At 47.1% G+C, this 119,662-nt stretch overlaps 5 protein-coding genes across 7 annotated transcripts; 1 reads left to right on the forward strand and 4 right to left on the reverse strand.

Moving 5' to 3' along the window:
• Nucleotides 1–3,938: 3,938 nt before the first annotated feature.
• PPP1R37 (protein phosphatase 1 regulatory subunit 37) lies at nucleotides 3,939–51,115 on the reverse strand. The gene is given in 14 exon segments (XM_033158386.1): nucleotides 3,939–4,067; nucleotides 5,062–5,152; nucleotides 5,404–6,385; nucleotides 9,401–9,570; nucleotides 9,699–9,840; nucleotides 12,009–12,121; nucleotides 13,692–13,847; nucleotides 15,285–15,363; nucleotides 15,365–15,435; nucleotides 17,532–17,655; nucleotides 19,883–19,983; nucleotides 21,817–21,862; nucleotides 23,411–23,508; nucleotides 49,320–51,115. Coding segments are annotated over 13 exon segments (2,922 nt in total). The 5' UTR covers nucleotides 50,077–51,115; the 3' UTR covers nucleotides 3,939–4,067; nucleotides 5,062–5,069.
• Nucleotides 51,116–52,211: 1,096 nt separating this feature from the next.
• On the forward strand, nucleotides 52,212–65,334 carry GEMIN7 (gem nuclear organelle associated protein 7). 2 transcript variants are annotated; one of them, XM_033158384.1, is made up of 2 exons: nucleotides 52,212–52,351; nucleotides 64,910–65,334. In XM_033158384.1, the coding sequence occupies exons 1-2, from the start codon at nucleotides 52,214–52,216 to the stop codon at nucleotides 65,291–65,293; spliced, it is 522 nt and encodes a 173-aa protein (XP_033014275.1). In that variant the 5' UTR covers nucleotides 52,212–52,213; the 3' UTR covers nucleotides 65,294–65,334. The 2 variants fall into 2 exon arrangements, with proteins under 2 accessions (XP_033014275.1, XP_033014276.1); XM_033158385.1 differs by having other exon boundaries at nucleotides 52,213–52,351; nucleotides 64,913–65,334.
• On the reverse strand, nucleotides 55,315–60,842 carry LOC117051742 (bone morphogenetic protein 4-like). Its single transcript, XM_033158383.1, has 3 exons — nucleotides 60,340–60,842; nucleotides 58,566–58,906; nucleotides 55,315–57,242 (listed from the first exon to the last, which is right to left on the reverse strand). The coding sequence occupies exons 1-3, from the start codon at nucleotides 60,366–60,368 to the stop codon at nucleotides 56,350–56,352; spliced, it is 1,263 nt and encodes a 420-aa protein (XP_033014274.1). The 5' UTR covers nucleotides 60,369–60,842; the 3' UTR covers nucleotides 55,315–56,349.
• Nucleotides 65,335–67,161: 1,827 nt separating the features above from the next.
• Nucleotides 67,162–94,048, reverse strand: CLASRP (CLK4 associating serine/arginine rich protein). Of its 2 annotated transcripts, XM_033158387.1 has the most exons (22): nucleotides 93,902–94,048; nucleotides 89,977–90,075; nucleotides 89,216–89,330; nucleotides 87,825–87,922; nucleotides 87,589–87,690; nucleotides 86,493–86,572; nucleotides 85,393–85,477; nucleotides 84,451–84,596; nucleotides 83,397–83,493; nucleotides 81,678–81,756; nucleotides 81,316–81,389; nucleotides 80,951–80,992; nucleotides 79,364–79,606; nucleotides 77,732–77,989; nucleotides 77,452–77,634; nucleotides 76,035–76,074; nucleotides 72,235–72,295; nucleotides 72,049–72,107; nucleotides 70,969–71,015; nucleotides 70,772–70,854; nucleotides 69,491–69,515; nucleotides 67,162–67,334 (listed from the first exon to the last, which is right to left on the reverse strand). In XM_033158387.1, exons 3-22 carry the CDS (start codon nucleotides 89,312–89,314, stop codon nucleotides 67,292–67,294), a joined length of 1,944 nt encoding a protein of 647 aa, XP_033014278.1. In that variant the 5' UTR covers nucleotides 89,315–89,330; nucleotides 89,977–90,075; nucleotides 93,902–94,048; the 3' UTR covers nucleotides 67,162–67,291. The 2 variants fall into 2 exon arrangements, 1 of the variants encoding a protein (XP_033014278.1); XR_004427207.1 differs by lacking the exons at nucleotides 67,162–67,334; nucleotides 69,491–69,515; nucleotides 70,772–70,854 and having other exon boundaries at nucleotides 70,963–71,015; nucleotides 76,031–76,074.
• Nucleotides 94,049–96,430: 2,382 nt separating this feature from the next.
• RELB (RELB proto-oncogene, NF-kB subunit) lies at nucleotides 96,431–118,991 on the reverse strand. Its single transcript, XM_033158388.1, is given in 13 exon segments — nucleotides 96,431–98,403; nucleotides 99,570–99,647; nucleotides 99,762–99,830; nucleotides 100,611–100,826; nucleotides 102,332–102,436; nucleotides 103,586–103,645; nucleotides 103,648–103,712; nucleotides 106,264–106,365; nucleotides 109,031–109,188; nucleotides 109,696–110,228; nucleotides 114,413–114,421; nucleotides 114,842–114,898; nucleotides 118,796–118,991. Coding segments are annotated over 13 exon segments (1,986 nt in total). The 5' UTR covers nucleotides 118,962–118,991; the 3' UTR covers nucleotides 96,431–98,035.
• Nucleotides 118,992–119,662: the final 671 nt, after the last annotated feature.

The following is a 119,662-nucleotide window of genomic DNA, read 5'->3' on the forward strand; positions in this document are numbered from 1 at the left end:
TTTTCCTTTTTTGTGGGGGGAGGGTTTACCAAAAAAAAGCAAAAAAACGAAACAGGCTTCTTTATTTAAGAATGCACTTTTAAAACATGCATCAGAGATCAGCACGTGAACAAGACCCTACCTTTCTGATGGCAGGAAGAAGTTTCAGAGGGGTTTAAAATAAAATAAAATAAACTTAAGCTTGCATCTGAGTATTACTACGTCACGAGGAATTCACTCTGCCATCTTTTCCTTTGGCTTCCTGACAGTTCCACCTTTCTCACACCAGAGGGTGCTAGTCCGGTAGATTATTGCTTTTATTAGAAAGGGAAGGAAGGTTTCTGTAGGAAAGCTCTACACCTTGCCTGCTGATCTCTTCCTCAAACTGCTTTCCTGGAGTCTCTCTTCAGGCAAGTAAACAACCCCCTTGACTTCCTTCCTTCCTTCGGAACTGTGTAAGTGCACAATGCCTCCCCAGCTTCAGAGGCATCAATTCCTTTGCAAAGGGTCAGGACCCATTGCTCCAGTCCCTAATCTCTTCTCAGACCTATTTGCCCATGAAGCAACCAAACGCTAACAAGCAAAAAGTACAAACAACTGCAGTGCCCGATAGGCTTGGAAGCAAAAGTTCAAGGATGAATGTGGATGCGTAACGTGGAGGGAGAAGAACCAGCAAAGCTGTTGTGCAGCCAGGCGATGAAAATGCAGTGTCTCTCTAAGCTTTTGGGAAAGCCAGAGACAAAAAAACAAACAGTTTCTCCTGAAGCTCATAGTTTAACCTGCAGAATCCTCTCGTTCCACACCAAAATAAAATCCCAGTATGCACAATTCCTTTCCTTTCCTCTCCCTTCTCTGCTTCCTCTCCCCATTGATAAATTAAGCTGGTAGATTTTGAGGGCTCAGACCTCTTTTTTTTTTTGCTTACGTCACTCTGTAAAAGCACATTGTCACCCAACGGCAATACGTAAATAAGGAGGATGTTGTGCAGAGACCCGACCCAGCCTCGGCACACTTTTCAATTCACAACACCACTTATTTGGCGCCCGTTTTGCTGGCAAAATGTGACTGCGACATGGGGCGAGAACGCAGGCTGTGCTTTGGACCCCCTTCCCCCAAAAGAGACTGAGAGAAGCCACGCGATGAATGCAGCTTTTCATTTAATAGAAGACAGTTTCAACAAAAATAAAACTCCACACACACACACACGAGAAACAGAAAGGAATGACAAACTTTAGCAAAAAAAAAAAAAAAATGGGGGGGGGGGGAGGAACAGGAACACAAAACCAAACTGGCGCCATCTTCCTTTCTGTAAATGTAGTGTTAGCGCAGCAAAAACTCCATGTGTGTCTGTGTGTCGGGGTGTGTGTGTGTATGTGTGTGTGTGTGTGAGAGAGAAAAAGAATCATGGTCAAGCAAATGGTGGGCACACAAAAGTTTTTGTTTTTCTCCCTCCTGCCTCTCCAGCCTGAATTTCCATGCAGCAAAAGTGCCCTCTCAAGCTCCCTGATAAGATTTTTTTATTGCACTTAAGAAAAATAATAATAAAGTAAAAAGCATAAAGTTCTATGTCTACCCAACAGCTGTCACCCTCCCCCCACCCCACCCCACTTTCAGGGGGAGGGTTGTGGAGGAGAAAACGGTTCCTCTGCTACGTCTATACAAAAAGAGAGAGGTTCCTTCTCGTTTTCGCTTCGGGGTTAGTACCGCAAATCTCCTGCGGAGATTTCGTTCCGTGTCAACAGGAGGAAAGCAGTCCATCGTGTTGGGGGAGGGAAGCGTGTTTCTTTTTCTTCCTTTCCTGCTAGCAACCGGGGTTAAGAGTTGAGAGACCCCAGTGGGATTTAAGGACCCAAAGAGAGGGCCCATTCTTCCCGTTGCACCCAGACTCGAAACAAAAAAAGACGGCCACTCGTTTTTACACCTGTCGTCCTACAACACAGACTTCCCCATGCAAGGGGGCTGGTTGCCCCGCCTCTCGCCATATTGACGACATACGAAAGCATCAGTCCTGGTTTCCCATCTCGGCGGGCAAGCTTCTTCTCTTTTCTCTTGGAGGAACACCTTCCCTATCAGGGCTAATCTTTGAGGCCATTTGAACCTGGTCTTTGCGGAGCTTCCCGTAATAGCCTTTGGGATCTCTTCCACTGGGTCTCAACGCACCACCGGGAGGTGAGGCGGGGGGGGGGGGACTGCACTGTTGGCTCCACCGGCTTCCCCCGCAATCCCAGGTATTTTTTTGGCTGCAAAAAGTCCTTCCCTGAGAAATAAAATAATCAACCCCCACCCACCCTCTTAGCAATACACTTTCTGCAGCAACCCACCTCCTCCCCGCCTTTCGGTGCGGAACAGCCAGCCAGGAGACCCCACGAAGCCTGGAGCATTTCCTCTGTAGAGCAAAACTTGGGAGAGCAGTTCAGGTTTCAACTGGTGGTGCGTTTACCCCCTTTTCTCAAGGAAATTGGAAGTTCCGGGGGGGGGGGTGGGATAGAGGTGCTGCTGTGAGGGATTCAACCTCCTTCTGCAAAAGTAGTGATTTTGGACCCTGAAAGGCCCTGGTGATAGCCAGGTAACACTCCCATCACTGCAGCTGTGTCCTTGTCCACAGCTGATGTACGCACAGGAACTGTGGGAAAGCCTACAACTTTTTGAAGAATAAAGTAACATTAAAAGATGAAAACTGCCCAAAAATCAGCAGCATCCTAAGAAGTTTCTCATGTCAGTTTTATCGCATGGGGATAACAAAACAGGGTGGGGACAGGGACGGGGACCCACCCTGCCCTCTCCCGGTGCACACATGCCATTTATGAAGTTTTGCGGTCAGTTAAAATATTCGCTACTTCAACAGTCAAGCCATACACAGTATCACCCACATCGTCCCAAAGTTCGGCATGGTTTGGCTTGAAGAACAAATCTTGCTAGGAGAGGTGAAAGGAGTTTGCCTCGTTCTCTCCGCTGAAGGCCAGGAGAACCCGGATCAGTCGAAGCCACAGCAGTCCTCTTATTGGTGGGCAATGGGCAAAGGTTGCCCATCAATGCACAAAAAGGCATCACACACACACACACACACACACAGGCGCTCGCTTTCTCTCTCTCTCTCTCTCTCTCAGCTTACTGCAAACAACTTCACCAGGGTAAATCAGCTTCTTGGTGGCTTCCTGATTTGGTGCACTCTGCAAAATTGGGAGGAAGCAGAGACCCTTTTCCTTTTCCTTTTTTTAAGGTGGCTGGAGGTTAAAAGGCAGGAGGAAAAACTGTCCCCATTCTGTTCAACAGACACCGAAGAAAAGACAAACAAACAAGGAGACGCAACTAAGGGAGGGCGGTGGGTGGGGAAAGAGAAACTGAAAAATAAAAATAAATAGTAGTCTGTGCTGCGGATTAAACAGCCTCAATAGTCTTGCTTGGCAAGGGAGCTACAGCATTACGACGCTCTCAGCCAGAGGGCCGCAGGAGAGGCCTGCTCCTCTCCAAGCATTCATGGAAAACTGGACCTACTGGGACCTGCGGCGCTCGCGACACACACAAAGCAAACACACGGGGCCCTGTTCATTTGTAGTGTTCGCCCTTTTCCTTTTAAAGTTTCCCAGTTAGACTGGAGAGAGGCGGTGCCAACGATCCGAGTCCGCGAACCAGCCTCTGCCTTGTGAAATCACTTGCAAGGGGCATCCCCCTTGCAAAAGGAAAAACGAAACAAAAACATTGTTGAGTTCCCCCCCCCCCCCGGCAAGAGTTCCAGGGAGACACACCAAAGCAGCAAAAGACGTCAAGAGTTCGCCCTGAAGGAAGCTCTTCTCCTGGGTCAAGGTCTCCTTGGCTCTTCTGTTTCCTGAATCCCGACCCCCCTCCAAACAGAACATCTCTTATCAGAGGGAAGACTTCGAGAAAGAGAAAGGGGGGGCGGGGGAAATGGTCACAGTTGGAAATGGATGCCGTTCGGGGGACGGGATGGGCGGCGCTTCTCACGTTGCCTCTGTGTGGCAGTCAGGGGGGCGGTGTTGTTGGTTTCGGAATCACATGGTGAAGGGAGGAGGTAAAGCTAGGCAGGTGCTTCCCCAAAGAGACCCCATTGGATGCGGAATGGCCCAGAACTGAAAGAGAGAGAAAAGGAGAAGGTGGGGAGGGAAGCAAGAAAGATGTTTGGGAGACCAGAGTGGAGGGGCAACGCAAGAAGATATAGATCCATATCTAATTATAAATCACCGGCTTCTTACCAGCTCATAAAAATGGCACAGTGCTAAATTTTCAATGTAGCTGCCTTGAAAAGGGGGAGGGGGATTCCGAAACCCTTAAATAAAATTTCATTACAATTCTCTTTAGCTCCCTTCAATTCTTAACTTTCTCCTTTCAATTTGTCCCGGGATGTTAGCACCACGCTGACGGCTTCTGCTTCCCCACCCAGCAATATACTGAATAATAAATATGTATTTCGGGTTATCTCCATCTAGAAATACCACTACTCTAACAATAAGCTCAAGTATCCAGCCCTTCCCATTCTCAGCCCTCACAAACACTTCCCTCCTCCTCTTGCTGTGCTATATTATATACGTTTCGGGTAAATATATATAATATATACATTTTAGGTAAATATATCTACCTAAACACCACCCAGATTTGTTTCTAAGAGACTGAGAAACAATCTCTTAGAGATTGAGAAGCTTGACTAAACAGGCACACCAAGCTTGAATTTTCAACATGCTCAGGTCAGTCACCAGATTCTGCTAAAGCAGTGTTTCCCAAACTTGGGTCTGCAGATGTTTTTAGACTACAATTCCCATCATCTCTGACCACTGGTCCTGCTAGCTAGGGATGATGGGAGCTGTAGTCCAAAAACCCAAGTTTGGGAAACCCTGTGCTAAAGCTTACTTACTTAGAAAGTGAAAATCGCACTGAACCCAGCAGGACTTGATTCCTGCACAAGGGTGTTCAGGATTAGTGCTTTCTAGGTGACATTCTGCTCGTGCAGCAATGCAGGGATTAAGAGCTCCTGCCCCCCCTCCCCCATGTTATCCTTCCTGGAGCCCCCCCCCCCCATTCAGCAGACAGCATATTCCCTCTGCCCATTTTAACACGCAGCTCCCTTACCTAAAGTGTCACATTGGCTCCTGCCCCATCTCTAGGCTTGCTTCCAAGAGTAATTCCTCCAGCTCCTTCTCATTCTTGGAACAGTTTAGCTCTGAAAAGCAGAGTGGAAAGGCAGAGAGTCAGCCAGGTACTCGCCTTGCTCCCAAGGAGTGTCTAAACATGGCCTTTGCTTGTGTTCAAAACCCCTGTGAAATCCGTTGTCATCTGCCTTTTAAGAGGCAAGACTCTTAATAGTGTATACCTACATAGTGTAGGGTGGAGCCTGTTTGATACCCTATATAAACGCCTCTCCCAGAATGCAACGCGTGCTCTCTCTCTCTCTCTCTATATATATGTGCTTACCATGTTCTACAGAGCAACTGGCCATTTTCCCATCATGCCCTGAGGAAGCATCTGGTAGTGCATGAACAAACTCCATCCTTAGTCCGTTGGGCAGCAGAGAGCTGTGAACAGCACTCTCGCACGGCCCAGAGTTCATCTTCTCTGCCCCCCAAACAGGGCTTGGTGTGGAGGGAGAGGTTTCTGAACCAGCAGCCCGCTTGGAAACAGCCGCAGTCGCTTGTCCATCTGAGCATTCAGTCTTTGCTGGCTGAGCCTGCGGGGCTGGGGGGTCGCTCGGCTTCGGCGGAGAAGCCTGTGGAGGAAGAGGGCTCCCCTCTTGCCGCGTATCGGCACCCCCTGGCACTGCCTTCTCCGGCAGGCTCTCCACCCGAGTAACGACAAATATTTTGTGGCCTCGCCCAGGGCTGGAGACCGCAATCCTCCTCTCGTTCCCGGGAGAGCTGGCCTGGGCTGGAGACCCACTGGTGACTCCCAATCGAGATTCACATTTTATTTCTTCCGTAGTGTTCGAGGGGGGCAGCACTCTGCTTTCGGGGCTAAGGGCACCGCTGGTCTTTGGGGGGGAAGGTGGCTTGGGCAAGTCGCCCCCGTGATCAGGGCTGCTGAGCTTCTGAGTTGACGGCGACAGAGCCTTCATCACCAGTTTCTCATCCTCTTCTTCTTCTTCTTCTGTGTCCGAATCGGAGTCTGAAGACTCGTCGTTGCCACCAGCTCTCTTGTCGGCTGCCCCGTTCTCCTGCGAGGGCGGTGCCTCCCTGATTTCCTCCCCCTCTTCCGGTGTGGGCACCATGTCGCCGTTCTGCCCCTCGTCCTCCACCGGCCCCTCCTCAAGGGGCTCTGTGATGGTGATTTCGGGCATGGAGGCAGACTGCTGGAGCTGCTGCTCCTTCTCCTCCTTCTCTTTGGCAAGGACAAAGTTGCGCTTGCAGCCGTTCTGGATCTCCGTCAAGAGGGCCTTCTGCGTCTCGATAAAGCTCTTCACCTGCAACAGGGAGAAAGGCGGGCGGGTGAGCGGCACAGCAGCTGAAAGGCAAGGGGCGCCATTTATTGTAAAGCTGGGGTAGGCAAAACATTTTTCAGCCTGAGGGGCCCAGGGCCTCCTGGACAACTTTTTTTTTGGGGGGGGGGAGGCAAAGTTGGCAAAGCAAGGAATGTAAATTTTATCTTTCAATGCCAGGTTAGCTTCTCCACATATTCATGCACCTCCTCTCTATCTTCCATGCAAGCAAGTATCGTCAGAGCTCAAGGACATTTTCCAGCTTAGGCAAAACATTCCAGGAGGGAAGGAAATGGGGCCACTAGGGGATAGGCTAGGAGGGTTGTGTGTGGTGGAGGGAGAGTGGCATGGGGCAGACAGAAAGGCTTGGGGGGGGGCTGCATTTGGCCCAAGAGTCTGAGGGTCCCAACCACTGTTGTAAGGGAAGGTGGCACAGAGCCTGAAGGTGGGCGTTTTGATGAGTTCGGCCTTGCCTGCTTGAGTTCAGATGCTGCGTGGGTTGGAAGGAATCAGAGAGCTTTTATGCTGGAGGGGAGCAGAAGACCACTGTGGCCCTGGACAAATTACACATGCAGAAGCCTTCCAAAGTATGGACCTTCATGGGCAATACAGGGGGAGGGGGAAAAACACATGTTTGAACACTCATCAAACATCATAGATTGTAGAATTGGAAGGGATCCCAAGGGTCCTCTAGTCCAACCCTCCTCAATGCAGGAATCTCAACTAAAACATCCACAACAGATGGCCATCCAACCTATGCATGAAAACCCCCAATGAAGGAGAGTCCGCCACCTCCCAAGGGAGTCCGTTCCAGAGTCGGACAGTGCTTACTGCCAGAAAGTTCTTCCTGATTTTGCTGATGTGCCCCTTTTCTCCCTGCGGCTAGTTTCGGTGTGGGGGTGCATCTCTCAGGGGCCTCTCTGTGGCTACAACTGCCTCATCGAGTGCACACCTGGGAGTAGCTGAGAGACGTAGGACTGACAGATCTGCATTTTCCTAAATTGTAAGTGTACTTTTGACAATAAAGAGTTAATTACTTACTCCAAATATCCCTTGCCTGACAGTACCGTGACAGACCACAGGAAGCTAGTCTGGCTACTGGTGTACCTAGATCAGTATCACCCGCACTGACTGGCAACAGTTCTCGCCAGGGTTCCAGGCCGAGTCTCTCCCATCTGTACATGGGAGACGCTGGTGGCTGAACCTGGACTCCTCCGTGTGCAAATCATGTGCTCTGCCATTGTGCCACAGCTCTTCCACACGGGGAAGGCCTTCCACAAGTGGGAAGGGACAAAGAGAAGCCAAATGCTTGACACAACTGGAGTTTTTCTACCTGCCTACAGCACACCTGTGACTGTGCCAGGCACTGGGCCTCTATTTTTCCGGAGCGGAAGGTTTATCAAGAGAGGCAGTGGGGTTACCTGGCTGGCTGCGCTGGCACGTGCCACGTGTGGAGCCAAAGCTAAGCCAGCAAAACCGACCTATAGCAACGGAAACGTGAGATGGTGGGTATTGAATGGCTCAGACAAAGCCTTTTGCTCCCTGATGGGCGGAATCGTGTTACTGCCTCGTGACACAGAAAGCTTTTACAACGCGGCATTTCAAATGAAGGCAGCTCAGCAGTGTGCTGTCGGTGAGGGATGCCGCTCCCAAGTTTGAGCTTGAGGGGCCTGGGAACAGGAGACAGCTGCCCACACGAAGGAATTTGCCAGCAGCTCCCAAGCAGCCATTTAGACACCTGTAGACATCAAGAGTGTTTATGTGTTTGGTCGCGGGGGACCAGGAGAGCACATAGCTCAGCCATTCTGTTTCCACGCAGAGAACACTGCTGGGTTAATGCTAAGGCGTGTGGCTTCCGCCCTTTATAAAATACCCTGTTCCATCTTCATACCTTCTCCCGCTCCCAGCCAAACTCCTCCCCCTGACCACTTTTACAAAAGACCCTTTTTGCTTCTGCTTTGATGTTTGTATCCCAACCTCTGTCTCAGTGGGATTCAGGGTGGTGTACACAAAATCACCCCCTTTCGTGCAAGTCTGAGAGCCTTGACCCACAGCAGCCTAAAAAGCAAGTTCTGGGCATTTAAGAATTTTGTTAACAAGCTGGAGGGCAAGCAAGATGATAAAGGGTCTGGAAACCAAGCCTTATGAGGAACGGTTGTGGGAATTGGGTATGTGTAGCGTGGGAAAGAGGAGACAGAGGAGATACGATAGCCATCTTCAAATATCTCAAGGGCTGTCACATGGAAGACGCAGCAAGCTTGTTTTCTCCCACTCCAGAGTGTAGGACTTGGACCAATGGATTCAAGTTACAAGAAAGGAGATTCCTACTAAACATCCGGGGAAAATTTTTTTGACAGTAAAAGCTGTTTGAGAGTGGAATGGACTCCCTCGGAAGGTTGTGGAGTCTCCTTCCTGGAGGTTTTAAAGCAGAGGTTGGATGGCCATCTGTCATAGATGCTTTAGTTGAGATTCCTACATTGCAGGGGTTGGACTAATGACCATTGGGATCCCTTCCAACTCTACAATTCTATGGGCTAGGTGGGGACTGAAGGCTCCAGGGGCATCCCTGTGGTTCAAGCACTCCCTCTGTGCCTAATATGAGCAGAAATTCAAACTAGGCCAGAAGGCCCATGGCAACCCCTCCCCTCACTGCCTGCTCTTACTGTACGGCTGCCCACTTCCGGGTCGGAGGAGCACCGGAAATAAGCTTCCACGCATGCGCAAGCATTGTTTCCAGTGCATATCCGGGTCGGAGGAGGCCCGTGCACATGCGCACAAGCTATTTCCTGTGCTCCTCCGACCTGGAAGTGCACCAGAAATAGCATGTGCACACGCATATGGGCATGCGCTCACCCGCCCTCCGGCCCGCCGTACGATCAGCGCTGGAGACACCGGCCTGAGGCGCGGTAAGTTTGCTGACCCCTGAACTAGGCCATCTCAGGAGGGTTTCCAACTTTCCCAGCCGCTTCCTTCGGTCTGCAACAGAAGCACAGCACAGACTCACCGATTCCTTTTGGGCTCCCTGTCAAGGTCCAGCCTGAGCAGCGAGTGATTGACTTTCAGGGCTAAAGACAAGGCCATCAACCCTCCGGTCTTGATTTCGTTCTCCCGAAGGTCGAGCCGAAGTAGCCGGGGACTCTCTGCGATGAATTCTGCCACTGCCACAGCGCCTGGGCACCAAGAGACACAGCCAGTGAGTCCACGTGAACGCAGGGGCCGAGTCTGTGGCGACTGCTCTGCCCTCGGAAGAGACAGAGAGCTGCCTGAGCACCCGGGGAGGCTGCGGGGCCTGGCTTACCCTCACACGTCAGCTTGGTCGACGCCAAGCCCAACCTCAGCACTGAGCGGTTGCTGATGAGCCCGTTCTTCAGGTTGCGGACACCTTCATTGCCGATGGGGTTGTGTCCCAGATTCAGGGTCTCCAGGCTCTGGGTGTGAGGCTGGAGATGCAAACAGAGAATGTTGGGTGTTGCTTGTTTACTGACTGCCTCTGGGGGCTTAGTCCACTTCAAGGCAGCTCACAACGGCTCAATTTGCACACGACACTGACCCAAACCACAGATCAGCACAGTCCGGTGAGTCTGCAAGCTCCCGGAGAGGAGACTGCAGCTGCTTTGTCCCTCCTCTGGTCCTGTTACTACTGCAAGCTATGCCACGGTTTGAGGATTAGCATGTTGTCTGAACCTGAGCTCGTGCTTTGTCTCCTTCAGGCAAACCATGAACTGTAAATCAAGAAACACACCTTGGTAACGACCTTGTGGTCTGTCTGGAGTGAGACGAACAATGAGTCCAGCTTTGAAAGACACGCTAAGACAAACAACAGCTTAGCTCCCAGCAACAGAACCAGACAGAGGACCGAAGAGGTTGCAACTGCCTGTCCAGAAACCCACATGCTCACCTGTTCACACAAATTCATGCTTTCACTTAGCCTCACCCGTGAACCAGGCCTATGGTCTAAAGAAACAATTTACATAACAGTTTTTTTAATTGATAATGGCAGCAGCATGGACAACAATGAGAACCACCATACAAAATTCCTGCATACATACAGAGCTCTTTTAAGATGAGCAGCTGTTGTAACAATGAAGGCCTTATTTGTAGAAGGCACAGCCCAAAATACCAGTAAGTAGTGTTAAAACCCACGTAGACGTTTGGGGGCCAAACGCACCTCTGTGGGAAGGGTGTTCCACAATCTGGGTTTTGCGTCACTCTGTCCTCAGGTCTGCTGGTGCTCACATGGCCTGAGAATTTGCAAGGCTTCTCTGTGCAGGATTCTGGACACCCAAGTGGGAAATAAACCCCATGTTTCGTAAGAGAACTGGCAGCTGGCTGAAGTTTAACCTCCATCCAGCAGGGACCTCATCATTCCTCCCTACTCCCAAATCCACAGCTGTGAGGAGCGTAGAAGGCAGCCCCACTAAAACCCAAAGCAGGTCCAACATGCACAGAGTTGTATTAAATATTTTCTGTCTCTTAACTTCAGCCAAATCCAATTCACCAGGTGTTGAGAAAGGGACAAAACGTTCTCTCCACACACTTGCCGCTAAAAGCAAACATTAGCCGTTCCTTGGAGGAAAATCCTTGAGCCCCCAAGCTATTTTAGTTGTCCCATTTAGCACCTGTTTTGGAACGGGCCGCAGCTCTGTGGTAGAGCACCAGCCTTGCATGCAGACGGTCCCAAATTCAATCCCTGGCATCTCCATGTAAGCCTGGGAAGGACGTCCTGCCTGAAACCCTGGAGAGCCACAGCTGGTCAGCGCAGACAGCAGGGAGAACCCATGGTCTGACTCAATATAAGGGATAGCCTCCTTGGGATAGCTCCATAGGTAGAGCTCAGACTCTAAACCTCAGGGTTGTGGGTTCGAGCACCACGTTGGGCAAAAGATTCCAGCATTGCAGGGGGCTGGACTAGATGACTCTGGTGGTCCCTTCCAACTCTACAATTCTATGATTCTAAGGCAACATCCTGCGTTCCATTACTCTTTTTTTTCCTTTTTTAGACAGGACAGCTGAACACAGTACAGGCAGCAAAACTTTGCATATGGCTCCCATTCTCACCCTGACCTTTTCCGGGTGCAAAAGGACCCGTGTGTCAATTGGACATGCCTAGAATGGTCACCACCTGTATTCTAAACATGGCAGCAGCAGCTGTAGATTATAATGGCTTTTGGTAACAGTCTGTTGTTTTCAATACTGGGAAGGAGAAAACGGAGGTTCTGTTTTCAAGTTGGGCTGGATGGGTGGGGGGGAGAGAGGGGGGGAAAAGAGAGAAGCAGCAAGCACAGCTGCCTCTGGGCTTTCCAGCCTGCAGTGTTCTTTGGTGACTCCCCCACCCCACCCCGGACTGCACCAGGCCAGATGTTCCCACCCCTAGCATGGGAGGAGGAGGAGGATAAAGCTCAGCGGCAGAGCTCCCATGTTGCACTCAGGAGGCCCAAAAGGCGCAAACCCCAGATAACAGATCAGCTGGGCAGAGAGGGCCAACATTGTTGCCCAACAAAGGATAAAGCAGCTCCCACAGAAAAGGGTCGGGCTGGAGCTCCGAATGGCCTCTGGCTCCCGAGCCAGAGAACAAGCCCCCGGGGCAGCAAGGCTGCCTGTGACTCACCAGCGTCATCCCCATGTAAGCCATGCCGGTGTGAGTCAGCTGGTTGTTCCACAGCACCAGGGTGACGAGGCCTTTCCGCTGCTCCTTCAGCCCCTCACAGATGTACGCCAGGCCTGTGAAGCGAATGACGAGCAGTTGATGGAGGAAGGATGGGAGTCCCTTTTTGCAGCCCTCATTAGACGCGACACCAGCTCAGTCGGACACAAATACCCAGGCACCATCGGCTTTCGGAGGTGGCATTTTCCTTGTCTCAACTAATCCCCCTCCCCTTTCTCCCCCTCTCCTCGCTCCGCCAACTCAGCTGTCACAGTGGCAGCCGGGAAAATTTTGTGCACTCGCTGGATTTGTGTTTAAAAGGACAGAAGAGAGCACCACAAGAACACATTTGCATTTTCTCTGCGTGTCCGATTCAGGGAACAGCTAAATCAGTTTGCTCATCAGATTCATATCCTCTGACGGCAACAGCTGGGTGAATTCCCCGTGTTAAGTTCAATTGGTTCTTTTGATTCTAGTTAGGAGGGGGATTTTTAAGAAGGAGAAAACTGAAGACGGCAACTTTTTATTTGGTTGTAAATATCCAACGCTGCCTTCCATTACGTGCAAAAGACACCCACATGAGGTTCTGGTAAACGTGTCACGTTTTATTTCAAATTAAATGTGTTCAAAGATTTAACCAGTTGATAGGCAGATGATCAGAGCCAACCAAACTCAATTAAGTAGCCGACGGCTCTGTTCTTCCAAATCAGAAGAACTTCTTGCTGGTGAGTAGTTTGGCACAGCTAAAATAAAAATATATTAATAGCTGCAAGCAACAAGTTTGACTACCAGTTATCAAGTTTAATGGATTCAACCAAAACTTCAGACACACTTACAGAAGATCCGCTGAAATAAATGGGACTTAGGTTACTCTTTGACTGACAAGCAGGGCTGATTTCAGGGGGAGCAATTCAATATCACGTTTTTCCAAACATTCTGTCAGCACAACCATTTCAGCTTGCCTGACAGAAGGATTCCACCTTCTTTGCCCCCAGCATGCTGTTCTGGGGGTTCTCCCACCCTCTGAGATCGGGGGTGGGGGTGGGGAGAAGAGAAAGCCCCACTGCACTAGCCTAAGTTCTTGCATAAGCTCCTGCTAGCAGAATAGGTGAGTTGAATCTTGCCCAGTGGGCTGACTATAAAGCATGACTTGGATACTACCCATTGTGATTTATTTCAAACACATCAGTTGGCTGGCAAAATCAGAACAAATTATGCAAAAATACATGCAAGTCTAAGGTGTGTATGCATAACAACAACAACAACAACAACAACAACAACAACAACAATTATTTGTACCCCACCCATCTGAGGGGGCTGCCCCAGCCACTCTGTGTGGCTTCCAACAGCATATAAAGAACACACAACACACCAGACATTATAAGCTTCCATATACAGGGCTGCATTCAGGTGTCTACGGAAGGTTGTATAACAGTTTATCTCTCTGACATCTAACGATGTCAAACAACATGTGTTCAAACAACAGAATCCGACCATTTCTTGGAAGAGAATTTGAGCCACCCTAGCCTAAACCGCAACTGTTGTCTTTCTTCTTAAGCACACTGCAGAGACACAGCCTGAGCCCTCCTCTCGGTTTCTCAAAGAACTGGGGGGGGGGGGGAGGAGACTGAAGCAGGGATCCCTCACCTGAGTCCAGGATGTGGTTGTTCCTCAGGTCCAGAATCTGTATGAAACAATTGAACTTCAAGAGGTTGCCCAGCTGAGCAGAGTCCTGGAGGCTGTTCAGCTTGTTGTCAGCCAGGTAAAGCTCCCGTAAATTCATGTTCATTTTAAGAGCGGTTGCTAGAAAGCCGACAAAGGGGAGAATAAAATTAAAGAGAAGTGGCTGACTTGCTGCACCTCCCAGGTGACAACGAGCTTTCTGCCTGTCCAGCTTGGCAGTGGCTGTGAATCCAGGCCAGAGACCCCCTGCAACACTGATGCATCCCTTCACAGGACAAGCCTGGGGCTTCGGCCTGTTCTGAGTCTGCTACAGCAAGTGAGGAGGAGAGATGGGCCTTGCCCCTTAATCTGACCTTGGCCTAAATTAGCCCACCAGCCCAACTGGCAGACCGTTTGAAACCAACAAGTTAATAATGAGGTCTGCTGTCTTTCTCCAGTTTCCTCAGTGAGACAGCTCCCCGTTCCTGCCCACAAGACGAGGTGGACAAATCTAACTGACTGCCCTGTGGGGATGGAGCAAGGGAGGCACAATCTCACCAGAAGTTCTCCTGTTTATTTATCCACCTTAAGACGTAATAAGTGAGTAAAGAGGAGATAAGCTGGGGTCGCTTCAAGGGCAGGTAACGTATGAGAAAATGGCAGTGGTGTCTTGGAAGCCTACGAAATCTCAGGAGGGGAACTGCCTGTCCTGCCCAATACAGAGAACTGTCTGAGAGCCATGAGTTCTCCTTCAATCCACCTGCCTGGGGCTGCGGAGAGACCACAACTCGATTGTAAAGACTGGCTACCCAAGAGGAGGAAGAGAATGGCATTTAAGAACCAACCCCTCCCCTCCCTGCTCTTCATTTATAGACACCTGGAACGGAAAGCACAAGGTCAGCCACAGCTGGCATTTGTCACTAGGCGGCACGTAACTGAAGGAGACTGTCTTTCAAACTTCATCATTATTGCTAGCATTCTTTAGGCTGGCTCCTATTCATTATTAATGCCTTCAGCAGGATGCAAAAAACCAGGTGTGGGTGCTTCGTTCTCCCAAGTTTAATACTGCTTCTCTTGGTATCTCTCACCTAGGCTAATCTTTAAAAAAATGACGCCTTTGGGAGCTGGAGTCCAATGTTAGTGGTATCAAAACCAGAGCACGTGTGGTTCAATCCTCCCCTATATTTTTCGACACCTCCCCCTGTCCCCCATTATGGACTCTGCATGCAGATCTGGGAGCTCTGGCAAGGCAAGGGTGCCCTTCGAGCCTCCACACTGTGCCTTTCAAGGATCTAGGCAGACTGAAGAGCCCAGGGATGAGGGAAGGCAAACAAGGGGGCTTCTGCCTGCATGAATGGGGACTTGCTCTGCCCCTCATTATGACTATCGATGCTGGCACATTCGCAGTGCTGCAGAGGGATGCCTTTGGCAGGCCAGGAGCCCTAGCAGAAAAGACGCCTGCTAGCAGCAAGCTGAGCTCTCAGTGGGGAATTAGGAAAAGTGACAATGGAAGCGGAGGGTCAGCAAGAGAGAAGCTGCATTTGGCTGGGTACACAGAGGGCAACTCAAGCTGTTCACCTAGCAACATAAGGGGCCGCCCCGACAGGCTTGCGTTCTCCAGGTGCAGCACGGCCAGGCTGTTGCTGATGCGCAAGGCTGCGCGCCACAAACGGTGCCGAGTGATCGAGCAGAGGCGTGTTGCGGGCGTCCAAGTACTGGAGGCGTTCGTCTGCGGAAGGAAGGAAGGAAGGGAATGTTGAGAGTCAGGTCATAGAAAGGTATGAATGGTGCCGTACCTGGAATCAACAACGTTTCAGCTCAGAACACCCGTGGGCCAGAGGGCTCTTAGCCAGCACCTCAAAGCAGGTTGTCGCGCAACCAAGTCGAAGGGCTGGAAGCAGCCAGAAGAGTGGACCAGACACGCAAAGCAGGAGAGAACAATCGGTATATTGCAAGTGAAACAGCTGCTGCTCCCGAGTCCTCATGCCACCAGCACCCAGCTGCAGCCCAAGGTGAGGGACGCAGCCTTGTAGTTTCACTGTGAATACCACCAGGTGAAGCAGCCATCTTGCACTGGCCCTCATGCTGCTGAGGGAGGAATCAAGCTACGTCGGCCAGGCCAATGTAGCTTGTTCCTCCCTCGGCTGCCCACACAAGCAAGAGCCCTGTTTATATTTCTGTGTTGAGGGGCACATGGCTGCCTGCTTGCACAAGATGGAGACGGGGGTGGGGGCTCTGGCAGACTTCTCCTTTAGGAGCTAGCAGCTGCACACCTGTGCCCCTGAATGGACAAAGAGGTAGCTCACACCCCACTGCACGAGTGAAAGGGCGGGCTTCTCAGCTGATCAAGCGCCCCGCCTTCGGCTCGCGCAGGGGGGGTGGGTTAGCTCTTCCTCCTGGGAGGAAGTGCTGGGGCTGCCTTATGCTGCCACCGGGCCCAGCGCTCGGCAGCCTCAGCATCAGGCAGCCCTGCTCCACAAGCTGTGTCTGGGGTGCCTTGTGGAGGGGGGTGCCAGAGGCTGCTGCTGCTGTTTAAAGAGGAAAAACTTTAAAGAGGCTTGTGGTAAGGGCGAGAAGTATTAGCCCCTGCCCAAGATTCCTGTCTGCTGTGCAGGCTTTGCATAGCACTCCACACTGGGGAAACTATTCTATTTGCAGCTAGGAACAGCAAGATCAGTAAGCCCGTTAAAGCAGGAGATTATCACTGAGTTCCTAAATTAACACAGCGCAGCTGTGAATAGGGGTGTGTGTCAATCTGACTTACTCTATGGTTTATTGGTGCAGATCATGGCCTAAGTAAAAGAACTGGCATAACTTAATAGGAAACAAGATTCCCCACTATGAACTTTGCTTGACCCTGGTACCAGCTTTATCACAATGTGTTCCGAAAGCCATTCAGGAAAACATCCTGAGCTCCTCACACTTGGTAAAGGTCAGCACATATAGATCAAGTCGCCAGCAAAGTCTGTTTCAACACCAGAATGGATGCCATCAAGATAACAGTGAGATAATGCTATGGTGGGAGGCAGACGAAAGGATCGCCAAGGTTTAGTCAATTGCACATGGAAACAGATTCTTTCACGCTTTTGTAAAGCAAAGCACACATGAGTAGGAAGCAGGCAGGAAACAATAAAATGGGAAATTATAGGAACTGTTCATCTCAAGGCCCTCCTCCCTTCTCCCATGGAGGGCACTGGCTGAAATCAGGATTTTTAAAAACCCCAGTCAGCTCTCACAGCTCCAATAGAAAGCAACTTACCCAGCGCTCCCAAGGAATCGGCACAAACCCACTTCAACTTAAGGACATGTATATCTCCCCCTCCAGTTCTGCCTTACTTTTAGCGTGAGTTCTGTGGCATGACTGTCACAACACATTTCTATGGAGTTTTAAAAACAGGGAATCTTCAGATCAAGGTGTGTATGTATGGTAGGATTTGCTGCCTGCTTAAATTGTAATTTTGCTGGAACATTAATATATTCTGTCCTACTGGAGTCCCCATCTCTGCCACTGGCACCAGCCAGTACAAATTTCTTCCACAAGGGAAATCTACAGCTGGGCCCATGGAATCGTGGAGAACCTGTCAATGCTCACTTTTAGGGAGGGAAAGTCTTTTTCTCTTGGCTGGGGGGAAGAAAAAGATTACAATAACACCACCCCAGAAATGTTAACTTACGGCATTTCCAGGCAATGGGAGCTGCAGCTTGACGGTGAAACTGGGCTTGGGCATGAATGAGGACACAGGCTCAATGCTTGCCCTCTTTTTGCAGCACTACTGCAAGCGATGCAATTTCAGAAGAGGGAAAATGCTATCTAATCGTGAATACAAACCTTCCTCATCATGTGCGCAGCTGCCTGCCAACCTCGTGTGCCGATGTGTTTGTTAAATGAGATGTTGAGGTGTGTGGCTGACTCATAGTATTCAATCATATCAAACAGCGCCGAGGCACCCTGGCAAAAACAAAAGGAGAAACAACAGGACTGTTAGCAAGGGTGTGGCCACAGGATCACCTGTCCTGGGTGCAACCCAGAGAGGGCGCAAAATGGGCAAAGTTCATGCAGCAACATTGATCTTTTTCAAGATAACATTACACAATGTACAAGTTCTCTTTGTGGTTTGAAACGAGATGTACTTTTTCAAGGCGGTAGATCCAAACCAAGTATCAACTTGCTCACAGCCCAAATCTGCATGTGCCTACTTGGAAGCAAGTCTCACTGTGTGCAAATGGAGCTGACTTCCAGAAGCGCAGCACACCTTGCGACAAGTCCTCACTAATCTGGTCCTGCAGCCTAACACAGTACAGCACATCACTCAGTTGGTTAGTGTGATGCTGATAATGCCAAGGTTGTAGGTTTGATCCCCGTATAGGACAGCCAAATATTCCTGCGTTGCAGGGGTTGGACTAGATGATCCTCAGGGTACCTTCCTCAGCTACTGAATATTACTGATGGGAGAGGAAGGAAGGGCAAGACTGTCCGGAGACAGCAAGCGGGTCTTTTGCACAAGTTTCAGAGCAGTAGGAACATGGAAACTCTGCAAGCAGTAAAGGTCTGCAAAGAATCAAATTTAAAACTCTTCCAATTTGATAATCGATTCATGAATGCACCTGCTGTATTTGTTCATCGCTACTTCTCAAATGCCATTTCTGATTCTGAAGTTCTGCAATGAAATGTATTAAACACAAATTATCCCCAGAAGTTTTGTTTATCTAATTTGTATACTGTGGAGCTCAGGGCTGGTGAGAGGGGGAAGGAGACTAGGAGGCTGCCCCCAGGGAAATAATTGGCTAGTCATAGCACTGAAAAACCAGTAAACTAAGTCAAGGAGACAACACAAGACCTGTCTTGTTCTAGGCTTCCAACCACAAACTATTTGTTTCTTCGCGTTGGGACCTGCTTATCAACAAGCCTGTGAGAGGAGCAGACTGAACTGGCACAATGTACTCAAATGCAACTCCATAATTTGCATGAAGAGGGAACCACAGCACATCGCTGATGGCTGTGTAATTTAGGATGAGACACTTAGAGTAGACCCACTGAATTACTTGCCATGACTAGCTTAGGTTCATTCATTTCAACGGGTCTACTCTGAGTAAAAGTTAGCTGACTACAGCCCCAGATTTATACTTTTTAGCAGGAAGCGGGCGGGGGGGGGGGAGAGGGAGAATTTGGAGCTGCTCATCCATCAGTTTCAAGTGCCTAATAAATGAAGGGGTCATTTTTATTTTTATTTTAATGCTGGATGTACATCTTAACAAAGTGGGCAATAAACCTTGTCCACAGATGAAGTGGGAAGACATGGCAGAATCCCAAAGTGGAATTGTGGTGGATGGTCACATTTAAGTCCTCATGCAAGAATAAAACAAGCACACAAGGAAGTTTTTAACCCCCTCCATCTCCCAGCTGTGCCAATTCTCCACTTGCACAGAGCTTTGCTTGTTTTTTTAAAAGAGGGAAGTTATTCAAGAATGGCAATCCCCTACCTATATTCTGAAGGAGCACAATTCACTTTCCACTTATTCCTGCATTGCAGGGGGTTGAACTAGATGACCATTCGGACCCCTTCCAACTCTACAATTCTGTGATTCAATGTGCAGATCAGACAAGGTCCAGGGAGTGATGAGAACGAACCTTTGTAAGGCCACCTCAATGCTGCCACCACTCTCACCCTACGTGGCCAGCGGCAGCTCAACAGGATTTTAGATTTGCATACCGCCTCTTCCAAATTAAGGGGCCTCAGTAACGTGTCTTATGAACAGGGCCCCCAAAGCCTAGGCAGAGCCATCACTAGCCAATGTTGGGAATCCACTTTCAGGAAGCAATTTGCTGCAGTTTTTGAAGGGCAGCTTGTCATGCTATCAAGTCTGAGGACTCGAGCCAGTCACAGCATTTGGAGGGGCCCGTGATTTGGTAGCAAAGCTTGCGCTCTGTGTGCACAAGGCCCCGGGTTCAATCTCCAGCCACAGGCCCGGGAAAATGCTTTGCCGAAGATGCCAGAGAGCTGTTGGTGATGGGAACAGACAACACTAGGCCATATTCCTTATATCTAAACACTCAGCCCTGAACTGTAAGTTCCTCCATGTTAAAGAACGGCAGGATTCAGCTCAGCTGACTGTTCACAAGGGGGGTGGGCAGAGGAGAAGAAAGGCAGTTCTTTATATGTTACATGCAAACCTACATCTTCATCTAGGTTCGTTTGCTCCAAATCCACTATTTTGAACTGGAGGCGCTTAAAAATCTCTTCCAGGGCCTCACAAGCCTTGTAGTCTAACTTCTCGCCTGGAAAACAAGAGACAAAGTAAATCTGCAAGCCTCCAGCATTTAAAAGGGTTCACTGTCAAGCGCAGGATGCATTACATCAGTGTTTCTCAAATGTAGGTCTTCAGCTGTTCTTGGGCTACAACTCCCATCATCCCTAGCTTGCAGGACCACTGGTCAGGGATGATGGGAGCTGTAGTCCAACAACTAATGGGGACCCAAGTTTGAGAAACATAGCATTAAATACTGGAAAACAACCGGGCTATAGAGACCCAGGCATTAAGGTACAACTTGGTGGGGTACAAAAATGATTTAACGGGGGGGGGGGAGGCTGGTTTAAACCAGACTTTCTAATGATACTTCATCATCTATTCCCTAAACAATGGTGCAAGTCTAAATAAAAAGGTAAAGGGACCCTTGACAGTTAAGTCCAGTCGTGAACGACTCTGGGGTTGCAGCGCTCACCTCGCTTTATTGGCCGAGGGAGCTGGCGTTTGTCCGTAGAATTTTTTCCAGGTCATGTGGCCAGCATGACTAAGCTGCTTCTGGCGAACCACAGCAGCGCACGGAAATGCCGTTTACCTTTCTGCCAGAGCGGTACCTATTTATCTACTTGCACTCTGACATGCTTTCGAACTGCTAGGTGGGCAGGAGCTGGGACCGAACAACGGGAGCTCACCCCGTCGCAGGGATTCAAACCGCCGACCTTCCGATCGGCAAGCCCTAGGCTCTGTGGTTTAGACCACAGCGCCACCCGCGTCCCTTTGCAAGTCTAAATAGGAACATTTTAAAATCACCTGCTGCATGAGAGCTAAGAACTGGCATTCTAAATAATACAGGAAAGCCAGAGTTATTTCTTAAACATATATCCCTCCCCTTCCTCCAAAGGAGCCCAGGACATTAAGCTGAATGTTTTGCACCACGAAGCATTGTTGGCGCTGTACTCCAAATATGAAGAACGGCCTGGGCTTCATTTCTGCTAAGGAGCCAGAAAACCCAAAGTGGCAGCTCTTTCCCCTCCTCCTGCCCAATCACATACCATCTGCTCAGCCACCACTTTGCTTTTCCACTCCAGTGAAGTCCCCACCCTTATATGCCTTGGGGCCTTCACAATCTTCTCCGCCCTGCCCATTAGGACTAGCCTCTCACCGGCAGCAGAAATTTCACAGGCGAACTCTGTACGTAAACGTGCCCTGAAGTCAGCAACCTGTATCCACAGTATGAACAGGATGCTTACTCGTTTGTTTGGACGGAGCGACTCGCTGGTTATGAAATATGAAACCAGGTGAGGGAGTGGGAGAGGCCGGGGGTGTGTGACCCCACATAACCCCAAATCAAGGCCACATGCACCTCTAGCGTGGAGTCAGCTGTGTGTTCCATTTGCATGTGCCAAACATGGTTACACAATCTGGTTTGTTTCCAAACATTTGCGGGCCATTGCAAATGTTAAATCTGGGACCAGATAAAGGATTTGGGATGTGAACAAAATGGGGTATTGTTGGGGGGAGGTGGAGGAGGATGTAGGTGCATGCTGGCAAACCTCTGAAATAGTGAGCTGGCATCAGAACACAAGATTTCCATTTGTTTGCCAGCAAAACAAGACCTCCGAGTTTATCAAATCTGCACATTACACTATGTTGTAACACCTGTGGCCTAGGCAGAATGATACCACATTTACAACACTAAACATTCCTTCTCGCCAACCCCTCCTAATCTTCAAAGGGGGCCATTTTCAAGCACAGACTCCCAGATAGAAGGTTTGAGGGATCACAGTTGCAGAGGAATACCCAGAGTCGGCAAGGTGATCGTGATTTGCATTGTGTCAACAGAAGACTTGGGAACAGAAATATGTACCTTTCAGATCCAGGCACTCTATCCTGGGAGTCAAGTCTTTATATTCCTGCAATAAAGCAAGAGCAAATTACTACACACGGAAGGGAATGGCTTAAAGGTAAGATATAATGAAGAAGAAGACCTAAAGGGAAGCATGGACAGCCCAGTGTTTCAAAAGCTCTATGTACTGTAATATGAGCATCTTTCATTTCCCAATCTGATCCAGGCCCAGCCCAATTTGGTTCAGATCCAGAGTTAAGAACAGGTTCGATCAGAGGAGATATCCCAATATACAAGGGATGGCTCCTTTCTCCAGGACCGGCTTGGGCTGCTCCTGGGGACTGGCCTTTTTTAAACAACATCGACAACACAATTTTCTTTTTTTTTAAAGAAATGAACAAGATAGATGTACACACACTTCTAATAACTGATTTAATAATAAAATTCCCCAGCTAATAGAAGGGAGAAAAGTTCATTACACCAATGTAAACAATGACTGGGGATGCACATAATCAAATCTTCCATTCCAGAAACTGGTAATAGCTGGCCACTTCATAACAAAGAGGTTTTCACTCATCGGCCCAAATATACAATGCAAGTGTGTGCATTACATCGCAAATCCTGCAAAACAAGTAGAGATGGATTCATTTTTTTGCCCTAGTTCATGATAATTGACATTTTGGTTGCTACTAGGAATTCTTCAATCGTCTCAACATGAGCTGAAATCTCAGTTGATGATTTTCAGTCCCAAGCTGTTGTTTTCAGAGAAGGGCTTCAAATCAAAATAAGGGGCCAAAATTGTCCTCCCTCTTTCCACATCCTGGGTGTGTAAATGGCACCATTCTGAAGGTTCCTGGGAACCCAAACACTTGAAGGGGGACCTCTCCCCCCCTCACCCTGCCTAGCTCTCATGTTCTGCAAAAGAGAGGGCCTTCATCTTGTTCTGCCAATGGGTGTTGCCCATTGTGCAATGACATGGGACAGGGCCTTCTCCATAATGTCCCCGTCTGTGGAACCCCTGCCCTTTGGAGTGGGTCTCTGCTGCTGAACTGGAAGGTCTTGTTCCTTTTCCTTGTCTCCAGCAAGAGAGAGAGCAGCCTCTGTTGCTAAAACCACCCAAACGGCAGCCGCTATGGAAGAGGCTAGGAAGCTGCTCTTTGCAGTAGGAGGTGTGGGCTCTAGATCACTGTTGCCTGCATGGATAGATTTATCCCTGTATGCTTTTAGGGAGGGCCCAAAGCTCAGCGGCAGAGCAACCTGCATGTTCAGTCACTGTGTAAAGCACCTTCTGATGTTCATAACCTTGCAGGCTCACTTAGCTCTCTGGGCTCTGGCCCAGTTCCCTCTCTAGGATAGTACAGCCATCTTGGAAGCAATGGAAAGACAAAGACAAAGACACACACACACACACACCCCTTTCCTTGTTTGGTGTTTACTGTGCTATATGAGCCTTGAAATACATGTGACCCAACTTCAAGAGAGGACTTTTTTATTATTATTACTGTTCAGTTCCAGCGACAGACAGCTTTCTTCAGTGTTTATAAAAATCCATCTCTGCCTTTGACAGACGAATCTGATAAGTGTTTCTGCTGTGCACTCAAGGAAAGGCACATACCTGGATCTGCTTCAGTAGTTTGGGTATCTGTTTACAGTTTAACTTCTGACAGGCTTGCTTGTAGGCAGTGATAATTTCTTCCACAGTCACATTCTGAGCTGAAAGAGAGAGAGGGGGGGGGGGGGAGGGAGGGAGAAAGGATCACACTGATGGTTAGCAGTCCATTTGATTTATGCTGCCTACACACTGTAAGGAGACTTTGGGGTGGGACAGGGTATTTTTAAACGTCAAACAACCAGACAAACAAATACACATAAAGTAAATTTTCAAAAGCCATGTTGCAATTTCACAGGTCACCTGTCATTAGTGGTGAGTGCTAGCTAAAACCTTGCAACCAAATTATAATATAGTGCTCTGTCATATTCCACTCTAATTAGCAGAAGAGTGGGATAAATAAATATTAAATAATAATAAAGAACACTTTCTTGCTTGTAAAAGCCACAACATGCACAGGGACCAATTCTCCATCTCTTCATGAATTAGAAAGTTGCGGAAGAGAGTAATAAGGGAAACTGAGGCGGCAGAGAGGGGAACTGGAGTGATGTTTTTGTGTGTGCCAATGAAATCAGTTGCAGGACTAGTCATAAGGATTTGGCCCCTCATGCAAACTTATATCCTCAAGTTTTCAATACCTGAAAAAAGGGATTGGGGGTATTTTTTAACCTAGGTGCCAGCATTTGGTTTCTAGGATTTTTCCAGCCCTGTCCAAGCAGCCAGCATTTTTGCTGGTGTTAGCAGATGTTGCATAATGAGATGATTTGCCAGAATCCCGACAGCAGCCACAAAGCTTTGTTCACTGGAGCAGGGAATCGGGTACCTCAGGTGCCAGATAGTCAAATTGATTCAAGCAGCAGAATGCAGATGGCTTAGCTCAGAAACTGGATTCTTTCAAAGCTGAAAGCTAGCATCACCACTGCATTTCAGGTGTCCAGTGCTCCTTTACACACATTTGCTTATGAAAGAGGTATAAGGGGTGTTAGGGGAGGGAGACACAACATGCTTTTTCTGAGGCAGTTTGTCCACCTTTGGTCCCCACCCTGGACTTTGCTCTCAATTGTGGCTCCTAGAAGCTGTCAGCATGGAACAGCGGCCACACCCCAGGAACGCCTTCGACTGGCGGGCTAAACCAGGTGAGGGTAGCCAATGGGTATCAAACCCTCAGTGAGTTAGGGACTTCTACCGCATGCAAAGACAGGATCCAGCAGATTGGGCAGACAAGACCAAGAGCGCGTCCAACGGTCAAGAAGGCAGATTCTGCACGAGCTGTAGAGGGAAGTGAGGGGCAGATGGGGCTCATCCACCTGGGAAGGGAGCCCATCTAGGAGAAGGAAAACTCTGGTCCTCAACCTCTGCTGCCTTGCAGGATATCTTTGGGAGAAGAAAAAAGGCTAAGGAGTAAACCCAACACAAATCTGGAGTGGAGTCCCTAAGACGATTGGATGGTGCCTTGTATGCCTCCTTCCGGCAACTCCTGCAGCCAAGCTAGTACTGAATGTGTTGCTCTGCTTTCCTTTGGATCACATCAGTGAGGCCAAGGGGGGGGGGGGTTGTCTTCTGGGCAGTTCAGGACCTTCACACACACTGCCCAGGCTTGCTCCCAGAGAGGTCACTTCGGTGCTGCTAACACAGCAGTTAGACTTTGCCCCTGGAGGTGCACTCTGTTGTTTTGAGACAGACAGATGCCAACAACAGCTTACGAGAGCTCTGAAAAGTGGTGCCAGCATTTGCACCCCTAAATTGCATGCGGAGGTAAAGGGCAGGATCCAGAGCATTACCCTACATGTTCACAGAGGATTGGGCATGCCCAGTGGGAAGCTTGCCTTTATAAAAGTAAAAACCACCAAGAGAGTATGATCCCAAATCTATCAGGCTTCATTACAGATTAAAGAAAATAATCCAGCCAAATGGACAGTTAATTTAAAGCCTCACCTATGATCATTTGTGAATAAATTCACTATTGCTTCCCTCTGTGTGAAAAGTATTTTTAATTGTCAAAAACGAATGGGAGGGGCTCAGGTGTATGTTGGAAACATGGAGGGGAAAGGATAATTTTGCTCATTGGTGGTGGTTCTGTATTAAAGCTATAAAATGTATACTAAATCCTATTAATGACACGCTGTGAGTTAAAATTAACACAGGATCCCAAGATGTTTTTATTAGCAATTTCCACAGGAATTTTATTATTTGATTTGACCACGGCCCATCAAGATTCAGCATGCCAAAAACTCGAAACCTCCCCCACAAAAGTGACACATAACAACACAGGATTTAGCAGTACTCTGGCAATTTACTGGAGCTATCTGGGGAATGACAAAAGGTATGTAATCTCAATTGTTTTGAGAGAGGCTGAAAGCGTTGCACACTTTATTGCAATAGTAGACCAAAGAGAATGACTGGAAGTTCTTTTCCATTACTGTATATTGTATTACCGGTAATGAACTGTTTTGTGATTCTCTCATGATTTCAGGGCAGGCTACTAGCACATTTTTGTCCTTTGAAACAAAAAGACTGCACACCCATGATGACACACGTCACAAAGAGCAGCTGAGGTGACATTTGAACCGGGGACTTCCTAGTGCAATATGTGTTTTGGGACAGACAACTCTTTCATGAGAATCTCGGGTCTCTGTTTTTAAAAAAAAGCAATCTTCTAGTGCCTGTTCTTGCAAATATTGTTATTGTTATCAAATACATTTCTGGTTCCTTTTTTCGTGAAAAGTGACCCAAAGCGGCTTAAAAAATACCAACACTAAAACAAAGAATAAAACCGAAAACAAACCCTAAAAACCAACCACAGTATATAAAAAGGCAGAACTAACACAACCCACCCGACTAAGAGGCCACAAGTACACCTAAAACCCTTCAAACTAAAGGACGTAGAACCTAGCTGAAAATGAATGCTTTTGCCTGGTGCCTAAAAATAAACACGATGTGCCAGGCATGTCTCCTGGGGGAGAGCCTTCCACACGCAGGGAGCCACCACCGAGAAGGCCTGTTCTCAAGTTTCCACCATCTGCACCTCCCTCAGAGGTGGGCACAGGGAGAAGGGCCTCCACTGATAAGCACAGTGTCTGTCTAGCTCATGTGGGGAGAGGTGGGCCTTGAGGTCCTGAGCTACTTACGTCTTTCTAGGTCAAAAGCAGCTCGTTCAATTGCGCTGGAAACTAATTGGTAGCCAGTGCAGTCGTGCCAGAATTAGTTTCACGCTCAAAAGCGCATTAGCAACATTTGCAGACATTCCCAAAGTCAGAGGAGCTGTGGAATTAAGCTCCACAGATGCCAGAGCTTCAGCACCTTGTACATGCCAGTGCAAAATGCCTTGCAAAAACTTAATCTGGCAAAGTCTGGAGAGAAGAAAGTCTGCCAGTGCGAGGAAATGAAGCCAGGGCTGGGAAAGGGCGACACAGAGGGTAGAAATCAGGTGCAACAGAACAGTAGCAGCACCTTTGGGAGGAGGGAACTTTGCTCCCAGCCCTCATCCACAAACCACATAGCAGGGGCCAGAACCAGTCTCTTTGATTCAGAGGGGCTTTCAGGGGGGCTGCCAGGGGCCCGGATTTATTTTCTCCCCCTTCCCAAAGAGCTCCTTGCCCCTCCCAATTGGCTAGGAGAAGCTATTGCAAAGCAGGAGAAATTAGAGGAGGGGCTTTGAAAAGCTGGGCCCTGTTATGGCAGGATTTTGGGTAATCTTGCAGCAGAATTTTAGGGGGCTTGCTTTAGCACAAAGTGCATGCACACCCCCATTTACTGCCAATTTTAATTGCTTGTGTTTCCCTAGGAAGGAGTCCCTTTCTCCACTCACCTCCACTGCCCCAATCGTCCCTCCAAAGGAGGCAGATAGCAAGAGGCCTGTTATTAAGGCAAGAAATTATGGCAGCCCTTAAAAGCTGCCCTCAAAGCATCCTTTTTACACACCAGAACACAGAGAGACGGACTTGGAACGCTCCGGGAGCAGCAAAACAAGCGGCTTGCATCACAAAACAGAGTTTGTTGCGCAGGGATCCAATTACAACATTGTAATCCGGTCTGGATTACTGAAGCAGAGCGATCTCTCCACTCCCCCACTCCAGGCTCAGTTCAGAGAAAGGATAATTCCACCACTAACGTAATTATCGGGGAAGACCAGAAATTTCCAAGCTGCCGCAGCTGCTGCCTGCTTCCACTTTAATTGCTTTATTGTGCGGGCCGGGCGTTCAGATATGCGAAGAGAAAGAAGTCTTTCATTTGGCATCACATTTCATTCTGGGCTTTGAAAAAAGATCCTAAAAGGAGTTCTGTAGCAAGCCCCTGGCCAGCTTCTCGAAGTGAGAACCTAAGGTTGCAGTTTATTATTCAATTCCGTGTGCGAATTTAATGTGCAATGCACTTTCCAGCCTGTTAATTTAGTCTAAAATTTCTTTGAGTTCTGATGGTGGCAGTGTAGAATATGACAATGCTCTCTGAGGATCAGTGGAGAGTGGGTTAATAAAAGTGATTATTGCCTTCTGAAAATAAGGATCAATGAGCCAAGAAATGTGGAATACCATGCCTTATTGGAAGCTCCTTTACCAACTTGCACTTCCCTTGCAAGTTGTCTCCCACCCCTAATCAGCAAACCTTTAAGCTACTAATAAACTCCAGCTACTAATTTGCTGAAGGACAAATGCACCTCAACTGGCAGGCATTCCAGCTAAGAGAGGCTTTCCTGCAAAATTCAGTCACTGGCAGAGCAGCCCATTAGCAGAAAAACATTATCAGTTTGGGGTTCGCATGGCATTCAGCTGAATGTAGGTATCAGCCAGGGTTTTCCAGAACGATGGAAGAGAGGGTGCACGGCAGACCTTTCCAGCTAGTGCAGAGAAGCTGAGATAGGATGGCCAGAGTCAAAGAAGGGCAGGTGACAATCATGTTGACCAAGGAATTGTAGCAGGTACAGCTTCTCTTTTGAACTGCAGTATACAAGCCCGGTTCTCTTCCACTGTTATGAGTAGTTTTGGCTCTTGGCTTTTATAGAAAAGTGGGGTATAAATCTAAAGTAGACTAAAATTAACTTAAAACTTTGGACTAAAAATAAGAGCAAGAGTGTTCAATTTATGAAATAAATCTGCACGGTTGTTGCTGATTTTCCTAATACTTCCTTAGCACAAAAGATGATTTCTTGTTTTTGAATAGTCCTGCCCAAGAAATTCCACATGGACTTTCAGTGTGCCAGAGGAAAGCTGCTCCATATTATTACTGATGTATTAATCGCCTTCTCAAGGCAATGTACACTGAAGATTATTAAAAACAGTAAAGAACAAAAAAAGCAAATACATTTTAAACAAAATTAAAACGATACAAAGTAAACACTTGTGGTAAAGACACTTTTATGCCGTTGGATTTAATTTACGTATATATAATTTATACATTATATCTGTACGTTGCTCTTATAGCTCTGTTAAATCAAGGAAGTCTATGGGTGGTGGTTATCTTGTATAAAACAGAGTTGCTTGGTCTAAACTTAGATAAATTTTAATCCTGGGAGTCTCCCCATTTCCAGCCCTTTGTTTACTGTAAGGAGAAGGCGTTTTCTTGCCAATAATTCGCACACAGGGCGTTATACACAGTACAAAATATGTATTAGGAAATTTCCGGTTTTAAAAATTAAGCTCAAAAATTGCGTATGAACAGCAAATCACTAAATATTATTCACACTCAGTGTTCGCTCAAGACATTTTTGTGCCTGAAGTGGAAAATTCAAATGGTGACAACTCTCTCCTTCCCTCACAATGCACCGCCAAAGCCATTTGTTTCCTTTACGTTCCATCTCCCAAATCAGAGTTTATTCTCATTTTACAGAATGGAACATTAAGACACTTTAAAAAAAAAACAACAACCTGCAGCTGCCTACAAGTATAGCAATCATAATACTAAATTAAGTAATTTAAAACCTGTTGCCCTTTAGGTTCTCAAAACCAACCCCCTGGAGGCAACTGCGTCATTCCGGCTAGTGTTGAGGCTGGGACTGCATTTACTCTGTATTTTTAATACCAGAGAGGTCCTTTCAGCCTCTTAAGCACACTGAGTGTCCTTCTTTACTCACAAAGTGGCACAGCGACCCTGTGAAATAAGCTGCCTGGACCCATTTTACAACTAGAGAACTGAGGATGTAAAAAAGGAAGAGAAAATCAGGCTGCCCTGCAAGCGAGCACACCCTGAATATGTAGCACCATTATTATTTCTTCTCCACTGGGACCTTTTATTTCATAACGTGCATCTACGCCTTTTATTTTCTCATAAACTGACCATACACACATATACACAAGTCCGGCTTTGAAGCCAAAATTGCAGGCAGCATTAGCAAAGTCAATTCCAATGTTTAGTTCTGGAGGTCTGGATAACCAGGTGCACACTGGGAAAACAAGCACATACCCTGATACCCTCATAAAGGCTACTCTACTTTTAACAGGGGCCACAGATTAAAACTGAGCAAGGGCTGAAGGCTGAGCAGCAGAGTCTCCAACTAGTGACTCACTTGGCCTTAAATGGGCAGAGTCGGGCAAAGGGGTGTTTAACCTTCTCTTTGCCTACATGAAGCTTTGCCAGAACTTTCCCTTTTTTAGGCACACACACACCCTTAAACTCACGTGCCTATTTTTTTATTTTTTTATTTTTTACTGAAGCTGGATAATTTACTTTGAACTGCACAGAATTACTTCTGCAAGGTGTTTAAGCAAAGAGGTGCCTCTACCAACTCCTGGAAGTCCCACTTCATCACCTGATATCATTTCTGTGATATGGATAGAAGCTCAGGTCCTAATCCCAAAGCACCCATTTTCTCCTGGCTCGGTTCTTCGACACACCCTAAGCATGAACAGCAAAGAGACTTTGGCAGAGTTCCTCCCTCTTGCACCTCAGAAGTTCACTTTCACTCCTTCCCTTGTCAGATGCTTCACACGGAGATGAAACCTGTTCACAGGTAACATAGTTAAGGAACCAGAGAGAAAGAAGCTCAGCAATTGGGGGGGGGGGTGAAGAAAAAGGATTTTGTCTCCCACTCCACTGTGCCTATTCAAAACATCAGCTGAATAAATGCAACCAGAGAGTCCTGAATAAGTCCCACTCAATTCAACGGGGCTTTCTCACAAGTAAGCATACACACAACTGCAGACTTCACTGATTAAATAATCTGCTTCATAACTGAAATGAAATGAAATGCACCTCAACATCATATCTTCAATACAGTGTTTTGCTTTTAATGGAGGAATTATATGATTTAGCTTAGGGACGCGGGTGGCGCTGTGGTCTAAACCACTGAGCCTAGGGCTTGCCGATCAGAAGGTTGGCGGTTTGAATCCACACGACGGGGTGAGCTCCCGTTACTCGGTCCCTGCTCCTGCCCACCTAGCAGTTCGAAAGCACGTCAAAGTGCAAGTAGATAAATAGGTATCGCTCCGGCAGGAAGGTAAACGGCGTTTCCGTGCGCTGCTCTGGTTTGCCAGAAGCGGCTTAGTCATGCTGGCCACATGACCCAGAAGCTGTACACCAGCTCCCTCGGCCAGTAAAGCAAAATGAGCGCTGCAACCCCAGTTGTCCACGACTACACCTAACAGTCAGGGGTCCCTTTACCCTTACCTTTATATGATTTAGGCACACACTCTCAGAATAATCACAAGCTCACAACGGGGGGGGGGGGGGGAGAGGCAAATTTCAATTTCTTCTTTTTCATTCATTTTTACAGTAACACACCATAACCAAAATAGCTTCAAAATTATACTAGGTTTCACCTATTAAAATTTGCAATAAAGTTTCAGTTGACAGATTAAAACTTGCAGTCTTGGTTCACTACAAGTGCAAACACGTAAAGTAAAAATGCTGCAGGTAAGCCTTATAACCATCTCCACTACAAATGCGACACCAATTTAGAAAGCCAACTAATATACGTTCAAGCAGGATTTAAAAAAAACAAAAAACAAAAAACAGCAACCCCTATTTATTTATTCCCAGAAAGTATCACAAGTGCCCGACTCATCTTTTGATCTTTTTAAGCTCGGGGCAAAGCTAACAACTGAGGACATCTCTCTGTGAAAGAAGGAGTCCTGTGACAGACCAGGCTTATTCCCCCAATTGAAGTAGTGTTTTGCAGGAGGGTTGCAGGGCGGGGGGGGGGGGGGGCGGAAGAGGACAGATCCGCTTACTGTAGCTGGCTGTACTTGGCAGCCAGCCCAGATCAGCTCAGCAATACAAAGCTTGCACTGAAGTCCAGAGCAAACGCAGGATTCTGCCTCCCACCCCCTCAAAAAAAAAAAAACCCTCCCCAGAGAACTTAAACCTCACAGTATTTCCTTTTATGTCTGAACAGGGTAATTTTTGGCAGGCCCTACTGCTAAATGTGTTTACAAAAAAAAGAAAAAGAAAAACACCAGAAGAGGTTGTTAGGATCTGAAACACACGAAAAGCAGGGTCAGGGAGAGGGAGGAGGAGGAGGAAGGAGGGTAAAAGGGAAATTCTCTGGGAGGCTGTGACCACAATTCCAAGGAGGGCAAAGAAACATGACAAGTCATACTCTGAACAGATTGGGGTAGGTAGGGCCTGGGGGACTTCCTCAGTGTCATCTGATGGAAGGATCCATTTAGTTACAGGAATACACAAATAACAGCTGGCTACAGCATCAATGTCCAGGTGGGAGTGAGGGTGGCAAGGTGGAATTCTCCACAAAGGGGCCAGAGCACCAAAGAGGTCAGGGGGTGCTACCGTATGTAGCTGCTCTGGCTTCCTGGCACAAACAGGCTTCCTTGGCTGCTTTCTTTGCAGTTCTCCGATGGGGAGTCCTAGGGCAGTATGTCCTTCCCCTCTTGCTGGATATACTCAGCAGCTCTCTCACTGGCTGCCTGCCTTTGTCATCTATATGCTGCCAGCCCGGTACCCAAAACCATTAGCCACTCAATTTGCTAAGAGAAAACAGCTTCCAGCTGCCACCGGGGTATTGGTGCAGCTACAGCAGATGGCTGAAACCCATTTCAATGGAGGAGTTCAAAAACGGATTCTTCAAAGAGCCAGCGTTGTGTTGGGTCCCCTTAACTCTCAACTGCAGTTGCGTCTGTATGTTGCTTAGACTGAAGAAACAGACCATCTGGACTTGAGCTCAGTTGGTCCTAACATGGGACGGTAGGCAGGGGTTCGGCTTGTGCGTCATCACCATGCAGCTCCAGCCAAGGGAAGGAAATGGCCAGCAAGATCCCCCCCCCCAAAAGCCCCATAGCAAGCACTGGCCAGAGTAGATCAAATGGTGCTCTTTGAGCTCAGTGCCTTGCCAGTCTAAACAAAGAGACACTGCTACTAAGCACCTCCATGATTACCCAACTTGAAAAGAGCAGAGTTTGGCAAGAATTCCCTGGGAACAAAAAAGTGGAGATGTGCTTCTAGAAGACAAAAGTGTGCGGGTACGAAAAGGTGATAGATCAGGAGTGGGGAACCTTTGGCCCTCCAGACCTTGCAGAACTACAACTGCCAACCGCCCTAGCGAGCATATGGCCAAAGGCGAGAGATGATGAGAGCTGCTGCTGTTGGCATCCAACTGTCTCGAGAGAGAGAGAGACTGGAGTGTGCTTCCGGAGGTGAAGTCAAACTGCTGTGTTGGCAACACCAAAGTGACCTCCCCGGGGCATAATCCTGGGTTATGTGTATGGAGGCCCTAGGCTGCCCACATGACAAGACCCCCTCTCGGCCTCACTGAAGTGGTCCAAAGGAAAGCATAGCAATACATTTGGTGCCATCTGGGCTGCATGAGTTTCTGGAAGGAGGCGTACAAGGCGCCAACCAACCATCTTAGGGGCTCCGCTCTAGATCTGTGTAGGGTTTACTCCTTAGCCTTTTCTTCTCCAGAAAATATTCTGCAAGGCGGCTGAGGTAAGAAGGCTTCCTTAGAAAACGGAAGCCTTGTCCCAATGAGACCAAAATGGAACGCAAAGGATATGTAAGTGGACAATAAGAGATGCTTAAAAACAATTTGAGGAGCATGTTGCTGAAACATAAAGGTCAACAACAAACGGTTATTTAAATACATTACTAACAGGAGACCAGCTAGGCAGGTGATTGTAGGATGACAAGGCAATAGTGCCTTAGGTGTGCCAATGGAGGATAAGGAGATTGCAGATAAATTGAGTGAATTGTTTGCATCTGTCCTCACAGTGCAATATATGATGTAGATCCCCGGGCCTGAACAACTTCCGAACGTGGAGAGCCTGAAGAACTAATGGAAATAGTGTTGACAAGAACATTCCAGACCTTGTAGACAAAATAAAAACTGAAAAAACTGATGAGTCCAGATAGCATTCACCCAAGAATCCTTAAGTAACTCAAATGTGAAACTGCTGCTCTTCTAAGAGTTGTAGATCAGCAATATTTGGAGGGTCAAAGGTTCCCCACACTTGTGACAGCTATTTGGAACATGCTGGTCTTAGTTCTACGTGAAGGCACATTGCCTTGAATCCCACAATAAAGACATGGAAGATAGAAATGTAAAGAAATATAAATAAGTAACACCAGCAGGCCCAACATGATCCATTTTTTACCATGCTAATTTATTTACATAATTTATATCTCACTCCTTCAACACAGATTTAGACTCCCAGGGTGTGAGAAATGTAAAGTACAATTTAAGGCAGGCAAGCTTTTAGCAGAAACAGCATGCACAGAAATGAATGAAGGACAGACTACAGCAGAGCCTGTAGGACGCTACTTCATTAGGCGGCTCTCCCCATGAAAACTAATGACATCATAATTATTAAGAAGTGCCAGGCAACAGAGAGCAAGGATGCAAGTAAAACCAAACATTGCCAGTTCCTGCAGCGGCTCTTGATCTAGGGACCTTTCTAGCCCCAGAGTCCACAGGCTCAGCTTTTGACATTTCAGCTCCCAGCTCTCAGGCAAAAATATTGTTTGTTCCTGCACAAAGCCAACTCATTTTCCATCTGGGACTTCAGCCAAGAGTCACGACCCAGACGTTAACCCTTTCCCAGGCTCTTGCTTTGGCAACCTTGCCAAGATTTGTCTTTCTCACAAGCAAACAAAACTGTGCCAGCAAATAGAAGCACTGTAAATTGGACAGGCCTCTCGGTTCTGACCCAGAAGCTTGGGGAGGGGGGTGGCAGAGAGAAAGAGGGGGGGAGAGAGAAAAGAAGCAACTAGCCTAGGAAAGGAGAAGCAGCACCCCATGCTGATGGCAAGGAGTTGAGTGAGCAGGCTCTAGCCCAAACTTTGCACACGAGAGGCAGCCTAAGCATGGGAGGTCAAATTATGAGATGCATTGGGCTCTTGCCAAAAACAGCATCGTTGTGCGAAGTTCTGCCACTCTGTAATATGTAGTAAGATTTATCCCATGCCCTGGTCTCAGCAGGCTGAACGTCCACATCAGTGGCCGGCGCTGGTAGGGGAACACAGAACCCAATAATTTCAGGATTCTGGCTATGTTTTCCTACACATTAGAGGGGAACTGGGAAAACTTGGGTGTGGAGCTGCCCTTATCTGTGGCAACCCAGTGTTTCTTGTAACATACAGCTCCATCCTCAATATTAAGTGGGATTTAGACTCAAATGGCTTGCCAGAAGGGGCGCAAAAATAGACCTTGCATCACGTCTCAGCTGATTTTGGCAGAAAGAGACCTTGTGCAGACCAAGGAACAGTTGCCAAGTAAGAACTGGCTTCAGTGAAACCAGAGACCCCAGCCATTACCATTTAAAAAATAACCCCATAGGTAGCAGAGCTGCTGTCAGTCAGAATAGACGAGGTATAGCCAACAGCCAACATGGTGCCCTACAGTTGGGACTGTCATCTCCCATCATCTGTCAGGAATGAGGGAAGTTGTGGTCCAACCACATCTTGAGGGTACCACCATGGTGTAGATGACTCAAATGGGAGAGGGCCTGTTGGTCAGGCCAAAAGGTCTGACTAGCCCAGTGTTTTGTTTCCACAGCAGAGTACTTCTCAGAAAACTTACAGCAGGGCAAAACAGCAACAGCCCCATCCATTCTGCTCCTAGCATCTCACAACCAAGGGTAGGCTGTTTCTGACAATACAGAGATGCCATTTACTTTTCGTGGTTCAAAGCTGTTGACAGATCCACCTTCCATAAAAACTGACTAGACAAAATGAGCCAGTGACCCGATTCAGATTTTTTTTTTTTAATATGCTGTTTCTGCACAAACCTGGAATGAAACCTGAGTCCAGAAGGCAAGCCCTGCTTGCCAGCTATGGCTGGGCTGTGCTGCCAGAGTTGGGCACTTCGGTGCCTGATGCTCAGGCAAACCATTTCCCTCTCAGCCCAGCCTATTTTCATAAGGTTGTGACAGTTCATCTGTCATGCTTAGCTACTTGGAGGAAGGGTGGGATAATAACATAACAAATAATTTAGGACTGCTACCCAATTAAATAAATCTTAGTGGATTGACTGATTGATTATATTTACATACAAGTAAAACCAGTGTTTTGGGAAGCAAAATCATACTTTATTTGTGTTTAGATGATGCATCATCCTAGAAGAGACATTTCCTTCTGCATGGGAGGTAAAAGTCAGTGTCTCTCCTAAGATGGTGCTTACCACCTGCAGTTTCTTATGAGTACTGTACTTGTTTCTTAAATGTCTCTCTGAGTTTTAATTTGCACATTTTTGTCACTTAAAAGCCTGATTGATTTCCCAAACTTGGGTCTCCAGTTGTTTTTGGACTGCAATGCCCATCATCCCTGGCAACTTGGTCCTGCTAGCTTGGGAAATCCGGATCTAACCAATTAAAATTGCAGCCCTAACATGTCAAGCCTCTGAAACACAACAAGCTATAAACAGCTTAAAAAACACACACACACACACAACTTTTAAAAGCAACTTTATTCTGATCTAGATTTGACGGTCACAACATATAACACTGTCAACCAGGAGGTTCAACTGGGGCTGTACATAAGCTTCAAAGTTTGTTCTGCAAGTCCACAGACTCCACAGGTCCTCCGAGTCGAGCAAGTTGGGAGCTGCTTGCTTACACAAGGCTTCCTAGGAAAAACATTAATCGTCATGACCAGACATGACTCAGCTGAGGTTTTAAAGGCAAAAGGCCTCTGGAAAGGCAACGCTTCAACTTGCGCCAACACAGTGAACAAAACCACATCATTATATGCACCAGAACAGGCAACACACAGCCACCAAGCAAAAGCAGTTCCAAGATAATAACTGGGAAAGGGAAGGGTGGGGAGGGTTGGTTTTTTTCCAATAACCCAATGCAAAAGTTCAAAAACAGTCCTTGTTAACTTACAACTAGAGCCAGCTTCTTGCTAGCAAATGTTTCAGCCTAATTTTGGTTCCTATGGTGAGGAAAGTGGCGGCGGGGTGTGTGTGTGAAGGGAGAGAATCATGCTTGCCTTAGGTAGAGCCTACACAATTTATAACACAACCAACCAAGTAAACATCCCACTTCCCTAAGGCTGCAAATAATGGAGAGGGCTTTGCCAAGCTCCTGGGAAATTCCCACATGGGGCTACTTTTGGCTTCTTGTGTCACAGGCTGAGCAGGCTTGGCCTAGTTCCACCCACCTCCTATCACCACCCCTGTAGTCCATATCACTCCTTGCCAAGCTCCCAGGCCCATCCCTTGTCCAGCAACAGTGCCTGTGGTAGGCTCCAGTTCTCCAATGAGCTGAAAATACAGTACTCCCAAATCTGTGGTACTCAGCCAAAGGATCGGAACATACAAGGTGGTTATAATGCTTTAATGTGGGTCACACTACCCACTTGCATGGGTGGGTGCTTTCAAGGACTGTGGGAGGGTAAGAGAGACAAAGATGGGGGAAGAAAATGTAGGGGCCAAAACAGGGAGTGGGGAATGTCCTTGAGCTAAGAAGTACCAACCGGAGGCAGCAGTTTTACTAGGGCATTGTGCTCTCTGCCACACTTCTGCAGACACTAAAAACTTTGTTTTAAATGAACAGATCTGCAATTCCCACTGACCATACAAATGTGACTTGGTATCCAGGCTCTTGCCCACAATATTTCAGCAGAAGCTCTTAGGTGTGAGTAAAAAAAGTATGCTTGAAAGACCTAAATTGGCTCCCAGTACGTTTCCGAGCCCAATTCAAAGTGTTAGTGCTGACCTTTAAGGCCCTAAACGGCCTCGGCCCAGTATACCTGAAGGAGCGTCTCCACCCCCATCATTCTGCCCAGATGCTGAGGTCCAGCTCCAAGGGCCTTCTGGTGGTTCCCTCACTAAGAGAAGTGAGGTTACAGGGAACCAGGCAGAGGGCCTTCTCGGTAGTGGCTCCCGCCCTGTGGAACGCCCTCCCATCAGATGTCAAAGGAATAAACAACTATCTGAAGTTTAGAAGACATCTGAAGGCAGCCTGTTTAGGGAAGCTTTTAATGTTTGGCAGACTATTGTATTTTAATATTTTGTTGGAAGCCACCCAGAGTGGCTGGGGAAACCTAGCCAGATGGGCGGGGCATAAGTAATAAATTATTATTATTATTTTCTTAAAACTTGCAATGGTACAAGTCATGGTGCAAACATAGTTCATCGGCAGTAGCCTTCAACTTTTTCAGACCCAGAAACCACCTTCAACCCAAACATGCATTTGGGGGCCCACTTAATCTATTGCCATACATTTGCATGGTGGTAGTACAGCTATTGTGACCCACCCTGGATCAGTTGAAGTCAGTTGAAGACCCACAATCTAAGGAACAGCTGAAGCGCCCAAGAGGGGTCCAAGACTGAATGAAAGCTATGAAGATGTCTCAACAACTAGTCATGCCATCCCAAGAGCTTTTAAAGGCGGAATGGCTACACTCATTTGCAAGACTTTCTCTCCTTACAAGGTTGGAGGCATACACTTCTCGGAGGGACATGGGTCCACTGTCAACGTGGAGCACAAAGGGGGGAAAGCTCCTCTGGCTCCTCCTCCCATTGCTAGGGAATGTCACTGCTCTATGGGCAGGGCACCTGCAGGACTGTCTCCTCTTCCTCAGCGTCTAAAATTAAAGGGGCAGATGGGCCCATACTCCTTCCTGGGCAGCTGCCCACCTATGGAATCACTCCCGCTCTACTCCTCTTGTTTCTCACCTAAAATCAACTGCCACCCCAGCCCCAAGCTAGTCGGGATTGTAGGGCTCACGACACCCAGAGGCTCCATGCAGCCCATACACCATTATATTACGTCACCCTGCCAGAAGCAATTTAAATGCTTTCTAACCAGTTAGACCAGTCAAAGTGCCAAAGTACACTGAGAAAAGGTCACCATCCTCAATTCCCATGTGTAAAGGCCACGAAAACTACGCAAGCTAACTGTGAATGGGAAGCAACCACCAATAACCCAGTCATTTGCTCTACAATCGAATGATTTCATAGGTGAGGGATGGCCACTGCTGATCAATGGCTAGCAGCTTCCACAGCAGGCCAGAGCCAGAGATGACTGTGGCAGACAAGCCAACTCTCTTGCTGCAGTCAGACTGCTGGGCAGGCAAGGAGGAGCTGGAGGGTCATGCTCAGAGCAAAACGCTGCCCAAGGCAAAGAGATGCTTTGCAACAGTCAGAGATCTGGGCCTCCTTACCAGCTGATGTGGAGTGCAGCCTTACCCAACCTAAGTGCCCTCTGGATGTTGTGGACTACAACTCCCATCAGCCATGGTGCCTATGGCTGATGAGAGTCACTGTCCAAAACATCTAGAGCACTGCTTTTTTCCAACTGTTGGGTTGCAACCTCACCAGTAGTAATATGACAGTTCTGTGGAGGTGGGGGAGCAGGGGAAGAAATTATGTTTGTCTACATAAGCCATGCATGCATTTGACATCAGCAAATACTGACTTCCAGACCAAAGTTGTTATAATGTTGTTTGCACCTCCAGATTGCCGTCTTTTGTATTCCTGCTACTGAATGATGGATTTGTGGTATGGAACAAAAAGTCATCCTTTGTAACTGGATTAAACTGCCTTGAATAAACAGGCTTGGGTAAATGGTACAAATACTTCGTTATTAGACTGTGCCCTTGCAGGGAGGGTCTGTCTTTTTTATATCTATGCAAAGCTCTTCATTTTTTGGGGGTAGTGAGCTGTTGTTGTTTTTTTGATTAAGCACTGTATAAATGTTAATAGCAGCAGTACTAACAGAAGCCCGTTTGCCGGTTTGAACCAAAGGCGGACCCGGAATCCAGTCAAACCTCACAAATAGATGTGACAAAGGGCAGGGCAGGGAATGAACTCCACACACACACACCCCAGCCTTTATATCTTTAGCTACAGGTGGAGAAAATTAAGTGGGATGATAAGGATGCACAAGTGGATCATGCCCTGACCCAAGACACTTCACAGCAGCTGACACCATCATTCTGTTTTGCGATAGCTTGCTTCTTCGTTTGTGTTGGGGTTTGCTTTTACGACAGCACATAGAGTGTAATGAGGACTGAGAGATTGTGGGGGAGAGGGGGGCTCGTTTAATCTCACTGTAAACATGTGGTACAGTGACAATAAAGTATTTCTATTTCTATTTCTTTTGGTTTTTTTGGGAGACACAGAGGCAATCAGATGCAAACAAGGACAAGCCTTATGTACCCTTGAATTGCTGGTAGAAGACAGAATTTTGGTAGGTGCAGCTTGCCATGCTGGGTGAAACTATTAGAGTGATATTCTCTCTTTTTGCATGATTAATGGAATTTGCTGCCACCGGACAGTGCAGTAGCTGTGTGCTTAGAGGGCTTTAAAAAGAGATTAGGCAAATGTATGGAAGTGTTTCTGTGGCTATTTGCCACAATAGCTAAATGCAGCCTCTAGGTTTAGAGACAGAAATCACAGTCCCTGGAATGGTCTGCTGCCTTTATGGGCTATGGGATTTCCTGAAGCGTATGAATGGAGTAGCCACTCTGGGAAACAAAATGCTGAACAAGATGGGCACTTCATTGAATCTGGCAGAGCGATTCTTATGCTCTGATAAGACAGGAGCCCTGTCTTCCTTTGCAGCCGGTCACCCAGAAAGAGGATGAGAAATGCTAACATCTACCTTACAGCCAAGAAAAAGCAAATCCTACATTGCAGGCTGGAATTAAAAACAGGACTGTGCATCTGATAAGTCTGAAGGCCCCGGGTATACAAGCACTGTTGCACCAACAAATGGGACTCACTTCCTGCTCTGATCGCAGCTGCAAAAAGACCCCGATTTGGGCCTGCGCTCAACCGCTGTTGTGCAACAAGCACTGCTGGTAGACAGTGCCTGTGACCAGACCTGACCTGCACAGCTTCTGACCCACCTAGCCAAGCACAGATGTACTGTAGTCCACAAGGGGCTCATTAAGCCTCCTGGTTGTCGGGTGGGGGCTGTCATACACCTAGAAGACCATAATGCTTCCTTAGCTAGTTGACTATGGGATGGTGAGTCTGAAACCCTGCAGTCCTGTGTTCAGCCAACTAATGTCCACAGTGCTAGAGGGGACTATCTGAGGGCAATGTGGGTGCTGTGTAAGCATTACATACTAGCAGTAGCAAAGTTCAGTATTAATCCAGCAGCTGACATCGGGGAGAGTACAATATTAAGAAAAATTCTGAGCTCTCTTAAAGCTCATGCAGTAAGCTGGCTTTCAGCTTTAACATCCTTTCTAGTTAAATGTGGTGCAGAAAACAAAAACAAAAAACAACCAGACATTTCCTTGGCTCAGACAAGCAGCTGTGCCCTTACGGATGGGCAATGATTATCTGGATAACAGGACCTGACAGGTGTCAAGGAAAACAGGACCCAAAACAGCGTAGGCAACGCATACCACAGGCGCAATGAGAAGGAACAGAAGAAAGTACAGCGTTTATGGAGATGTGTGGATAAAGAAATCAGCCAAGAAACCCGGGAACGATACTTTTCAAAGAAAATATGTTATCAGCTACTATTTGGACAGAATACAAACCAACCAACCACCCTTCAGTGGCAGCCACCTAGTAGTCTCATTCCCAAATAAAAAAAACCACTGCTTTGACCCCTGCATGTGCAACTGACACAGTGAGAGGAGCACACTGCAGGGGAAGCTTTGTGCCTAGATGGCAATGCTGTTGTTGCAACCAACCCATGGCACAACACAGATTGCATGGGTAGGATGTATGACCTGTGTGCCAATGTGAAACCAACTGATGGATTTCTGGATACGCCCTGAGTGGAGACGAACACATGAAAAGCATACTGCTTTCTTCTTGTCACATATCATTTGCATAATGTGCCAAGAGGATACCTCCCCTCTCTTGTTGAAAGCAACTGAAGGGTGTGGGAGTGTGAGCTGAAGGTTTGTCTTATAATAGGAAGCAGTGAGAATGCATAATGAAAGGAAGGCTGCTTTTTCACAAATCACCTTGCATGCATGTGACTCGGTGTCTCAGCTCAGCCTTTGCAGGCTAGGTTTGGCAGGGATGGCCACCCACATATAGCCTAGAACCACCACACACTTCTTTTGCTCCCTTCTCCCACTGCTGTGTGTCAGAGGAAGAAGCAGCTAAGACATAGATCCTGTTAAGTTTCTCCATGTCCTAAAAGACAAATGCATGCATATGGTACATCACAGGGTTCAAAGCACTTCAGAACAATACCCAAGATATACTTACAGCAATCCTGTAAGGCAAGACAGTATCTTCATATGGTAGTTGAGGGGTGCTGATGTTGAGGGACACTTCACCAAGAAAATGCAGTGAATTTGAGACAGAGCCAAAATTTGAATTGAGGACTTCAAATCATTGCAGCAGGTTGGACTAGATGACCCTTGGTGTTCCTTCCAGCTCTACAATTCTATGATTCTATGTTTCTAGTTTTTATAGTTGCCCCTGAAGAATTATTACACCAAATGTATTGGCAAATTTATCTTATGTGCACGTTTGAGGTTCCCTTTTCCCCTTTCAGTCCTGCATTTTTTACTTTCAGCCCAAATATAAACACTGCAAAATAAGAAGTTAAAACTAGCATCAGTGAAAACAGACTGAAACTGGAGCAGGTATACAATTAAGAGAGGGAGCAAGTTTTCCACAAAAAACAGATTATGCACACAATGTTTGACTACCAACAACAGAAGTGCTGGCACATGCAAATAAAATACATTGGTTTTCAAGAAAGCAGTGCAGAATCCGTCAGAGAGCAAGCCCCAAATTCCTGAACTGAACAGGAATTTATAGCAAGGGGCTCTGAAATGCCATTAACCTGAGCAAAGACCGAACACAAGTGTTACATGCATGCATTGCTGCTATAATCCGATTTAAAGGGGCATTTGATATTGAAAGTGAAATTAACAGCTCCAACTGTCCCTGCTTGAATCAATCACTGCTTTTACATGAGAACCACTTTAATTAAGCCACACAGCCATCTGCAACAAAGCACCATGACCCACAACATATGGGCATTGTGCAACACACACACACACACACACACAATCTCTCTCTCATAATCACTGATTAAGAGCTCTGGGGGCTTCTTGATACACATACAGTATTCTCAGAGTATTCTCCAGCTCCACTTCTAGTGGGGGTGGCTCAGATCATGCAGAGGAATAAGTGCAGCGAACTGCTGTACCAACTGGGAAGGCCATGGCTACTGCAGGATCTGTGTACACATTGCAACTCCTGCATACCTCATGAGACCTTATGGTGAAGGGCGGGCAAGAAATCCAATAAACAAGCAATAAAGCAAAAAGAGCTGCAAGGGAAACTTGATCTACTGACTTCAATGAAACCAGAAAATTGCCTAGCCCAGGGTTTCTTATATGTAGGCACAGACACTGGTTGGCTCCACTGAGTGATACAGGATGTAATTGTGTTGTGACTGTATCTGTAGCCACCAGGCATGTCTACTAGCAGAACAGGGAACTATTGCCTCAATGAAGTCCCACCAACACAAGCAGCATTTCCTTATGGATAGGTGTCACTCTTCATTATAGTTTTAAAACCACATGCTTGTAAAGATGTGTTCAAAAACTAATAGATGGCCACTCTAAACAGTCAGAAACAATTGGGCGGGGGGGGGGGAATCAAGCAGATCTTGCCATTTCTGTTTATTGTGTTTTCTGCCTAAATACCGTAAGTGGGTTGTTGTTTTTTAACACACCACAAACTCGCCATCCTCAACCCAATGCACAACTGAAATGTTTATTATTCTTATTACATTAATTACATTCATATACCGCCCTATACCTGCAGGTCTCAGGCCAGTTCACAAGAAAATAATCACAATATAAAGACACAAAATACATAATAAAATAAATAAAACAAAAACAAGAACAATCCAATAATCCCAACACATTTTAAAAGGGCATTTGATATCAATCAGCCAAAAGCCTGTATCTGGTCTTACAGATACAGACAACTCTAACAGAATACAACATTGTTGATACAATTATGGTCTGCAGCCTCCCACCTTCCCCTACTAAAAAAAACAAAAACACACATTTGACAATAATGTAAAATCATGACCATGGCTTAGTTCAGTTGTAACACAAAACTATGGTTTGGCACCATGAAGACTCTTGTCCTCTGCACTTGCCTTTCATCTTCTCTGCTTCAGCTAGTTAACTTCTGCAGTCAGTTAAGGATTGCTTTTATGTACACTGTTCTGATTATAAGTTTTTCTACATAAAGTAAGTACTGGTGAAAACCAGTTACCGTTGCAGTTACATAAATCAGTAAATTATAGATTGTTTTTTCACCTAAAACCAAGGCTGGAAACCAAATTCCAACCATTACAGTGGTACTTCTGGTTGCGAACGGGATCCGTTCCAGAGCCCCGTTCGCAACCTGAAAGGTCCGCAACCTGAAGTGCCGCGTCTGTGCACGTGCGCGACGCGATTCGGTGCTTCCGCGCATGTGCGTGACATCATTTTGTGCGTCTGCGCAAATTGCCGAACCTGGAAGTAACACGTTCTGGTACTTCCGGGTTCGGCGTGTTTGTATCCCATGACGAACGCAACCTGAAGCAATCATAACCAGAGGTACAACTGTACTGGTTTGTGTGAAAGAGGTAATAAGTAATTGAGGAGTGAGAACATGAAGGGAGCAATGAGAAGGTAAAATAAAGATGCAGCTGTAGTTTGGCTTTATGCATACAGCAATCAAATGTGTGTTCATTCTCCAGTATGCAATATGTTTACTATGGAAATTGCCTAAAAACTATCATTTCAAGTCTTGTCCTACTGGCCAAATGTTAAGGGGTTCATTGAAAGTAATATAATTTATGAGACCACAACTGTTCTGTCACATACACTTTCTCCCCCGTTACCTCTAACTTACCACAAATTAATTTATAAAAATCCACATCTGGTGTGAGCCCATCAAAACTGCTCCCTAGGGGTCTTAGTAGACCACAAGCTGAACGTGAGTCAACATTGTGATGCAGCAGCAAAAGAAAGCTAATGCTATTCTAGGCTGCATCTAGTGTCCTGATCAAGTGAATTTGTGGCAAAGAGGAGACAGAGGAGATATGATAGCCATCTTCAAATATATAAAGGGTTGTCACATGGAAGATGGAACAAGCTTGTTTTCTCCTGCCTCAGATGCTAGAAGCCAAACTAATGGATTTAAGTTACAAGAAAGGAGATTCTGGCTAAACATCAGGAAGAACTTTCTGACAATAAGAGCTGTTCAACAGTAGAACAGACTCCCATGGGAAGTGTTAGAAACTCAGATATATAAGCTAGGCACCAAACAGCTCCTAAAAGCAGAGTTACATTCACCAAAATGGAATGCCTAGTTATCATTTTGGGGCCACACGGTTCAAACGTCCTATTTTCCAAAACAACTTTTTGGTTCCTGAAATTCATTCTGATAACGCAGATAAAATATATCAGATAGAATTCCACAGGATAGGGTATTAGTGTGTGTAAACAGCCGAGATACAAGGATCCCCAGGCATGCACCTCCACATGGTGGAGACCTCAGACACCAAACTGGTGCCCTGGCACCTTTACTTGGTTGCAAGTGGCCAATTGTTGTTGTTCAGTCGTGTCCGACTCCTTGTGACCCCATGGACCAGAGCACGCCAGGCACCCCTATCCTCCACTGCCTCCCGCAGTTTGGCCTAACTCATGCCAGTCGCTTTGAGAACACTGTCCAACCATCTCTTCCTCTGTCATCCTCTTCTCCTTGTGCCCTCCATCTTTCCCAACATCAGGGTCTTTTCCAGGGAGTCTTCTCTTCTCATGAGGTGGCCAAAGTACTGGAGCCTCAACTTCAAAAAGTTGCCAATAGCCAGGTATAAAGTTTGCCAGAAACCTGGCAAATTTTGAGTAGTGATTAACTCTCCTTCCTTGAAGTTTCTTAAGCAGAGGTTGGATGGCTATCTGTTATGTAGGATCTAGTTGAGATTCCTGTATTGCAGGGGGGTTGGACTGTATGAACCTCACGGTCCCTTCCAACTCTGTAGTTCTATGAATCTATGGTAGGTAAGGCAAACCACGCACTTGGGGACAGAAAAATGACCACAGGGTGATTCTCCTTCTCCTAACATCTGTACATCCACCTGGCGTTCCTAACAAAAGTATTTACACATATTTTCCTTTGAGCTCAACAAGTGTAAATGCATTCAAGTTTACTTTCTTAACCTCCATTTATCTCTAAGTATCCACTTATCTCAAAACAAAGGCTTCAGGGAAAGTAAAGAAAAAGTTGGGACAACTTTATATTGCTGTTGAGTGTGCCAATTCAATGGGTGGAATTAAACATCACACTATTAGGATAGTTCTGTCAGTGCAAGCATTTCTCTTTGCCGGATGAAACACTCTTCTCTCTCCTCCCCTACCCCCATGTGCTGTTATGGGGATTCTCCCAACAACCCCTCAAAGACTATGGGAGTGCAGGGGTAGGCAAGCCCCTTGGTGCTAGTGGGACTTGCTGTGTTGACTCCTGCTTGCACAGCTATTAAGTTGACTCTGACCCTATTTCTCAGTTCTGGAAAATCAGCACAGGTATTGTCAAAAAATATCATATGTAAATTTTTAAAATTCCAATACCATCTTGGAAAAACTAGAGCAACTCAGATGCTTTTACAACTGGGGTGAGGGGGTGGGGGGGGGAGAAACCAACAAGAAGGAAAGTGTTTTGGAGGGAGATCAAGAGCTCCCAATGCAAACATACTAATCCAAGGTTAGACAGATCCTTTGCAAAGACCTCTTAAAATGACATACAAAACGTGCAAAAAAAATGTTTTCAACGCACTTGCACAGCATGTATACCTGCAACACAACCCTAACATCATTTGGATGGTGTATACACTTGTGGTATACACCATCCAAATGTACCCATGATGTGCTATCCATAAGAAATCTTAGGATCAGGCTTTTAGATTCCAAGGAATGTGTAACTTGAACAAGCAAAATTAATCAATAAAAATTAAATTCAAAAAAAAGGAATGTGTAACTTGAAAGAGGAAAAAATACACATGTAATAGGACATGCTCAGGAATGAAAAATTCTTACCACCAATGTAACATTATTATCAACCAGGCATCCATAAGCTTTTCAGTCTTGTGCATAATACTACAGTATTCTTCATTATTGAAAAAATGCTCAATGATAATGCATACTCAATAATACTAACTAGTGATATGAATTATCAATAATAATGACACTTCACCATTTAGCTTTTTTTAAAAAAAATAACCGAACCTAGATACTGTGTTTTTAAATTAGACAATGGAGCCATCAAAACTCCACAATGCATACACTATGGCAGTGTTTGGATGCAATACTAAACAATAGTTTAGCACTATAAGAATAAGCCTAATTCAGGCACCCCCAACCTTCGGCCCTCCAGATGTTTTGGACTACAATTCCCATCATCCCTGACCACTGGTCCTGTTAGCCAGGGATCATGGGAGTTGTAGTCCAAAACATCTGGAAGGCCGCAGGTTGGGGATGCCTGGCCTAATTTCTCCCACCCAGGGTCACATGCTTCTTTCTATCCTAGTTACAGGTGGGTAGCCGTGTTGGTCTGCCATAGTCAAAACAAAATCGAAAATTCTTTCTAGTAGCACCTTAGAGCAGTGTTTTTCAACCTTTTTTGGGCAAAGGCACACTTGTTTCATGAAAAAAATCACGAGGCACACCACCATTAGAAAATGTTAAAAAAATTAACTCTGTGCCTATATTGACTATATATAAAATAATTTTTCAATTTTTCCCACGGCACACCAGGCAACATCTCGCGGCACACTAGTGTGCCGCGGAACAGTGGTTGAAAAACACTGCCTTAGAGACCAACTGAGTTTGTTCCTGGTATGAGCTTTCGTGTGCATGCACACTTCTTCAGATACACTGAAACAGAAGTCACCAGATCCTTAAATATAGTGGGGGAGTGGGGAGGGGTATTACTCAGAAGGGTGGTGGGAATGGGTGATAGGCTGATAAGTGTGGAAAACCTGTTGACGACTCTAAACGGCTGCAATTAGTCTTGCAGGGAAAGGCAAGGGGTGAGATGGCTAAAGATGGCTTTGTTATGTATAATGAGATAAGAATCCAATGTCTTTGTTCAAACCAGGTTTCTCCATGGTTTTAAGTTTGGTGATTAGTTGCAATTCAGCCACTTCTCTTTCCAGTCTATTTCTGAAATTTCTTTGTATTAAGACAGCTACTTTGAGATCTTTTATAGAATGTCCTGGGAGATTGAAGTGTTCTCCTACTGGTTTCTCTGTCTTGTGGTTCCTGATATCAGATTTATGTCCATTTATCCTTTGGCGTAGGGTTTGGCCTGTTTGTCCAATATAGAGAGCTGAAGGGCACTGTTGGCATTTGATTGCATACACAATGTTGGAAGATGAGCAATTAAATAGTCCTGAGATGGTGTGTTTGATGTTGTTGGGACCAGTAATGGTGTTATCCGGGTTTATGTGGCAGCAAAGTTGGCATCTGGGTTTATTGCAGGCTCTGGTTACCAGCCTATCACCCATTCCCACCACCCTTCTGAGTAATACCCCTCCCCACTCCCCCACTATATTTAAGGATCTGGTGACTTCTGTTTCAGTGTATCTGAAGAAGTGTGCATGCACACGAAAGCTCATACCAGGAACAAACTCAGTTGGTCTCTAAGGTGCTACTAGAAAGAATTTTCGATTTTGTTCTTTCTATCCTAGTCTCCTCTAGTAGACAGAAAGATGATAAACTTCTGTTTTAGATCAACCACACTTTTAACTATATTGTCCAAGCCCTAAACCATGGTTCATCTTAACCACTGTTAGTGACAAGACAGCTTTATGCTTGAAAGGTTTGCTTGTTTCCATTATCCATAGTTTAGATGAACCAGTTTGTCCAGATTTAGACAACATGGCAAGCTGTGGTTAATCAAAAGCAGAAGGTTCTGTATTTCTATTCAGAGTCTACTCAAAAAATGGGGGGAGTGCAAATTAGTTTGGCATTCTGTCTGAACCAACCCGATAAAAGTCATTTATGCAGGGCTACTCTGTGCTTAGAATATCAGACATGAACCAGGAGCCCCAGATTCAATTCTGTGCTTAGTCACCAATTCAGTGAGTGACCTTGGACACAGTTCAGTACTGCAGCCATAAAATGGGAACATTAGCAGCATGCACCATCTGGGGATGATGGGAATTGTAACCCAAAATATCTTGAGTGCACCAGGTTGGGGGTAGCTGTTCTAGAACTTAGTCTTGACAACTGAAATATGTTCCTGTTCCTGCCTATTGCTTTGTTATTTCCTAGTTCATCTTGTTGTATCGGCTTTCTACTTTTATAGCATGCACTTATTTTTAATTGGATTGCATAGCTTTGTGTTTGTAACCCTTGATCATAAGACGCATTGAGAGCTTTTGGTAGATAAGTGACTAACAAAGATAAAAGGAAATATTCAGTTCTCATACTATAAACCAATTGCCGATCCTGCGAATAAAGGGACTGGCTTGGACAAGTCCAATCCAGCTGTAAGAAGAGAAAAAGGTATCTACAGAAGTTGGAACTTGCTTACCATGACGCCAAGGATCTTTGGGTTCCACAGCCCCAGACACAATGTCTTCATCGGAAGGAAATGTGACACGTTTTGCACCAGGCTTCAGTTTCCCATCATCAGCAGGCAGAGAACCATGGCTTGTTTGGTCATCTTCTGGACTCTCCCCACTTGTTGCTTCCAAGCCTAAACAACAGTTCTGAGAAGAGGAGTCCAATTTTTCCTGCAAACAGTTGTTCTGTTGAGAAAATTTTTCAGCAACCGTAAGGCATTCTCCGGCAGCTGTGGCCAAAGGATTATTATTACAGGCCACCTTATTTGCCAGCGACTCTTCCTGTAGCGGATGGCTCAAAGTCTCTTTCCCAGATGGCTGCAACTGCTCCTCTGCCAGATCACAGTGCTCAGTATCTTTCAAATCCTCCTTTGAAGAACATGCAGTAGAATTGCCCACCATCTCTCTGCCAGGATGGCTCCCTAGCGTGGGAGGGCTGTGCGTGAGGTTTTCTGTATTCTGAAGATGTGCTGAAAAGTCCAAAGCCTCTTGAAGTTTTGTCCCACCTTGACTGCCATCCACTCGAGAGACAGCCCAAGGATCAGAAGCCCTTAGCAGGCCCTCCTCTTCCTTCTGCACAGCAGGAGGTGGCAGCAACAGCATGAGGTGGTCCCCCTCAGCAGCTTTCCCTTGTTGCTGCTGCATGGGGGAGACTTGTACACACTCCATGGCCAGGCAAGCGTGATGGGCTTCTGTCAGGGAGAGCTCTCCTTCTTCCCTTCTCATGGAGTCATTACTGAGGGGTCACCTCCTGTCTCTTTTTCACCTTCCCTCACCTGGCAAGAAAAGGCTCCCAAGGTCTCCAGGCCCTTTCCTCCCAGCAATGGTGCAATGAGACCATGAATGATGAATGGGATCACCTGGAGGAGGATGCAGGGAGGACCCCTGCCTTTTTGGAACAAGAAATAGACCCTTTACTTAGGGTTGGAGGAAAGCAACTGCTATGGCAGCAAGACAAAAAGGGCACTACTTTAACTGGGCTTGGGTCAATTCCTGTGAAGATTTGGCAGGGCACGGAAATATTTTGCTGGTCTGGAAAATGTGGAATGCTCCCTTGCCTGTTATGTTTTTACCCAGTAGGGGTAAACAATGGAGTGTTAGTATACTGGTTGAAGAAGCCGGACTGATTGGAACTAACACCTGCAGAATAGAAAGAGGTCCAACAGAAAATAAACAAAATGGGGCCAACGTCTGTTCCAGAGGCCCAGGAAAGGAAATGCACACGTTCCTTGTGAAAGCAAGAGCTATCGTAACAGGAAACAGTCCCGTTTGAGTAGTGTGGGAGGCTTATGTACATGTAGACTAAAAACACCTGCAGCATAAACAGGAATAGCTGGCAGAAGAGGGATAAAAGGACTAGTGTCAAGCTGGAGGGAAATAAACCTCGCAGCTGCCCCGTTTTTACAGAAACGGGTGCCTGGGTGTGTGTGGTAAGAACCAGAGAGCAATTAATGCCTCACAGGTAAGTAGGGACTCTCTGCCAAGCGTTTAAAAGCAACATGGTAAGTGCCCGCTCTCTTTTTTGGTGTGTGTGTGCTGGGGGTGGGGGGTGGCAAAAGGTATAAATAAACGCTATCCTTTTGGAGGAAAGGCGATGCCTATCAAGATATCTGGGCTAGGGGGTGAGCTAGATAAACCGTGATTAGTAATGGAAAGTCATAAAAAGGCTCTTCGTCGGCTGCTGAGGGGTAAGAGGGCCTTTGCTGATCCTCTGGCTCAGGGCTTTGGTGGTGGTGGTGGCGGCGGCAGGGTCGGACAGAAAGGGGAAGAGGGGAGGGCTGCCTGAGCCGAGGCAAATACGCACCCGGCGAGGCTGCACGGGGGAAGAAGAGAAGAGGGAGCCGGTTCTTGGGTGCCCGCGGGGCTGAAGAGGGAGAGCAAAGGCGCCACACGCTCGGGACCGGCAGGGAGGGACGGTGGAGGGCCGGGCAGGTGCGCGCGCGCGCGAGAGAGAGGCCCGTCCCGAGCGAGCGGCCCCCTTCCGCGCCGCTTCAGCCAGGGACGGACCCGACAGAAGCCTCCTCGTCGTCGTCGTCTTTCGCCGCCGCCGCCAGCAGCGAGTGCGCCAGCGGCCTGCGCATCCGCCGAGGCCCTTTCCACGCGTGCGGGTGGAACAGCCTCCGCGACCACAGGAGCCTCCGCGCGGGGTTTTCCCCTCCCTCGGCTACCCAGCGGCGGTGGCGGCTGTACCTTCGTCCCCCTCAGCAGCGGCGGCTCCTCTGGCAAAACACCCACCTCACGCTCGGAGCCGACAGGATCACGTGCCACCGTTTCCGGCGCTCGGATTGGCGGACCGGCGGACGGCGGTGGTTGTTTTTTTAAAACGCAGCCAACCTTGCCCCCTCCTTTTCTTCCCACACTCACTCTCGGCCCCCACCTTCCCTTTCGCCATGCGACAGCGAGCTGGTTTTCAGCTACGGCACTTTCGACAACAGCTGCCTCAAGTGAGGGGGGCGGGGCGGGATGGGATAAACCTGCCAGTGCGGCTTTGCACGGGGGAACAACAAAAAGTAAATATATTATTATTATTATTAGTCGTGTACGCATCCTCCTGCCCAAGCTGCGAAGAGGGAACTGGAAGGATGGGTGTCCTCGAATGTACTGATCGTGAGAAGGGGAATGGCGGAACACGGAGGGCCTCCTGATCATGACGTAAGGATCACGCGCTTCCCTTTCATCTTTCATCCCACCAATCGCTAGGAGGAGCGGGAGGCGGGGTGCAGGCACATGGGCCAACGTCGCTCGCCGCCGCCTAGGGGCATACAGGGCAGAGTCATAGAGTTCCCAGTCCTCCTATTACCAGAGGGGACCTTTAAAAAAAAAAGACGATAAGGGAAGAACGGCTTGTCGTCCGCTCATAATAATGTATTTCCGGGGAAAGAGGCTGCTTCTTCCTGTCCCGGCCACCAACGTGCTGAGTGCTTTGAGGCCCGCAATTTTGAGCGCAACGGTTTGGGGTTGCCATGACGACTTGAGCGGGACCGAACCAAGGCCTATGCAGGTTAGTCGGTGTTGACTGAATTGTTTCATAACTGAGAGGCAACATTTATGGCCAGAGAGAGGAGCGTCTGTTTTCAAAGAGTTTTTAGCTTAATACAGGATGTGGGAGGAAATTAATGGGCGGAGGGAAGCTGTTAAATTTGAAGTAATGGAAGCGTTTGGGCCTGGCGTCAATACCAGGCGAAGCTCAAGGCTGCTTTCTGGGGAACTCAGTCCTGGAGCGGATCCAGGGGTATCTCTCTCTGCCCACCCCTGACATCACATAGGTCGTAAAGTATGGGATAGGTGGGGGCGGTTCGGGGGAAGTGGCAACTTGGGTTGAGCCAAATTTGGCCCACATACTAGCAATTCCCAACCCCTGTTTTGGACTATAACTCCTACCCTGGTGGCTAAGGCCAGATTATAAACTAACCCATGGAGGGGATGGAGAAATATATTACATGCAGTGCTTTTTTCTTTAAAAAAATGTTTAGGGGTACTCTCATTTTGACTCAAGAAAATCATCATTTAATAGTTCAGTTACAGGCGCTTCAGGTTACAGACTCCGCTAACCCAGAAATAGTACCTCGGGTTAGGAACTTGGCTTCAGGATGAGAACAGAAATCATGCGGTGGCCCCATTAACTAAAGTGATACCTCAGGTTAAGAACAGTTTGTTAAGAACGGACCTCCAGAACGAATTAAGTTCTTAACCCGAGGTACCACTGTACAGTAAATGGACAAAAGTGCAAAGATTTGCAAAAAGGTTAAGGGGTATGTGTACCCCTGTATACCCCCAGAAAAAAGGACTGATTATGCCTATCATATATATGTGTGTGTGTGTGTGTGTGTGTGTGCGCGCGCGCGCGCATGCATATGCATCCCAAGGTGTGTGGTTATTTGCTACGGTGCAATAGGAAACACACATTAATCAAGGCCCATTGTACCCATTTTGTTGGTTAACCTTCATAATAAAATGCTTTCCTCTCGGTTGCTTCTAATACTAAAAAAAAAAGCCTTTAGCTCAAGCTATATAAGAGAGAGGACATGATTCAGTTTTAATATATGTCTGTATTCTTTAAAGTTTAATAGTAAGAATCATGTTATTCAGGTTTCATTTTAATTTTTAATTACAACATAGATCACTTTTATATTATTGATTGGATCTACTCAGCTTCTGATTCTCAAAAGCTCTTCCCACGCTTCCTGGGTCTCTGGTTAATTTATTTTTCTCTTGCCCTGCTCCACATTTGGTATAGTCGCTCACTCTGATGTGTTTTTGATAGTGTGGTTTTTCAGTGTCCGCCCTTTAGCGTTCGTAGCTTCCTTGGATGTCTTAATGACTGGAAGGTGGGGTAAAAGTGTTTAGAGGTGTTTTCTTGCTGTGCTAAGCCTTGCATCCTGTCCAGCCCATTTCATACCTGTAAACTGGAATCCACTCACATGATACTGGCTCTGTCTCTCTACATTACAGTGGTACCTGGGGTTAAGTACTTAATTCATTCCGGAGGTCCATTCTTAACCTGAAGCGTACTTAACGTAAAGCACCACTTTAGCTAATGGAACCTCCTGCTGCCGCTGCGCCGCCAGAGCATGATTTCTGTTCTTAAGCGGAGTTCTTAACCTGAAGCGTACTTAACCCGAGGTACCACTGTACTTACTTTGGAGTGCACTGTTAACTCTGACATCTCTTTCATAAAGCTTCAATGTTGCATCTTAGCTCATTTTCTTACAACCCATATTTCATCTTTTTTAAAAGAAAAACAACACCAACGAAAGCTGTGCAGTTTATTTCACCATTGCATACATTTTTTTAATGGACACAAAAGTAGAAATCTTTGAAAAACTTTCCCCAGTCAAGTGGCCTCCAGATTTTTTGGATTACAACTTTCACCATCCCATTGTAGTCCCAACAACATTGAGTGTGGGTGTGTGCCAGTTTGGAGAAGGCTGACTTAAAACAATGCACTAAAATGCACCATATTCCTGTTGAGTGCTACATTTCTCACCACCACATTCCTCAGAGCTTTTGTCACTTTCCATGCTATGAAGCAGAACTTGAGACCTGCCTTGAGACACCAAGTAGGGACTTAGAAGCAATGACTAGCAAGGTGCTTTTATGATGTATGTAGTTAGAAGCAGGGTGGATAAAAATCAATGATTTTTAAAAAATAGAAATCAGATTTTTTAAAATTTAAATTGGATTTTTAAAAATAAAATGCTTTTGGAGGAAAAATATTTCTAAAGATGGTTTTCTATTTACCGTAAGTTATATTATAGTCCAAATGCTATTCATCAGGAAATAAGGATTTGTTTTTAATTATGTAGCATGAGGCTTTATATGCAATGTTTAAATTTTTAGGTAAATGAATTCCATTAATCCATTTACAATGTCATGCTCTTCCAGAGGTTTCTGTAAGATCATTTGGGGCAGCTTTTCTAATGAGAAGATATTATCACAGATGCTTGGTTTTTGCAGTTCTCAAAAGTGTGAATTTGTGCCTGCAGAGATAACATGCCTTCTCTTCACAGGAAAAATGTTATGAAATAAACATACAGAGTTGAGCAAAAAACTTTAATCCCCTTGTTCCTTTGCAAATTTACATACACAGAATCAACCCCTTACCAAATGCTAAGTTCCAAGAGGTTCAATGAATAGATTGTTTTGAATGGAATAGATTTGCATAAGTAGCTAAGTGTGAAGCAGTAAAAATGAAAGTGCAACCTTGTGAGCAGAATAATCCACAAGTCTTGTGATCTTTGTGTAATCATTGTGCAAGTCAGTAATTTTTGATAAAACCGTAAAAAGTACTCTGAAAATTTATTATTCCAAAAATGAAACCTTCATCTGGTTGTAAATATTAATATTATACCACCAGGAATGAGTCTTTCTGTGAAAAAAAGGATTTAAACCAAGTCTTACTGACTAGTGATTTAAATTGTGATTTAAATCGATTTGATTTAAATCAAATCCACCCTGGTGCTGACTCCCCACCAATAAGATATGGACCAACTGCTCTCTTATGTCAGCCTCTTGCTGTCTTTTTGCCCACACATTTGGTGCAGTAAGGTTTATGATGCCCCTCTGCTTAGAAACAACCCCCAGGGGTATTAGACTCTTAATGCAGGGGTGGAGAACCGTCAGCCCTTCAGGTGCTGCTGGAACACACTTTCTGTCATTCCTGACCAGTGACAGTGACAGCTGGAGCTGATGGAGATTGGATTGGAATCCGCATCCCTGCTGTAAAGTGTTAGGGAGGGCTACATGTTTCACACAACAGCTGCTGGGAGCACACATCTGTCATTTTTTTCACCCAAAATGTCAGTTCCAGCAGAATTGACAACCACTGCTCTCCTCTACCGGATAAGCACTCTGACAAAGAGCTTCTGTTTTAGAGCAGGAGTGGGGGAAACCTGTAGTCCTTCAAGTGTTGTAGGGCCATTGGCTGTGCAGCCTGGGGCCCATGAGAGCTGGGAGTCCAGCAAGTTTGAAGAGCCACAGGTTCCCCATAAAGAATGTGTGAAAAGTCAGCCAGCTCTCCCAAATCATCTTTTCAGGAATGCCTGGTGCTGATTCTCTTTGGTCATGTGAATTCGCCTTTAGTGGCAACCACATCGTCACACAGCTTTCACCTTGGTGTAAGGATGCTCACTGTGACAGACTTGGTAGCTTTCTCATTTATTGTTCAACTAAAGGTCATCACAGTTTAAAACAACAACAACAACAGCTATTCATCCGTATAGAGAAGTTGATGAGGCATGATAAGAATATGAGAATTCTGCCTTGTTGAATCAGAGGCAAGGTACATCTGTCTCGTACAGCAGGCTGGTGATAGCCTTTGCCTGTGCACAGAAGTCCCATTTATCTCATAGCTGAGCCATCTAATCTTCTGGCTGTCCCCACTTCTTGTGTTAGGAAGTTCCATACATTAATTCCATGTTGCCTGAAGAAATACTCGTGACGGTTCCAAGTCCTCTGCTTGGGTTACCTGAGAGGAGGCTTATCCCTGCTCTGTGGTTTCTACCGGCACCCACAGCCCTCCACCACCATGTCCTGATACGTCTTCAGGACCACCATGTCATGTTGGTCCAGGTAGAGCATAGCGATGGGGCTGAGGTCCGTCGGGACGCAGCACGCCTTGGGCACCCTGGAGTTCACCGAGCTCAGCATGGTCTGCACCACAGCGTGGCTGGAGGAGTTCATGTGGTCGGCCAGTGGGAACCGGCACTCCCCGGAGCAGTAGAAAGCATGGTAGCCGCTGGGGGCAACTATCCAGTCGTTCCACCCAACCTCCTTGAAATCCACAAACAGGCGGTGCCTCCGGCACCTTGTGCTGGCTTTGGCCTTGGGCTTCAGGCCTTTGCGTTTGCTGCGGGAGGCTGGCCCCTTGGGGGCTCTTCGGCCTCCCTTCTGGGTTAGCCCACCCGGCTGGCTCCTGCTTTGTCTCTTCCCACGAGTCAAAGGCTGCCCCCTCCGGTCGTGACTGTAGGTGACCAGCAAAGGCCTTTCTAGAGCCCACTGGGCCTCCTCTCCAGGAGACCGCCTTGCGCGAAGCGGAGCCTGGTGCTGATGAAGCTCATGGCTGCCGTTGGGGCGCTCCACCTCAATGAGAAACCCAAGGTGGCGCCTCTGGCCCTCTGCCCTCTGGAAAGCAGCAGTCACGTCAAAGCTCTCCCACTTGGGCTGCTTGGGAGCCAAGAATTTGTGAGCCAGGAGGAGACTGCTCTTGTTTCCGGAAACAGGTAGGGGGCCCATTGCGTGGTATATGTTGACGTGGAAACCCCTGCTTTCCTTCTGTGAGTGGTACAGGCGCAGCTCCAGGGCTGTCAGCTCCTCTTCCACAGGCAGCAAGGTGAGGTTGAACAGGAAGTAGAATGAACCATCTACGGCTTCAGGGGTGTTTTCCAGATCCTCTAGATGTGAAACAGAAGCCGGAAAGGGATTGAGGTCTGAGTGTTTGGGACTGGTGTGGGGAACCTTTGGCCTTGCAGATGTTGCTGAACTACAGCTCCCATCGCCTCTGGCCATGGGCCATGCTTGCTGGGTCTGGTGGGAGTTGTAGTTCAGCAACATTCACAAAGGTGGTCCATGCCAGGACTGCAGGAATTGCCTTCTTGCCAATTCTTGCCATCTGGCCCACTCTGTGTTTTGCCCCCTGCATCCAGCCAGGTGCTTCTAAGAAGCTCCCAAGCAACAGCTGTTCCCTGTCAATTGTCTCAAAGTTATTCTCCTAAATTTTTAAAATAAAAGAAAATACTTACTTGTGGCTATGCAGTGTGTTGCACTTTCTTCTTAGACTGTTTTTGGGGTTGTTTTTTTTAAGAATCAGAACCGTATTTTAGCATCTCTTTCTGTGAAGTGACATGTCTTTGCCTGAAGTGCATGCAGGGTTCCTGGCTCTGCTGATAACGCAAGCGCCTCTTACCCTGTGTGACCCTGTAGGTGGCGCTATAACCCAAGGCAAATCATACACCTCCCAAAACCCAAGAGGAAAAAAGAAGAGAGATTCCTTAAGTAAGCAGAGCATGGGAGCATTCTTGAAATATCTTGGCATTAGGGAGCTTTGCTTTCCTTCCTCCTCGATGAAGCGTGTTTGACCCTCAGAGTCAGAATCTGAATTATAGAGTTGGAAGGGACCACAAGGGTCATCTAGTGCAACCCCCTGCAGTGCAGGAATCTTTCAATGTGGGGCTTGAACCCACAACCCTGAGATTAAGAGTCTTGTGCTCTGCCAACTGAGCCTTCTACCAGGTCAGGCTATTTGTCAGCCTCTTATTGTCAGCTGTGGCTGGCAGTGGCTCTCCAAGGACCGGGGCAAACAGAGGGGCTTTCCTCTAAACTGGGGGTGTCAAGGATTGAACTTGGGACCTTCTGCATGTAAAGCAAGGTTTCTGCCCGCTGAGCTACGTCTGTTTCCCTTTACACAGTGTGGCCGCTTATCTACAGCTTTCCACCTCCTTCATCCCTGTCCCTGGGTCCTGGTTTTGTTCAGTCACTTGAGGGATGCGGAGCCTGTGGCTGTCCCTAGTTGGACTCCAGCTCCCATCAGCCCCTGCAGCTGGCATGGCCAATGTTCAGGGAGATGTAGTCTAGAAACTTCGGGGGGGGGGGGGGCTGAGCTAAGTTTCCCCACTTTTCTCCCCTCTGCTGCTACCCCAACCAATTTTTCAAGGTCCCAGCCGCCCCAACTGCCCAGACGTGAAATTTGAAGGTGGACGTGGCAATCACAAGCTCACCAACATGGTGGAAGGTGCGGATGGTGTTGGCTCTCCCGGCTTGTTCCTCCAGGAAGGGAAGCTCTGTGTCTTTGAGGGAGGAGGGAGCCTTCCCCAAGCAGAACTGGTACAGATCCAGAAGATATTGGGGGACCACGAGCCCCGCCCTCGGCTCTGGGCGCCGTTGCAAGCCCAGGCGTCTCAGCAGGATGGTTTGGAGGGCTTGGATCGGGACCTGCTTTGAGGAGTCATGCTCGCCAGCAGTTCCTGGAGAGGCCGCTAGGAGGCCTCCAGATCTCCAGAATTCAAGAGGTATAAGCAGGAGCACCAAAACAGCCAAGTTACCAGAAACCATTGTGGAACTGGGGAAAGCAGAGGGGAGACAAAGACATGGTTGGTGAATGTGGCTTGTAGGCAGAATTGGATTTCCTGGGTTGTTGTTTTTCCCTTTTGCTCTCCACTCCCCCCCCCCCAAAACAGAGAATCAAAGAATGCATTTAACTTGGGATATGTATACTGTTAATTAAAGTTAAACTATAGTTAAAGGAAGCCAGTTGAAAAGCTGGGTTGCCTTTTTTAGCGTCGTGCCCCCTGCTGGTAGTGGGGAGAATTACCCCATGCTGTGCATCAGTATAATTTGGTGTAGTTCAGTCAATTCCGTGGCATGAGGATATAGCCTCAGAGAGTGTATGCATGTTAAATTTCTCCCAGACGATCTCTGCAGGATGCTGCAGGCAAGTTGCTAGCAGAGGTCTTAGTGAGTACGAAAGAAGCCTGAAGAAAGAAGCCTCTGCTGAGACTTTTGAACGGAGCAAAACCCTGGGGAGTTCAGATCCTTTTATTTTTATCAAGTGCACATTTTGCTTTGCAAAAGGGTTTCAGCGCCAAAAAAAAAAAAAATGTGTTGCGAGAAGGCTGAGGGGCTTCTTGGAGCAAGCGAGTTAGGTTATTGAGAGTGATGTGTGCTGCGTTTTTTGTTTTTGTTTCAAGATCATGTCTTTTGCCTTTGAAGGAATTCTGTGGTAGATAAGAGAAAGTCCTGGCCTTTGTTAATGTTTTGGCATCCCTGCTCTTCCTTGATCTTCCGTTTGCCTAGGCTTGGGGTGGGCAATCATGCCTGGTGCCTCACTCACCTTCCCAATAGCTTACCACAGAGGAAGTCATCCTCTGTCATCCATAAAATTGTAGAGTTGGAAGGGTCTGCGAGGATCATCTAGTCCAACCCCCTGCAATGTAGGAATCTCAACTAAAGAACCCCTGGCAGATGGCCACCCAGTCTCTGTTTTGAAACCTCCAACGTAGGAAAACCCACCAATGAAGGAGAGAAACTGAGGCACAGAGAACTTGCCATATAACACCCATGAAATGGGCACAATTTGCTACAGGCTGACACCTGCGACTAGCCTTGACCATAAGCACTCATGTCAGCTGTACCCCGGAGATTGCATAAGCCCTTTGATGAATGTGGGAAGATTCTGGCACAGTGGCTGTAGCCTTGCCCTCAACGTGGCACCATGCACTAGTTGGGTGGAGACCGGGTGGGGCTTCTGCCAGAGGTGGGCAGGCAGACTGGCAGTGGGCGGAGCTTCTTGTGAGGGCATCTTGCTGCTCGATGCTATCTTGAGACACCCTCTTCACCAAGCTCCGGTTAATACATGTAAAATTAGCAGAGCAAGCAAGGGCCCATAAGAGCCCTCTAAGCATGTCCACAAGGGGGGTAGTATTGCTTTTCTGGAGTGTTGTTGACAGTGTGGATGTCCCACCCACCCCCCTCGCCCCGCTCAGAAGTACTTACTTGCAAAGGTTGAGGCTGTTGGCAAGCATCCATTTTCCCCACTCCTGCAAATCCAGCAGCTTTTCCTTGCCGTTAGGTCTCTCCCAACCTTGCTGCTGCTTCTCTCAGGTCCCCAAGCCAGGGAGCAGCCCGCACTGCCCCATGGCCACCCCACTTCTCCCCAGCGACCTCCGTCCTCCTGCTTCCCTCACTCAGCAAGTGAGCCAGAGGCCGGCAGCTTCCCGGCTCTTCTCCAGAGTGCTGGGGCTCTGCCCACCCTGCCTGTGGAGGTGCCGTCCTCGCTGCCTTCAGGATGTGATGTCAACCAGGCCAGGAGGCCCAGCCAGAACAAACAAGTTTGTTGTGAGTTGTCGCCTCTTCGCTCTCTCCAGCACAGCACGGTGGCCCATTTTCTGGACTCGCCACTCGCTTCGGCCCTGCCAGGAAGGCGAGAGAGCTATGCCAGCTCTGATCCCAGGTGGGGAACAGGAGGCGACTTGCATCTCCACCCCAGAAAATTTTGGGACATCTGCTTCACCAGTAAACAGTTGGGCCAAGGACACGAGGTGGCCAAATTTGGCCAACTCTTCATCTCTCCCCCCCCCCCGGCCCAGTTAGCAACAAGGCCTTCAAAAACACCCAGAAAGTGCTGCTACCATACGCTGTTTGAAGGCCGACCCTTCCAGTCTGACATTTGGGCTGCCTACTACGTGGAGCTGACATTCATCAACCTGCTACTAATAAGACACACTGAAAAGCAGGGACAGGTCACCCACCCAGACGCTTCGCTTGGCACAGGGCTAGTTTCACAGCGTTTGTGCTGGCAGCCCAATTTACAAGCCTGCAAAGTCAATGCAGGCTTTTACACTGCAGCTTTGACTGCCCCCCTCCTCCTCCTTCAAAGTAACACGTGCGATTATTCTCGGGTCATGTTCAAACAGAAGCTGGTGCCGTCCCAAAGGCAGGAGCCTCGCCAGAAAAACAGCCAACCCGCCCCCTCCCCAGGCCCCCTTCTTCCTGGCGTGCTGCCCAGGAGTGCAGGAGATCTGGGCCAGGTCCTTATCAGGCCAGAGGAGGAGAGGGCTTTCAGGGGCCGGCGCTTCCTCCGCCACCAGACAGCACGCGCCGGGAACGAGCTGTCTGTGGAAAGAGCGCGTCAACAGGGCCTGAGGAGGAAGCGCTGCGGTCATCGCCCAGGGCAGACTCTCGGAACAAACACACCGTGCAGGAATGTGGCTTCGTTGGGGACCTGGGCGAGGGGTTGGGGAGAGGTAATCTCCAGCAAGGCTGAAGCGTGCGGTATTCCCTCCCAGAAGCCTAAGCTGGAAAAAGGTCTTGGCTGCAGGGGCACATTAAGCTGGATTGAATGCGTAGCAGTTCAGCTGCTCTTTCCAAAGGCAGAATTACATTTCCTTAAGCTGGAGGTGTGCAGTATAATGGCTGCTTTAGTTGAGATCCCTGCATTGCAGGGGGTCGGACTAGATCACCCTTGGGGTCTCTTTCAACTCTACAGTTCTGTGATGCCTTTTCTTCATGCTCATGCTGGGGACTCTGACCACTAAGCAAGCCACCGTCATTCCCGAGCAGCAGCTTGTGCTTTGAGTCCACCACTCAGCGAAGGACAGACTATTGGCCCGTGTCTCGGACTGGGTGGGGAGGGGGTGGCCCGGGAAGCCGGGTCCAGAATTTTCATGTTACACAGCCCGCAAAGATGAGCTGTCTACTCACCGAGGATGCGTGTTATGGGGTAGCCGTGTTATAGTCCCCACCCCGTTAAGAAAAAAAGTCTTAGAAGGGCTGCATGTGTCTCACCCGGGAATTGTCCGGATGAAGGCATTGGCCCGTAGCTATGTGTGGTGGCCAGGCATAGATGCGGAGATAGAGGGTTGGGTGAAACGTTGCGAGCCCTGCCAGGTCTCCCGGCCGGATCCACCCAAGGCTCCAGTACAGTCCTGGGAGTCCACACAGTCCCCATGGTCCCGGGTGCACGTGGACTTCGCGGGGCCTTTTCAGGGCCAACTCTTCCTAATAGTGGTCGACTCTCAGTCCAAGTGGCTAGAGGTGGTGCCAACCTCAACCGTGTCCACGAGAGCAACTATAAACGCGCTTAGGAAGCTATTTGCAACACATGGCTTGCCAGACACACTGGTGAGTGATAATGGGACTGCTTTTACTTCGGCGGAATTCAAAGAATTTGTAACAAAGAATGGAATCCGCCACATTCGTTCCGCTCCTTTTCACCCAGCCACTAATGGCCAAGCTGAACGCATGGTCCGTACTACCAAAGACGCACTTAGGCGCATAGTGCATGGTGACTGGACTCTCCGGTTAGCGGAGTTCTTATTAGCCCAACACACCAGGAAAATTCTGCTGGAGCTTCCATGATAACGTGGTCCATTTGAACCATGGGAAGGTTTCCTCTGGCGCTCGAGTTGAAAAATTCGGAGCTTTTTGTCTCCTACCAGGTGGTTCAGAGAGCATGCTGAACCTGTATGTGTCCTGGCTACTCACTTGAATGGCTTTGGAAGAGGATGGAGTAGATTCATGGAGTGTGTCACAGCACTGTCAGGCAAGGAATGTCCAGAATGAGGAGTTAACTCTTTATTGTCAAAAGTACAATTATAAGTTGGGGAAAGGCATGTCCACCCATGCTACCTCCCTCAACTATGCCCGGTTTACACCCGATGAGGCAGTTGCTGCAACAGAGAGCCCTTGCCCCCAGTTTATGTATATTTCCTACCCGAGTTTTGCACTGGCAGGTGCAAACTATGCTTGTGTGTAGCCTGCTTCTGCTCCTCCCACTTCAATCCTCTTCTAGTCCTGGGACCCAGAGGGCAGAGATGCGGTAGGTAGCCTCATCTGAGGACAGGCAGCCCTCTTGCAATCACACCCACGGCAGAGATATGACAGGACCTCACCTGGTGGCAACTGACTCGAAGGAGGCAAGACTGGCGTGGCGAATTGGGCAGAAAGGCAGCAGAAGGGCTGCTCTGTGGCTGGGTCCTTTGAGCCTAGAGGACTCTGAATCGTGCTGCTTTCTCCCAATGTTAGTGCGTACTGCCCTGCCTTTTTGGAGTCGATCCTCCTTTTGGGGCACATCTGCACTAAAAACCCAACAGAGGTGAACTGTCACAGGTTTCCTGTTGCAAGGAACTTCTGGAATTCAGAATCGACCCTGGGATTAACCGCCTCTTCTTCAAGCTACCGTCCACCAGGGATGCTGTAGAGAGGAAGCAGTCACATTAAGCTGAAAATTCATTTTAGGTAACCAGCAGAGGCTAGGCTTGGCTAAAAGTCTAAGGCTCTGGATTCAGCAGCATCCATTTCTGGCCCAGGCCAACCCCTCTCGCTCTCCTCCTTGCACCAGAGTTGTCCTTGGCTGCTGGTGGCTGTTTCTCCAGCTCGCTGTGCAAAACATCCTCTTCGCCGCTGACCCTGGGCTTGGCCGGCCGCCACAGAGGATGTTGGCACAGTGAGGGAGCGTCAAGTTGGTGCCGCCACCGTCCAGAGGGGAAAACAGGCTGTCCTCGTGCAGCAGCACTTCCTGTTTACAGGCCCCCATAAGCCTGTGCTTAACCCTCTGCTGCCTGAAGACCAGCAGCCTTGGCTGCTGCAGCGGGCAAAGAGTTCCCAGCTGGCAAGAGTTCTGCCCTTGGCACAGGGCAGAAGTGACCCAAAATTCCAAGTCAGCGGCTCACCTCTCCCCTAAATCTACAGCACAGGGTGGGAATTATTTTTCATTCTCTTATGGGCAACCGGGGTGGGGTGGGGCCGAGCAGCCTTGCTGCATACCAGTGGTGGGTGGGGCCAGAGACAGAACTGGGCAGAGCAATGGGTGGGACTTTTCCTTTTGTACAGTGTGCTACATTCCAGCTGTGGGGAGGTCAGAGGTTTTCTTGCAAGAGGCTTCATCACCATTGTAGGACACAGTCCAGGCAGGCAAAAGCACTTTAGGGGCAAGGCTGACAGAAGAGAGTAGCCTGGAAGGAGACGTAGGGGCTGGAAAGCTGCCTTTGCTTGAGGTTCCCAACCTACCACCCACCTGGAACAAAACCTAGAGCTAGTTGCCTTCAACCTTCTCACACCCCGTGACCTGCATTTAACTCAAAACACACATTTGGAGACCCGCTTCTTGAATCTTCTATTTGCACAGTGGTAGCGCTCCTGTTGCGACCCACCTGGAATCAACCAGTTGAAGACAGGATGTGAAATTTGTGGCCATCTTGATTAGACGTGAGAAATCCGAACATTAAGGCCACGGGACCTAGAAATCTTTGTAAGTCTGAGGTTTTTTCTCTCTCCCGGCGCCAAATCCTAAGGTTCCTTGAGCACATAAGCTTTTCTTTAAATATTAAAATGGGTTTATACCTCTCGTGATTATGGAACACAGCAACAAGAGCAAAAAAATCCTGCAGTCTGTTTCAAACAGCTTAAACTATGGAAGGAACTTGGTCTGCTCAGCAAGGCGAATGGGAGGGCAGAATGTATTCTAAGCCATAGGAGCACCTACCTCCTGAATTATTCCTTAAGAGTACCTAATGCTGTTGACACAAACAAGGCGCCATTTGTATAACATATTTCTCTTTGCCAGCAGGGGTGCACAATGAAGGTGCCAGTTGTGGTCATCCGCCTGCCTCATGGACCCGACGGGTCAAGCCGCGGCTTCGATCCCAACTCTCCCCGTTTCCAGGCCCTTGGTCCTGCCAGCCTCTCCTCTGGGAGCACAGCAGACCTAGAGCAGGAGCAGCGAAGTCGTGTGACGCTTCGAGAACGCTACCTGCGCAGCCTCTCGGCCATGGCTGGACGGCCCGTCAGATTCACCATGTACGAGAGGGTCAAGGTCGCAGCTTTGTTTGGAGCGTCCGACATCGACATCCTGAATTTCCAGGTCTCCGAGCTACAGACTCCACTAGGGATACAGAGAGAAGCGCTGCTCCGATGTTCGGACATCATCGCATACTCCTTTGAGCTTTGACAGCTCTGCCTTTTTACTATTAAATCACCTTTTATAAGCAAGTGTTCAGATTGCTTTGTGAGTTGCAGAGAGTAGGCTCGGGTCATTCATAGCAGACATGTCCAGCAGGCTATGACAAATTAAGAAATGAGTTTGAACTGCAGAGGCGGCTGCCTGCTACATCTCTGCATGATTCACTGTTCTGCATGCACTGCCTCCCACTCAGATTCTGGGTCTGTCTTGCAAGTAGGAGCTGTTAACAAAATGTCACAGTATGAAGTGCTGCACCCCACCGTTCTCCTGTTTTGTTTCCCCAGTATTGCCAACATTACAAGCTGCAATTTTTGCTGTTTCAGGGGTCTCCCCCTAGGCCTGCTAATCCCTCCTTCTTGTGGGCAGCCCCATTTTAACTACACTAGCAATGACGCAGCGTTAACATTGTAGAGGGAGTTATTCTCTCATGCAATAAAGCATAGCAATACAGCAAATGCTGATTCAGCAGCTGCTTCTAAACGAATGGCAGGACTTAAAACCTTGCCTCTCTCATCCCTGGAGGGATGGCAGTTGGCTGCAGATGCTTGGTGCTGGATCAGGTCAGCGGTTCGAATCCCTGCAACGGAGTGAGCTCCCGTTATTCGGTCCCAGCTCCTGCCAACCTAGCAGTTCAAAAGCACGTCAAAGTGCAAGTAGATAAATAGGTACCACTCTGGCGGGAAGGTAAACGGTGTTTCCATGTGCTTCTCTGGTTCGCCAGAAGCGGCTTAGTCATGCTGGACACATGACCCAGAAACTGTCTGCAGAAAACACCAGCTCCCTTGGCCAGTAAAGCGAGATGAGCGCCGCAACCCCAGAGTCGTCCACGACTGGACTTAATGGTCAGGGGTCCCTTTACCTTTAGCAGTACCAGGGAAATCCTCAGCTGCTTCGGCTCAGATGAAAGTGAATTAAGAGGCCTTTTTTAACATGCATTGCAGCTCAGTTCAGGCTCACACATAGGCTCAACTTTTTGTGTTTATCCTTTTGAGTTTATCATAAACCATCATGAAATAGCCAGTTAGCCTGCTGACTGCTGAGGACTCCAAGCCTACTGGTCCCAGCCACGGTGCTTTGATTCACACTTGAGTTGCACACACTGAGAACAGGATACTGCACTAGATAGGCTTTTGATTTAATCCAGCAAGGCTGTTTTGTCCAGAGAAGGGACGTCCTGGGTCATTTGTGCCTGCCCTTAAGTGGCTATATTTCACTCTAGCACCCTGACTAGGGCTGGGCGATACAACATCCAAAACTGGTCATAATTTTTGACCTGCAAACGTATCTCAAATCATGATTGTCTGTGTGTGCTCTGCAAAAAACACTGCCAGCTCACCTCTCCCCTGCCTCCTGCAGGGAGCAGCTAATCACAAGAGCAAAAATCACGATGCGGGGAAAACTGAAACCAGCCAGTGCCTCTACATAGCTCCATCCTTATTTCAAACACCATGATACATCACTATACCACGATGTTTAGCTAGGGATATATCACAATGTTGAAAACCATGTATCATCCACCCCTAGTCCTGACTCTAATCACTGGCAAAGAACCCCGAAAAAGTAGGAACAGGCTTGATTATCACACAGTCGTTGCTTTGATTGGTGCCTGTGCATTTTGCTTCACAACTTTTCGAGCTGAGAGGCTGATTCCCAGGCTGGCTCTGGACGCAAGCGGAAGCCCCTGAACTTCCCACCCTCACTCCTTGCTGCGCATGATCTCCACAGGGCTTATCACACGCAGCTTTGGGATAAAAGGAAGCGCACATCCTTAGAAGCTCCTATCAAAGTCTTTCCGAAAGGGAGCAAGACGGTTCTGTGCAGCTGAAGGTGCTCGTCAAGAGATGACCGCTTCTGGCTTTATTTATTTATTTAGACAGCATAGAAACAGAAAACCAGCAATGTACAGCGTTATTACAGGATTACACAAGGCCTGGTGAACCAGCTGGGTGGGAGGCGGGCAGCGTGGCGCTGAACCAGGAACAGCTTCTAGTGGCGGTAATGGGGGCTCCGGGATCGGGACCGCGAATGCCTGTAGGAGGCAGAAGAACAGGTCACATGAGAACTTAAAGAGATGCATATACAGGTGAAACTCGAAAAATTAGAATATCGTGGAAAAGTCCATTTATATAAGCAGTTGTTTTCATTAGCTACTGGAGTTCAATATATGACATAGACTCATGGGAGACTTCAGGGGGTCAAAAAAAATGGATATACCGTGCTATATTAGAAGCAAAAAAACTTGTTTTGATGAATTGGAAAAGCCGTAAAAAGATTCAATTGAGCACATGGATTGATAATATGGACAGATTAGCTACACATGAACGAATTGCATGTCGTCGCAAATTAAGAATGGATAAATATCAAGAAATCTGGAATGAATATTTAAGTGATAAGGCAGACAGAGGTGAGAGATAGAGGGAGGCAAGAGAGGTGGGGAAACAGTGTTGTAAAAAAAAAAGTGTAGTCATAGGTATATCAGTGTATTTAAATTTGAATTGTCAAACTGTTGTTATGGTTTTTATTGTTTGTGTTTTTTGTGGTTGATGCTTGTATCAAAAATAAAAATAAAAAGATTTTAAAAAATAAAAAAATATATGAGATAGACTCATGACATGCAAAGCGAGGTATGTCAAGCCTTTGCTTGTTATAATTGTGATGATTATGGCGTACAGCTGATGAGAACCCCAAAGTTGAAATTGTTAATTTGGGGTTCTCATCAGCTGTACGCCATAATCATCACAATTATAACAAACAAAGGCTTGACATATCTCGCTTTGCATGTCATGAGTCTATCTCATATATTAGTTTCACCTTTTAAGTTGAATTACTGAAAGAAATGAACCTTTCCACGATGTTTAATTTTTCCGAGTTTCACCTGTATAGTAAGAGTCCCACAAAGTCACAACTCCTGTCAATGGTAGATGATCGCTCTGTTAAGTGCTAGCTAGAGCCAACACAATGTAGCAGTTAATAACATTTATCTTGATATGGGGAAGTGGTCGAGCACTTTTCACTGCCAAGCCACAAAGCCCACAGTGGGTGGCCTTGGGAAAGTCTTCCTCTGTATCAGCTGCATTTAATAGGGTTTTTGTGGAAGTAAAAAATCAGAGATGGCCTAATATTGCAATGCACCAAGCTGCTTGAAAGCAGGGCAAAGCACATTCCACTATCCATGCAGTTAACCATGTTACTTGTACAAAGAGACTTCAAGGGCACTTAATGACAACTCTCCAGTTCAGAACTAGTCACTTGGGTCTTAATAAAGATAATGGCTTCCTGTCCCCTGACAGATGTGGACACAATCATCCCAGCAATGTTGAAATAAGTTATCACCTCTCTGCCACTTGTTTCCCTCGTTATTAATATTTAGGCAGAATTTATAAACATTGCTGTTCACCCAGACGCTTGTTGGCTGAAATATATTATTCTTGGCAACTCTGAAAATTATTTAGCTGGGAAAATATTCCGCCGTTGTTGTTGTTTTTTTTAAAAAAAAAATCCTTTGCATTGTTTTTGCTGTTTTGTTGTTTACTACCCCAGGCTCCTTTGGGAGGAAGGGCAGGAGAAACAGCTAAAGACAATACGGAACATGCATCTGAAAGCTCGGACCGAATGACCACAAACTCTACTTTCTGCATCTCACTGCCATTCAGCCCCTGCCTTGCATTTTTCTCCTTTAAAATTAAGCACACGTGTGGGCGTGAACGTGTGTGCAAAGGCAAGCAAGCACAAGTATACATATATAGTTCTGTGAGCCACCCTGAGACCTCCGGGTACAGGGCCGCATATAAAGTCAATCAATAATAATAATAATTAATAAATAATATATACATGTACACACCCTGCCAATGGAGATTTCATTTCCTGCACCTAACAAAGTAGGCTTGTGTCCATGAACATATGAGGCGTGTTGCTCATGCCTTAGCAAATCTAAGAAGACTTGAAGGTGCCAAAGCACCCTTTGCGAACTGTTACAGCGGCTGGAGAACATCTGCAGCCTTGGAGGGATCAGACTGGCCTCAAGTTCAAACTATTTAAATATTTCAGGCAGCTCAGAGGAAGAAACGCCAGTTCTGAAAGGCGCCCGTATCTCTCCACCTCTGCTCTGTCTTATCAGCTCAGTGAGAGGCCTGCTTCTATCTCTCTATCTCGCCACTAGAGTTGAAAAGCAAAAGCAAAATTTACCTCCTCGAAGAGCTATAGTCTCGACCTGCAAGACAAACAGGGGGGAAAGTCAAGAACCTCCAAATAACATTTCCGGAACTCTCTGCACTTGCCTATTTAGGTTAAACCTGTTAATCTCTTAGCAAGGGCAGCGGAGGAAGAAAAGGATGTGAACTTTGAGCCATTATGGAGCAGAAAAATCACCGAGACCCTCTGATGCCCCTGAGGTTCAGTCAGCCTTTACAAGGGACAAAGCCTCTTGTTGTAGGACAGTCCCTGCTCTATGGAACTCCCTGCAAACAGAGGTTTGGCAAACCGTTTGGCAGGAATATTTGCTGCCTTCTTTCAGGGTCCTAAAGCCGGCAGATGAATCGGCTACGGGGGACCACCTAATTCTCTTGCTAATGGTCACACCTAAATCTTTACGAGCGTGGGATTCGGGTTCTAATACACTGTTACCAACCACCCCAGTGTCAGAGCAGAGGTTGGATGGCCATCTGTCATGGATGCTTTAGTTGAGATGCCTGCATTGCAGGGGGTTGGACTAGATGACCCTCAGGATCCCAACTCTACAATTCTATGATAGTTGTGTTGTGTTTTCTTAAGTAAGAGTCAATCTGCAGACAGTGAAGTACAGGGGTACCTTGGTTCTCAAACTTAATCTGTTCCGGAAGTCTGTTCCAAAACCAAAGCCTTCCAAAACCAAGGTGCGCTTTCCCATAGAAAGCAATGCAAAATGTTTTAATCCGATCCAGACATTTAAAAACAACCCCTAAAACAGCAATTTAATATGAATTTAACATGAATTTTACTATCTAACGAGACCACTGATCCATAAAATGAAAGAAATAAACAATGTACTGCACAATCCATCAATCAGTAGTTGAACTGGGTTCCACACAGTCACAAAAACCCCCCAAAAGAGCCTCAAAAACAGATAAGCACTCAGTATAACACTCAAAACAGAAGTGTGGCACTCAAATCAGAAGCGTAACACTCAAAACGGAGCACGTTTGGCTTCCGAAAAAAGTTCGAAAACCAAAACACTTACTTCTGGGTTTGCAGTGTTTGGGTTCCAAGTTGTTTGTGTACCAAGGCGTTTGAGAACCAAAGTACCACTGTACTCAAGAGGCATGAATGTTTTGGCCAAGACATCTCTACTTGTCTGGGTGAAGTTCTTTTATCTCCATAGGGACCTGACTGTCAAAGTCGGATCCCCAAAATAATGATCTTTTCTCCAGTGTTTCACAACAGCCCCATTGGCCACTGCGCTCTTCCTCCCACCAGCCCCAGAACACTCACTGTAACGTGGGGAAGGAGACCGACTCTGCCGGCTGTACTGCCGCTCCCACTCCTCTCGTTCCTTCTCCCGGCGCTCACGCTCCCTGCCAAGAAAAAATGCTGCAGATTTAGCAGGCAGGCAACCAAGCCACTCCCCCCCCCCACGCTCCCCCACTGCTCCGTGCCGGGAGGGACAAGGAAACCCCAAAAGGCATTACTTCATCCGGATCTTCCTAGCCATGGCACGCAACTCATCTTCCCGTTCCTGGAAGAGACGAGATAGCACATGCCAGTCAGCGGAAAAGTGAGCATCACGCAAGGCAGACAAGCCAAGGGCGAACTTGGCAAACGGTACACTCTGCAGTGAGAAAATGGTAATTCTGCAAGTGGAACAAAAATCTGCATCCTTGAAATCCCAGCCATGGTTTGCCTCGCCTCGCTATGGATCGTTTGAACATCCAAACACCCAGCCCAGTAGACTATCGTAGCAGCAGACCACAATGTGAAGCCATGCTTTTTAAGTATGGTTTGGCACTATGTCTGAACCTCAGCAGTCTGGTGTAACCATGGTTTGTTTGGCCAACTCACCCAAGTTACAAAGGTGCAAGGCAAGAGCCGTTAGAAAATAAGCGAAACCAAAGAAATAAGCTGTGGCTTGCTTGCTCATCTGAGACGTAGTTTTTGTTGAAGAAACCATGGTTAGAAGAAACCAGAGCACAGCACTGTATGTGAACCCTGCCTTTAGTGTTGCAACCTTGTCTTAGAATCATCGAGTTGAAAGGGACCACGAGGGTCATCTAACCCAAGCCCTTGCAATGCAGGAAACCTTTTGCCCAACGTAGGACTCGAAGCCACAACCTTGAGATTAAGCGTCTCATGCTCTACTGACTGACCTGGCAAGGCTCATTAAACAACAACAGGAAACTGAGCCTTTAATGTCATCAGCCTGGTCCTGCGGAACACTCTGCCGATACGAGGTTCAGCAGGGGCTTCAACTTTTAAATGCCTGCCGAAAACTTTTCTAATCCATCAGGTTTCTGCAGACAATTAAAAATGCCTCTTTCCATAATAGCCAGCTGCCTTCTAACTTTTTCTATGGTTTTTATTGTATGGTTTTGTGCACAATTGTTGCAAACTACTCTGAGATTTCTTTTCATGAACAGCGGTACGTAAATATTTTTATGAACGGACAACTGGCATCCCAGTTAGCATTTGTCCGTTCCAGCTCCATTTTAAGTTTATTCCGCTTGCAGAATGGGACTTTTCAGACCGCAGAATTCAGTGCGCCCGCCAGTTACCTGTCTTTCGTGCTCCTGTTGCATCATCTTCTCCTGGGCGGCCTTTTTATCTGCTTTGACTGAAGAGGCAGAGTGGGGAATATGAGCGCGTGCGACAAAACAGGTCAGAAGAAGGAGATGGCTCCCCTGCATCGCCCGCCCGCCCTCCTGCCACCCCAGCCAGCATCCTCCAGCCCAGATGCTTACACTGCCGGTTAAGCGCCTTCTGCATACGCAGCTTCAGCTTCTCCTGTGGGGTCAGCTTTGGCTACAAGCGGAAGGCAAACAGAAAGGTGTTAAAGAGGTTGCCTTGGCCTGAACTCACAGTCAAACGAGTCTGGGAGAAGGCATACATGGGGAGAAAAGGGCTTTGGGGGAGGGACCCTATATAATGTATTTCTGCAGTGTCACACAACATCTGGAGGGAGGAAAAGAGAGATTTTATTGTTTTCTTTCATTGGGATTCATAGGAATTAAGGAGTTGTATGTATATATGTATAATAAGTTTGTTTTGTGTTTGTGAATATTGTATTTATCTATAAAAGCTAATTAAAAAAGAGAGAGACTTCAAGACAGCCATGAACCAGAGTCCCACTTTCAAGCAAGGAAGAGTAGGCCGAGTTCCAGGGGACTCACCAGCAGCATACCCTGCTCAAGGGGGCTGTGCTTCCCCCAGCAAGAAGAGGGAGGCCATCTCCCCAGGATATATAGCGGAAGAGCCAACCAAGGCTTATGCTTTGGGCTCCTTTGCCTGTAACAATCAGGAGCCAGGCGCTTTCAACTGAAGAGGATTAATTTTTTTAAAGGAGGGGCGTTTCAGGTGCGGAAAAGGAAGCTGGAGCCTACAGGAAGGAAAAACAGTCCCTGGCAATCTAGACATTCCCGAGGAGGTGGCAGTAGGGAAGATGCAAGGAATCAACTTAACACACATTGACAGGGTACTGAAATCCACTCCAACCCCAACAAGCTTGTTAAGCAGACAGTCACGGCGACAGGGGGGGGGGAGGAGAGGGGGATTGCCTTCAGGCATCCAAGTCAATGGACAATGTTCGCTGGTACTCAATGGCCTTGAAAGGGGCAGGTCGGAGAGCTGAATATTGCATCTCGTAGGCAGCCAGTAAAAATGTGAAGACCAATAACTTTTGAAGGGTTCTTTGCAAAGGTGGTCTTCCATCTGCTTCTCCTCCACTCCTTCCTGTGGCTGGGTTAATCCTCAAAAGAACACAGGGGTTCCCAACATCCTCTGTGCAAGCTGCTTGTGGTGCTTCCGAGGTCACTGGTATGCATTAGCCCACCCCAGCTGTAAGCCCTGAGAACCCCCACCTTTCCATCTAAAAAGAAGAAGAAAAGCCAAGGTCCTAGCACTCACGATTGCTAAAACAGAGCCGAAACACCAGGCACAAGCAAACAAGCCCCACCCCACCCAGCCCTTCATTAAGTGTCCGAAGTTTAGCCTTTCAGAACCTGAAATCTCTTGGTGACTCCCGACCAAATGTGCTAATTGTCTTCACCGGGAAAATACGGTTGGGAGAAAATCTCATTGGAAGATGGGACAGTTCTGCCTCACGGTCCAAATGCACACAAGCAAGTCGCGGCTGGGTGCTGCAGTCAATGAGCAAGGATCCCCACTGTGGCTCAGCCAGTCCTATGCTGTCACCCATGATGGGACGGCTCGAGGTTCCCATACATTTGCACTGTGTGAAGAACATGGACTATGGGGCCATCGCCTGCATCTCCACGTGCCAGGATAAGCAGCTGTGAAGATGCCCCATCACTGGACTCCCACCCCCCACATTTCTACTTTCCATGCCAAAGTAGGGACACGTGTGCCCACCTGTGGGCATCAATTCCAACTGCAACCACTACTTCTCAAAGACATGCCCAGGCATAAAGAAAACTAGCCCAAGGGCACTCCCTGAGCAGGCCCGGTTTAAAACTAAGAGAACTTGAACTAGAAGAGTTAAATAAGCTGCGAAAAGACAAGAAAACCACATTTGCAATATGCCTTGGGAGACCTGGCATTACATTTTGAAAGAAGGGGAAAGAAACAGTAGATATGTTAAACTATGCCCTAAAATTGAGAGGTTTCTCTTCCTTCCTTGAGTTTCTGAAGAGCTGCAAGCATCGTTCAGATCTACAAGTAGTTTCTCCCCGCCCCCTACAAATTCCAACAAGGAAATCAGCTAGCAAGTTGCTTCCTTTGCTTTAGGCTCCAGCCCAAGCAAGATCAAATTTCACAGACAACCCCCCCCCCCCACCGGCACAGCTGCCTGCTCGGATAACTGATCTCTCTGGAAGGTGAACCTGTGGTCTTCCGCATTGCCTTCAGAGTTGAAAGCAAACAACGTTTGAGATGGAGTGGCTGTGCTCTGCCACGGACACCAAGAGCAGGCAGGAGTCATTTCTAGGAGATTTGAAGCACAATCATTGAGGGAGCAAGCAGACACCGTAACTGAGATAACAAATGTAGTGCTGTTGAAAACTCCCTTCAGTCATGCAGTGGCTTGAGCTAGGGCTAAAAACCTCCTGCACACATAAACACCACCATCCATACCTTAAATCTGTCTTGCTGACACCATACCCCATTGTTCAAATGCTCAGGGAATTCCATGAGATGTCAGAAACGCTCATGCTGGGGCCACTCACAGCTCCCAGTGGCTCTCTCTGGGACTGAATACCCACTCAGATATACTGTCTACATGTTTCTCTTAATCCAGATCAAAAAGAACCCCTTGGTTGTGCCAGAGGTTGCCAACACTTTCAGGTCACTCCTTGGATACTGAACCAAGGATCAGGAGATATTACTCCAAGACAGTTCACGGAAAGGCACTCAACCCCGCCCAAGACTCAAGAGGAATCAAACATCTGGAGGGCACCCTGTTGGCAATCCCTAACGTCAGCTTTTAAGGCCTGGCTCTGGGGGGAAACCGTTTTGGATGACATTATGTGGGGAAAGGGCATGTGACAGCTGTTGCTTTTTCAACTTTTTTCCTCTATTTTTCAGTATTTTATTGCTGCTTTGGTTATTATTTTTCCTAAATGGTTTCTGAAACTTTTGTTGTTTTAATATACTGTTAGCTATCTTTGAACCCACTGAGGAAAGGCAGGGTATGAGGAATTTAATAAATGAGGCAGGGGGAGTAAATCTACCCATAGTCCTAAACAGCCCCGACAGCCAGGGGCAAAGATGCATCGAGACTGGCCCAAGACACAAACTCCACCCAGCTTTCCCATGACAGATGCTTTCCCAACGGTTGGGTAGGAAGACAGCTCAGCAGCACTGCCATGTTTCTTTCTATGCACACTGATTTCCCATGCGGTGGGGTGGGAACAGGCAGGGCATTTCAGGGGAAACGGAGCCATGAAACACGGAAGGAAAAGGCTTCCAGGAGAAGCAAGATCTGGTTTTGGACCCAACAGAGGAAACCACCAGAAGCCAGGGCTGCGTGGCAGGATCAGTGCAAAAGGGCAGGCTGATGTACAAGTGTCAACAAGAGAGAGAACAAAAAAATCCAAGTTAACAGGTAAACCCATGCATTCACAAACACACACACACACACACACACAGAGAGAGAGAGAGAGAGAGAGAGAGAGAGAGAGAGAGAGAGAGAGAGAGAGAGAGAAACTCGCCCAAAGAAGCAACTCCTGGTATTAGATTCTAGACCAGGTCAGGAAACACCCCCTCCAAAGCAGCTACCCACCCACCCCCTTCGGCAATACCAAAAAGTTAAACCCCAACGTTAACACAAATGTCCCTGGAGACCCCAACCCCCCTCAACACTAGCCTGACAAGGTCCAAATTTAAAAGACTGCTTCCTGGTTTGGTAGCACCCTAAGGAGGTGCTCAAGAGCTACATTTCTGACCACGTCTGAAGCAGTCAAGTGTGGCCATCCAAACCCTTAAAAAAAAAAAAACTCCCCCCCCCCCCCCCGCATCTCTATTGTTTCCCTGAGTCTTTTTCTGCAGTGATGGAAATTAAAGAGGTGAGGTTTAAATTCTTACTGACTTTGGCAGCTCCTGTCTCTTTACCACCGGCAGTTTCAGCCCTGGAGAAAAGGGAGGGAGAGAAGAGAAACAGGTTATATTTGTTACAGCAGAAGAAAAGAAAGACGGGTGCCCACTCTGGGACAGGAAGGGTATGAACTTTAAGCCAGTACAGACAGAAAGATGCTCAAATGCACCTGCTGCTAAAAAAAGGAACACCTTTTGCTGCAGGGGTTGCTATTTCTATTCCCAGATTTTATTAGCCACTGTGGCCCCCTGAGCAAAAACCTGCTTGGCTGCAGGAGTTGCTAGAAGGAGGCATAAAAGGCACCATCCAACTGTCTTAGGGACCCCCCTCCAGATTTGTGTAAGGTTTACTCCTTAGCCTTTCCTTCTCCCGAAAATATCCCACAAGGCAGCACAGGTTTCAGATAAGAGTTTTCCTTCTCCTAGAGCGGTTCCTTTTCCAGGTTGATATGCTATTGTGTTTGATACTGCAGTGACTGCAATGTTTGTGTTTGCCAAAGCTATTGCAATTCTTTTGCGAGCCACCCTGAGCTCAACAATTGTTGTAGGAAAAAGCAGGCTACAAACATTAAATAACAACAACAAACAACAACAACAACAACAACAACAATAATAATAATAATAATAATTAAAAAAAAATTTTTTATTTATACCCTGCCCTCCCTGGCCAGAATCGGGCTCAGGGCGGCTAATACCAATAAAATTACAATAAAACGTAATAGAAAAAGAAAGAACAGTTAATTAAAATACGGGTTAAAATATGGGTTAAAATACTATTTAAAATGCAGCCTCATTTTAGTAAAAACAAAATAAAATAAATAATTCCTTCCAGTAGCACCTTAGAGACCAACTAAGTTTGTTCTTGGTATGAGCTTTCGTGTGCATGCAGTGGTATCTGAAGAAGTGTGCATGCACACGAAAGCTCATACCAAGAACAAACTTAGTTGGTCTCTAAGGTGCTACCAGAAGGAATTTTTTATTTTATTTTGTTTTGACTATGACAGACCAACACGGCTACTTCATTTTAGTAGTAGCCCATAAATCAAAACCATAAGGGGAGGGAAACATAAGGGTCAGACTGAGTCCAAACCAAAGGCCAGGCGGAACAGCTCCATCTTGCAGGCCCTGCGGAAAGATGTCAAATCCCGCAGGGCCTTGGTCTCTTGTGACAGAGCGTTCCACCAAGTCGGGGCCAGTACTGAAAAGTCCCTGACCCTATCTGAGACCAATCTAACCTCCTTGCGGCTCGGGACCTCCAAAGTGTTGTTATTTGTGGTCCTCCATGGGACATACCAGGAGAGGCGGTCCCGTAGGTACGAGGGTCCTAGGCCGCATAGAGCTTTAAAGGTCAAAACCAGCACCATAAACCTGACCCTGTACTCCAATCAAACCAGGGTGCGTCCCCTGCTCACTTTTTCAGTTTCTCCCCTACAGCCGGGGAAGCCGCAGGCCTCAGCAGTTTCTCTCTGGCTGGAGACGCTGACCGGCTGCGGCTCCGTGACTCGCTGTCACTGCGGCTGCTGCGGCTGCTGCTCCAGTGCCTCCCTCCCCTGCCGCTGCTCCAACGGTAGCGTTCTCCAGACCGTGAATGGCTTCTAGGGATGAGAGAAGAAGCATGTTGTTGGGGATCGATTTCTCTCTCCCCCCCACCCACCCACCAAAAAAAGAATATCGGGAGCTCCTCCGACTCACCTGGACCTGCGGCGGGAGCCGTATCGCCAGCCCCGCTCGGGGGAGCGAGATCTGGAGTGGCGCCGGCCATCCCGCGAGCCTCCCGCCGAATAGCGCCTCGTTCTGCTTCGGGACCGGGAGTACCTGTGGCTGCGCGAGCGGCCGTAGCGGCTAGCTCTGTGGTAGCCGCCGGCCCGGTGAGACCGCGAGCTGGAGCGCGAGCTTGAAGACGAGGATGTCGACGACGTGGAGGAGGAGGAGGAGGAGGTGGAGCGTCGCCTGGAAAGAGGAGAGTCACGGCGCTGGATATTCACACGGCGCAGGCAGATCGGCAGGTGCAGGGGAAGTTGAGGGGGGCGGGGAAGATGAGAAGATGCAGGAGGACACCCCAGGAGGCCCTGCCGATGGTTCCGCAAGTAGAGACAGAAGCTTCCAAATTAGCAACTACAGTGCCGGAGCTCAAAACATTCACACATCTTCAACTTCCTCTCTTTGCTCTGCAGCAAACAGAGCACACCAGAGGTGCAGGAAGGGTTTGGGAGACACTGTGGGCCAAAGGCTGATGCAGCCTAGGGGAAAAGGCTGAGGGATGCTGGGTTACTGCCAGATCTCACTGTAAACTTGCTGCAGCTCGGCATCCATTCCATTCCTGATAATGCCAACTTTTACCTCTCCACGAATGAAAAAAAAGCTTTCATTGGAAAAGTTCTGCATGGAAACATATTCAGAGGGAAAGACCCGGGGGCGGCGGGGGCTTGAGTAAACTGTACGGATTCTTGCAGCCTCCCAAATCTTTGAGCAGTGAAAGCCTGAACAAATGCTTCCAATATGCAATTGTGGTTTTGCCGGTTACGTCCCCAAGCTAGCAGTTAAGTGATTTCACTGTTCTAATACCAAATCTATGGTCTAGTTCTCATATTGAGGTGGTTGACCTGGGATATACCACTTCAGACTTCAAAAAAAAAAAATCCCTTCCTGTGGGAAATTGGCGTGGCAGGGAGAAAGGTAGCCTAGATCCTTTCTCCCCAACCTTTAAAACCATTTCCGCACCTGCAATCTTATGGGACACAGCCTACAGATTAGTCACCTTAGTGTGAACCACATCCTTTTGCAGTATTCAATTTTGGCTGTTTACAAAATTTTATGTTTCAACTTGCAGTAAACCAGCAACCCAGGGCTATGGGATGCCCCAACCAAAAAGTACGACAGGGCCCATTTTAACTCAAGGCAGCCACACAGGGTCTCTGACCTTCCTGCTTCCTTCAGTGAAACAACAACAGCATCTACTGCTGCTCTCGTTGGAGAGATACAAGATGAGCCAGAAAGAAAAACCCCAGCCCCATATTCTCCCCCTGGTACAAACCATGGCTGACCCCCACCCACCTTAACATCCCTTTGACCAACCACCCTTAGGTTTCCCAGCATTCCACAGGAAGAAGGGAATCTCTACTTCATTTCCCAGGGAGACACTGCAATGAACAGGTTGGCTTTGTGGGGATTGGCCTACAGTGGGAATGCAGTTCCCAAGAGGAGGTGGCCAAGGTTCTGAGCAGTCAGGGAGGGTGGGAAAGAAAATAAGAAGTCAACCTTTGACCCTGGAATGGTCTCTGCTTTAAGGTTTGGGAAAGCGAGGCAGGTACGAAAGTTACCGACCGGGAGGAGGCGCTATGACCTGCCGCAGCGCTGCCCGGCTGCACTTGGCTGGAGCGTGCCTTGCCGAGGGAGGCGGGCTTCCTGGGGGCTCCTGCGGTTTGAGCGGCGGCGGCGGCAGCGGCAGCGGCGGCCGCCTCTTCGTCACTACCCCCGAAGCTGGTGATGAAGGTGATCTTCTCCTCGTGACCCGGGGAAGGCGAGCGAGAGCGGGAACGGGACTCGGAAGTGGATTCCGAGGGCGATCTGATGGATCAAGGCAGATAATCAGCTGCAGGTTACGAGCAGCAGAACAGAGCAGCTGGGCATTCCACTTGCTCTTTACCAGACACCCCAACAAGATTTAGGAACGCAAATCTCAGGTGTTCAAAAGCGTTGAGCATCCCTGATCTGCACTAAGCGATCTGGGTGATGCAGTCTTGCTTGTGGACGTATCTCGTCTGAACAGACCAAAACCCACCTAGCCCAGTGTCCTTTTGAGAGAGGCCCAGCAACCAGCAGGCATTATTAGGTAGACTACCAGCTACTTTCTCCCCACCTGCATGGTAGAGGATGGGCCAAGCCCCCAGAAGGCAGCCCAAGCTGGGCTCAGTGCAGCACTAGCAAACTCTGTGGTGCAATGCAGCTTATGAAACAGCTAGGGAGCAAAACCGCCTTGGACAAAACACAAAGCCATCAGCATGGAGTTTCCCCCCACAAGGCAACTCAAGAGATATTTGCCTCACACTGGACCCCAACTCTAAAACAAAGCGAAACAAACAAACACACACACACACACACACACACACAGAGCATGCGTTCTGCAAGTACAGATGTTTTGTTGAATAATAATAATAATAATAATAATAATAATAATAATAATATTTATTATTTGTACCCCGCCCATCTGGCTGGATTTCCCCAGCCACTCTGGGCGGCTTCCAACAGAAATCAAATACAAAAATATCAAACATTAAAAACTTCCCTAAAAAGGGCTGCCTTCAGGTTTTTTCTGAATGTCAGGTAGTTGTTTATTTCCTTGACCTGTGATGGGAGGGCGTTCCACAGGGCGGGCGCCACTACCGAGAAGGCCCTCTGCCTGGTTCCCTGTAGTTTTGCTTCTCGCAGTGAGAGAACCGACAGAAGGCCCTCGGCGTTGGATCTCAGTGTCCGGGCTGAATGATGGGGGTGGAGACGCTCCTTCAGGTATACAGGACCGAGACCGAATGAAAACCACCCCTTCACCAACCCAAGGATTACTGAGGAACATGAACTGGCAGCAGAATATCCAGCCTAAATTCCATGCCATCTGCTGCATCTGTGCTCAATCCATGTCTTGCTGGCCTTTATATCCCAATGTTCCACGTTATGCTCTTTACATGGAGAAGGGGTTCCACTTCCAGCCTTTTACAGCAGCAAGGGTGCCTCAAACTATGCAAACACCACATTTTGGCTTTCTAGTCGACAGGGAACAACCCATGTTTTTGTTTTTTTATTTTAGAAACCCCACCAGAGAGACCGTGCGGCCATTGTGTGCAGTATAAGAAACTCCAAGAGTACAAACACCCAACCGCACACCCGGGGGGGGAGGGGGCAGCTGCATCCACTCACCGTTTGTAAGGATCATAGGTGGGACTGTCTCTCCGAGCATAACTGCAACGATAGGGGATGAAATGAGGTCAAAACCAGCACTGGTTCTAGAATCACAGAAGCATCCCAGGAGACTTGCAAAAGCCCAACCTCTCAGCAAATGCTTCAGCCCAACTCGAGGAGTGCTGCCTATTTTTTGCCCCAGCCGTGGCTCAGCATCCTTTCCTCCCTGCAGAGGCTGCCATACATGCTGCCCTTGTTGCATGGCCCTCACCCAGTGCCCTGAGCTGCCATGAGGGACAAAGGGGAAAGCATTCTCAGGTGCTCCCTCTCAACTCTTGTGGAGAGACAGAAATCACTGAGTCCCCATCTTCAAAAAGGCTTACCTCGGAGGACTGATTTTCCTTCCTTTCAAACGCTTCTCTCGGAATTCCCTCCTCTGTCTCCGAGAGCGGCGGCCCTGGAAAGAGGGATAGTCACAAGAGAGTCCACCACGCCAAGAGGGAGGCCCAGAAAATGCTCCCATTTTCTGTTTTTCCTGGAATAAATGGTTTTTTTGGGGGGGGTATCCCACCCACACCCCAAGCACACTTCCATGAGGAATTGATCCTAAAGTTTCCCCTGCTGTTTAACCAAGAGGAACCTCGGTCATAAATAGAGGGGATCACAGATGAATCCTTGGGGTAGCAGGACAGGGTAGGCAAGATGGAGAGGGCTTAGAACTGCCCAGGTCCCCAACTTTCCATACCGAGTACATGGCTTTCTCCTCCTCCAAGGCTTTGGCATGTTTGATGGCTTCTGCTTCCTCCTTGTCCTTCCGCAACATCCTTTCAGAAACAAGGGGAGGAAGGGGCAGGTGGGAGAAAGACAGGGATGCTTAGATTTGTGGGGGACACAGACCTTCCAATGTCTTGCAGCAGCTATTCTAATTGCTACCAACACATTCAATCCTCTCCACCCCTCCAAAAAAAAAAACACAACACCCTCAATTTGGTACAAGGTCTCATGTCTAACTCAAAAGGCAGGCAAGAGCCTGGTGGCAAGCTTAGGCCTAGTTAGTAGTTCCGCCATTACTGCTAAAACCAGGCTCTCCTCCCCCATTTCCTCCCCCCAACCAAGGGGAAAAGGGCTGCTGTTCCCCTAAGCAAAGACTTCTAGTACTTGTCCCCCTCAACTGGACATGTGATAACCTCAATGACATTATAGACAGCAGAATAACTCCCGACTGCAAGGGAAAGACGCTACTACCAGTATCAAGTGGCTTACAGCTGAAAATCCAAAGCTTGCTAACATGGATCTCCACGTTTTATGCATGTGGTGTCAGAAAGAGGGGGGCAAGTTCTGAATCACGAGATGTTTGCTTGCTTGGTTTCTGCAGCACAGCATTTTTACCCCATGAAAAGGGCCCTACAGGGTCACATCTTAGGCTCAGCTAGGCCAGCCTCCCCAATCCAGATATTTTAAGATTACAACTGCCACCTTTCCCAGCCATCAGCCATGGCTGGTTGGGTCTGGTGGAAGGTGTAGCCCAAAACATGTGGAGAGCACCAGGTTGAAGTCCAACAGCAGCAGCCGGCCAGAGAGAAGGCAACAGCCTCTCTTAAGGGTGGCAACTCTTTCAAGCAGAACCTAGACCACTTGAAAAGGTGACAGCCCTCCTCCCCTGGGTTGTCCCCCGGCAACTGGTATTCGGAGGCAGACTGCCTCTAAATATGAAGGTTTCATTTACCTATCGTGGGCAATAGCCACTCACAGACCTCTCCTTAAGAAATCTGCCTAATCCCTTTTGGCAAGTGGTAACCAGCGTGGTATTTCTGAACCACCACTCCCATTGGCTAGGCTGGCTAGAGCGGACGAGAGCTACTATCTGCAGCACTGGCTATCCAAGTCAGTGCCTATTCAGCACGGCCAGCAGGTGCACATTCTGCAGGTTACTTATGCCTTCACAGAAAAAGAAATTGCTCTCCCCTGCCCTGAACAAATTGCCAGAGCTCCTTGGCTGACCCCAAAATCTATTATGAGCAAAGGACATGGTGATGGTGAGCTTACATATCCACTCTCTAAACCTTTCATAATTTTATAAGCTTCCGTCTTGGGGAAGGTGGTCTACCCCTTAAATTATGTTGGGTGTCCTTTTCAGCACCTTTTTCTCAGCTCCGTGACACTACCCAGCCGCTTGCAAATAAACCCATGAAGTCACTGGCCTACAAAGAGTTTTACCAGTCTCCTGCAGAGGAGAGACAGAGAGCTCCAGACCTTCCTAAATCAGGAAGGACGCAATACTCTGCCCCTCCTGCAGGCAACTCCTTGTCACCCATGGTGTTTAAAAATAAGAGGCTGGGTACCATGCGAGGTCCCGGGTAACCTAGGTGATGCATCAGCCACTCCACAAGCCCATCACCATGGAAATGCCTGTCTGATGATGCAGAAGAGAAGCTCAGGAGCCCCAACAGCACAGGCACCTTACCGGACAAAGTCTCCCTCTGCCATCCCATAGGTAGTTGCCTGCTTGTTCAGGTCGGCCACTTGCTCCTGGTTCAGTTCATCTACATCGACTTCAACATCTGCAAGCAACACAAGGGAACCAGTTGGCAGCTGCACACTGAGGACCTCCATTTAACTAGGGATAACGTTCTCTGTGAGACTTCTCTTCCACTGATTTGTCCAATCCCTATGGAAACACACCTGGTGCCTTCATTATCAGTTTTCAGGCACCAGGCTAAGAACTTTTTCTTCCCTTAGGTCTATGGCAACTAAACTGGCCTCATCTTTTAGAGGGGTGGGTACAACTTGTCCCGTTTATGTTATCAGATGAGACATTTTAGATATTTTGCACTGTGGGTTTTAAATTGCATTAAATTCTACCCATTTGTATTTTTACCATGTTAAAGTCGCCCTGAGCCTCTTATTTTGTGCATGAAGCGACTAACGAACGTAATACCATTTTAGTTATTTTAAAGCTTTCCAAGCCTGTTGAGTGGTTACAGTTTAAGGTTCATTACTGTTCCACAGAAATGTGTATCTCTTTAAAAGAAAGGAGGAAATGAACTGACCTAGTTTTGCACCTGTGGGGCAGTACAGCAGGTGATGTTAAGTTTGTATTGATTTAAGGCGTATCAGCAATCGGATACAGTATATAAGGAGGTCTGCGAACCTCTCTCAGTACCCTGGGTGGTGGGTCACTGGATGGGTCATGTTTCTGTAACGTTCTTATAGTTAATGTAACTTCTGTTATTTTTCTTTAATTAAAACAACTCCTAATTTTACTTTGCAGTCTCATCAGAATGCCTTTTGTTGCGCAGTTACTCAGTTTAAATATGCCAACAAAGCCAACGCCATACACTGATTCTGCATCGTCAAATCTACCTGTCTACTTGGAAGCAAACCCTACTGAGTTCAATGGAATTTACTTCCAGGTGAGTATGCAGACTGGGGATACTGGGAGAGGACAATGGAGCACCGTCAGATCCCGGACTTTCTAAAAGCCCAATCCCAAATGCCACAAGGCCTTAGAGACATACCAATATCAGGGATAACTTCATCCTCGTCCGTGTTGCTGTCTTCTTCCGAGTCTTCCTCCTCTGTTCTTTTCTCAGACGGGTTCTCAAGCTCCGCCACCGTGCTGTCCTCGTACGTGTAGCCAATGGATGCCTTCTTCTCTGCTAACCTAGTTGGTCAGACCCCCTCCCATTAAGTACACGCTGGATGCAGTATGCAGCACAGACACCTGCACTGGGATTCTAAAGCTTCCCCCATCATCAAGCCAAACACCTCTTTTCAACCTTTGCAACCTTTCAAAGATGCAAAAGTAGGAGGGGGAAAGGAATACCTGGGCCTGCTAAATATGAAAATATATATTCGCGTTGCCACTGAAATTCAAAAAGAATTTGAGGATTTCTTCCGGCAAGGAACTGCTTCATAAGGTTTTTGAGTAAAACAAAGGCCCTAGTCATATTCCAAAGCAAGAGGGGGAAACCTCAGGCCCGGGGGTGAAACGTGGCCTTTCACGTGTCATATCTGGCCCTTGGATCTCTCCTCAGGCTACAACCCTCAATGGCCTGCTTTGCCCTTCAATTGTTTTTCCAGGATTGATTGTGTCCTTGAACTCTGCTCATGCCTCTTGTCCTAATGGAGGGCAGAGAGAGAGGTGTGAGAAGGTGTGCCCCAAAACTAGCCTATGGTGCAAAGGTACCGGTAAATTCTACATCTGTTGCTCCACCCACTTTCCCTCCTGACACCGCCCACCACTAGCATGTGTCCTCTGCATGGAGGGGAATGTGGCCCTTGAGTTGAAAAGGTTCCTCACCCGTTCCATACGCATTCAACCTGTCCTCAATCCTCTGGGTAGGAGAAAGGAACCAGCTCAAACTTACAAATGGTTCCAGATCATGAGCTCTGCCTCCATGACTGAACTCAGTCGAGCTTGAACTCAACCCTTTGCCTGCCATTCCCAATACACTCACTTCTTCTTTTCGTCCTCATTGGGCTTCTGGAGTCCCCCGTACAGCTCATCAATGTAGATCTGATACAGACACTGCTCCTCTGAGACTGGGGGAGAGAGGAGGAGGAGGAGATGAAGCAGACCAGATATTCCACAGGTCTAGCGCAAGGAAGATTGCCTGAGAGGGCAGCACAACTCTCTGTTCCTCCATCCCCATCTGCTGACTTCCCCCCCCCCTCCAATCCTGACATGCCTAGGAAGGGGAAAGGGCAGCTGAAGAGACCCGTTTCAGGCAGCAGGTAGCCAAAAGACAATTTTGCAGAGAGGAACTGCCAGTCAAGCAATGCTTCTCCTCAGCCTGCCTCCAGAACTCCAATGTTCTCTTTCCGTCACTCAAGGAAGAAACCACACCCCTAGGGTGGAGACACAAGAGGCAGCCAGGGATTGGAGGCAGTGAGGTTATTTTTAAAAAAAGGCTTTGATCGTATCAGCAGAAGGGAGCTAGGAACCAAAGAGTGACAACAGTACTCCTTCCACTCTCAGCTTGCACCAAGCAAGAATTTGTTCCTATCTGCAAACACACCTATGTTTGCATCTCTCTCAGGCAAGCTGGTTTGAGTGTCTTCACAAATTAGCCATACACAAGAGAGGAAGTTTATGGGGGGGTTTGCTTCAGCTGGCTGGTCCCCCATCCCTGAATTGGACTGAGTACTGAAGAGTTTTTGGCATCTAGAGTTATTGCCTCCACCAGCTGAAGAGGCCACTCCTCCCAGCATTTGCAGGAGGCAGTACTGTCTTATCTTGTCATTGAGGGACTTACACCCAGGGGATGAGGGAGAGGCAGCAATATCCTGATCACAGGGACTCTTAAGTATGTCATGGGTCGGACATACCGCAGCCCTCCCTCAATCTCGCCCATTTAAGACATGTAAGAGAAATTCATCAGATCAGTTGTACTTCCTGGTTACTAGCCTAGAAAATAATCTGCAGTGTAATTTATCAGCCTTCTTGGCAAACAGTAGCAGCAACTGCCACCTGAGCTACAATATTAAGGACAGAAGCTCTACTCTTTCCTGACATCTGCCCTATACAGCAGTAGAAAGAAAGTCAAAGGGAACTTACTGCCAGCGAAGTCGTTCTGCACCAAACCTCTATACCTTTCGTAGTTGCATTTCCTCTCATCAGACTCCTGTTCTGGGGTACTGGAGAAGGAAGAGGAAGAGGCTTAGGAAGAGGGATTAGAATGCTAAATATTTTGACAACAATTTGTGGGGAGGGAACAAATCTGAGTTATGGTGCCTAACCCATTGCTGAAAGCTGGTTGCTAGCTGTGCATTTAGAATTTAACATAATCTTTGTCCTTTTTTTTTAAATGACACCTTTCTAGCCCACAGATTGAAGCTGTTTCCTTTTGCATGTGAAGTATATGGTCTACCACTGAGCAAGGGCCCTCACCCCCACGTCAAAGGGGACCCCTTTAGCATCACAGGATTAATTGCATGGTTCTTTGGACCCTAGCTTACAAAGCCAGCTGTTAAAAGGATGAAAAAATGCTCAGTGAAGGCATAAGCAAAAACATACAGGTCGGCATGTAACTATCCATTTGCTTAGCTGTTTCTGAGGGTAATCCCTGCACACATTTTTTGCATCTCTTAGATATGAAGACAACCAGGGCATTTTACTTTAATAATGAAATCTCAATCTTTTCAACCATTTTTTTTTTAAAAAAAACCCAAACAAGGTTAAAATGGTACAGTTAGCGAATACCCATTAGCCTGTATAATTTTATGTTCATTTGCATAATACAGGAGCACAACCTTGAAGAAGACTCGCAGGCATTTCAAGTGCCAAATGGGTCCTTGGATAGCAAAATACCAGCCCACCCTCCTCTTCGGAAGTAGTATAGCAACGATCCAGGAGAGGAAATCCTCAAATCCTCTCTTGGATAGCTGCAATGCTCTGTTGCCTCAAACTGTGTAAAGAGTCTGGACAACTCTGGCTTTAACCTACCCGACAAAAGAGATCCCGCTGTTTTGTTTAACGCTTGCTTGCCCCTTCCGGATGATAGTCAGGCGTCAATCCTAATTATCCAGGCTCCTTTTTTCTTTGTTTTCAGCTTCCAATTAACCATTTCATTATGCAAACAAATCAAAGGACTCGAAGCAAGGGGCAATACATCTCAGAATAAATAAATAAATAAAGCAAATGAAAGCCTTACATTGGGTTTAGCAGTGGAGGAGTATACATGGGGATGTAGTCCAGGTGGGCTCGAACATCAAACCGATCAATCATGTTGTTGGTATCCCCCTGCCATGGCATCCTGCAAGGGGCAAGATGTCAAGGGAAAGGGGGTTAGAAGTCCTTCCAAAATAATCACATGACAAGGGCAGCCTCCCCACTCGTTTTCAGTAGACAAACTTCCACACTGCCGGCACAGAACTAAAAGCTACTCACATATTCACAGGGCTTTCAGCTGCAAGAGCCACAGCAGAATCTAAGTGGACTTTGCATGCACGGCCGTGGACCTGGAGGAACTGGGCAGGATCCTTTTTCTGGAAGAGAAGCACAACACAACAAGCTGTCATATTCCTAAGCAGACCGCAGCTTCATCTCGGCACAGTATTGTCTATGCTTATGGGAAGTGGCTTTAAAACTACAGTTCCCATCATCCTTGGCCATTTGTCATGCTTGCTGGGGCTGATGGGAGTTACAGTTATGGTAACATACCGGTAATAATAATTTGTTCGTGCCCCCGCCCACCTGACTGGGTTGCCCCGGCCAATCAGGGCGGCTTCCAGCATCTGAAGAAGTGTGCGTGCACACGAAAGCTCATACCAAGAACAAACTTAGTTGGTCTCTAAGGTGCTACTGGAAAGAATTTTTTTATTTTGTTTTAGCATATATAAAAACACAGTAAAACATTAAACCTTAAAAGGCTTCCCTATACAGGGCTGCCTTCAGATGTTTCCTAAATGGAGGGCCAGAGGCTCCTCACCTCTCCTTTGCAGGGCTTCAGGTGAAGACTTTCGCAGTCCCTCCTGGAGACGGCAGGGACTCAACCTGTGACCTCTGCATGTGCTCTAAGCACAAATTCTTAGAGGCAGAATTCTTAAGAGTCACATCTTAAGAAGAAGCTAGGTGGTGCCATTCAAGAGGTACTTGCTCCCCATGATTTCCCTTTCCCTTTCTCAATAATGAGGAGAGAAAGGAGCGGGACAAAGAGAACTCCCTCATTGGTAACATTGGACGAAAAGGGAGGGTAGTCATGAGCACAGCAAACAATAATAATAAAATAATAATAATAATAATAATAACAACAACAACAACAACAACAACAAAACCTTTGTCATTGTACAACTTGTGTACGACATTAAACGAGCCTCCCTTCCCCCCCACCCAAAAACTCAATCTCTTATCGAACAACACACCACCTCACAAGTCAATTTCGCTACGTTATTTTCCATTCAACAACCTAACAGCCCACAGATAGAAGCTATTTTTAAGCCTGTTGGTACAGCTGATTATACTGTATCTCCTGCCCAAGGGGAGAAGATTAAAGAGGTGATGGCCGGGGTGGGAGTCATCCCTGAGAATTTTTCTCGCTCTCCTAAGGCAACGATCCCTTGCGATGTCATCTAGCGGACTCAAGGGACAGCCCATGATATCATGTGCTGTATTCACCACCCTCTGTAGAGACTTTCTGTCCATGCCTGTCAGGCCAGCATAGCACACTGTGATACAATATGAAAGGACACTTCCTATTGTGGACCGGTAAAAGGAGTTCATCAATTGTTGTTTAACATTATTCTTTCACAAGACCCTGAGCAAAAGAGGGAGACACTCACTATCTTTTCATAATACTCTCTCCGGCGCTCAGCTCGCTTCTTGTAATCAACCATCATCCCCCGGAGCTTGCGCTCATGCTTTCGAGCTTCGTGCCACATCCTGCCCGTCTACAATCTGTTGGAGAGAAAAGGGCAAGAACAGGAGAGAAGATGACACCAAAACTGCACGAAGCAACATTCTCACACACGTACCCAAGGATCTGTTGCACCCAGAGCAAATGTAATAGCTTGATAATAGCATTAAGAGACCTCATCGGGCATCAAGCACCTGAAAGCAGCAGGGAGAAAAGCAGCAGCTCCCAAAAATTGTGTCGGGACATGCTAGTGTGACATAAGAAAGACAGTAAAATAAATTGAAGCCTCCTGTGAAGCCGTATAAGCCAACCAACCAGAGAGGAGGCTGCCCATTATGTTGCTTAGACGAGTTACTACTCTGGTCTTGCCTCCTTCCAAGCAGCCTCAGGTGGGGCAACTAATACTGGCATCTCTGTGCATCATTAGTGGATTCAACCATCCCCAATGGAGAGGTGTGGCAGAATCAGCCAACCTCAGAGAACGATGCCTGCTTCACCTTGTGCAAATCATTTCTCTAAGTCTGCCTCCTTCAGATGGGGAGGAGTTGGATAGTAGAAGCACGCTCTGAAAAGAAAACCTGTGCAGGTATAAGAGCGAAGTGGATGGCTGGGAAGAGTCCCAAGTCAAGGGAGCTTTGACAAATCGTACTGCAGCTGGAAGTCCTGACATGCAAAGCCAATACTCACTCAGAGCAGGAACTTGAGAAATGTCAAAATGGATGCTCTTCTTTTCACTAATCACAGCCCATGAAGAGATTGAAGACACTCTGTGTATCCAGGAGTATCCTAGATAATTGTGAAGTCAGAATGGGTAAAGAATGGTTCTCAGAAGACATTTGCTTGCAGGTTTACTCGCAAATAGAATAAAACATATTCACGTTGGAATAAAGACACCGAGTGCACAGCAATTTAACCCAAGCCAATAGGCTGTAACTGGGAAGCCCCTTTCCAATGGAAGGCGTCATTAACAAGGCTTGTATTGACTGCCCACAAAGGTGATCAATTTGTGAGGCAAAATACTTCTGTCTCCTGGGTCTTTGTGTAAAGAGTTTCCCTCAACCAAAATAAATCAGCACTGTCAATTTTAATCAGCAAGGATGAAAAGTTATACTGCTTTATTTTTAATAGGTTGTTTTAGTTCTGGTCCAGTACTACAATAGTGAATAAAAATATTGTTAGAAGAGGGCCATTTTTAACACGAGTGGCAGCTTTTTAGGGGGGAAAAATCTCACACATTAATATCTGAAGGTGAAATTTCTATACTGAAATCTGTATGATATGCAAAAATATTTAAATTTAATCAAATAAGCTGCTGAGAAGCAGATCATTTATCAGGTTGACATCTCTAGGAAAATCGCTGGCGTATTAGCCACTCCTGCATTACAAAATATGTGCATCTACATGTAGAAAAATGCTATGCAGAAACCCATCCTCATCTGTGTATTCTTTCTACAAGCATATGGATTCGCTAAACATTTCCAAACCACCGTGAAATCTAAAAACGTTGCTTTTTCTGATTTAAAACTGGACCCCAAATGCAAGTCACTTGGACAGGGCAGGCAAACCCCTGGAGCAGCCTTCCCAATCTGGTGACTTTCAGATGTCTGGGATTGCAAATCCCAAAAGGTTGGGGAAGGCTACTGCAGAGCCTATGGATAGCCCTGAACCATTCCTATCTATGGAACACATACTTCTCATGTGTACTTAAATATTTCTGTATGCCAACGTAATTGAGTGATGCTCTTCTCTTGTTAAAAAATAAATAAAATCCAGTCTGTTTAAATCCTTCAAAAGGGAAAAAAGCCAAGGCGTTACAGACACCAAAAAGATAATCTACAGAGCTCCCATCTTCAAAACATTTGGCACAGTCTAAACTAGTAGCTAGTCAGCAACTAGTTCATCTCTTTCAGAAAGGGGAGTAGCAAATTCCTACCTCAAACTCTCTCCCAATGGTTCACTCCAGTCCTATTGCTGCAGCTACTATATTCCTTTTTACTGTACTCCCGAGCGATCGGGAGGCAAAGTACAACAAGGAGGGTCAAGATGTGGTCCCGTGGACCTCCAGTTGCTACCCTATATTCCAAGAGCATTGCAAAACTATTCTATTCAGGCTGCAGTCACCAAAACTCAAAGCAATTAGCCAAAGCACAGGGAATCGGGGCTGTTTTTCAAGACAAAAAGCCAAACACACTTCCCATCTTTCCGCACTTCCCAACTTGTGGGTAGGAGAGGTTCACTCTGCCTCGCCTTTTTGGGACACTGTTAGTTTGGACTTTTGAAATCAGCTCAGTAGGTGAAGGAGAAGGTGCTCTCAAACAATTAAAAAGCCACCTGGCTACCTGCAAAGAGGGCACATGTGCGTGAAAGCACACACTCAGCATTTAGCAGAGGCACGAGTGCCTTTTGAATTCTGCTGACAAACTGAAACAGCTTTGTATGCAAGCTGCAGCCCATCACCATTCAGACTCACCTGAAAAAAAGAGAAGCCTCATTCACCACAGACCTCTGAAAGTCCCAGCCCTACCATGATGCTTTTAGGAAACTTAGCCATTGCTTGAACAATAAAGAATCTTGTAGCACCTTAGAGACCAACACTTTTATTAAAGCTTAAGCTTTCCTGGGTCAGAGTCCACATCATGACAAGCACCTGATCTAATGAACTCTAGCCCATGAAAGCTGATGCCACAACACCTGCAAGTCTTTTACACTTCTAACAGATCTCATTGCTTCTGCTGCAACAGATTAAACCATGGCTACCTCTCTGGAAGCTGAGCCACAGCTTGCCATTTTCAGAGGAGTCTTATCTCTATGTACTCCTTAAAAAAGCTGAAAAGACAGAAAGGGAGCAGTAGGTCGCATTCAGGAAAGTGAAGTAAGCCTTAACTTATGAACTGGAGTCAAAACAGCCAGTGTGAAGGATGTGGGATGAAAAGAACTCTCAGGAAATCAGTGATGCTGGAATAGTTAGCAAGTGACCATAAGCATAATTAAATTAAAAATCAGCATTACACAAAAATATGATGCAAACACACTTGGTGGGAAGGAAGACGAAAAGACAGCCACATAAAAATAAGATATGATACTGTGGCAAAAACCTGGCAAACAGCACACCTAGGATTATTCCACATAGTATGTTAACGTTATGAACAATATTCTAAGGCAGACATCTATAGATAGAGAACTTTAATATTATGTTCTCAGCTATACATATAGCTAGGTACACCTTTGGGTGTGGCTGCTGAAAATTTCAGCAATATCCCCTTGATTTCTTACTATTTATTATAGATTTGTTGCTTAATACCAAAATGTCCTTCAGCAATTTGCACACACAGGGTTGGTGCCAATGTTAGCCATACTCAGAGTAGAACCACTGGAATTAATGGACATGACTAACTTAGGTTCATTAGTTTCCAGCAGTATACTCCAAGTAGAATTTAGATGGATACAACCCACAATTTCTTTTTCTTTTTAAAATCAACATCAAGTTTTAACAGTAACACCACAGGAATCCCTCCTCCCAAAAAACAAGAGTTAAGAGACAGCAGTGAGCATTTATTGTCATAATTCCACAATAGCCTGGAAAAAGAGATACACTGTAACATCCCTACTGACTCTATTCTATCCTATCAGTCACCCAGCAGCAGCCATTCCATGGGGCTGCAGAGCAGAGGGATCAAAACTAAGCAATGCTGTCCTGTCACCTCTTCAGACACCAGCTGCAGCTGGCTCTTCTCCCCAACTGTCGCCCACAAAGTGGCAGGCTCCAAATGAACAATTTCCACCCCAGCCAGAAACAATCTCTATAAGAACTGGCTCCTGGTGAGCCTGATAGAAGACAGAATCTTACAACTGGATCCCGAAAAGCTCATTTTTTTGGCAAAAAACAATTAACGCTCCACGGCAGGAACGCTGTCTGAAACTAGGGAAAGTCCAAAGGTGCTTTAAAGTGTGCTGTTGGGGGTGGAGGGCGGAAGAAAAGTACCAGTAAATACTGAGAGATGTCTTTTTTTAAAAAAATTGTTCCAGCCCTCAATACGTTTTTATATCTCCCCCTCCTTCCTGAATGGCCCTTTAATGGCAGATCTTGGCTCCTGAGAACTGGGTGTCTCATTCTCTGTTGTGGAAAGGGGGGAAACTGAAATACTCCACACCAATAATTCCCACATACGTATTGATTTTATATATTGTTATACATGCACACACGCGCACACGCACACACTCCTGTGTGTTTGTATAAAATCATTATGTGGGAATTATTGGGGTGGAGTGCATATGTAGCAGAAAGGTGAAGAATGAGATATTCCACCCCAATTATTCCCATGGATTATAGTATATAATATGAATATATGAATATATACTACTAATATATTAGATTAACACGTTAACATATTAGATTATGAGAGAGGGAGGGAGCAGGGCCGACGTGTCAAAACAGCCACCCCCCCCCCAGCAACCACGCATTTATGTTATGCTAATACACATATCTATGCAATATCAATATGTCTCTCTATCTTATATCCTCTTTGCCTGAGGCCAAAGCGGCTCCCGCAGGACATCGCCCTCCCTCAGGCTACTTCTCCCTCCTCCCCACAAGCGACTAGGCCCCATTCACCTGAGAGAGCGCGAGAGAGCAGGGCTCCCCTGTCAAAACAGCCCCCTCAGCCACCAGCCCCGGCCAGCTCGCAGATTAGAGGACAGGAGAGGCCATTCCTCACCCGCCCCAAAAGTCGCAGCTCCCACTCCGGAACCGGAAGCACCCAAGGGCCATAGAGCATTGGCAACGCGAGGGGACAGAGCGCATACCTCCTGGCCGAAGCCCCCATTCGTCCGGAGTGAGTCGCGTGACCGGTGGCCGCGCCGGCCAATCACAGCGCTCCTCAGCCCTCCCGCCTTCCGTTCTCTGGGAACATCCCCCTCTGCTGGTCAGTAGGTGGGAAAGCATCGCATAGAAGGGTCCGCGCAGGCGCAGGAGGAGGTGAAAGCTCTCTTGGGGTCTGTCTCTTAAAACGGATCCCCATCCCATCCCATAATCCACAAACATGCATTGGGAAAAGGCAGGAAGGGGCGGAAAGCCAGCTTTAGCCCCTGAACTGCAGCGCAAGAAGTTAAGAGCCCTGCTGGATCAACCAATGGCCTCATCTGTTCATGCAATCCTAGTTGGAAGGGGCACCCAAAGATCATCCAGTCCAACCCCCTGCAATGCAGAAATATGCAGGTGGCCCCGTATGGGGAACTTGGTGCTGCCAGCACCGCGCTCTAACCGACTGAGCCAAGGGCATCCTGCTCCCACAATGCCCACCAGGGTGTCTGTGGGAAAATCCTCAAGCAGCAGGATCTGAGGGCAAGAGCACTCTTCCCTCTTGTGGTTTCCAGCAACCAGAGTTTGGAAGTACTGCTGCCTCCAACAGTGGAGGTACAGCACAGCCCCCCTGGCTAGTAGCCATTGATAGCCTTCTCCTCTTTGAATTTGTCTAATCTTGTTTTAAAACCATCCAAGTTGGTGGCCCTCATTCCCAAGTGGGGTTAGGTTGGCTCCAGCTATGTTGGAGGCCAAGACCTACTTGCTCAGACAGGCCTGTGGAAAATAAGGTGCACACACTGCTGATCAGTAGGCTCCTGTTGGGGCAAATTATATTGAAATTGCTGGTTTCAGATCTGCATGGCCATTATTGTTTTTTAACCAGTTTTGTTTTTATTATTCTGTATTTTATAATTGATGTTTTTAAAGATTTGTAAAAAAAAACCAAAAAAAAAACCTTGAAACCCAACTTGGGAGAAAGGTGAGATATAAATATATTAAATAAACAAGATACCTGGAAATTCCACCTTGAGCTCCATAATTGAAGAAAGGCGAGACACAATTATCAGAATATTAATTTTTTAAAAAGGATAATTCTAGGCCCAAGGGGTGGAGTTGACCTGTCCAGCAAAAGTGCCAGGGTTGAAATAAACTTGCCCTTGGAGAACACCTCCTTTGACTCAAGATCTCTGCTCCCTAACTGCCAAAAAGTGTGGAGCAGCTTTTCCAGATGACCTGCTTATTGAATACTCACCTGGATTTGTCTCCAGGGAAGCTAGAAAACAGTTGTGTCAAAGCAAGAGCTATCCTATGCTGTCAACTGTGTTTCCCCCTCACTTTCCTTATGGCAAAAAGTCCAGTCCTCTGGGGAAGTAGGCTTGCTGTGCAAGAGCTCCACCTCAGCTTTAACTGCACAACCCGAACTTGCTGATATGGGACTGAATCCCACCCGAAAAGGGCCAGTCTGTGAGCATCCAGCGTCGTTTGAAGTTAGCAACTGACAAGGAAACAAGCCCCGTACACAATCAGAAGCAGTGCCTGTTTTATTAATACTTCACATCTTTCCAGGGCTCAGCCTTGGCACAGAAAACAGGTTATAGGGCTAAAATTAAACCAGTAATAATGCATAGATTTGAAATGTTAAATCCAGAGAAGGTCAAGTACTTCATTCAAAAGGACCCGTCCAACATTGCCACCATCCCATGATGTATAAATTATTCTCCCTGTGTGGTTACAGATTCTGTGACAGCTTTTGAAGATTTATTTTCCTTACACACCTTGAAATGCTTTTTTAAAAGAGTGATTATGTGACCATGGGGGGCAGGGTTGGAAATCAAGTGGTTGTTTTTTTCTTATTATAATAACAACATCAAAATCCTTTCAGCTACTGCAACCTTTAACCTTAGGCAACATTTGCTTTTAAAGTTACAGAAGCAGGAAGAAACCTGAAGAAGGGAGAATGTCACAAAAACCATTTGCCAGTACAGAGGAGGTGGTAATGTCTTCTAAATTCAGAATGGTGCCTAGGAACAGTTTCACTGTCAAATGCCAAAAAGGAGAAAAAGGCAGGGGGGAAGCTATCTATGATGCTATTCCCTTTCTAGGGATCTGTTCTGTTTCCAAGGATGAGCTTTTTTAGAAAGGTTGCATCCCTTTTGCTGGTAGCTGTCAAGGTCACCTTGGGTTGTATCCAAGGTCAGTTGCACTCAGAGAAGACCAGGGCTTTTTTTCAGCTGGAACTCACCAGAACTCAGTTCTGGCACCTCTCAGGAGGGCGCCATTGCCATTCTAAGAGAATGAAGGAGGCATTCATGTTGAGTTCCAGCACCTCTTTTTTGTATAGAAAAATAGCACTTGAGAAGACCCACTTAAATGAATACACTTGACTAACTTAGGCCCACTGATTTCCAGTGGGTCTACACGGACTAGGATTTAGTTACAATACAACCCGTTAGGAAAAACACACCGTGGTTTTCTGGTTCCCAGTGTCAAAAATTTACACTCGGGATGCTAGAGTCAAGTCAAGGCCTATAATACTTGCTCCTTAACAAATGCATTGCCATTTTTCTGTCATCAAAACACCAGCCTTTTTTCCCCTCCCCTCCATTAAATCTGGATTTCCCCTTTGCAGGGAAAACCCAAAAAAGTTAAACAGAAAAACAAAAATGGTTGCCAATGACCTGTTTGCGATATCTCAGCGACCTAATTCGGACCACTAAGTCCTTGTTTGGAAGCATCCTAAGTTTCTAGGCCCCGAGGCTGGACAGATAGCCTTGACAAGTGCCTGGGCAATGTCTTAAGAAACCTTTAGCAACCATGAAAGAGCTCAGCAAGATTCTGACTGGCCAGTTGGCAGGGGTACAGAGTTACAAGGAACATTCTAAAACGCACAACAATGTTAGGTGCTCACCAATTTTTTTGTGGTGAGCAAATTTCCCCCTCAGCTCTACAATGCACCTGCCTATGGGGCATGGACATTTAAAAAAGATTTTGATGTACCACATAGCACTTCCATGCTAGTGACATGTTGTAGCCTATACAGGGGGGAAGAGAAGCACAGCCTCCCACCCGACAATATCCTGGCTTGTACACTGCGTGTTTTCTCTGGACCTAGCTGCATCAGATAGCCTCAAGTGCGCTGTTTAAAAGTGATGCAAGCTTTCAGCACCAAGAGGCTTGCTTCGCACAGAGAAGATGAGAGGGAGAGGTTGTAACTCAGCATTAGAGAAGAAGTACATTCATCGCATGTGGGCAGTCACACATTCAGTCCTTGGCACCTCTAGATAAGGGATCTTTGCAGCAGCTAGAGAGAAAAACCCGGAGAGTCACTGTTAGGGCAACACCAGGTAGACCAACAGCTAAGTCTTATGACTTCAAAAATGTATTGAAAGACACGTCCTTGTGGAATATACTACTACGTATCTATGTTAGATCAGCACCTGAGCTACTCCAAAACACAAGGCTGCCCATTAGCTATTGCAGTATGTGTGGACTTTTGCAACAAAATGTTCCACAACAGATCTGCATAAATCTTCAAGCAGAGAAAAAGGCCCATGAAACTAACAAGAGTACATTTGCTAGTCTGACATTTTTGCCCTAGCACAACAAGTCAGTGTTGTTGACCCGATTTTACAGATGGGGAAAACTGAGGATGAGAAACTAGGACGCCAAATGCAGGGGGGCTAACACTGAGGGCCCTTCCCTCCCCTGCAATTCAGTTATTAGTGCAATCTTCCTTTCTTCCTTCCATTCATGCCATGTCTTATCTCCCAAAGGGAAGCCTGTCAAGGATCCCCGATAAGAGATCTATGTAATTTCCCCCTCTTCAGTTTGTCAGCAGGGAAAACATCCCCGTTTGCTTTGCCCGGGGATCTCTCTGCTACCATTAAGATTCAAAATGGGGAGCTAGGCCCCTTCCCTCCCAGGCCACGGTGGGCCCACGCTCCTTCACAAGGTTGCAGCGCTGTCTGTTGACTTGAGCTTAGTCTCCATCTCCAGCCGCGCTTCGGCCTCCTTGTACTGGCTGGGGAACATGCTGCTCCCCACCAAACTGGCCGTGCCCTCTGGGTCACAATCCACAGGGAACGGGAACGGGGCCGAGATGCCAGAGTGGATGGAATAAGCATCCAGAAGGAACTCGTGTTCTGCGGAATCTGGGAAGTCCATGGCAGCTGGCAGCAGGATATCGTTCAAGGTAGGGCCGTTGTAGGAAGAGAAGTCTTGGCCCAGGTTGTAGTCCTCAAACAGATCCGGCACGGTGATACGCTCCAAGTTGCTCAGGCTATTCCTGTCTTCCGAACCGGTCAAGGAGCCATCTGCAACCAGAACAAAGGAATCAACGCTACTCGGGGACATCTGAGAACAGTCACAGACCCCCTCCACAAAACATGGCGTAGAATCTTCCTGCTTAGCAAACCCTGTTAAGGAAAGTGATTTAATTTACTGAAATTGGGGGATGCTTAAATGCATCCCTGTGTGCTTAATTCTGGAATGTTCCCCAGTAACTCTCGTGTCACGTGGGAGGCATCTCCCATCTTACTTTGTGCGTAAGACTTGAACTGTAATGGCTGCATCTCCGTGAACACTGAAGGAGAGACCCGTGTTAGTTAACTCTTCTCTAAACGCAATGAAGAGGAGAGGCTTGCTAATGTGTGAATGTATGTGACAGAAAGAAGTACAGAAGTTGATGTGTCTCCCAACGAAGCAGTAAGGAGAAGTCTGCTGGAAGGAGAAAATGGAAGCCTCTCAGAAGCAACTGCATGGCCTAGCTTGAGAGCAAGCACTGGGGAAAAAAGATACACAGTTTGTTTGACCGTTTAAGGAAAAAGCTGTAATCTCCAACTAAGAAAAACTAAGCCCATGCTTGGATAAGCATGAGAATGTGAATACTTTGCATATATTCTTCTTTAGCTATTATATGCTCTGCAAGTAAAAGCTTTTGTATATTTTAACAAGTGTTTGGACGCTGTTTTAATTCCAAGGAAAGAGTCAGTACTGCACGTGATTTGGCCTCCTAGCTGCAATTTAGCTACTCTGCCAACAAACCCCTCTCCTTGGTTTAGCTCAGTTTTTAAAGCACTTTGCAGGGACAGAGATTCCAGAATAGCCAACTCAAGTGACTTCCCCCCCCCCAAAAAAAAGAATAGCTATCGGAAATAAGAAGAGACCTTCTGGATCCCTCCTGCCATTTGCAGCAACTGGTATTCAGAAGCACGCTACTTCTGACAGTGGAAGGAGAGCTGTCAAGAGGCCTAGATTTGGCTTCATTTTTAAACCGGCTCACCACAACAGTGGCTCTGCCTGCAATCTGGGTCCCCGAAACATTATGGAAAGCCTCTGGTGTGTGTTTGGGGAGAGGGGTTGGTGGTAACAGCGCTGTGCCTTCTTTGATAATTTTCTGTACTACTGCATAATAATATTCTGTTTAGAACTCAGCAGGCCCCAAACAGAGGCAGGCTTCGGCCTAGCCTGGCCGACTGACCTGCGGATGGAGTCAAGTTGAAATGGTCCATGTACCCTGGCTTTTTTCTCTTCCTTTTGGCTTCGATCCCGTGAGGGTCTGGTGAAACAAAGGCAAAAGAGAACTTGGACACAACCGCCATGGTGTGCGGATTCTGCAAAACATATCCGTCACCCCTTGGGCAGCAAGCCAATTGCTGCCAAGTATACAAACCTGGGCCAGATAGCTCCTCTAGGACATCGGGCATGCCTTGCTTCCGTTTTTTGTTGACCCTGTAGGCGTCTGCAGAAAGATTGATCCAAAGGTTTGGCAAAGAGTACATTTTTATTTTGCATTTTACTTTCACTTAAATTAAGTCGCCAGCACCCTCTCGTTTTTCCTATGGATAGCAAGCCACCCACTCCAGCTTTCTGAGATTTCTCTAGGTGTTTCCCCCTAGGAACCAAGCTTCTCTTTACAACCTTGAGGACTAGAAACTTGTGAAAGCCACAATGAAAGCTGAATTCCTCATTCTGAAGAATTCGCAGAGACCCGTGAGATAAGGAGCTCTTCAAAGAGGAAGCTGCTCCAAATTTCCCACTGCATGCGGAAGACGGGTTACAAAACATTTGTTTGAACTGTAGAAGATTTTAGCAGCTGAATAGAAGTATCTGCTTTAAGGGCCCCAGACCCCAGGGAGCATTAATTTGGTTCTTGCATTCATGCAGTGCTAGGGAACCAGTGATCCTGCTGATGTTGTTGGACAATTCCCAATTCCCATCATCCCTGCTCATCAGTCAGCCTGGCTGGGGCTGATGGGAGTTGGGAGTCCAGAAACTTCCAGAGAGCCGCAACCTCCCCATTCCTGCTTTAAGGAATGAAAGAGTGCCAAAGGTAAGTGACAGAGTACATGCCTTGCACAAAGATGTTCCCGCGTTCGATCTCTGGCATCTCTGCTTAAGAGGAAAAGGTATAAAGTGAAAGGGAAGGTGCACTTTTTCCAAGACCTTGCCAGCCAGTGTTAAGCTAGATGGATGAACCACCTGACCTGGTACCAGGCAACTTCTGATGCTGCCATCTTACCGTTGTCCTTTGGCAGGTAGGTGAAGTTGAAGGGGTCGCTGGAGACGCTGTCCGTCAAACGGCGGAGGTATACCTCCACCTCCACCGGCTCCACAATGTCAAGGTGCTGGTACGGTGGCGTCTTGAAGACAATGGCAATCTGCCGGTGAACATCGGCTTGCGAAAAGTCAGCTTTGCCCTCCCACTTGTCCCTTCGAAAGATGATGGAGATGTCTTCTGCAAGGACGACAGAGGCAAGGAGGTCCTTTTAGATAAGGTCTTCCCCTCCAGGAAGTCTGATTATTGTCTGCCCAAGAAACTACTCTATTCCGAACTTAAAAATGGAAAGCGTAACGCTGGTGGTCAACAAAAGAGGTTCAAAGACTCTCTCAAGCAAATCTTTTAAAAAAATGTAGTATAACACCGACAATTGGGAAACACTGGCCTGCGAGCACTCCAGTTGGAGAACAGCCTTTAACGAAGGCATCATAGGCTTTGAAGATGCTCAAGCTCAGGACAAAAAGGAGAAATGTGCTAAGAGGAAGACACGCTTGGCAAACCATCACTGTGATAAACTCCCGCCCAGAAACCTATGTCCCCATTGGAAGGATGTGCAGATCCAGAATTGGCCTCCAGAGTCGCTTACGGACTTACTGTTAAGACTGTGTTCATGGAAGACAATCTTACTCGGCTACGAGGGATCGCCAAAGAAAGAAGAAGAGCTCTGCCTCCTCATAAGAAGGGAAGCTGAACCCATCACACTTCTGTCTTCCTCGCGGTTGTGTTGAACCAAAGCTGAAATGTTCCAGAAGGCCTTCAGGCACCATCTTGGTAGTCAAGATAACCCCAGAATAATTGGCAGCTGTTGCAAGAATGAGCTCATATATGTTTATATTCACTTGCTTTGGTTAAGTTAAGAGAGGATATAGAAGGTTGCGATGTGGAATTTGATGTTTGTTTGATAAGAATAAGATCTAAGATATGTTGATTATAATTGTAAGATTAAGATTAGGTGTAAGAAAGAAGATTTTACAAGGTTACAAAGTTACTAAAGAAGATTAGAAATGAACGCAGAAGAGAGGACGTGAGGAAGTCCCAAACTTAGGATTATAAAAAGGATAAGGATGGATAAATAAGTGTCTTGTTTGTGTGTGTTTTGTATTGTATTTTTGTAGTGTTTGTATTTGTATTTTGTGTATGCTTATTGTTGTTAAAATCCAATAAATTCTTATTTTTTAAAAAAAAATCACTTGCTTTGATGTGTGCTAGTCGGCTGGCTTGGTGCTATGCTTATCTGTAGACCTGGAGATGTTGGGCTCTAGGCCCAGAGAGGGGAGAAGCTTTGGATAGCTGCCACCTATGGCCTCACCGGCCAGGTGTTCTGGGAGGTTCTGGGTAAACTGAAGTCTGCTGGTTCATGCAAATACGTTTGCTTGGGGGTAGACAAGTCATGACAACCTCTCACTGTTGCAGTGTCTGTCCTGCATCTGTAAAGGCAGTGAGACTCTGCACTCTGTGTTGTAAGTAGATACCTTTCTTTAATAAAGCCCTAGAACAGGCCATTCTGGCATTTTTGAAATCCCTCTTTGGGATTCCTGCACCAAACCACTCTCTCAGGCCTGCGGTTGGGGCCTGCAGTTCAGAACAGCAGCAAAACAGGAACCTAATCAAACAAGCTCAGCAAACCTGATGTGTTGGGGAATGAGACCCATGAAAGATCCCTGGGGGTTCTTTTCACTTACCTTTCTGGACTTTATCACACAGCAAATAGAGCTCCTCTCCACCCGTACAGCTGCCATACTCCTTATTCATCCGGTAGATTTTCAGCTCTGAAGTGTTTGTGGATTCTGCACATACCCAGACCCACAGTGTTAGAATCTGACCCTGCTTCCCACAACCACGTGTTTTCTTTTCTGCCCCATGTGTCTGAAAGGGACCTTCCCCAGAGAAAGCCCAGATTGTACGCATAGCAAGGGGTGCATGGGTGGAACCCTCCCCTAAAGGGCAATCTTCCAAAGCTAAGATACAAAACCCATTCCGATGTCAGGGATCACTCCTTGGAAAAGCAAATTCACAGGACCTGCGGAGTCCAGCAGTGACCAGGACACTGATTTGAAAGCTGAAGTGCCGTGGGTTAAAGAGGTGTACTGGGTTCATGGTCCTGAGGCTGATGATCAGAGGATCCCTGAACCTGAGGCTGGAAGGCAGGCAGGCAGGCAGGCACCTGCTGAACCATCCTACAGCATCAGGGCCTATATACCTGGAGACAGAAAGCTCACAGGCACCTTCCCCCCACCCCAAGCCCAAGAAACTCCCTCCCATTTTACTTCAATGGTCTAATGGTGCAGGAGACCAATGGAGTACAGGCAAAGTGTCCAGGGTACTGACCTTTTGATGGACTCCAGTTCTCCACAAGGAAACTGAGACCAGTCGAGGTGGAAGCTGTTGCTGACTTCCAACCCTTACTGGAGCAAGTTTCTCACCAGGAGCTCTCCATGGTCCTGAAGCAACCACTTGCCTTACCCCCAAGGCTTCTGCCCAGATCACAATACAGTGGAACCGCCCGAGTTGCGAACGTGATCCATGGGGAGGCACATTCACACCCCGCAGCGCCATGTCTGCGCATGCGCAAAGCACGATTTAGAGCTTCTGCACATGTGCAGAAACCCAGAAGTAAACCCGTTCTGGTAACGGCATGGTGCACAACCCAAAAACGCGCAACCCGAAGTGTCACTAACCCGAGGTAGGACTGTATAACGCTTTTGATCATGTGCAGTGTGTCATTCCCTCCTATCCCACTAACTACAACCCATTTCTGGGTTTTGTAGGGTATCAATCCTACAAAAAGCACTGGATTGGCTGTATTCCTAACACCATGTCTCTGCTCCCCCCCCTTGCTTGGTGTTTGTTTTCTTGCCTTGTTATTTTCCTTTGTACCATGGCTTATAACAACCACTTGCCCACTTCACCAACTTCCAATACTCCCCATTGCTTACTCTTGTCAAGATGGGTTCTGAAGAACAGGGCTGAGTGCCGCGTCTTCCCTGTGCAATCTGGTATGAGACTTGAAAACCAATCCGGACCACGTTTCATGTCAACCTCCTGTGATTTTTTAATGAGCCACTATACAGAGAGAGAAAAAGTAGAATCAGAAAGAGCAAACCAATCACAGAATAAACGCATTTGTTGTATATACGGGGGCTTTTCAGTGGCGGCTCCCCATGTTGCGAAAGCTCCCCTCAGAAAGGCTCCCCTTCGCCGCCATTACAGTGGTACCTCTGGTTTGCGAACGGATCCATTCCGGAGCCCCGTTCACAACCTGAAGTGCTGTATCTGCGCATGTGCGCAGTGCGATTTGGCGCTTCTGGGCATGCACAAAGTGCCAAACCTGGAAGTGACCCGTTCCGGTACTTCTGGGTTTGGCACGTTCGTATCCCATGACAAACACAACCTGAAGCAAGCACAACCAGAGGTATGACTGTACATAGCTTTAGGCACCAGTAGGGCTGCCATACACCCAGGCTTTTCATGATACATCTGGGAATTGGGCAGCGAAATGGCGTCCAAGCAGATTCTTTGCTGAATTGGCAAAATGCCTGGGGAAACCCAGACATATGGCAAGTAGGGTTGTTATTTTTTTTTATTATTTTTAAAAAACTGCTTTAAAAATCAAAGAATAGCCCAGAAACGTTTTATTTCTTGGGAGATTTTTGAAGCTTAAAAAAAAAAAAGCTCAAGAACTTTGTCCTGATTTCACTTTGGGGAATATGGCAACCCTAAGCACCAGGCAAAAACATTTATTTTCGCCAGCCCTTTGGCTGTGGCCATCTTGAGTGGGTGGGATGTTTTAATCCCGTCTTTGAAGCTAGGATTGTCTTTACCTGTTTTTCATTCATGCCAGTTTAAATGTACGTGTTGGTTTGTATAAATAAGTCCCCGATAAATTTAATAAATAATACTTGTAGCAGTACTACTAGCAATAATAAGTAAACGTTAGGGGTGGTTGGTCCACAGAATACAACTATGTCTCCCTCCACTCCTATTAGGTATCATAGCACTGGTTCTTGGTGAAAACAACAACCCCATAACTGTTTTCAAAGCCCTCTTTAAGAGAGGGGCAGAGCTGGGGGGCTCATGAGTCCTAGATGCCATTAAATAAAAAATGAGTACTCTAGCAGAGGCCCGGAGTAATAATAAAGGCAGGATCCCAACTGCTTGTTCCATGTTTATTTCAAAGAAGACTTGGCCCATTATAGGCATGGGGTTTGCACCTTTTATTTTTAGAAAACTATTTATTTAAACAGGACCATAGATTTCAATGTTTGGACATTTATTATGTTTTCCTATGTGTTGGAAGCCGCTTGGTAGAGTGACTGGGGCAACCCAGCCAGATGTGGGTGGGGTTTAAATATTATTATTATTATTATTATACACAAGAACACGAAGAAAAACAACAAAATTAAATGAAAACTACAATTAAACACACACACACAGTGTACAAATTTGGGTTGTTTCATTCACATCCACTGGGGGAAAATTATTGTTACTGTTATCAATATTAGTGGATAGTGGCATTTTGAAAAATCGTTTTATTTATAACTAGCAGAATATCATTTATAACGATGACCACATTGTCCTTGAGGTCTCGTGATATTCTCACTTAAAGCTGAAAGGTTGCTGATAATTCACAATAGCAGCCTATTTCCCAGCACAGATATTTACTACTCAGGTTTTTGTGGGGTTTTTGCACCCAGGTGCTGAATCAGTTCTAAGGGAACAAAACGGGCGAGGGGGAAAATGGGAGGCGGGGTCAGGAAAAATGATTGGCAGCTGGCAGAATGTCTTAGATTGGAATCCTGATCTGCAACCATTTTTGTACAGATTCTGGCCAATCAGGAGATGAGCAGGAGCTAAGCAGGCCCTGCAAAACGCCAAGGAAAGGCCTGGTTTAGAGGGCCTACTAGCCCTCAGAGCAGGAATGGAGCTCTCCAGATGCCATTGAGCTCCAACACCCGTCAAACCTAGCCAGGGTGGGATGACAGGAGCTGCATTCCCATACCCTGCAAGAATCCCGAAAAACCGGGACATTCCATTTTTATTGTGAGAGGGCAGCGGCCATTTTGGTTGCTGCGATTTCGTGCAATTTCGCGGCACGATCCGCCCCCCCAAAAAAACAACAACGCTTTTTCAGGTCTGCAAGTTCTTACGGCGCCCCCAAACTCACATTTTAGGGGGCCGTGCCCCCCCCAAAGCACGTTTTTGGGGGGGACGTCAGCACGAGATCACAACCTTTCGCAATCACATCCTTTCGCAACCTCGGGTCCCCAGATGTTGTTGGACTACAACTCCCATCGTCCGTGACCACTAGTCCTGTGAGCTAAGGATGATGGGCGTTGTAGTCCAAAACATCTGCAGCGCAGCAGGTCACAGCAACCAAAATGGCCGCCATGCTCATGCGATTAAAAAAAAAGGAAGATGGCTTCCTGGATTTGGGCTTCAACGTGTTGGAGGGTGCGCATTCCACCAGCATCAGGAGGGCCAACAGGCTCCCCAGTTTTGCCTTGATGGGCTGCCTAACTCACAAAGGCCTCTGCCGCCAGACTTTGGTTCTAGTCCCGCAGGAGCTACTATGACCAACCCAGCCTCTCAAGGTGGCCCATGAGAGAGCCCCCACCCTGCAATACCTTTGAAAGGATCGATCCCAAGTTGCAGCTTTTTCTCTATGGATTCCTCTATGTCCTTCTTCTTCACGCACTGGATCCCGAGGTTGTTAAAACTGCAAAGCGATCAGAGGAGAGTTGGGGTTCAGGAAACCGGAAAGCTGCCACCAAGGGAGGCGTTTGGTTCCAAGGGAAGAGAAAAGATGCCTTAAACCACATCGGTCCATTTCTCCATCTAGATCAGGGGTAGGCAAACTAAGGCCCGGGGGCTGGATGTGGCCCAATCGCCTTCTAAATCTGGCCCGCAGAAGCTCTGGGAATCAGCGTGTTATTACACAAGTAGAATGTGTGCTTTTATTTAAAATGCATCTCCGAGTTATTTGTGGGGCACAGGAATTCGTTCTCCCCCCCCCTAAAAAAAAATGTATAGTCCAGCCCCCCACATGGTCTGAGGGATGTTGGACTGGCCCACGGCTGAAAAAGGTTGCTGACCGCTAATCTAGATCAATGTTGTCTGCAATTCTCATTTCCTTGCTCTTTTTCAGTCCGGACCAGAGACAGTGGGGATCGAGAGCGTACTCGCTAGGAACTTTAAACAATTTCGAGCACAGGCCAATAGGCATACGTTTGCACAGAATTTGCATGCGCTGTTTCGTAAGCACAGCTGCAAATCTTGACTGCGAATGTCACGGAAAGCAATCCAAATAACTCAAAGAAGCCATTCATTTAACTGGCACCCGGTGTATCCTGCCCCAGATGACTCCATTGCAGTTCCTCTTCAATTCATTTGCTGCCCAATTCTTTTCACAACAGATCCTGCTTGAAATCAGTTGGATTCCCCTTCAATTACTCCCAGATTATCTCATTTATTATTATTTTAAAATCACACTTATTCAAAAGTTATGATACAGCTTTGTCCACTGCCGTAATATGTAGTATTTGTAATATCACAAAATGGTAATTCCAATCCTCAATCTCTCATCACCATCATCTCTAAATATATTACCAAACTTAAAACCATGGAGAGACCTGGTCTGAACAAAAACATTGGATTCTTATCTCATTATACATGACAAAGCTATTTTTAGCCAACTCACCCCTTGCTTTTTCCTGTAAGACCAATTGCAGTCGTTAACAGTCGTCAACAGGTTTTCCCACACCTATCAGCCGATCACCCATTCCCACCACCCTTCTCAGTAATACCCCTCCCCACTCCCTCACTATATTTAAGGGTCTGGTGACTTCTGTTTCAGTGCATCTAAAGAAGTGTGCATGCACACGAAAGCTCATACCAAGAACAAACTTAGTTGGTCTCTAAGGTGCTACTGGAAGGAATTTTTTAAATTTTGTTTTGACTATGGCAGACCAACACGGCTACCTACCTGTATCTCTAAATATGGTTATCTTAAATTTATTTATCCCCCTAAAATACCGGTAAGTCAGATCGTGCATGCACACACACAATACATTGTGGTGCAGCAGCAAAAAAATATTAACGCTATTCTAGGCTGCATCAACAAATTATAGCGTCCCGATCAAGAGAAGCAATAGTCCCGCTCTCTTCTGCCTTGGTCAAACCACACCTGGAGTCCTGTGTCCAGTTCTGGGCACCACAATTTAAAAAGGCTATTGACAAACTGGAAGATGTGCAGAGGAAGGCAACCAAGATGGAAACCAAGCCTTATGAGGAATGGTTGAGGGAGTTAGGTTATGTTTAGCCTGGAAAAGAGGAAACTGAGAAGCGATATGAAGCTAGGACCTGAGCCAATGGCTTCAAGTTACAAGAAAGGAGATTCCAACTGAATATTGGGAAGAACTTTCTGAAGATAAGAGCTGTTCGAAAGGGCAATAGACACCCTTCGTGGACTCTCCTTCCTTGGAGGTTTCTAAGCAGAGGTTGACTCTGTCATGGATGATTTAGCTGAGATTCCTGCATTGCAGGGGCTTGGACCAAATCTAAAATTCCAGGATACTAATACAATATCCCCTGCATAAGTTAGGCCATATTGGAGCAATACACTTAGAATCATAGAATCAATAGAGTTGGAAGAGACCACAAGGGCCATCCAGTCCAACCCCCTGCCAAGCAGGAAACACCATCAAAGCATTCCTGACAGATGGCTGTCAAGCCTCTGCTTAAAGACCTCCAAAGAAGGAGACTCCACCACACTCCTTGGCAGCAAATTCCACTGTCCAACAGCTCTCACTGTCAGGAAGTTCTTCCTAATGTTTAGGTGGAATCTTCTTTCTTGTGGTTTGAATCCATTGCCCCGTGTCCGCTTCTCTGGAGCAGCAGAAAACAACCTTTCTCCCTCCTCTAGATGACATCCTTTTATATATTTGAACATGGCTATCATATCACCCCTTAACCTTCTCTTCTCCAGGCTAAACATACCCAGCTCCCTAAGCCGTTCCTCATAAGTCATCGTTTCCAGGCCTTTGACCATTTTGGTTGCCCTCCTCTGGACACGTTCCAGCTTGTCAGTATCCTTCTTGAACTGTGGTGCCCAGAACTGGACACAGTATTCCAGGTGAGGTCTGACTTAAAGCAGTATCATACCACATTAAATAGCCATGGCTTTCCTCAAAAAGAATACTGGGAGCCGTGTTTAGTTTAGGGTGCTACAGAGTTGCTACAGAGCTGCAATTCCCTCTCCACAGGGAACTCCGGGAACTATAGCTATGTGAGAAGGAACAGGGCTGGCCTAACAACTCTCAGCACCTTTAACAGACCCCGCAGCAAACACGGTGCTACAGCCAACTCTCTGCAGGCAACGTTACCTGTGCTTGGGGTTGGCTCGGGGCTTCAGCGTCACTTCGCAGAGACCGTTGTTGCAGTCTTTCCCCACCAGGCTGTGGGGGTGGATCCGGTGAGGCCAATCCTTCCACACCAAGCATGCTGTCACCTTCGCTTCTGGAATGCCTGCAAAGTTCTGCAGCTGGAGAAACAAACGGAGAAGGGAGAGGCCTTCTTCCAGGGGCCACCACCAAGGAGCCCACGGGGCCGCTATTGGCTGAGCTGCCCCCCCCCCACAGCACCTTCCCAAAGGGCAAGACTTTCACGGGTTCTGTGCAATTCTTAACACAGCCTTCACCAACCTGTTGGCCTTAACACGGCCTTTCTCAACCTCGGGTCCCCAAATGATATCTTCAGATACCATTTGGATACCCCAAATGGTATCTGAAGAAGTGTGCATGCACACGAAAGCTCATACCAAGATCAAACTCAGTTGGTCTATAAGGTGCTACTGGAAAGAATTTTCTAATTTGTTTCCCTAAATGATGTTGGACTACAACTCCCATCGTCCGTGACCACCGGGTCCTGTGAGCTAAGGACGATGGGCGTTGTAGTCCAAAACATCTGCAGCGCAGCAGGTTGGCAAAGGCGATCTTTTAAACAACGGCTGGCCGCAACCTGGGCTCTGACGAAACACACCACCACTCACCTCAATGGTCGGCAGAGTTTTGTTGGTCTCGGTGCTGAATTCGCCCAAGATGCTTCCAGCCGACCTGCCTTCGCACTGGTAACGGAAACGCATCCCCCTCTGCTTGGGCTGCTCTGTGATCACCAGCTTGGGCGGCTCCTGGGTGACGTCGTCCAGCTGCTCTCGGGACACCCCAGGACGCTGGGAAGAGGGGGCAGGGGGCCACGAGTCATCAGAGCATCTGGTACTGGGCAGCAACGGGAGGGACGTCCCCCTTGGAACCAGCTGGGGCCTTAGCGTCAAGTTGTTAAGGTTCTGGGAGAGCTGGGAAGGAGACGGGTCTGGCAGCGCGCAGGAGGCCGAGAAGCAGGAGGAGCCGTAGGGCCGCAACAGGCTCATGCCCATCGGCTCAGCTGGCCTCTGCGTTCTGGCTGGTGATGCTAAGTTGGAGCATCTGGGGATCAGCTCGGCTGGCCCGTTAAGAGAGACCCTGGATGGAAGCGAGACGGCATCCACCTCGAAGCCATCTTCCTTAATCAGTTCATCAATGATTTCTGGAACGCAGAACGAGAGCAGGGAGGGGTTAGCTCAAAGCACCGATATTCACGTTTAAACCTCTGAATGGCCTTGGACTTCGTGCACCTCAAGAAATCCCCTTTCCCACAGGAACCACAACCGCTGCAATCGTCAACAAGGCTTCTTGTTGAAAGAGCTGGGCATGTTTGGCCCGGAAAAGAGGAGACTGAGAGGAGATGTGATAGCCACCTTCAAATATCTCAAGGACTGTCGCCTGGAAGACGGAGAAAGCTTGTTTTCATAGAATCCTAGAGTTGGAAGAGACCACAAGGGCCATCCAGTCCAACCCCCTGCCAAGCAGGAAACACCATCAAAGCATTCCTGACAGATGGCTGTCAAGCCTCCGCTTAAAGACCTCCAAAGAAGGAGACTCCATCACACTCCTTGGCAGCAAATTCCACTGTCCAACAGCTCTCACTGTCAGGAAGTTCTTCCTAATGTTTAGGTGGAATCTTCTTTCTTGTGGTTTGAATCCATTGCCCCGTGTCCGCTTCTCTGGAGCAGCAGAAAACAACCTTTCTCCCTCCTCTATATGACATCCTTTGATATATTTGAACATGGCTATCATATCACCCCTTAACCTTCTCTTCTCCAGGCTAAACATACCCAGCTCCCTAAGCCGTTCCTCATAAGGCATTGTTTCCAGGCCTTTCTCCTGCTCTGGATCGTAGGACTCGAACCAATGCCTTCGAGCTATAAGAAAGGAGACTACGACTAAACATCAGAAAAAAACTTTCTGACGGTATGAGCTAGCTGTTCGATAATGGAACAGACTCCCTTGGGAGGTGGTGGACTCTCCTTCCTTGGAGGTTTTTAAGCAGAGCTTGGATGGCCATCTGTCATGGAGGCTCCAGCTGAGATTCCTGCATTGCAGGGGTTTGAACTGGATGACCCTTGGGGTCCATTCCAGCTCTACAATTCTATAAATCTCATTACAATCCCATATTTGTGAGAAGCAGGGTCCTCTTGGTGGTGGCACCTTCCCTGTGGGACATTTCTACTCAATCTTTTAAGCAATTGGTTCAAACAATCAGTATCATCTTGGGGAATCCAGAGTTAGCACTGAACAGTGGGAAATGATATATAATTAATTGAACAGGGTGTTTAAAATAACCTTTGTAAATAAACCAGAAGCTTTTCTTTTGGGAATGATAGGGACAGAACTACCTAAATTGTATAGAAATTTATTTATGTATGCGACTACAGCAACAAGAATGCTGCTGTTGTTGTTGTTGTTTAGTCGTGTCCGACTCTTCGTGACCCCATGGACCAGAGCACGCCAGGCACTCCCGTCTTCCACTGCCTCCTGCAGTTTGGTCAGACTCATGTTAGTAGCTTCGAGAACACTGTCCAACCATCTCATCCTCTGTTGTCCCCTTCTCCTTGTGCCCTCCATCTTTCCCAACATCAGGGTCTTTTCCAGGGAGTCTTCTCTTCTCATGAGGTGGCCAAAGTATTGGAGCCTCAGCTTCAGGATCTGTCCTTCCAGTGAGCACTCAGGCCTGATTTCCTTAAGAATGGATAGGATAGGTTTGATCTTCTTGCAGTCCATGGGATTCTCAAGAGTCTCCTCCAGCACCATAATTCAAAAGCATCAATTCTTCGGCGATTAGCCTTCTTTATGGTCCAGCTCTCACTTCCATACATCACTATCAGGAAAACCATAGCTTTAACTATACGGACCTTTGTCGGCAAGGTGATGCTACTCGCCCCAAAATGGAAAGATGCAGAAGTCCCAGCAAAGGAAGAATGGATACAAAAACTTATGGAATATGCAGAAATGGCAAAACTTACCGGAAGAATAAGCAATCAAGATAACAAAACTTTTTATAAAAGAATGGAAATGGTTTACTGAATAATCACAGATAAATTGCAAACAGATAAAAACATTGGCAGAATTATTGTAACAACCTGCAGTTTCATAGAGTATATATTTAAAGTAGATAATTAAATGAGCAAATTGTATGAATTTAGATATGCGGAAGATATTTTTGAAAAAATTAAGGAACTGCAGAAAGAGGGGGGAAGGAAGTCAAAACTTTGAAATGTTAAAATGACTGTAAAACTAATGAAATGTATAAATCTGAAAAGTATAAATAAACACTTTTTTAAAAAAAGTTGTGCCTTCACCTCCATGAATTTGCATATCAATGGCTACCAGTCATGATGGCTATCCGCTACCTCAAGTATCGGAGGCAATACCACTTGCTGGGAATCACAGATGGGGAGAGCAATGTTGCACTCTTGCCCTGCTTGTGGGATTCCCAGAGGCATCAGACTGGACTCTGTAAGAACAGAGCACTGGACCAGAAAGGCCTTTGATCGGATCCAGCAAAGCTATTATGTACTCGTTACAGTGGTACCTCGGGTTATGTTCTTAATGGGTTCTGGGGTGCCGTTCGTAACCCGAAAAGTATGTATCCCGAATGGCGATATCGCGCATGCGTGAAATCCCGCTTTGCGCATGCGCAGACCATGCAGAACACTTCTGCGCACATGGCGAAAAACACTTCTGGGTTACAGGAGTACGTAACCTGAAAAAACATAACCCGAAGCGGACGTAACCCAAGGTACGACTGTACTGTTCTTTGTTGCTGCTGTTTGGGGGATTTAAAAAGAGTGCTTTCTTTAAGTGACATGGAAATAATGAAATGGTGTTTCAGCATTACTTGTTTCCTTGTGTTTTAGTCTTCCTTTTCATCTTCATAGAACAATCCTACATGGCGCTAGGACTAGAGATACCAGCCGCTGCAGAACCTCCACTATAGCCAAAGAGAGCCCAGAGTGGGAAGGGAGGAGAACAACACACCAAGTAAAAAGGTAAAGGGGTAAAGGGACCCCTGACAATTAAGTCCAGTCGCGAACGACTCTGGGGTTGCAGCGCTCATCTTGCTTTACAGGCTGAGGGAGCCGGTGTTTGTCCACTTCCACAGACAGTTTTTCCAGGTCATGTGGCCGGCATGACTAAGCCGCTTCTGGCAAAACCAGAGCAGCGCACGAAAACGCTGTTCACCTTCCCGCCGGAGCGGTACCTATTTATCTACTTGCACTTTGATATGCTTTCGAATTGCTAGGTTGGCAGGAGCTGGGACCGAGTAACGGGAGTTCACCCTGTTGCGGGGATTCGAACCGCCGACCTTCTGATCGGCAAGCCCAAGCAGCACAGTGGTTTTAACCCATAGCGCCACGTGCCCCCTGCCCCACCAGCATCCCTTGAAACACTGCCACAGCTCACTGATCAGACAGAACCCCTAATTCACTTCCACACACAGAAGCAGCCGCTGAACTCCGACAAATCTCTATCTCTTAACACGGTACCGCTGCGTAGAATCTAGTTCTCACGTTTAGATTAAAGCCATTGAGTTATGTGACACTAAGGGACATACACACATGTACAAATCAGTACTTTAACCACCAACTGGTCCTCCACACATACACAGAGAACTTGGTTTAGATGCAACAGTCAAACCATGATTTTGCCATCTTGAATGAAGAAGAAGAGTTTGGATTTGATATCCCGCTTTATCACTACCCAAAGGAGTCTCAAAGCGGCTAACATTCTCCTTTCCCTTCCTCCCCCACAACAAACACTCTGTGAGGTGAGTGGGGCTGAGAGACTTCAAAGAAGTGTGACTAGCCTAAGGTCACCCAGCAGCTGCATGTGGAGGAGCGGAGACACGAACCCGGTTCACCAGATTACGAGTCTGCCGCTCTTAACCACTACACCACACTGGCTGTACACCACACCACACACTACACCACACCGGAATGGGCTTTGTGCTCCTGCTCCTCCCCTCCCTCCATTTCCCGGTTCACACAAACCATGATTTGTCATTACATCTGAATCAGCAAACTATGGTTTTCCTCCCAATGAGGAATGTTAATCCAACTACTGTTTCCAGTTCTAGTTTGGAAGCAAACTGTGGTTTACCCAGTTGGATGTAACATCAAACAGCGGTTTGCTGAACCAGGAAGTAAAGGACATATGCTTAAGCTCTGAAGGGCAAACCATGCTTTGGTCGTTAAACGTGAACCAAGCCACATGCACTTACTGTATGTTCCTTGTATATGTCAAGAATATATCAGCCTAATATTGGGGTGGTTTTTTTTTCCTTACCTGAAGTTTGCTTCACTACTCTGCCCCAAGCCCCAGAATCCTTACCTAATTCATCTGGAAAGAAAAGAAAGAAAGATCAGTATTTTAAATCAAATCACAGCATATTCTGCCTGCCTGCACATATTGAACGGTGAGCACATGTTTACTAACTCATCAGCCTTGCCTACATTAAATGGTCATTAGGGGTTCCCTGGGAAGAGGGGTTGTTTGAAAAAATTAACAGCAATAATTAAAGACTATTGAAAAGTCTTTTTTTAATTAAAAAAAACTAAAAGCACATAAAAACTTTTAAAGTATTGTAACCCACCCTGGGACCCTACAATAAATGCAAATAACAACAGTAACAATGATTCCTAGTTTTTCAGTTTTTTGTTTTTTTATTTCTTTCATCGCTAACAGGAGAAGAATTAAACTCTGGATTTCTAAGAAGATGATCAAAGGGATGCACGTGAACCGGACGCAAGCAGTCCTTACCAGCCGTCTCTGCCGTGGGCTGCATGATGGGCAAACTGGAAGCCGGGAGGGAAGAGCCTGTGAAGACAAACAATGTCATGGGAAGCTGCATTCTACCATAATTTCCAGGCCCTGTCCACCAAAAAAAAAAAAGTGTTCATAACCAGGGGAGAGACCAACGGAGGCGGCCCCGTGTTAGAGAAGGCCCTTGGCCAAGTGCAATCAGCAATGTTTAAATGCAGACCTCATTTAAAACAACCCACAATGCCCCCAGATGCAGTGTCGCTCCAGGGCATCATGGGAAATTCAAAATGGCATCTTCAAGCCACTCAGCATGGCAGCTGTTCAGGGTGCAACAGCAGACCAGCCTGTCCTTTTTTCTTTTCTTTTCTTTTTAAATAATATTAGATTTTTTTAACATAACATAAACAGAAATAAAACAACAACATAACAACTACAATACCAACTTACATTACAAAAAACACAACAAAATTACAACTTATTACTTATACTTCGATTTTCCCTCACATCTTAATGGGACTTCCTCCTGTCTCCTCCTTCTGCGTCCCTTATGAATGCCTTATTCGTAACTTCCAAAATCTATATATATCTAATCTATTTTCTAACTACAACTTATCCATTTATATCTCTTATCCCTTATCTTATAATATATCCTTATCTATTTAATTAAGCCTATCTCTCATATCCTATCATATCATCTTATATCAAAAACATTTAACTTCCATTCTGCAGCCCATCTCATTCTCAAAACATATCTAATTTTCAATCTTACAATGATTTTTTAAATACAATTTAAATTTTCCCCATTCTTTCTCCACCGCGTCGTCTCTCTGGTCACGGATTTCCCCGGTCATTTCTGCAAGTTCCATATAGTCCAGCCTGTCCTTTTTTCACCTGGGCGGCTGGTTTAGTCTCCCTTCCATCCTCAAATTCAGTACCCGGAAAAACCACCTTCCCTTTTTAAGAGTGCCTGAGTTGTAGGGGTAAAGAGGCTATGAAGCTAAAGGCTGTGTACACAGCACGCTGCTTTCTCCCAATCAATCATGGGAACTGTAGTTCACCCCTCACGGAGCTGTAACTCCCAGCACCCTTAACAAACTGCCGTTGCCATCATCATTGGTTTATTAATCGCCTTGTAACTGAATGCGTTCTTACTGCCCCAGAATTCTTCCAAGCTACAGATATGTCGTCTACTGCACCATTCACCTTCTAGGGCCAAATATCTACCCTTTGCTATAATAATAAACATTTAAAAAATCACGCAAGCGCTGCTTGATCAGGCCAATGGGCCATCCTGTTCTCACAACAACATTGGAGACAGAAACATCCATATTTTGTTCACGTTCCCATTTCACTGCCATACAGCGTATACTGTAGTTTCTAAGGGCATGCCACATCCAAGGGATTTCCAAACACCAGTGGCTAGGGTCTTACACATTTAAGTTGCAGTAGTATCAAGATGCATTCTCTACTTAAAAACACCTCATAAGAAATCAGAGCGATTTGAAGAAATATGCAAAGCCACTAACTCTTTAAAAATAAAATAAATTAATTAAAAACCCTAGTAGTCTACCTGTCTACACACACAGCTAAGTGGCTCAACATTTCGCTGTCTGGTTACCTGGAGACAATTCTTGCTCACCACAGGCGACCAGGCAGATGTCAGCCCATTTGCAAGATGGGATGATCAGAAAGTCTTTTAAAAACAGAGCCACCAGCTTGGCACTTGACTAAAGGGTCAGGACGAAGACCAAACTTTCTAAAACCAAATGACCATTCATAGAGCAGGAAACATCTGCTTCAAAACATTGGAGAAAGCAAATAAAATTGATTTTACTTGCCCGCATCCAGAAACTCAAAACACACACTCATGCCCATTCACCCACCCGTGTAAGAAACCTCCCCATGCCTTTCACTTAAGGAGTCTCTTGTGTGAAGTGGGGGCGGCGAAGGAAGAACCCCCTGCCTTTTCAGAAAAGGGGTGTCCCCAGGATCGCCACATGGCTAGAGAAGGGAGCAAGAGAACCCAAACACCCCTGCTCCCGTTCTATTAAATGCAGGGCTGAAATGCAGAAATCAGCAACCGAAGCTTATCACAGCGTGGAAATGAGCAGGCAGCAAGATTTCGACCTGTACTGTTCAAAGCCGGAGGAAAAGCAGGGAAACCCACCCCACCTCCACCCCAAATATCCCCCCCCCCACTCTTTAGAACGTAAGAAATTGCCTCCTGGATCAGACCAATGTCCCATCAAGTCCAGCTTCCTGCTCTCACAGCGGCCAACCAGATGCCTGTGGGGAACCCACAAGCAGGATCCGAGCAACTCTCCCCTCGCCTCCTGCGGTTTCCTGCCGTCCCCAGGCCTCCCAGCGACCCACTCTGTTGCCTAGACAATAACACAGTGCCCCCAACCCCTGGGCCGGTAACTGAAAAGTCACACACGCCCTCTCTCCCCTGAAACTCATTTCACTCCAGCTGCCCCATACCTAGAGCCGGGGAAGCCAGCATCTCTTTCCTATGCCACAGAGGCTATCGCAGCGGCTCCTGTCTCACTCCAGGCCTCTTCATAACCTGGCCCTGAGCTCCATTCCCCCCTCGGTCAGCCCTCAAGCCCAAATCTCTCTCTGTCTCTCCGTCTATTTTTTAATTTTATTTTTTAGCTTTGAGGGTTCTTGGAATTCCCCTGCTCTGCCGGCTGCTGCTTCCTGATTGGCTGCTGGCTGTCATGAAGTCATGCTCAATGGAACGGGAAAGCCCCCAGCCTAGCGGTAAAGGGCAGGATCTACTCTCAGGCGTGAAAAAAAACCCAAAACGCAGCAAAAAAACAACAACAACCAAGAACCGAGAAAGGAAAAGCAAACAGGCACTCCCTTGTACTTAGTAAGGCAACAGGTGCCAGGCTGAGCGGGGGGTGGGGGGGTGGAGACTTGGTTTCCTACACTCGTTTTCTCTTTCTTGCTCCGGGCAGGATCAGGCCTGCATGCACACCCAGTTGTTCCGCTTCCATAGGCGGCCAGGCAGATGCTTCTCTGGAAAGGTCACGAGCAAGCAGCAGGCCATGAAGAAAAAACAGCCTTCCCCTTAGCACCTGTTGCTCCAAGGTAGACTGCCTCTGCAGCTGGAGGTTCCATTTAGCTGCCCTGGCTTACTGGTGTGCATTCCGAAACCTGCCCTCCATGAATTCTGACAACTAAGCCTTTTCAAAAAGCAAGTCAAGCCAGCGCCTCCACACAGAGGTGAATTCTACAAGATAATAAGCTGGGTGACAAATTACTTCCTAAAACCACTACTTGCTAACTAGCTCCTAGTATTAAGAGAAGAAAATAATTCTATCCCATCAATTCTTTCCACTCCTAACTGTATAAATGTCTGCTGCGTACCCCCACTCACCCACTTTTAAGGCTATTATTAAAGGTTGTTTTATAATTCTTAAAAACCATAGCTTGGAGGCAATGAAGTTGCGTTCCAACCGATAAGAAAATAAAGCAGCCTCCTTTGCACCCGTGTTTTGCACTCTGCAAAAACCCAGAGACCAAATTGGTTTTCCCCCAACACTGCTGGACTCCAGTTCCCATCAGCCCCAGTCACCATGGCAAATAGTCCTGGATGATGGGATTTGGAGTACAAGAACATCTGGAAGGCAACAGGTTTCCCATTCCTGCCGTACATGAAGTTCTTCCCAGGGTGCAGATGCTTTCCTCCATCCTCTGAAAAACTTCATCTGTGCTAATATCTGCCGGTCTTTTAAATAGTTGGCAACCCAATGTGGAGGTACTGCACGGTTGCTAAACGATCCCTACTCACAGATCAGAATTAAACATGCACCAGGAAGAGTGGAAAATATCCCACTTTTTGTTTGCTTGTTTACCCCTCTTTCATCACAGAAGTATGACGGGGAGTTTCTCTTAACTTCACCAATAAATCGAACCCTGTAGGGTAGTTCAGTGGCCCCTTACCCAGCTCTCCTTTTAGCTGTGTGCCCTCTCCAAATTGCCCCAACTCCTCAAGGCAGGGCTCAGGTTGGAAGATTTCTCCCCGGGCAATTTTGCATCCTCCTCCTGCTGCTCCATCTTCTCCCCCAGCATCAGGTTCAGCTTTCGGTTTCGGGGCTTCCAGGTTCATTTCTTTTGAAGAGGAAAGGGACGGGGGGGGGGGTCAGGTAGGATTTCCAATTCCAGGAAAAGAAAGGAGGGCTGTCGTGACCGGAACACACAGGCCCCTTCCCCTCCTTGGTCTTTTGGCACCGGAAGCTCCCGCTTCCATAAAAAAAAGAAAGAAAGAAAAAGTTATTGGCCAAGCCGACCAGCCATGTGGTTTCAAGAAACACAAACTGCCAAAAAGAGAGCAGTGTGGACGGAGCTCAGCTTGAGGGTCCACATTTGACTTTAACGGAGGCTGGTCCATCAGAGTGAATGGGGCACCTGCCCCCCCTTCAGCTAGCCCCCCCCCCAGCCTTCCTTCCTATGGAGGGAGAAATGCTCATCATCTTCTTCATCCTTACCCACAAACACCGTACATTTAAAGCACACCCACACCAATAATCCTGGGAACTGTAGTTTACCCTTCATAGAGCTTCAACTCCCAGTAACCCGTACCAAACTACAGTTCCCAAGATTCTTCAGGGGGGAGTAATGTTGTTTTAAATGTGTGGTGTTTGTGCAGATGTATCTCTCAGGGTTGCCCTCGTAGAACTCAGCAGGGAGGAAGATGGGGGCAAAACCAGAATTAGTTAGCACTGCCGGTTCACTGGGTTTGGCTTCTCTGGCAACAACAGGGGGACAAACAACAACAACAACAACAACAACAACAGAACATTTGTGGTA

Source organism: Lacerta agilis, chromosome 8 (assembly GCF_009819535.1).
Source record: "Lacerta agilis isolate rLacAgi1 chromosome 8, rLacAgi1.pri, whole genome shotgun sequence".
Classification (NCBI taxonomy): domain Eukaryota; kingdom Metazoa; phylum Chordata; class Lepidosauria; order Squamata; family Lacertidae; genus Lacerta; species Lacerta agilis.

Bases quoted from the DNA above. Each gene is read 5' to 3' on its own strand.
- CLASRP (XM_033158387.1), bottom strand. From the start codon at position 89,314: ATGTGGCACGAAGCTCGAAAGCATGAGCGCAAGCTCCGGGGGATGATG. The intron at 87,691-87,824 runs GTGAGTAGCTTT...TGCCCCTTGCAG, and splicing joins GCTGAAAGCCCTGTGAATAT to GATGCCATGGCAGGGGGATA. The intron at 72,108-72,234 runs GTAAGCATCTGG...CTGCCTCTTCAG, and splicing joins GAAGGCGCTTAACCGGCAGT to TCAAAGCAGATAAAAAGGCC.
- GEMIN7 (XM_033158384.1), top strand. From the start codon at position 52,214: ATGTATTTCCGGGGAAAGAGGCTGCTTCTTCCTGTCCCGGCCACCAAC. The intron at 52,352-64,909 runs GTTAGTCGGTGT...TCTCTTTGCCAG, and splicing joins CCGAACCAAGGCCTATGCAG to CAGGGGTGCACAATGAAGGT.
- LOC117051742 (XM_033158383.1), bottom strand. From the start codon at position 60,368: ATGCTTGCCAACAGCCTCAACCTTTGCAA. The intron at 58,907-60,339 runs GTAAGTACTTCT...TGCTTTCCCCAG, and splicing joins AACAGCCTCAACCTTTGCAA to TTCCACAATGGTTTCTGGTA. The intron at 57,243-58,565 runs GTGAGCTTGTGA...TTTCACATCTAG, and splicing joins CCGCACCTTCCACCATGTTG to AGGATCTGGAAAACACCCCT.